The sequence below is a fragment of the Pistacia vera genome, unplaced genomic scaffold (assembly GCF_008641045.1).
Source record: "Pistacia vera cultivar Batoury unplaced genomic scaffold, PisVer_v2 Contig663, whole genome shotgun sequence".
In the NCBI taxonomy this organism is placed as follows: Eukaryota; Viridiplantae; Streptophyta; class Magnoliopsida; order Sapindales; family Anacardiaceae; genus Pistacia; species Pistacia vera.
Window position 1 is genome coordinate 248898 of NW_022196516.1, and position 144179 is coordinate 393076.

Genomic DNA, 144179 nt, shown 5'->3' on the forward strand with positions numbered 1-144179 from the left:
TCCACATAACTATACTGTAACGGCTAGACTAATAACATTACGAAATTTGAATACATAAGAATTAAGTTACAGGACAAATCAAGCAATACATAAAAATGCCAACGCAGCAAGTCCAATTAACCATTCTCTTTTTCCTTATATAGTTGATAACTAGAGGTCATTCTACCATGTGAAGAATCATTCAAGTACAGGATTTATCATCAATTGTTGCCGAGAGTCACCTCAAACCCATCCAAGCATCCACCTTCTGTCAACACATGGAACACCTATAAAACCCTCCTCCTAACACATGCCTGAAACTAACAAGTAACAAATTGAAGTGTTCATATACCTCCACAAATTAGGCAAAAACTATATTTTCTTAGCTTCATTAAATTGTCATCCTTTCATGCCTCTCCACCCATTACTCAATCCTATTATTCACTTCCTAAAACAACAGAAATTTCTCGATTTCTAAAGAACCCCAATTTTTTTCTTTTTCAATATTTATTCAAATCCGCAACAAAATTCCTACATTTCATGTCACATATATAACCTCTCCAGCAGCTTAAAAATAAAGAAGCATTATTATAACAAAATTTTAAACCACTTCACCTGAATCAATTCATCAGAACCCGCACCCGAACCCGGTATTTGATCTTTGGCTAAAACCCTAACTTGGGCACCACCTCCACTCTCACTCTCAATCTTCTCCACAACTTTACCAAGCCCTCTTCCAATTATCATCCTACACGTCAAATCTTCCACTTGTTCATCCTTCTCTCCGGCTTCGCCCTTGACTATTCTCTCATACACCCTCACCAATGATCTTTGCTCCGGCGTCCACGACTCGTCTTCTCCTTCTCTGTTAACATTATAATGATCTTTATTGGTTGCGGGGTCTAAAGTTACTACGATTATACAATCTTCACAAGAAGGGTCGTCCAGTACGCGGATTTTGGCTCCCGTTTGAGACTCAAGGTGGCTGATGGTGGACTCCGATTTCCCAACTGCGGCGGAGCAGACGAGCCGGAACTCGGTTGGGCCACTCTCCATTTGGGCTCGGACTTTGCGTTCACGCTTTGCTCATCGTGTACATTTTTTTGGTTGGAGCATAGTAGTGTACTGAAATGTTACAGGCTACTTTTCACGGTTCGATGGATTGTTAAAGAAATGTGTTTTCACATTGACAAGTCGATCAGCGGTTAAAATTGGCCGTTTATTATTAATTTAAATTTAATACAATTCTTTTATTTTTTAAAATAATAAATACAATAAAAGAAAACTAAAGTTTGATCTAAATATTTTTAAAATCAGTTTTTTCATAAGAATAAAATGTAAGGACTTGTTTGTTTTCACGTCCTTTTTTAAAGGGATTTTATATTCAAATATTTATTACTTGTTTGTATTCTTATTAATGGAAAAAAAAACCACTTTAAGATTTTTAAATTTTAATCATACCTCTTAAAACCTTAATCTCTATTAACCTATTTTATTCATGTTCTTAATTTACTTTCATTATAATTGACAAAGTTGATATACTGAATTAAAGAACCAAATTATTTACAAAATTAAAATATTTTCGTTATATTTTAAAAAATCAATTATTTATAATATAAACTATAAATGTATATATCAAAATTGAAGGATTTTTGTGTTAGATAAATTTTATGGATCATGAGATTGGGTTAATATTTTGTAGAGTTGGTTTGGTAAGGTAAAAAGCAGTTATGATCTTTTCGGGAGAAATTTGATCGATATTTGGATGATATTTTTTATTAGTTGACTGTAAAAGTTTTTGTATGGATTAAAATAAAATCAAAAGAAATTGATGAAATGAAAACATTGGGTGGAATTTTGTTGGAGTGAATGTGATAAGTTTATGAAGTTTTGTAGGTTATAAGAAAATTTTATAAATTTTGTTTTATGCATGTAAAATTAATGAGTTTTGGGTGATTTATAATATTTTAGTTAAAGGGTCAAAACGCCATTTTAGTTTTTAACAATTATTTTTATCAGTAGGAGTTAGGGTGGCATTTTTCAAAATATTGGGTACTTTCCAAATCGTCAAATATGTGGGGTTTTTAATTATATATATATATGGGGAGAACGACCCAAGGTTTGGCGAAACAATACTTTCTCACCTGTCAAGTTTCAAATCAACACTTTCCCACCCACTATTATATTCCGTTAGGAAAATCCATTATTATTTGACTATGAAGACAAAAATACCCGTTACTATTTGATTTAATAATTTTTTTATTATTTTATAGAGGTCAACAATTCAATTACCAAAACAGTAAAACCTCTTTATAGTGATACTTTATATAAAAATAAACTCTACATAGTCATAAAAAATTATATTCTCAATTTGAGATAGTTATAAATAAGAATAAACTCTACATAGTAATAAGTTATAATTTTTTTAATTCCTGTCTTAAGGAAAGTTACCTCCACATAGTAATAGTTATCTGTATATTGTAAAAAAAATATATAGTATGTTACATTAAAGGTTTAAGATGAAATAAAATATTTATCTGAAATTGTTTGAGACAATAATTTATGCTTTAGAGTTGTTATTACATCTTTTAACTTGTGGGTATATTACCTGGCATGAACATTTTCTTGTTAAAGCCAAAATATCTCTAGCTTCTTAACATGAAATTTTTCGTATTTCCGTACTATTATCCTCATAATTATTTCATTTCTCTTCTTGTTTAATTATAGAAATGATTTTGTTCTTTTGTTAAAACATAAATGACTTGTTACTCATTTGGATGATTAAGGAAGACATTAATATTCATTCGATTAGTGTAGTAAAGTTATTGAATCTGATCACTCAATTTTACAATGACTCTTTGATTCTTCTCATCCACTTCATTTATAACTTGCAATTCATCGACATTGGGGGCTCCTGATTTTGTAATGCTTAAAACAATTGACAATTGTCTATGACTTCACATCAATTGTCATGCAGTAATTACATTTACAATTTTATCAAGGACAATTATCTTTGTTGGTTTCAAAACACGATCTTCTATCCGTTTCAAAAGTAGGAAATTGAATCGCTTAATTGAAACCCTAATATTATTAAAACATGAATTGAAATCCTAATATTGTACTACTAAAACATGAATTTTGAAATAAGAAATTTTTTTAACTACACCTCTATTAAGTTATAACCTCCTCATAGTAATAAAATTAGTTAGTCCAACCATTATGACTATAGAGAGGTTTTACTGTATATTCACTATTTTAATATAAAATTATTGATATACCCCAACTATATATTTAAATTTAAACTACCAATTTGTCCTCCAATTTTTTTATTAAAAAATGAAGTTAGTATTAGATTTTTAAAATTTGAAACCTTTAAAATTACCGATTTGTCCTCGCATTTATATTTTGTCAAATAAATCTAAGTAATAGCATTAATGATTTACTTAAAATAAGAATCCAGATTGTAAAATTACAGTGCATATAAATAGGGATGGGCATAAGACCTGGCCCCATCGGGACCCACCCCACCCTGGCTCAAACGGGGTGGAGTTTCACCAAATCATTCGGGAATTGGGCCAAGATCGGGCCCAAAATTAGTCCTAAAATTCGGGGAGGGGACAGGGCCAGGATAGGTCTTGCCCCGGTCCAGCCCCATTTTGTTCCCGCCCCGAAATCCCCGGCCCAGCTCGTATATATGTATAATATGTTAATGCTATAAAACAAAAGTTATACATTCGACATTATACATTATACTTTATATATGGTATATAAGTATAATTTATATAACATATATATGCTATACATTATACATAATATGCTATTATCTATAATCATATGTTAATACATAATATATATGTTATATATATGTAATATATCATTTGGTGTTTTGATTGATTATAATAAATCAAGAAATCATTATAGATTTAATTTCTTTTTGGATGGTATATTATAATTTGGAGAAAATGGTAATAAGGACACAAAAGCCCCAAACGGGGAATCCCCGAATTCCTTGTTTGGGGAACGAGCTTTATTCGGGGATTCCCCGAATAGGCTACAGGCCGAGATCGAGGAATCCCCTTGGGCTTTCGGGCTGGGGCTGGAGATAGGGGTCCCCGACCCTGCCTCGGCCTGTGCCCATCCCTATATATATATATATATAAGAAATTTTATCAAGTCAAACTCAATAAATATATGGAATTCAATACATCAAAAGCAACTTTTCCAGTTTCTCATTCATTTCTTAAAATCCAAAAAGTTTTGCTTTCACCCTCCCACTTTTTAGCTCTTTGAAGCTTGCTTTTATTTTGCTTTCTGGATCTTCAAAACCTTCTTTACAATCTTTTGCTCTTCCAACAAGAAAGCTCGAATTTGATGTATTATTTTCAGTCAAAGTTACCATCTTCCAACTACCTTAGGAAGGTATTCTCCATTTAACTCAGCGTCAACGCATTTCTTCACCTTATCTTCACTGAGTTTTGGAGTTGCCTAAAACAGTCCAGAATTACATAAAAATTAGCTTGAATGAAACTTACACAAATATGAATTTGCAATCTATCAATATAGAGAACAACAAAATAGAAAAAATATGTATGTTCCAAAACGAGTTAGTGGTAGAAAAGAACAATGATGAAGTTCATACCCATGTCACAAGGCTCTGCTGTCCAGCAGTAGAGTATGATCAAACAGGCTTCCGCCAATTGAGAGTTCTAGCAAGACAACACCAAAGCTATAAACATCACTCTTTGCACTCTTCTATCATGTCATAGCATATTTGCAATCCAAAATTAGATATTAAGGCCGGGAGTATTTATAGGTTCTCTAGAAAAAAAAAATAAATAAAATAAGAAGACATAATTTTCCAAACCAAGGTTTCCAGTGTGCAAAGTAATTCTCTAGATAATCTTCTTGTTAATTGATGAGTGGTATATACAACAATGACCATACATAAATTGCATCTTGTTATTTGTGAATGTTAAATAGTGTCAATTGGATTCAATGTCCTCTTTGTGAGGATTTCTTCTCATTATATAGGCACAAATTTGCAATATACAAGGCTAGAATCAAGCCTAAATTACAGCAGAAATATCTGACTAAATTACAGCTATTAAATCTGTCTATACTAAAACTATGTCTATATACAGAATCTGACTAAATAAGGAAGTATATATGTATAACTGGTGAGAACTAATTAAGGAAACATTGAGCATATCATGGTGACACCCCCCCTCAAATTGATGTTGGTAGGTTAAGAAGCATCAATTTGCCTACAAGAAACTGATGACGTTGTCGTGTCATGGCCTTCGTAAACACATCTGCAATCTGGAGGTCAATAGAAATATGAGGAAGAGAAATGATATGAGTGTCTAATACTTCCTGAATGGAATGACATCCACCTCAATGTGTTTGGTACGCTCATGAAAGACGGGATTGGCAGCAATCTAAATGGCACTAGTGTTGTCAACATGTAGAGGAGTATGATCAGATTGAACACAACCAATCTTAGCAAGGAGGCCACGAAGCCAAAAAATCTCAGAACAAGAAGTAGACATTGCAAGGTATTCAGATTCGGTGGAAGATTTGGACACGCGATCTTGTTTCTTACTCTTCCAAGATATCAAAGAGTCACCAAGAAACATGCACCCACCTGTAACAGATCATCGCATATCAGAACATCCTGCCCAATCTGCATCATTGTAAGCCAGAAGCTGAAGCCAAAGAATATCTTCCAAGATATCAAAGAGTCACCAAGAAACATGCACCCACCTGTAACAGATCATCGCATATCAGAACATCCTGCCCAATCTGCATCATTGTAAGCCAGAAGCTGAAGAGGAGTCTTGGTAAGGAAGAATAGGCCACGACTAGGAGAACCTCGAAGATATTGAATGATACGACGAACGGTAGCTAAGTGTAGATGACGTGGAGCCTGCATGAACTGATTAACTTGCTGTACTGCAAAGGAAATATTAGGACGAGTAATGGTTAAGTAGTTCAGGCTCCCTACTAACTGTCGATACATAGTAGGGTCGGAAAGGAGATCACTCTCTTCCCGACGATACTTTGTGTTTACTTCCATAGGAGTATCCACAGAAGAAGTATCTTAAAGACTAGCCAATGCAATCAGATCCTGAGTATATTTATGCTGATTCAAAAAAATGCCAGAAGAATCAGTATGAACTTCCAAGCCTAAGAAATATGTAAGGGAACCAAGGTCCTTCATATGAAATGAGGCTTGAAGATGTTACTGCAGTCCGGTGATCAAGCTAGAGTTTGTGCCAGTAATAACATTATCATCAATATAAACCAGAAGGAGGACAATACCAAGAGATGTCTTGCAGAAAAATAAAGAAGAATCATATGCACTCTGCTGAAATGAAAATTGGAGCAAAGTGGAGCAGAATTTATCAAACCAAGCCCAGGGAGCTTGTTTCAGCCCATACAATGATCGTTTCAACTTACAAATATCTGAGGAAGAAGAGGATGACAAACCAAGTGGAATGGTCATGTATATCTCTTCTTTGAGATCACCATGAAGAAATGCACATCCATCTGATGAAGAGACCAAACTTGGGATGCAGCAACAGATAGGACAGTCCGTATCGTAGTCATTTTGGCAACTAGAGCAAAAGTCTCCGCATAGTCCACCCTATATTCTTGTCTATTGTCAAATGCAACCAACCTGGCCTTATACCGATCCAGAGTTCCATCAGAACGCGGCTTGATAGAATAGACCCATTTGCAACCAATAGCTTTTACCTAAGAAGGACAAGAGACAACATCCCATGTATGATTATCCTAAAGAGCCTAAAGTTCCTCGGCCATCGCTGCACACCAACAGTCATGTTTAGCTGCCTCAGAATAACCTGATGGAATGGGAATAGTAGACAGAGTAACATGGAGAGAGCTATGAGAGAAACCATATCGGTCTGGTGGACGAGACACTCTGGTCGGGCGGCGAGGAACTAGGATAGTATCCGGATCACCCGTAGAGGATTCAGTTTGAACAGGTTCAAATGGCGGGCCAAGCTCAGGAAGGGGCAAAGTACATTGTCGTCTTTCATATACAAGCCCAGATTTGAATTGGTCAATAGAAGGAGTCAAGTCATCAAAATGAGGCAAAACATTTATCTCAGGCAAAGACTTATCATGAGAAGGAAAGAATAACTGATTTTCAAAGAACACAACATGACGGGAAATACGAAATCGGTTAGAGCATGGATCATAGCAAACATAGCCTTTGTGTGAAGTACTATAATCCATAAATGCACATCTAACAGATTGAGCAGATAATTTATGTCGTTCATGAGAAGGCAAATGAACAAAACAAACATNTTAAGAGAGAATTTTTTTCCAAGCTGATCAATGATTCTTTCCACAAATGGCGAATTATTTCCAGTAATTACCAAATCATCAACATACACTAAACAAGAACAGAATCATGATGATACACAAATAGAGATGAATCAGATTTTGCATTCATAAAACCGAACTCAAGCAAGGCATGTTTGATAGCTGAGTACCAAGCACGAGGTGCTTGTTTGAGTCCATAAATTGCCTTTTTAAGGCAACACACATACTCTGGTTTTTCTGAATCCCGAAAGCTTGAGGGCTGTTTCATGAAGACTTTCTCGGTAAGATGACCATTCAAGAACGCATTGTTTATATCTAATTGTCTAAGTGACCATCCCTACATCACAACAATAGATAAAATTGTTCTAATTGTAACGGGTTTTACCACAGGGCTAAAAGTCTATTTGTAGTCCAAATTAGGCCTCTGATTGAAGCCTTTTGCCACAAGTTTGGCTTTGAACCGATCAATTGAACCATCCGCATGTCGCTTAATTCGAAAACCCATTTACATCCAATTATATTGCACCCTCTCGGTGGTGGAACAAGTTGCCATGTATCATGACTCACGAGGGCAGTTAATTCTAAGGACATGGCTTCACGCTATCTGGGGTCAGAGATGGCCTCAAAGACTGTGTTGGGTTCCAATGATGGAGGGATGGGATGCTTGGTGACCAAAAAATTTTTTTTTGGTCGGTAAATGTTGTTCATTGATCGAGTTACCATATTATGTGTGCGCAAATCAATAGGAGATGGCATCACAAACTCGGTTTGGATATGAGCAGATTCATGAATTTTAGAAATAGAAAATGAAGATATTTCTTGTGCAATCAACGAAGATGAAGGAGAGACATTTACCTGGGAGGGAGTTAGTGCCAGAAAGGACGCTACTAGAGGTGAGTGATCCGTGAAGGTACCCATTGCCAGAATCATGGGTATTGCCGAAGGAGAAGATACTTTTGGCAAGGAAATCTGCACATGAGAGTGATTTTCAAGTGAGCACATGGNCTTCACACTTATTGTTCACATCGTTACAAGCAAATGAAATAACATTAGGAATGGAAAAATGCATAAGAAATAAACGTCCAACTTTAGACCCCTTCGCAAGTATCTTGCCCGACGCCTGATCTTGCACAAGACAACCATCACGAGAAAAACGAACATCATAGTTATTATCAACCAATTGCCCGACTGAAATAAGACTGGTAGAAAGCTGAGGAGATACAAAAACATCTCTAATAGTGGAATCAATATCCCCAATAGCATGAATAGGTAATTGACAACCGTTAGCAATCTGAATATGGGTCGATCCAGTATAAGTTTGAACATTGTTAAGAGTATCAGAAGAACTAGTCATGTGATTAGATGCACCCGAATCAATAATCCATGAGGGAGAAAGTGAACCGTTACCTTGCAGTCCTAAGGTTGAAAATGCGAAAATAATCATCTGTCGTACCTTCTCAGTAGTAAGAGCAGAGAAATCACTAGTAGTAGCAGAAGAAGCGGAATCCACAATAGCCTGATAAGCATTGGCCTGACGATTCTGGGAACGAGTAGGACACTCCTTGATAATATGCCTCGGTTTCTTACAGTAGTGCAAAATTTCTGTGTATAGTTGGTAGAAATATGCCTGTATTCCTTGCAGCTGAAGCATTGAACTTTCCGCATGTCTCGTCCCTTGCCTTTTCCTTGAGCAACATAAGTCACTACATTGGATATCATTTTGTCATGCTTATAAGCAGAGTGGGTGGTAAGTCGTTGCTGCTCATGAAGTAACTCCCCAAAACAGATATCCAAAGATGGCACGGGATTGCGATTCATCAAATTAGAGTGAGTGGCTTCAAATTCAGGTCGTAACTTCATTAAAAATTGATCTCGCTTGCTTTGCGCATGAATTTCCTGCACAACTGAGAGAGATTCTTTTGGTTCCTTGGCATAAATAATGTCAGTAAGTTCTCCCCAGATATTATTAAATCCAGAAAAATAACCCTGAATGGAGAGATCACCTTGAGTATAACTAGCAATCTTGTACTCTAATTGAGAACGTCGAGCAATATTGTCGTGATTATATACTTTTTTTAAGTATTCCCACATAGATTTAGTAGTCTATATGGCCTTAGATTAAGAACAATAATAGGATCCACTGATCCTAAAATCCATGTCATCACCCGAGCATCTTTGGTCTGCCACTGAGTCAGTTTAGAAACATCAATAGAAACCTGATCAGTCCCATCAATCATGTACCTGCTAGGGAAAGTAAGAGATAAATAAGCTATTAAAAGATACAAAATGAAAAACTCACTCAAAGAGAAGTCAACAAGATTAGTTGCCACAGCCATAGCAGCCCTAGTACATGATCCACCATGTACTACAAACCTATAAGCCAGTTCATCCACCACCGTTTTACCAACGCAAGTGCCACGTCCTTCCACGAGAGTCGAAACCACCGTCACCGTTCTAGAAGCTGCATCACTTGGATTCGCCCACTTCGAATGGTTGAGACCAGTAACATAACCTCGATATCAAATCTATTAAACAAACACAAATTAACAAATACACAAAAAAAAAAACATAAATATATCATTATTTTATGACCTAGGCAGCGAACGAGAGAGCGTACACGTCGGAGACGGCGAAGGTGAGAGAAGTGAGAGAATGAGGAGCCTTGGGAGGAGCAAGTTAAGGCGAAGGGAGAAGCTGAAGCTTCTCAACGAAGGCTCCAAAGTCTTCTTTAATGTTCTTTTCGAGCTTTTCTATGACAAGGAGAATTCCGGCGTGAGAAGCCATGGCTGAAGTGAAAGGAAGATGAATCGCTGGTTTCAACCCTTTTTCTTTGCTCAGTCATCGTCTTCAACAGTCGCCAATCACCAACCCTAGCTTCGATTACAGAGAACATGGAGAAAAGGCAAATGGTTTTTCCACTTTTCCTTTTTTTTTTTTTTTTTTCTAAGCAAACTTTAGTGGGATACGTGGCAACCATTTCAATTTTTAAACTTTGATATTTTGCGGTTTGATGTAAATTGACCATCGTGCCCTTCTTGAGAACGAACTTTGCTAACAGAACATAACGGTGGGTGGGAAAGTGTCATTTCGCCAAACCTTGGGTGGGAAAATGTCGTTCTCCTATATATATATATATAATTTTGCCAATATTTTGGGTTCTATAGACTATAGTTTGGCAATTTAATTCATTATTTTTTAAGTTAATTTTAACATGTGTTCCAAAGATATAAGTTAAGACTTTACTAAATATATATTAATCTCAACGTAATTTTATATTTTTGTTATTTTAAGATGTGTTTTAAAGCTTATTATAAGATCACAACAATTTTGACAATTACGGTTGATCAAATTCTTAAAAATTTTGATCCAAATAAGATAATTAAATTCATTATTTGTGTTGATGCAATTTTTCACACCAACGAGAAGTACGTATGATTCGGGATGAATCTGTATAAGACCCATAGATTTGATGCTGGATTGATTGAAAAGTAATGATAAAGCACAATCACACAGAACATAAGAATTTTTAAAGGGTTTCAGATGCTTACAAATCAATTCTACATCCACTTTTATGTTATTGAGAGTTCATGAGAATAGGAAAAGTTATAAAAAGTTATCTCAATTAATTTTCCGAGTTGTCTTTTTGCTCAATCTCTAGTGAATGAGTGCAAAGCGTATTACATGTTGAGTAATGTGCGTTGTGTGTTATGTGCCCCCTGAATAGACTGGGGCTTGGGTTTATGTATTGCACCCATTTTAAGTTTGAATAGAAAACAAATACGAAAGTTTGAATAGAAAACAAATACGAAATCAATAAAACAGGAGATTGACTTGATTTTCTCTTTTAAATTATGGAGTCCTTATCACGTAATATCTCCTTGCCAAATTGGGACAACAGCTGCCCCTGGTTTTTGAAGGTTAAATTTGGGTTAAAAAACTATGAGCTTTGCATATGAGCTGTCAATGTGCAAGCTTCTGTACTCTTCGTGACAAGCTCTACCCATTCTTGCGGGCTGCAGGCGGCCTTTATTGTTGTGTTGATGATGATCTGTAATTCAATTACGTTTGCCTTTTTTGGGAGCAAGAAACAAACATGCGCTGGCATAGCGAGGATTGAAGTGTCTTTTGAATGATTTTGCTGCGGCAAAATTGGCATTCTGCTTTGGTAGAAAGATATGTCACATCCATACATTAAATGTTACGTCTATTACGCTGACATTCTTAAGCGCAATATCTGCCAGCTGCATCCAATTGAACTCTCCACCCATGCGTGCCATGTGGCACGGTAAGATGGTTGGGATTACGCATTCAACGACGACTTATTTCCTTGCTTCGATCTACGTCACGTGCAAAGATTAGACGGCCAAGATTTCATCCCACCCAAACTAAAAATTGGCGGTTCTTCTCCGAAAGTAGGGTTTCTTGCACAACACTCTTTCTTTTCTTCGTTTCTCCGTACATTTCGACGATTTCATCTGGCGTGTCAACATCTTTCCAGCATTCTTTGGACAATTGTATGTGTACCATTTCTCTTACTACCCTTTTTACTGCCTTTATCCATGCTATGCTTGATTGTGTTGATAGACTTAGGGCTTGAGAAGCTATATGGTTGGCCGAAAGTCGTTGCTGGTTAGTTTGGGCTGAAACTTCTTGGGCATCAGAGGCCTAAAGGCGAGTGCGGTATAGACTTAGGCTTTGTGTCTATAGAGTTTATTCTGACATTTGTCCTCCATATCTTATATGTGCGGTAAATTAGGAAAGGACCATTCCCAATTTGGGAAATGAGATATCACGTGATAAGGACTCCGCAAATCAAGAGAAGAAAATCAAGTCAATTTCATATTTTATTGATTTCGTATTTGTTTTCAATTCAAACTTGTAATGGGTATAAACCCAAGCGCTAGTATGATTAGGGGGCACGTAACACACAACATACATTACTCAACATAAAATACACTTTACACTCATTCACTAGAGATTGAGGAAAGAGACAACTCGAGGAATTCCTTCCGATAACTCTTTATAATTTAGGTTGTTGTTCTCATTAACTCTCAATAGCATAAAAGTAGATGTAAGATTGCATTATAAATATCCAAACCCCTTTAAAAATTCTTTTGTTCTGTGTGATTGTGCTTGATCATTACTTTTCAATTGATCTAGCATCGAATCTGTGGGTCTTATACAGATTCTTGTGTAGATTCATCCCGAATCCTACGTACTTCTCATTGATGCGAAAAACTGCATCAACAATTTGGGAATTGCATATATGTATTCCTTCAATTTAAAAAATTAATTGTATATTTGTACCTAGAGATGGGCATTTGGGATCAGGCCCAAAAGTCCAGCTCCAAAAACCTGTCCTAGGACCGGTCCTTGAGAGGACCGGACCTAGGAGGCCTGGTCCCAAAACGGGACCAGGCCTAAGGAGGAGGGCCCGGGCCTGGGCCCAAAAAATTTTGTATTTTTTCAATATAGTCCCCTGCCAAATTACATAAAACCCCCTATTAATTTTAAAATAAATATAAATTACAAGAGCTAAAATAAAATTTTGCAAAATTTATAAAAAAAAAAAATCTTCCAAGTCTAAAAAATTTATAAATTTTACCCCTAAAAAATACTAAAAACCCCCTATAAAATTTCGTTTTACCCCCAAAATATAAAAAAAATTGAGGGGGAAAAATGAAATTATCTAAGTCCCATGGGACCAGTCCCGACCAGGCCTAGGGCCTGGTCCGGGTCCTAGTTTTTCTCATGGGCTTGGGACCCGTCCCAGGCCCATGAGTGACTGGTCCCATTTGGGACCAGTCCCAAACGGGCCCAGGCCTAGGCCCGCAAGTGACCGGTCCCTGCCCACCTCTATTTGTACCTATACACCACATAACAAGAGAGAAGATTGAATTTATTTAAACTTGATTGGAAATCTATCTATTGATAATGCATTGGATTGGTTTGATTTAGATTGTATTTATAATTAGTTTGGTGTACATTAGATCTTGATTTAATCAATTAAGGATTAGATTAAAATTCTTCAAGAGTGATGTTAAGTAAACTTCACTTATTTGTTAAACAAGCCCCATTTTTATCTGAGGGAAAAAACATTTTTATCTGAGGGAAAAAACTGGTATTATGTAAATATATATATTATAATAAAAATAAATAAATTTGAAAAATATATAAATGAATTACAACATACAAAATGAATTCTTTGTTTCTAAATGTAATAAATTGACAAGCTAGACCACACTAAACTATATACTTTATCATTATATTAAAGTGTAGCATGATGATGATTCGCTAATTTTCTTGTTATTATGCGACTCAACTTGACAATATTAAAGGTTGTAGATAGTCAAAATCTACCGTGGATGCTTGTGAGTATGATCCCGTGAGAAAGAGGCCATTGATAATCTTGTAGACCTACAAATAGAGACACAAAGAAAGGTGAACGCGAAGTCCTTGACACCGGTGTGGTGTCAGAGTGCTTAAATGCTCAAATTAGCATGGTTTGATAGGCATTTAGCAGGGTAAAAAATGAGATAGGGTAGATAGGGTTCACCGTGACCGTGGAGCTAGCTAAGCACAATTATCGGTGTAGAGTGGTCAGAACTCGACTCTACGATTTGGAATGGTGATTTATGAGAGAGCAAGAATAAGAGTGAGAGAGAGGAATTCAGAGTAAGTTTTGATGCCTCTTTTGAAAGGGTCGACCTCGATATCTATAGGAAGTTGGGGTGGTTAGAGCTTCCATGGGATTCGTGGTCTCATTGAGGAGTGAGGCCAACTCTAAGTATCATGCTACATGGCTGAAGACCCGGAGTCTAATTGTGACTAGGTCATGGGGTCTTATCCATAGAGTCGATAACAGGTCGTGTGACTGATGGGCTAGAGCGTGAGATGGTCCAACNTATAATATTTTGAATGCATGGAAGCTGGTCAGGAATGGGTTGCAAATTGCGACTTGAAGTCTTTAAACTATTATTGCAAATCTATACACGTCCAAGTCTACATCAACACTATGGTGCAAAATCTGGCGTTTTCGAAAAATTTGGTCTCCAACGTTCCCCATTTAACTTTTCCATTCATCTCTTTCCGTTTAAATCGGGATTGTTCTGCCAAGCTTTGACGGCTAGACTACTGACAATTACACATCCAAATGACATTGATCACACTTAGTATAATGAATAATAAATAGTGATTATTATAAGAAGAGACATGTTTAAGGTTTACTAAAATTGAAATATTACTTTCAATCTCTTTCCTGTTAAGCTGGTGTCTACATGAATTTGTAAACCTTAATTTAAGGTTTTATTAAAATCTACAAACCCTAGCATAATTCCTAAAGTCATGAGAGATTCTTCTTTACCTTTTTAAAGAATTCCCCCACCAAATCTTTTGCGTTTATCTTCTTTTACATTTTAATCCTACATATATAATATTATACTTCAACATCTACCTCAAATCTTCAAATCACATCAAAACTAGAGTTTTTAATCCTTACCTTAAACCTTTCAATTTGAAGATCCAAGGTTCCTATCTTGTTTTCCTTGAAAAATTATGAAATACTCCTTTAAAACTTAGAGAGAGAAAGTTTGTTTCATGGAAGATTTGAGAGAAAATGGAAGAAAGGTTGAAGAAATGATATCTCTATCGGCTTGAACGAATTTCCTCTCATTTGTAGGAAAATATTTCATTAATTTTTCAAAATTATGCTATTGGCCCAATTATTTTAATTGTATAACTCATAAGTCCTTAATTCTTTATATAAGAGCATTTTGGTCATTTAACACTAAACATAATTATTACTTAATTAATGCCATTAAATGCAATTACGCCTACTCATCATTGACTTTTGAAATGCTTATCCATAGGGAAAATGGCTATTTTGCCCCTAATACCCTTTTATGGATAATTGATTCACACCATTCCAAATGAATTGACTATTTTGCCCTTTGTTAGATTTTATGCTTTTTAACATAAAATTAACATCTAAAGGACTATTTTGAGTTAGGAACATACCTTTGACATCTTGGGTATTACAGGGTCTGATCTTGTGAGGTTGATGCCACCAGCAATCCGTTATACTTGCACACGCAAGAAAACAAGCGTGAAGCGAATAGAAAACACCGGGGTGGTGTTTGCTGTAGGCACTGCGACGCTCAATTCAGTAAGGCTGAATGAGACTAATTTAGTGAGGGTTAGGGAAAAAGAAGGTTACCAAAAGTCTAGTCGGAGACTACAACTACAGCTGTGATGCGAAGTTCTCAAAAGTGAGAACTACAGGGTTAAAAGGTGTAATGTCCTCTCTTGTGAGAGGGTTGACCTTTGTTTAAATAGTAACTGTAGGATCTTCGAGTCCTACTAGGACTGTGAGTCCTTTGGAGGTTGAGTTTTAGTGAATAGGAAGACTTTTGATTCCCTTACCTTAGTAGGAAAGGGAGTCCTAGTTGGTCTAAGATACAGATCTTAGACGAGTTAGAATAGTAATGGATATCTTCGGTAGAATCCAAATGGTACCGAAATAAGAAGTAGGCAACCTTGGGTGAAAGATAACCATGAAGAGATGGCGGAAAATGTTGATTGAAAGCATGTAAAGAGTTAGATTAATAGGATTCAAAAATTTTCAAATAAAGCTTGAAAACATTATACCTTCTCCTTTGCTTAAGTTTGAAGAAGCTAAGATTCAAAAGGATGAATCCTTCACACTTTAACACCACCTTGAGAGAGTGAGAGAGTGGCCGAACCCTAAGAGAGAGAGATTTTTTTTCTTTTTTTGAGTGAACAAAATGAATCTTTGACCTAAAATGCAACTATTTGCATTTATATATACATGGGCCATTTTGTAATTAGTTGTTTTTTTACTTGCATCTCCAAATAAAATCTTATTCTAAAAGGAGCCCAAGCATTTATTAATTTGCCCTTTGAATAATCAATATTATTCAAGGACCCATGTAAACTAAACTAGTTTACATTAACAACCCATAAGTTTACCATTTTGCCCTTTAACTATTAAAAGGTTATTTTAGTTCATCTCATTTATCTTAACGCTTTAAGATATAATAATTAAATACAATTAATTATTACTTGACAATTTTAACCCTTAAAATGTCACAAATAATTTTCTAAGTAACTGTTACCATAGAAATCCTATCATTACCCTCGGAAGGTGCTAGCCCTTTTCGGATAATCATTTCTCTCTCTTATCATTCTCTAACTTCTCAAGGCTATTGGTGTGACCATGTAGGTCCATCGTGGATTAACCGTGAGCCGGTTCTAGATGAATCTGGAAACCTGTCCAGAGGCCCAACGACTATGGTAAACATCTAGCAATGTGCCATAGTCCTTAAACCACAATGAAGAAATACTTCATCGAACCCATTTCAGATCATATGTACCATGCAGGTAAAGTCCCTCCATTGATATATCCTGATCGAGTATGGATTCATGGAACGTCAAAATCCTAAACTCGATCTTCTACCGAATCGTCGATCAATATGTTCGGAACTTATCATCATGAACTTGCTTTTGTATGACTAATAATAGACTTTGGCCAGAGATTCTGATTTCTGACATTTATCGACGTTTGTCTAGGAACTTGAATCCGGATAGAGTCAGCGGTACTCCTGATCCTATATTTCCGAGTCAATGGATACCCTCTTGACCATCGTTCATTTCTGCATATGAATAACGTATGACCAAATAGGCTTTATCATATGAAAAATGACTAGTCTCGTACTTATACACCGTATGAACCATACGCATTCGTATCGGATTTGACCACAATGTCTTAGGTCAAAAGACTACATCGTGCACTGATATAACCAAACGATAAATCATTGACTACATGCTTTTCCAAGTGATTTTTCGTTATTCGATCATGTTTGAAAAACAGTTCACCAATCGCTAATCCATACTAATGCCCCAGTGACATGACTATTGATAAGAGTGTAATTTATATATTTTTTTAATTCTTTCTATATTATGTTTTATACCTAGTTGAGTTGATTAGAGTTTATTTTGTAAGTTTGACATATTTGGATAGACTTTATGAAATAATTGAGAAAATATTAGGAAATTCCAGATTTTTTGTTATTCTAACCAGTGCTACATTTTTCAGGTTTTTCATGGAGTCAGATCTCTCGATTGCAAAAACGTTCTTCAGGAAAAGTAAAGTAGACGAATCAAGCCTTCCAAAAAGGTATTATGGGCGAGAATCCGAGTTCGTTTGGGCCCTCATTAGTTGTTGCAAAACCAGACCTAGAATCTTATTCGCGGAAGGATTTCCTGGCTGAGTATTGAGTCTTCGAATAGGCCTAATTGGAGCGTCAGATATCAAAAGCAGGTGATTCAAAACTACACATCCAGGACTACAATTTTATGAAGTGACCAAGCCCAGAAAAGTTCTTTTACATTGTGAGAATCCTGGTGCAAGCTGGATTATGAATTCTATTTTCCATATCTGATAAAGAATTGACAGTTTTGGAATTCTATCTTTTAGGAAAGGTCTAGGAAAGTAATTTCTGTTTTTCCTGGGGAAGAATTGAGGAAAAACACGTTATTTATTTATGAGTTGTTAGGTTAAAAAGAGGAGAGAGGCAGAACGGCATGAGAGGTTTTTAGTTTTTTACTTTCTACGTCAATATGTGCGGCTGATCTTTCTTCTTCAGTTCAAGGGGATTTTTGATGCGTTGTTACTACAACAGACAATATAGCAAGTGCACTAGTCGCATAAAGTAATAAAGTGATGAGTGAGTATCATTCCCACAAGGATAGTGTTACTAAGTACCGATTTCCCTAGTTTAAGTCCTAATTAAAGCAGCAATAAATTGGATTGAAGGAAAATTAACAACTAAATACAAATTAACAAAATATAAATGAATGATAATGAATTTAAAGCAAAACCCAACAACTTAACTAATCATAGGGTAAAATAGGATTATCAAATACCCCCAAACTTAAGATTTGCTCATCCTCGAGCAAAAAGGAAAAAAAGATCAAAACAAAAAGAAATATAAATACCTAGATTGAATCACAATGCAAATCTAAAAAATTGTTGGTACATTATTACAAAAAAAAAAAAATGCTCAACACTCCAAGAAGTCATAAATTGAATTGACCATCTTTCTCTATCGGTCCCCTGAGTAGGTAATCCCCACTTCAGTCCACCTTCCAACTTCCCGGATTATTTTATGCAGAAATATAAAGTTTATCAAATGGTGGTAGACTCCATAAGCCTAAGTATCGAACTACTCTCCACTAATGTGGACTAGACATCACTAAGGATCAAAAGGTCTTTGCAAGCTTGTAACGTTAGGCTCCGGTAATGGGCTNGCGTGTAATCATCATTAAATCCATGGGTTGGTGTGATTGTCAGGATATAATCCGGCTTTACGTCCCATTTTCCTTTTTCCAAGCTGACTTCGCACGACTTGCTGCAGAGGAATGGACGCGTGTGAGCTCCATATTATTTTGCAGGTCTGACGTGTGCATGTTGCCCTGACGGGAGCAGGTCACCCTTGACGTGACTTTCCCACGTCAGCCCTTTATTTTCCCGGGCATAACAAATATTGACCACATCATTACAACACAATAAGGATGTGCCAGAATGTAAATTATCTAGTAATCAAGAAACACATGGATAATCAAACAACAACTTCATTCTATACAAGCATTTAAAACAGAGCGAGTACTTGAATCATAACAAAGGATAAACAGATTGCAGATAACAAATGATGAATTCAATCAACAAGCTTAGGTTGATTGGGATCACATTAAAGAGTAAGGACAGGATTTTCTTGTTCTCGCTAATTTGTTACTCATTGTCTACCAAATATATTGACTCTTTAATTTGAAAAAATAATTATACATTGTCATAATTAAGCTGAAAAGTCATCAATTCCTTTTTTTCATGAATCTTTTTGATAAATTTATATTATTTTGTGTATAAAATTGTATTTATTGGGATGCTTTCTTTGACTGTACATAATATTAAAAAAATAACTTTACATGATTCTAACCAACTTATTCAAAGGGAATAATATATATTGTGGATACAGGCATAAGATGAATATTGAAAACCAGCATATATTTATAAGTTTTATTGTATTTTTATATAATTTTGTTTATGGGCACTTTTATAGTAAAATTTTTGGCAATTTTGGTGGAATGTATAATCCCCATTTTATTTTAGTTTTAATGGTGATAAATACAAATCTAATTAAGTATAATCAATGAGTATTTCTAGGATTGAATTTGGCTTAAATTTGGTCAAAAAACTTGTGATTGGACTATTGTGAGGGGTGTGAGAGTATATTGTAACATTTGTTTTTCGTCATATACGTAGGCTATTTGATCGAACCACGTATATTGTTGTATTGATTGTGTGCTTGTTTTTGTTATTAACTTTTCTACATTGCTAATTGTTTGTAATGTTATGGTAGGACATAAATTATTCAAACTTGGGATTCTTGATTAACTTCCGCACGCATGTTCTTACACCAAAAGTCCTTTCCCAGAAGGCCATAACAGAGCTCAAGAGAATGCTCTGTCTGCACCAACTCTATTTCTTAATTCCTACAAAAATCTATGTTGTCCACCACATATGCAAATATTGACCACATCATAACACCACAATCTCTCCATTCTTGGCACATTGCATTCTCCTTGTAGCACATATATTTGTAACTCGACACATGACCTACCGAAAACGCAGCACTATGAAAATCCCAAATTAGTACACAAGCCATTAACCTTGAAGTTTAACTAAGCCTCACTCATGAACAAATTGCAGATGACAAAGTATGAACTCAATCAACGAGCCTAGGTTGATTGAGATCACATTAAAGAGGAAGGACATGCATGATTGGTTCTTTAAATTTTGCTTTGTGGTTCTTCGTCTATTAGGGCTCCAAGGAAGTGTGGATACAAGCATAAGATAAAGTTTAAAAAATTAAAAAAAATAAGAATTCTGATAATAAGAATAAGAATTCTGATGATGCTTTACATGATTATAACCAACTTCTTCAAAGGGAATAATATATATATTGTGGATACAAGCATAAGATAAAGTTTTGGAGCATAAGAATTATTAAAGTTTTGGTCTTCCTTTCCTTCCTTGGAAGCAACCATATCCCTTTACAGATAATTCTTGGAGTTTGTTTACAGAAAGCATATATACCTCCTCCCTTTCTCTTTTCCTTTTATAAAGCAGAAAGCATATATACCTCCCCCCTTTCTTTTTTCCATTTATTTTGGCGCTTAATGTCTTTTACTGCTCCTCCTCTCCTGAGACTCACATAATTCATCTCTAACAACCAAGTCATCCATTTCTCACACCAAAACAATCCAAAAACTCTTAATTCTTCAAAAGATATTGAGTCCATTCCTCGTTAACTGGTACACTACTATTTCTTCACTCCGAATTTTATTTATTATTTTCTTTTATAAGTTGACGAGGCTCTTCTCTTATGCTTGCAAATTTTGTTTTTCAGTTTATAGTATTAATTAAAGATTACCATATTGTTTATTAATATTAATTTCTCATCTGCACATAATAATCATAAATCATTGCCATCGGAGATATCAAATTTCTAGTAGTGCATATAATTTCCAATACAACAAAACCAAAAACATTAGCAAACCTCCCAGAGATTTGCATATAGCCCATGGAATGATTATAAATTATTTTCAGCTTGAAATTGATAGAAAGAAAAATAGTAGTAGAGGAGGTCACAAAAGAGCTCAAGAGAACACTCCATGTGCACCAACTCTACAAAAACCTATGATGTCCACCACATATACAAAGAAAGCCTCACTCATGAACGATTGCAAATAACAAAGGATGAACTCAATGAACTCAATCAACAAGCTTAGGTTGACTGAGATCACAGTAATGTAAGGACATGATTATAACCAACTTATTCAAAGGGAATAATATATATTGTGGTTATAAGCATAAGATAAATATTGAAAACCAGTATTTCAGAATCAAATTAACTATGAAATCTGTCAATATTCTGATCATATTGTTTCTGCTATGTTCACTGATATTGTCTTCGTATTTAGTTTGGTTCCTCAGTCACCTAAAAAGTGAACTGTGAAATCAAGAAACAAAAACTTCATCTTATAAGAATCTAAAAACAGAGCAAACAATTTTCTTATTGTTTTTTAAACTTGAGACTTGATTGATCAGGTCTTGGTCTTCCTTGTTGTTGAATGATGGGCCTCTGTTTCTACTTCCCACGTTTGTCACGGACAACTTCTTTGATTAAAGTTTTTACTTCAGTTGATTCATTGAATCTACTTTACTTTTTATTTCATCGATTGGTAGTTGTTTTCATACACAATTATTGCTCTCTCTCTCTCTCTCTCTCAAAACTATTTTGTCCATTTCTATTACTAAAGTTTTGGTCTTCCTTGCTGTTGTTGAATCATACACATTGCTTCTTCTTGATTGTTTCTTCATGTGTTGTTGATTACTCTTTAAGACTCAACTTGATCTTCCTGCGTTTTCATGGAGCAGAAAAGCAAAAAGCTCTTTTCCGTTTATAAAGCAGAAAGCATATATACCTTCTCCCTTTCTCTTTTCCGTTTATTTTGTTTTTCAGTTTATAGTATTAATTTTTGTACACAAGCAAGGTAACTAAAAGGAGCCAAAATTAATTAATTTATTCAACCAAAAGATTATTTTATATCCCAAATAATTTCTTATCTGCACATTATTATTATTTACTTTTATTAAGAAGAGTATTGGAATCTCTAATTATGTAATTAATTAAAGATTAATATTAATTTCTTATCTGCACATAATATGGTTTTTGTTAATTATGGTGGTGATGATCTGCTCTATGAGCATTGAGTTTTTTGTGTGCTTTCACATTTTCAAAGTGTTCATCTTATTATAACAAAGAATGAGTTGTAAGAATGAGCATAAATTCATCTTTTTTGTTTAATACTCTGATTTTTGTTATCTTTGTTGGAGTTATTAACCACTTCAATAATAACAGGCACGGCTTAGGGAAAAAAATCCTAATAATATTAAGTTTTTCTCATTAAACCTAGTGTATAAATTTATTATTCTCTTGTATGAATGATATAACAAATCATAGGTAAATATATTTATTGTAACGAGAGAGGTGAGGAGATATTTCAATAATATTGACTCTACTAAACGTAACATTTTTAGGGTAAATCAGGATAAATCGCGCATGTGTTTTCTCTTTATTGTTTATGTTATTTGGGTGTGATTGTTTACTCTTTGGTTTCTATTACTCTCTAAGATTGTTTCAAATTCAATACTATATATTGTTTCTCGTAATTTTATAAGTGATTTTGTTTGCTTAAAGTAAAGTTTCATTTGACTGGTCCATTGTTTTACAGGTATTATTATAGTGGTCATTCTTTATTCATATAAATTATACATGCTTACCTCCTTACCTGTATTATAATTTTATATAGTTCAAATTGTGTTAAATTATACAAATATTTGTTAGTTGACCGTTGAATCCTCGGTAAACATCATTTCTCCAAAATCCATTCCTACGAGACCTTTTTGTATGAATATAGAGTTGTTTCTTAAATTAAACAAAGACTTTATTAATCTTTGTTGCTTATTCTTGCTCACAAAGAAGAGAAAAAAACACTCAATCTGCTCCTTGAATACTTTGCTCTTACTCTCAGATTAAGCCATTAAGCTGCACTTGTTTTACTCTTATCCTTCTCCTGCGTTTTTTCTTTACTCCTGTTTTCACTTTCAATTCTCTGTACTTTATTTACATTTACTTATATTCAGCATTGTTCTCAACTTTTCTGATAGTGACAGCAGAGATCTGTTTGGTTAAAGCTAAGATCCTGTTTACGGAGCTTTCCTTGTAAGTATTTTGCTTATTTAATTCTGTTTATTTTACTCACTTTTATGTTTATATCCAGTATTCATAAATATGTCGCTTCCTTTAAGATGATTAGCAGTAGTTAGTGGGTGTACCAAAATTAGTGTTTATTGCCTCATTCATTGGCTAAATAAGGTTTTAAGATAGATAGAAACAAGATATAGAATTACTTAATTCAACTGTTGCATACTTATCTATCCCACTTAAGTACAACCCGTTGGACGAACGTGCTAGCTCTTGGATTAGAGAAATTTGTCTAAATATAAAACAAAACTGATTAAAAAAAAAAAAAAAAAAAAAAAAAAAGATATTAAGTCACTAGGTAGTGAGATAAATTCCCCCTCTGTTCGGCTTAATTAATAATGAATCAACAATGTGTCGATGATTGTAAGACGCTTCGGTTTTCAGTTGTCTACTTAAAAGCTACAATACTAGTACACCAGATTTATATAAGTTAACATTTGATTTCACTTTTATTAAGAAGAGTATTGGAATCTCTAAATATGTAATTAATTAAAGATTACCCTATTTTTATTAATATTAATTTCTTATCTGCACATAATATTCATAAATCATGGCCATCTGAGATATCATGTTTCTAATACTGCATATAATTTCCAATACAACAATACCAAAAACATTATCATAGAGGCCATGGAGTGGTTTAAATTATTTTCAGCTTGAAATGAATAGAAAAAAAATATATATTAACAGATGTATGGGATTAATAACTACATGTCTGTTTGATTCTTGCTCGCAGAAAAGATAATCAAACACACAACTACTGGTCCTTGAACAGCTCCGAAAGAGATATAGCTCCAAGTGCACTTGTCTAGCAGAGATCTGTTTGCTTAAAGCTAGATTATGTTTACCTAACTTTCCTTGTAAGTGTTTTGTTTAGTAACTCTGTTTCTTTTTCTTTGTTTCCTATCAACCGTTTCTCACTTTTTTCTTTATATCCAGTGTTCATAAACATCTCACAAGAAATAGGCAATGGCTCAAGAATTAGCTCTGGCTGGTGCCTCTAAAGTTGTGGAAGAGGCTACATCAGATATATATGGTTTGCTTAAACAGCAGATCGCTTATGTGTTCAAGTACCAGAACTACATCAACGGCCTCAAGAATCAAGTTCAGGAGATCAGAGATAAAAAAGAAATGGTGCAGAGACCTGTAGAGTCTGCTGAAAGACGGGGGGAAGAGATTTATGAAGTTGTTACAAAATGGTTGAGTGACGTGGATGAGTTCACTGAAGGGGTAGCAAAATCCATCATTGAGGATGAAGATAAAGCTTACAAGGGCGGCTGTTTCAAATTGGGGTCATGTCCTAATTTGATTCAACGTTACAGGCTTGGCAAAAAAGCAATGAAGGCCAAAATGGATGGCACCGATCTCTGCGGAAAGGGGGACTTCAATAGTGTTTCTTACCGTCCTGCTCTACAGAGGACAGAATCCATGTATGTTAGAGGCTTCGAGGCCTTTGATTCTAGAATGCAAGTTTTGCAGGAAATTATGGACATATTGAAGGATGCTAATGTTAACATGATTGGGGTGTATGGGATGGGAGGTGTGGGCAAAACCACATTGGTGAAAAATGTAGCTTGGCTGGCCAAGGAAAACAAGTTGTTTGATGAGGTGGCCGTGGCTGAGGTAACACAAACCCCAGACTACAAAAAAATTCAAGAAAAAATTGCTTTTGATTTAGGCCTGGAATTTGGGCAGGAGAGTGAATATCAGAGAGCTGGTTTGCTACGAAATAGGATAAAGAAGGAGAAGAATGTACTTGTAATATTCGATGATATTTGGACAAAAGTCGACTTGGATGCAATTGGAATTCCTTTCGGGGGAGTTGAGAAACAAGGAAAAGATGACAAGGTGAGGCGATTCACGATATTGCTAACTTCTAGAAATCTGGATGTATTATACAAAGATATGAAGACTCAGAAGAACATCTCTATTCGTCCTTTATCTTTTGGAGACTCATGGAATTTGTTTCGAAAGATAGTGGGTGATTCTGCAGAAAGCCCTGATTTTCATCCTGTAGCAGTTCAGATAGTTACAAAATGTGCAGGTCTACCGGTTGCAATTTCAACAATTGCAAATGCATTGAAAAGTGAGAGCCTTCACGCTTGGAAAGATGCCTCGGTTCAACTAAACAGGTCCAATCCAAGATGCATTCTAGATATGGATGAAACTTTGTACTCTACTATAGAACTGAGTTACAATTTTTTGAAAAATGAGGAAGCAAAAACACTGTTTCTTCTTTGTGCTCTAGTAACTGCAAGCAGCAGTATATCCATAGGTGACTTATTGAAATATAGTATGGGTTGGAGTTTTTTTGGAGATGGTTATACATTAGAAGAAGGAAGGAATAGATTGCAGAGGTTGATTGGTCATCTAAAAGCTTCTTGTTTATTGTTGGATAACGATGACGATGACGACAGAGTTAAAATGCATGACATTATTCATGCTGTTGCTATATTGATTGCCTCAACAGATAAGTTCATGTTTAATATTCAAAATGTCACTGGCTTGAAGGAAGTATTGGAGGAGAAAAAAGATTCAACTGCTATATCTTTGCCGTCTGGAGATATTTATGGTGAGCTTCCCGAAAAGTTGGAATGTCCAAAACTCAAGTTCTTTTTGCTAGATATAACTAACAAAAATCTACAAATTCCGGATACTTTTTTTGAAGGAATGAGAGAACTGAAAGTTTTAGATTTGACTGGAATGCAATTCTTATCATTACCTTCATCACTTTATTGCCTAAAGAACATTCGAACATTGTGTTTGGATGGGTGCCAGCTAGGAGATGTTACAATAGTTGGAGAGTTAAAGACATTAGAGATCCTTAGCTTTCTGCGATCTGATATCGAACAGTTGCCTGGAGAAATCAGACAGTTGACTCGGTTGAAGTTGTTAGATTTGAGCCATTGTTTAAACCTTAGACAGATTGCACCAAATGTCATCTCCTGCTTGTCTCAATTAGAAGAGTTATATATGGGCAATAGCTTTGTTCAATGGGAGGTTGAAGGAGTCGATAATCAAGGACGAAGAAATGCTAGTCTTGGAGAGTTAAAGCGGTTGTCTAACCTAACAGCTTTACATCTTCATATTCAGGATGTTGGAGTTATGCCACGAGACTTGTTCTTTAAGAAGTTGAAAAGTTATAAGGTATTTATAGGAGAAAAATGGAAGTGGTCCGGTAAATATGACCTTTCAACTTCAAGAACATTCAAACTCAAGATCAACAATAGCATTTATTTGGGGCCTGGGATTAAAAATTTGTTGAAGATGACTGAAGATCTTTCTCTAGAGGAAATGAATGGTGTTAGAAATGTTCTTTATGAACTCGATATGGATGGTTTTCCACATTTGAAGCATCTGCTTGTAAAAAATTGTCTAGAGCTTTTATATATCATTAAGTCAGTTGCTTGGAATGTAGCCTTTCCCAAATTGGAGTCCTTGATCCTTCGTAATTTGATTAATTTGGAGAAGATATGTCATGGCCAACTCAATGCAGGGTCGTTTAGCAAATTAAGGATAATGAAAATAGAAAAATGTGATAGATTGGAGTATCTCTTTGCATCCTCGGTGGCAAGAAACATTACTCAGCTACAACAAATTGAAGTGACTGATTGTAAGAACCTAAAAGAGATTTTTGGTGAAGAAAGTAAAGACCGTGGTGATGAAATTGAAACAAATGATAAGATTGACTTCAATCAATTGTGTTCTCTAACACTACAACGTCTACCACAATTCATAAAGATTGGTTCTGACATGAGGGTATGTTTTGTATTTTTCATCTTTTATTTTATTTTGATGTAAAAAAGAGTTTTCTTATTAGTTTATAAGTTATGTTTACGGACAAGGTTTATTTCCACAGGTCATCATTCCAAGATTGGGGAACTTGAAACTGCGCTCAATTAATATTGAGAATACATGGCTTGATCAACCTTTGGCAATGTCTACTTATAGTCAATGCTTAAAAAGCTTAACTGTGGAGGAGTGTAATGGCTTGAAATTTTTGTTTTCATCCTCTATGGTCAAAAGTCTTAACCAACTCCATAAACTTGTGATAGGCAATTGTACGTCAATGGAAGTAATAATCGACTCAAAAGGGAAAGAAGGAGAAGAAAGGATAATTGATATGAGCTTTCCTAAACTATTCTACCTAAAGCTTGAAGTTCTGCCAAAACTTGTGACTTTTGGCACCGGGAATTCAATCGAATTCCCTTCTTTAAATGAACTTCATATTGATGGTTGCTCTAATTTGAAGACATTCTTCTGCAAATCTTTTTATCCAGGCACGGTGAGAGAAGAACCCGAAGAAGAACTAAACTTGGACAACTACTTTATTGATATAAACCCTCTTTTTGATGAAAAGGTGATTTATCTTTATACTAAAAAATTATGTTGCCTATTGCTTTCAAAACGTTTTTTTTTCTTTTTTTCCTGTTTTGAGAGCAGATCAACCTTACACAATATTTGGACATCTTTCTTATTGTAAGATTGTGGGTCTTTTATACAAAAATATTGACATCATGGATTTTTTGCTATAGGTTGCTTTTCCAAGCTTGGAGGTGATGGTACTGTTACACTTGAATAAGTTGCAATTGATATGGCACAACCAACAACTCCATGTGGAATCATTTTGCAAACTAAAAGAAGTAAGAGTCGAATTCTGTGAAAAGTTAAAGACTATTGTTCCATCTAATTCTCACGGACTTCTCACTTTTCACAATCTGAAAGAGTTAATTGTTGAAAATTGTTGGAGTATGAAAAGTCTCTTTCCAGTTACTATAGCTACCGCTCTCGTGCAACTTAATGACCTTCGCTTAGTCTCTTGTGGGTTGGAGGAAATTGTTTCCAAGGAGGAAGTTAATGGGGCCCCTAATTTTTTGTTTCCACAATTAACAGCCTGCCATCTTGATGATTTACCGGAACTCAAATGTTTCTACTCGGGGTTGCATACAACGGAGTGGCCAATGCTAGATAGTTTGGCTGTGTATGATTGCAAGAAGATAAAAATATATGCTTCAGAATTCCCTAGCTTCCAAAGGAAAGATGATGGGGAAAGCCAACCTGCCATTTTTCTGTTAGAAAAGGTATTATGATTTAAGTTTCATCCATACTCACTAAAAAATGCAACATGTTTATGATTATTCAAATTAATCTGATCATCGCTTATTCTGATTATATATGTACACAAATGCTATGAGACGGCCAATTTTCCATTTTACGTAGTATAACATAGATACTTTTATTTGGTTTCGCACTTTTTAGTATGATATAGTACCCCAAATGAAAATTAAGATTTAAACTAAGCGTCAGTCAATTTCAGTTTCCAATTCATAAGGACATTAATGTTTTTGTTGCAAATGAAAATAAACCAAGAAGCACTTTCCTTTTGCTTAGTTACAATAAAATCTTTTTTCTCTTTAAATCCATCGAGTTGATGTATAATAATCAATTGAATGTTTCAGCTGTGAGATATTATTCATTTTGTTGATTAAAAATTGTTGTTCATTTATGTAATTCTTGTTTAAAGTGTATATTAACGTTGTAACATATTTATTTATTTAAAATATATAAATAACATAATCATTTGGAGAAATTTTGTTGGTAATATGAACCGCACACATCATAAACCAAATTCTTATTTCCTGCATTAAAATTTGGCTCATAAAAGTAGATAAGACCCTTTGCCTTGTACATTTCCATTTACATTATTTCCAAATTAAAGATCTGGTTATATATTTTTCTACTTGCTTATAATTAGTTGTACTACTAATTAATGATTGTAAAGGCAGTTTAGATTGAAGGTTTGGTGATCTAAGAATTTAAAAAAAGAGGAAAACAAGCCAGAAATGGCAACTATTTTTCATTGATTGTTTTCAAGTACAGGGGATGTTCTTTTTTATTGTAAATGGCTGAACAAAAAATGGAAGAAGATCTCAACCATTGAGTTGTAACAGAAAAACAAAAAAATTCTTGACTGCCATTGATTTTGCTGGGAAGTAAATCAACTTGTTCAACAACTTGATCAACTTGCCTAACTACCTTATGCCACTTGACTTGCAACTTGATTTTGGGCGCGAAACATGACAAACTTTTGCAGTTTCCAGCATTTGTTTGTTGTTTGAGTGCAGTTTGCATTCTCAATAATGATAACTTGTGACACCTGTACCATATATATGAAAAAATCATAGTATTTTTGTGTATATCGGTGAACTTGTTGATGAGTGAATGCTAACACCTACTTATTTGCTTGTTCATCAATTCTCAGGTCATACCAAATTTGAAACTGTTGGGTTTAGATGCACATGACTTCAAATTGGCATTCCTTCACTGTGATCTAGCTGAGAGCTTTGGCAAACTTAAAGAACTTTTGCTAGGTAACTTTGATGATGAATCTGTTGCTTCTCTGTCTGGTTTCCTTGAAAGGTTAAATTGTTTGGAATCACTTTCGTTTTGTGGTAATAGTTTGAAAGAGCTATTCCCCTATGAACAAGGACATATATGGAAACAAGATTTACGAGGGGACACATTTCTTCAAAATCTTCAAACTCTACAAGTAGATGGATGCCATTGTTTGACAATTTTGATGCCAACCGCAATTTCTTTCAAAAATCTTACAACTCTGGACACTTGCAGCTGCGATGGACTAGTCAACATACTTGCATGCTCAGCAGCCAAAGCTCTTGTCAATCTCACAACAATGAGAATAAGAGATTGCAAGTTAGTGACAGAGGTAATAGCAAACGAGGGAGACAGAGAAGAAGAGATTGTTTTTGGCCAATTGAAAGTTTTGGAGCTTTACCGTTTATCAAGCCTCACATTCTTCTGCCCAACCAATTATTCCTTTAAATTCCTTTGTTTGGAGCAAGTTATTGTGAGTCAATGTCCAAAATTAAAGATCTTCTCTCAGGGAGTCTTAAGCACACCTTTGCTAAAGAGAGTACAATTGATGAGAAAAGATGACCCAGAATATTTTTGGAAGGAGGATCTGAATTCCACTATCCAGCAAATGTTTATAGACATGGTATTTATTCTTTAACAAAATCATTTTCTTTCCTTTTACAACATTGCTATTGATATCTATATAAATATTTTTTTTTACAGATATTGCTACTAATATATATGATGATTTGTAATACTACTTATGATATTGTTTATATTATAATTTTGAATTAATGATAGAGATTGATGCAACAACGCCAAAATCATGACTACAAGAGCTATTAACTTTTATAGACTAGGATGAAAATTTGTCAAACTCCTATTTCAATTAAAAATGTATAATTCTAGGATTCCACAAATCTCAATCTACCGATGGCATATACAAATCAATTACATGCTAACCAAGTTTGAAAAGCGTACATTGATACTTGTTCAAAATTTTCGCTAAGTTGTTTTTGAGCAATTATTTTGTGTTTTGATTCAGGATCTAGTTTTTCTCAATCTGCTGCATAAGGGTCATTATGCCTTGGTTAAATTTTTATGAGAACTACTTGCAACTAGGACTATGTACATTTTTTTTCTTACACAATTTCAAAGTAGATTACAAAGACAAAACTAAATGATATTTGTTGTGCAAAATTGCATGAAAAAAGAATAGTATAGTATGATTTATAATTCTGTACTATTTTTTTTTTTTTTTTTTCATTTCTTGTTATTATATATTCACAACTATGTAGTGGCTATTTTCTTTGGTTCATGTCTAATAAGTAGAAGCATAAGATTTTCAATCGTTCCATAGCTTTTTATGTCCAACTTTCAGGTGGTCTTATCATAGAGGGGCACTTATTAAAGCTATAAAAAAGTACAAAATGTTGTTACATTTATGTATTATAATAATTTTTTTTTTAATCTTTTTAGTGAAAGACGACTTTGGATTCCAAGATGTGACTACATATGTTTTATAATAATAGAATAGGGATGTAGTTTTTTGCTACATCAACATGAAATTTGTTATTATGAGTTAGCACATCCAATATTAAAATTTCATTGACATTCATATATAAATATTTATTTTGTTAAGCTTCAAATACTTTTCTATGTTTTAGTCTTTCAAAATTCAATATTTTAATCCAATATTTTGGGTTTCACAGGTTGGTTTCCGTAACTCTGAACATTTGACACTCTCTCAATTCCCCAACTTGAAAGAAAAATTATGGAATGGTCAAGCACCAATCGACTTATTCTGGAATTTAAAGTCATTAGAAGTGGATAACTTTTCAGATATGTCAAGTGCTATTCCATCCAATGTGTTATGCGGCTTCAAAAATCTGGAATTGTTGGATGTAAGAAGTTGTGAGTCACTAGAACAAGTGTTTGATTTGGCGGAAAATCGTCAAGAAATTCTGGGCTTCAACAAATTGAAATCATTGAAAATTGGCAATTGCAACAGGTTGAGATATATATTTACACCAGCGATACTGTTGGGTCTTGTTCAACTCCAAGAGATAGAAGTGAAAAACTGTGCTTTGATAGAAGTGATCATCAAAAAGGAACCGCAAAAGGATGCAGTGAGTGATAAAGTCGTAATCCCTCAATTAAACTCTGTTGTGCTTGAGTCATTGCCTAACTTGACAAGCTTCTATTCGGGAAGTGAAATTTTGGAATGTCCTCCCTTGGAAACTATTATCGTTAAGGACTGTCAAAAGATACATATGAAGGAGTTTAGTATCCATCTTGCATCTCTTTTCACCGTAAAGGTAAGTCTGCTTCAATTCTTTTTCCACGATAATAAGTTTTAATAAAGAAATTCACATATTTTAGAAACAAAATAAAGTTTTTGTTTCTGAAAAAAAACATTTTATATGCATGCAGGTTGTGTTACCCAGCTTGGAAGCACCTTCTTGCTTCCAGAATTTAACAAACTTGGTCATCGATGGCTTTGATCATTTAAAATATTTATTCCCATTTTCAATGGTCAAAAGTCTTTTCAAACTGAAGAAGCTTGAGATATCTAACTGTAAGTTCATGGAAAGAGTAATAGATGAAGATGAAGAGAGATCAAGTAGGATGTTGTTTCCTAAATTATACGATTTGAGGCTTATAGATCTTCCAAAGCTCACAACATTTTGCAGCTCCGCTGCAAATATTATTGAAATGTCATCCTTATTCAGACTGTGGATTAAAAATTGCCCTGGTGTTCAAACATTCATCTCCAAGCCTATATGTGGTGGAATGACATCATCAAGCAAAGAAAATGAAGAAATGAGTGCAAAGAACTATACTTGCATGCAATCACTTTTTGATAAAAAGGTAATATGTTTTTAATCCATTTTCTCGATTCAAGTTAATCTATTTTCTCATTTTTAATCACTACTAATTTTTATGTTTATGATTCACTAATAAAGGATGGTTATGTCTAATTGTAAATGAATTCTTCAGGTAAGATTCCCTAGTTTGGAGAGATTGTCAATCAGTCATGCTAATGAATTGGTAAAGATTTGGGACGATCAGGTCTCTTTGGATTCCTTCTGCAAATTAAATCGTGTGTTTTTAGTCTATTGTAAAAGACTTGTAAGTGTTTTTCCATCAAACATGCTTGGGAGTCACCAGAAACTAGAGACGTTGGAAGTACAAAATTGTGATTCAGTTGAAGAGATATTTGAAGTGCTTGAGAAAAGGTCTAGTGAGGTGGAGGAAATTGCTGACAAGGAGGAAGCAGTCCCTAGGTTTGTGTTCTCCGAGTTTGCCTGGCTGTCTCTACAGATGCTACCAAGTCTCAAAAGTTTATACCCAAAAGTACATATTTCTGAATGGCCAATTTTGGAAGGGATGAAGGTATGTGGATGTGATAATGTGGAGATATTTGCTTCAGAATATTTGAGCGTCCGAGGGATTCATGGAGAAAGTCAACAACCACTGTTCTTGGTTTACAAGGTATGAGGCCCAATACTCAAATAAATCATGTCTACAACTCAAGTAAAGGCATTCTAACAAATTTTCTTAATTTTGCTTCTTTTTTCATTTATTTTATTTAATCTCTTCAAAGATTATATTAAATATATTTATTATTAGCAGTGCATAAATTTTACTTGAAATGTGTTGTATAATTCGTAATTGAAATAATTTTTCTTACTGGAAAACTCTATCATCATTTTAATTAACAATAAAAGTAAGTCCCATATATCTCTAATCTCACCATAGTTAATGCTATCCACATAAATCATCTCTTCTTTTTGGTTTCAACACTTTTTTTTTTTGGTGATCGGCTATTTTCCCAGGATGCATTCCCTAGCTTGGAAGAACTAGAGTTAGGTGAAATGCCCAGGTTGTTGCATCTATGGAGAGGATATTCTCAACTTAGCAATGCTTTTCGAAATCTCAAGACTCTGAAAGTATCAGAATGTGGCAGTTTAGAAAATTCATGGTCATCATCAGTGTCTTTCCAGAATGTGGAGACTTTGCAAGTTTCAAAGTGTGATGGATTGAGATATATACTGACCCCTTTAAAAGCTAAAACTCTGGATCGACTTACAAGAATGAATGTATCTGATTGCAAAATGATGGAGGAAATTATAACACATTTGGGAGATGAAGTACTACAGGATCCAATTGTTTTCAACAGATTGGATCGTTTGGAACTTCACTGTTTGTCCAACCTTAAAAGCTTTTGTTGTGGGGATTATACTCTTGAATTTCCATCCTTGAAAAAAGTAATTGTCAGACAATGCTTGAAAATGGAGACTTTTTGTCATGGAGTTTTAAGCACACCAAAGCTACAAAAACTACAATTGACAGAAGGAGAGGATGAAGTAGAAGAATGTTGGGAAGGCAACCTTAATTCCACTATACAACATGTGTTCAAAAACAATATGGTATGCATTGACCACTAGAATACCCCGATGCATTTCAATTGTTTAATGAATTGAATTGGTTGATTCATGTTTTCTTTTATTTTCTTAATTCAATGAAATGAATTGAGTTGTGATTACAGAATGTGCGGAGCTCCAAAGAAGATTGGGGTCATTCCTTTCAATAGTTTGTGATGCATCAGGGCTCCATTTCCTCCCGGTGAAGAGTGATTTTGTTTCCGCCATCTTAACTGATATTATTTTCATATTTGGCAGAAGGTGGAGCACCTTCTGTTCACAAATTTGTCATGTTGTTGTTCTTGTTGGATTTGCTTTATGTATTCCAATTTCTCCAAGTTGCCAAACACTTTGGGCAAACAAGACGATAGAATGAGCATTGAGTTTTTCTGCTCTGATTTCACATGTGAATTGTTGAATCTTCTTTTCTGCAGGAACATTTAGTAGTGTAACTGAACATAAGTGATTGTTTATTTCTTCAAATTTGTTGAGACTATAATATCAGGAAGCATTTGTATTAAGACAGTAATAGTAACTCAAAAAAACCACTTGCTTTCTCCACCTTAAATTACATTTTGAGTACATAACAAAAGGATAAAGAAAAGGGAATTCGAAGCCTTAGATTAAAAGCCTTATGTGTCTAATAAAAGCTTGAAATAGAGATGAAATGTGACAAAATGGATATGATCTGGTACAAAAGGCCTTATGATTGGGATACCAAATATTTCCCATCTTCATTCTTAAATAAAGGTTTCTATCCTCTTAGAGACACCTCTCTAAGTATCCTCCATTCCATATTCACCTAAACACTCAACTGCGAATCAAGAAACACAAGCATAAATGTAACAAAAAAGCTTCCATCATATAAAAGCATTCAAAAGAGAGCAAGAACCGGTATTAACTTTTCAAGATGGCAATTACACACATCAAATTGACGTTAAATCTCATATTCAACCCAAAATTCAAGGCTTTTCTTGCTCCATTGAAAATACAAATCAATATGCGAATGAAAGCAGCTTTGGGTGTGGATCCAAAATTATAATAAAAAAAATGAGAAATCCAAAGTAAACTCATTCATACAGCATTATAACAACAATCTCAAGTAACACAGGCAAAGTCCTTTTCCCCTCGAGTATTCTAAAACCCTGGAGGCCATAACAGAGCTCAAGTAAACACTCCATGTACACCAACTCTGTTTCTAAGTTCCTACAAAAACCTATGCTGTCCACCACACGAACAAATATGCTCCCTCTACTACATTTGTGACACTATTCACTTTTTTCTCAGGAGTAGAACTTGAGGTCCATGTTTCCAAAGAGATAAGTTGGCATCAAGTATAAGGGGGATAGGAAATTTGAAGCTTTAAATGAAATATGAGAATGAAATTGTCTAAGAAATTTGGCTGACAACTTGTTTTTTATTAACATCTTTACAGCTAACTGTTGTTATTATTAACATGAAAACTGCTCTATAACCACCATCATTTAGCATTGTGTTTTTTGTATGCTTTCAAATTTCTATTGTTCAATCTTCTTAATGATGATGTTAGATATCAGTATATGAAGTAAAGTGTTTCATCTTATAAGTGGAAACAAAAACAGTAATAAACAAATAATATATCATAATCAGAGATTAAACAAAGCAAAACAGAGCTCCTCTATTTCCATTGCCCTCTTCTGTCAAACTTTCATTAAACAAATAATAATAATCTCAACGTGTAATAATGACGTGTCTATTTAATATAGGCTGTATAAACAGTTTTGTCGATATATCGGTAAACAATTTGCTATTTATCACCTCAATCATCAAGATTTTTGGTATTAGGTTATCATCTAAATTATACATGCTTACCTGTAGATCATTTTTATTGTAAAATGAATCTATTAAACATGCTTACCTGGGGTTGGGGATTCGCCGGAAGGTGGAGGCGCTGGGAAGGAGGGGGTGAGGGGCCATGGGGTGGTTGGGCTTGGCAGAAGGGGGAAGGGCTGATGACGGTTTGCCGGTTGCGGCAGTTGTGTGGCGTGAGAGTCGGTGGGTGGGGGTGAAGAATAAGCGGTGGGGTTTTAATCCTTTACGAAGTTATTTTATTTGTCGACTAATCTTATATTTTAGGTTGCATTGACTATTATATCCCTGTTCTGTCAAAATTAACGAAAAAGAAGAACGATTGCTAAACGGTTGGGGGTCGAGAGCAATGTACAAAACCAGATGGGGTTTAAAATTCCTTTGTTTTTTGCATTCCAATTTCTAAGTTTTCAAACAATTTTGCAATACGGTGATTATTATGAAGATATTAAATCTACTAAGACTGGTTGGTATAATTATAAATTAAGCAGGTTTTATTCTGACTTTATAATATGTTAGACTATACTCAGTTATATCTTCTCTTCTAAATGTAAAAGTGATTTTAAAATTAAACAAAAGAAACACCCTAATAAAATTGATCAAAAGCTAAAATTGATGTATTAGTGATTATGTGACAAGTTATAATAATTTCAAACTAACTATGCCTTAGTTTGATACTTTTGTTTATCACTTTATGTAAAGAGAGTCTAAGAACATGAAGATTTCATCAATTGAGTTGGCCTTTACTCTTTATCTCAATTTTCTCATAAGAATGTTTACATAAATTTATTTTGATTTTGTCAGATTTCTTTCATCAATCTAAAACTCCTTTGCCAATCTCTTTCCATATCTTTTTTTTTTTTTTTTTTGGTGATCAGAAGTGTTCAGGTCAGCTTGTGCATATCTCAACTAATTTAGAACTCTGAAATTGACGACCAAGTAAACCTCTCAGTGACCACTCCTATTAGCGTATGTGGAGACTCGAACTCAGGAGTTCATGAAACTTTCTTTTGCTCTTTTACCATCATGACATTCAATTGTGGTTAATATCATTTGAGTTAACTTTTGATGAAAATGGTTTACTTTAATATCTCTAAAATAGCACACAAATATACTGTCTAATAGAAATAATGATCCCACTAACTTGATGTTGGGAAACCCTAGGTTATATCGTGGGCTTCAGCTCAAATATAATAATATAATTAACATTTTCGTCACTGCATAAAACTTAGTGTATAAAACACTCTCTAAATTTTAATTAACATTTTCGTCACTGCATAAGCTTGGTATATAAAACACTCTCTAAATTCTAATATGTGAATGATCTTGTTTTTTAAATTTTAGACTTAAATTATTTCAAGTAAAATTTGCGCTAATTTTTTTTTTTTAAAAAAAAAAAAAAACCTTTACACATAAAAGAATGAGTCTAAAATTACTAGAGTTATATAATGAATATAAATATATATATGTTTGCAAAAAGTTTTTCAGTGATATAAAAGGAGGAGTTACACCACCACCGGCACCAAAGCCACCTCGTCAATAGTTCTGCTTCTCATCGTCTCTTCCCTTTCTCAGCCGCAACAACAGAATCCAAATATTTAATATATGAATTGCAAATATCTGAGTTGCAAGGATTCTCAATGATTTCCAAGTAAATGCAATTCAATAGATTATCTCCTCTTCACAGCAAAATGTCATCCCTGCAGTAATCGTCACCACCTAGAGGAATGATACCCTACCAAATTATGGTGAAAATTCTATCCACCAAGCTCATTTATACAATATGGATGCCGAGAAATTCATTTACAAGATCGATGAAGAAATCATTATGAATTATGATTAAGAGGAAAAAGAAAAACATGATGCAATCATTGTTTCTTCAAAGAAATTTCCATTAAGTTTATTAAAATCTGGCAAAGTTCAGATAATTCAAAAAACAATATATTGACCCCCATTACAAAACCGTGTTTGGTGCTTCCTTGCAGAGCACCAGCTAGCATAATCATTTATTCCATCACTCTTCCTTATGCTTCTCTCCACCGCCGTTTTGGTGGGCTGACGATGATGAGGGTGTGGCGTGCCTCGTCTTAGATTTGGAAGGAGTTGACATTTGTTGTGTAAACGGCTGGATATGGGAGGTGGGGGTTAAAGAGAGAAATAATGGGCAGAGAGAAAAGAAAGAAAAAGAAAGCGGCTTGGTGCGACTGAGAGAGGAAAGAGACGAAGAGAAAGAAAGAAAAAGAGAGGAAGAAAGCTGTCTTCTGCAATGATTTCAGAATTCAGATGCAAAATGTTAGCTCACTTATAACGAATTTTTTATTATCTTACCCTTTCTCACAACAAAAATTACTAACTTTATGTACTAACGGGATATTTTTGTTGTATTACACTGTTAGTGGGTGTCTCCCCATGCATGAAACTGGAAAACTCGCTCTTATAATGCAAAACCTCTCTGTCTCTTCTACTGCTACTCTTTTTTTAACTTGTTTTAGCAGTAGTAAGTAGTTGGATGTCTAATTCTTAATTAAGAATGAAAACGGAAAGTATGCAAGAGCAGAGCACGCCTGTGAAGAGTGTTTTTGTATAAAAAGACTCACCTCACTCCACTACATCTTCATCTTCATCTTCATCTTCTCTCCTCATTAAAAAATTTAAACAACAACAATACTCATCTCCCTCTCCTCTACATCTTCCTTTTTCTCTTCTAAGTTCTAACAGATACCAACAAACACAAGTCTTTGTATTTTATTATATATAAATCGTTTTAATTAGTTTTGTAATACAGTGCTTGAGCAGAGAGAGATATATATAAAAAGGTGGCATCCAAAACTTCCTTTTTCGTTTTTTTGGGTATTCCATGGGTTTATGTTGAGAAGTGAAAGTTTTGTGAAGCCAAAAACGGAGCCGTTTCACTTGAGTCAAAACGGGGTCGTTTTGTTTAAAGCCATTACCAAGTTTCAGCCATCAGATCAAGACAGATCCAAGGGCTGAGAACCGCTGATGACTTAGTATATAAAGAAGCCCAACAGTGACACTTACAAGAACGCGTATTTTGTTATTCAGAGAATTAGGGTTAACAAAAGGGGATACACTCGGGCTAGGGTTTTATCTTTCTGTTGAATCTGTCTGGGTTAGTCTGCTTTGAGTGAGAAAGGGTTGAGTTTCCTTCTAGAGGCTGAGTTGTCCTCTGTTTCTTGCAGATTGTAGAGAGGTTCTGGAGTGATTAGGCCATAGTGGGTGGTAGTCTGTTTGAGGCAGACTTGTAACGGTGTTCTTCTTGTATTCTTTGACTGTCTCATTAGTGCAGTGGGCTTCCAGAGTTTCGGAGCTCAACGTGGATGTAGTCAATCCAAGATTGGATAGACGAACCACGGTAAAAATTGTGCCTTGTGTATTTGTGTGTGATTTTCTTGATCTTTACTTGTTTGTGTTGCGGATTTGTTTATTAGGCTTAGGTTATAACAAGAAGTTACCTGATTTAATTGATACGGGAATTAGAAAGGGAATTTGACTTGGTTTTAACTTGATCTATGAATTATTTGATGCTTTACTTATTTTAACTTGATCTATGAATTACTTTTTCGTCTAAGAAGATGGTAATGTTATTTTTTTGTGTTCCTTTCATGTTAAGTGAACAAAATGTAACCTTTATTATGCATGGTTTGTTAAATATGGCTCTCACCAAGGTGTATTGCACTGTTATTTTGTTGTATTTCTTCTGTGGAGCGGCTTCTCTCTCCAACAGAAATCAGAAAGCAGAATTGGTTGTTCATGCTTCTGGAGGCAGACTGATTCCTCAAACATTCTTTGGAATATTCTTCGAGGTTGTTTATTGTTAGCTTGCGCTTGCAATAATTTTTTTTTAATGTTAACCTTTTTTTTTTTTTTTAATCCAGGGTGAAAAAAAAAACGAAAATCGAAATGAATCGGAAAACTGAACCAAAAAAATGGTTTTTTAAAAAAACCGATTCGCTTTCGGTTAAAAAAAAGTGACTGAACTGGTTATTTAATTCATTTATCGGTTCTGCTACTTGTATGAACCGGTTTTTTAAAAAAAAAAAAAAAGTTATATATTTATCTAAGACTAATTTTACCCTCAGTTCAGTCCTCTGCCGCACTCATTTCAAAACTCATGCTTTCAATGGAAAGAATCCGTCTTCCTCTTTCTGGCATCTGGTGGAAATGTTATCTCGATCGATCAGTTTCTTCTACTCTATGCCTACTAAAAGCTTAATAATGCCATACCACCAAGAACAGATTCTCGCCATCTATTTCCTCTTCAACAAAAGAAATCGCAGCTCCTAGTCCAACGCGCATGTCTCTTCAATGGCTCTAAATCTAGCTCTGCCTCTTCTCCTCCCAAACCCACCGCCCATAAAGCCTCTCTTTCTTAACCAAAACCAACACAATCCTCAATCCACAATGCCCTTATCACCAAAACGGTAAGTTTGTTTAACCAGAGAGGTTGCTGTTAATTGATGTTGGGAATGAGATAATTCTGAAGCATTCATATTGTTTCTTCTCCGCTTTTGTGAGAGTTAAAGTTGAATTTGTTCCACATCATCCCAATAGTGGGTTGTTATAGTGTATATAAGTGATTGGACTTCTCCTTCATTGAGCTAGTTTTTTGAAATGAGTTCTACCGAAGCCTACTTTATCATGATATCAGAGCCACGTTTGTTTCTCTCTCCTCTTTGGTTGTGGCGATGATAGGTTTGAACCTTGGCCTTACACTTCGAGTGTGAGGGAGGGTGTTAAAAGTTGAATTTGTTTCATATTGTCCAAATAGTGGGCTGTTATGGTGTATATAAATGATTGAGCTCCGTCCTCTCTTGAGTTAACTTTTGGGAGTGAGTTCTGCCTAAGTCCACTTTATCATGATATCAGAGCCACGTTTATTTGTCTCTCCTCTTTGGTTGGGGCGATGATGGGTTTGAATCTCAGCCTTGCACGCCGAGCGTAAGCGAGGGTGTTAGAAGTTGAATTTGTCCCACATCGCCCCAATAGTGGGCTGTTATGGTGTATATAAGTGATTGTGCTCCCTCATTCCTTGAGCTAGCTTTTAGGAGTGAGTTCTATCTAAACCCACTTTATTATAGTATCAGAGTCACGTTTGTTTCTCTCTCCTCTTTGGTTGGAGCGATGATGGGTTTGGATCTCGGCCTTGCACACCGAGCATGAGGGAGGGTGTTAGAAGTTGAATTTATCTCACATCGTTCCAATAGTTGGCTGATATGATATATATATCAGTGAATGAGTTCTCTCTTTCCTTGAGCTAACTAAATTCTACCCAAACCTATTTTATTAGTGAGGTGCAAATATATTTATTTGAAGGAAAATCTTTCAGTATCCTTATATAGCTTTTACTATTTAATTTAGATAAATCTGTTCCTCTCCTTGACATTTTGGCCTAGTAAGAAACCAAATAGTAAATAACTAAATATTGCTTCCTTGTAGAGGAGAGGGAAGAACTGAATTTTGTTTTAGAGTAATGATGGTGAACCAAATAATCCCTTTTCTTTTGCCTGCAGAAAATTTTTTCTTAGCATTCCAGTGACCTTCTTAGTTCTTATATGTTATGATCTTTTATTGATGTTATTCTAACATCGCATTAATAAATAAAATTTAATTTATATATTTGTCTCATGTACCTTTATTTTTTTTTCTATCACCTAAAATATATATATATATATTTTTTAATTTTGTGTGAATGGTGGCATCTTTGAGTTTGGAATCAAAATTATAATTAAAAAAATGGGAATTCCATTTTTATTTTCCTATCTTAAAATTTTCAAGTTATCACTTTTGATCCATTAATCATCATTTAACTTCATATATATATATATGCATGATGAATTTATATTGTTTGAATCATTGAACACTAAGATTCATTGGTTTTGGAAAGTTCACTGTATGACAATGAGATTCATGTTCATTCATTCGCATGCAACTCTAAAAGGAGACTCCTAAAGGAGAAGAAGTATCCAGGAAGAACTCTAAAAGTTTCATCAAAACTTATTTAAAGAAATTAAGATAATATTACTAATTCAGTATGAATAATATAATCAGTTAATGGAATACAAATGTTTGAATCCAAGAATTGTGGCTAAAGAGAATAAAATATTGGACTGTGGGCTCTCTCATCCTTGCCAATTTGGGTATGAAGATCCGGTTCAAAACAAACACATTTCGGAGTTTAATATTTGCCAGAAATTCGGCCTAACATTATAGAAATGGGCTTCATAGAAATCAAGAAAATGAGTTGGGTTTTTGAGCCCACTTACTGACCCATTTCATGTAGATCATTAAGACTTTGAAATTATGTTATCATCTACCGTTCATTTTTTTAATGTGGATCAAACTATTAAACGTGCTTACCTGTATTTGTATTATAATTTTACATATAGCACAGATTGTTAATTATACAAATGTTTACTGTATGTATGTACTAATATATATATATATTTTTTAATAAATGCATCAAATTGTAATGTTGCAGTTGGGTGATTGTGAATTTCTGTTTTAATGCATTATTTGTAGCATCATAATAGAGTTTGTGGTCTTTTTTCACGTATGAGTTGTGAAATTATTTTGTTGATGAAGATATTAAACTATTAACACTACATATGTTGCATTCAAAATAGGAGAAAAGAAAATTATTAAAAAATACATATACTTAGTTAAGTGATTTTAATAAAACAACTGGGAAATCCTAGATTATACTGTGTGTTTAAACCCAAATATAATGATACGGTTAACATGAATTAAACCCAAATATAACAATACAATTAACATTTTCAAAGAATTTATCATGATTTGGGGTTGGAATTTGACAAGGAGATTGAATTTCAAAGAATTGATCGGAAACGTAACAAGTTGAAGAAAGGAAATGGTACTTATAATATTTGGACAAAAATTACTTGAAAGTCATTGGAATATCTTTCAGGGATGTTGAGAGAAGAAGCATAGGAATGAGTGGAATTGAGCAAAGGCAATGCAAAGTATTGCTGATATCTAGAAAACAAGGTTTGTTGAGGAAGGTTTTGAATACCTAGAAAAAAATTCTGGTTAGTCCTCTATCTTATGAAGATGCTTGGAATTTATTCGAAACAATTGTAGGAAACTGTGGGAAAGAATATGAATTCCATGTTTGAAATAATTATTTTTAAAAAACCTTTTCTTAAGAGTTAAATTGAAATCTAACATTTTTTTAGTTGGCTTAGTAGATAAATTTATTCGTCGAATTTCTTTTCACGTTTACTCTCTTCACTCTAACAGCTAGGGAAAGCCACTCCAGGGCTTGAGCCCCTAGCTTCCAGTCAACTCTAGTCGAGTCTACACTACATTTTTATATATGGATAAATTGTTTGTGAAAACATTGTATCTTAAATGATATATATCCTTTAGTTAAACACATTATTTGAAGCTAGCTGACTCAATTTAATAGATTCCTAGTATAGATATATGTAATGGGCTTCCTGAGAGTTTGGAATGTCCTAAACTCAAATTCTTTCTTGTATATATCGATAACAAATCTCTACAAATCCCATACCTCTTTTTTGAAGAGATGAAAGAGTTCAAAGTATTACATTTGACTGGAATTCATCTATTGTTACTACCTTTATCTCTTCCTTATCTAAAAACCTTCACACATTGTGTCCACTCCTGTAGAAGAGAAGAGTTGCCCAGAGAAAATAAGACAATTGACTCGTCTGAAAGTTGCTAGATTTGAGATTATGTTTACAACTTAAAGCAGTGTCACCAGATGTCATGAGATATGCCATGGCCAACTCCACGCAGAGTCTTTTGGCAGATTAAGAAATTTGAATCTTAAAGAATGTGATACGTAGGAGCATCTCTTCTCTATCTCCATGGCTGAAAAACTTTCTCAGATTGAAGGAATTAAAGTGACTGATTACAAGAAGCTAAAAGAAATTTTTGCTGAAGCGCTTGAGGATTATGTCCACCAGACAGAAAGCAACAGAAAGGTTGAGTTTACCCAATTGCATTACCTGAAGTTGAAATACCTACCACAACTCAAAAGTTTTGGCTTCAACGTGGAAACTAATGTATCCGGAAAAAAAATTGCAGAGAATCTTCTTAACTTAGAGGCAGGAGTAGGCAAATCTAGTGCTAAATCACAATGTGGACATAAAGCTGATAAGTACATGAAAGTACTCAGCTCTGACCATGTCCAGGGAAACGGTTGTAGAGCTTCAAGTATCCACAAGGTCCTCTCAATAAAACAAAATAAACAATCCAAACCTTAAAAGTAACATGAAAAAATGAATTCTAAAATGCTTCTAATTATCCACCAAGTGAAGAACTAATGAATTGCAAAACCAAACAACTATTGTCTAGAAGCCAACCTGCACACTACCCTTTTCAAATAATATGATAAGACCAGAGCTCCAATGCAGAAGACATCACAAGTAAAATCATTTCACTCGTTCTTGTTAATGTCCTATGTATGAATTCAAGTGTAATAGTTTTCCAAATGACCATATAAAATCAGGTAGTATTGGTTTGAACAGCTTAAAATATGTAGCTCAAGCATACAGTGATATGACAAAAACATCTATTACAAATAGTGAATATTGCAATAAAATTTTATCAGTTAAACAAGTATTTGAAGACAATGGATCTAGACCTTGTCCTTCCACAAGTTGCTCCACAGCATCAAGAGTGTTTCCCACCTTCAAAATCATATTTAATTCAACATTAGAATGCCCAACCAATTAAATTCATAAAATCAAGAGGAATGAATTTAATTAGTAATTGAATTGACCACATCTAGCAGCGGACCAATGTAATGAAATATACCTGAGTTTGAAGGCATAAAGACTAAAACTCATCCTGTAATATGCAAAAGAGGCAACATTTGAAATAAACAATCATAGACTAGAGTAACAAAGCATTTAAATCCTCTAAAAAACATAAGGAAAAATCATACCTCAATGTTTTCATGCAAAGAAGTAATCACCTGAAATGTTCCATAGCAAACTGTACACCCATTACTTCAAATTTCAAACATTAACCAAAAGGAGCTGCGAGAGAGAGCAGGGGATAATGAAAAGGGCCGAAATGAAATGGGCCTGTTCAAACAAAACATCCTCAAAGCCCAAACACATGTTCTAGATTCCCATTTTAAAAGATAGCAGTTGAATGCTGACTTGGTGTGAAGAACATTGGTATTATAATAATCAAAGTTCAGTTCAATTTGTTTATGATTTAAGGTACAGGTCCTCTCAGTATTATTGATGCGTTAGGGAATTGCACGTTCTCCAAGTTCATTTCTTGCTTTCTTATTACATGCATCAGCGCATTTGTTGGTTGCCTTCACGTGACAAAGTTATGGTCTTCTCATGGACAATTTATAGTGCTATTATTAAACAAAGTCTATCTCCTACAACCATTTTTATCTATCAAAACAGAGCTCCTCTATTTCCATTCCCCCTGTTTTCTGTCAATTGTTCTACTGGTATTATTAAGGAATAGTTTATCGTGGTCATTCTTTATTCATATAAATTATACATGTTTACCTGTACTACATATTTAAACATGCTTACCTGTATTATAATTTTTTATTCTTCAAATTGTACTAGATTAATCTTCTACCTAATATATATATGTATATAGTCCAAATTGAGTTAAATTAATCCTGCATTAGCTGAAAAGTCTTTATCAATTCCTACGAGGCATTTTTGTCTTTATATTTTTGTATGAAAATAGTGTTGTTTCTATGAAAATTAAAGAAAGACTTTATCAATCTACTATTACCATTCAACGCTTCATCAATCTTTGCTGCTTATTATTGCTCACAGAGAGGAGAAACAAACACTCACTCTGCTTCTTGAATACTTTGCTCTTACTCTCAGATTAAGCCATTAAGCTGCACTTGTTTTACTCTTATCCTTCTTCTGCGTTTTTTCTTTACTCCTGTTTTCACTTTCAATTCCGTGTCATTTAATTAGATTTACTTTATATTCAGTATCCATAAATTTACTTATTAGAGAGAGAGAAAAAAAAAAAAAAAAAAACGGGTAGTATCCAGTATCATTCTCAACTTTTCTGATTCTGATAGCAGAGATTTGTTTGGTTGAAGCTAAGGTTCTGTTTACGAAGCTTTCCTTGTAAGTATTTTGCTTATTAACTCTGTTTCTTTTTCTCACTTTTATCTTTATATCCTGTAGTATTCATAAATATGTAGTATATTTTAAGAGTAACTCTACACTCACTAACACTTTTCACTAACTTTCTCTCACTAACGCTATGTGTTAGCTTACAATTCATCAGTTCACATGAGTCTCGCCTGTCCAATAATGGATCCTACCTAATCAAGCCAATCACAAACTCCCATATAAAGTTAGTGAGAGGGGTTAGTGAGGTTAGTATTACTGATATTTTAAGATGATTAACAGTAGTTAGTGGGTGTCGTGTTTGCTGCCTCATTCACTGGCTAAATAAGGCTTTAAGATAGATAGAAACAAGATATATGATTACTCAATTCAGCTATTGCATACTTATATATCCCACTTAAGTTTAAGTACAACCCATTAGATGAACGTGCTACCTCTTGGATTATAGAAATTTGTCTTAAATATAAAACAAAACGCAATCTTAAACCCGGAAAATCTATCACATGGATCAATAATGGAATTCAATTCCAGCGTTGGTTTTGTTATAGAACACCAGATTTATAAAAATTAACCTTTGATTTCACTTTTTTTTTAAGAAGAGTACTGGAATCTCTAAATATGTAATTAATTAAAGATTACCCTTATTTTATTAATATTAATTTCTTATTTGCACATAATAATCATAAATCATTGCATCCGAGATATCAAATTCCTAATACTGCATATAATTTCCAGTACAACAATACCAAAAACATTAGATTTAGCGCTTGGAATGGTTATAAATTTTTTTTCAGCTTGAAATTGATAGAAAAAAAATATATTAATAGATGTATGGGATTAATAACCACATGTGTGTTTGATTCTTACTCGCAGGTGCACTTGTCTAGCAGAGATTTGTTTGCTTAAAGCTAGATTCTGTTTACCCAACTTTCCTGTAAGTATTTTGTTTAGTAACTCTATTTCTTTTTCTTTGTTTCCTATCAACCGTTTCTCACTTTTTAGTTTTTTCTTTATATCCAGTATTCATAAACATCTCACAAGAAATAGGCAATGGCTGAAGAAATAGCTATGGCTGCTGGCGCTGAAGTTGTAAAAGAGGCTACATCAGATATATATGGTTTGCTTAAACAGCAGATCTCTTTTGTTTTCAGGTACCAGAACTACATCAACGGCCTCAAGAATCAAGTTCAGGAGATCAGATATAAAAGAGAAATGGTGCAGAGACCTGTAGAGTCTGCTGAAAGACGGGGGGAAGAGATTTATGAAGTTGTTACAAAATGGCTGAGTGATGTGGATGAGTTCACTGAAGGGGTAGCAAAATCCATCATTGAGGATGAAGATAAAGCAAACAAGGGCAGCTGTTTCAAATTGGGGTCATGTCCTAATTTGATTCAACGTTACAGGCTGGGCAAAAAAGCAATGAAGGCAAAAATGGATGGCATCGATCTCTGCGGAAAAGGGGACTTCAATAGTGTTTCTTACCATCCCGCACTACAGAGGACAGAATCCATGTATGTTAGAGGCTTCGAGGCCTTTGATTCTAGAATGCAAGTTTTGCAAGAAATTGTGGACACATTGAAGGATGTTAATGTTAACATGATTGGGTGTATGGGATGGGAGGTGTGGGCAAAACCACACTGGTCAGAAAAGTAGCTATGCTGGCTAAGGAAAACAAGTTATTTGATGAGGTGGCCATGGCTGAGGTAACACAAATCCCAGACTACAAAAAGGTTCAAGAGAAAATTGCTTTTGATTTAGGCTTGGAATTTGGACAGGAGAATGAATATCAGAGACGTGGTTTACTACGGAACAAGATAAAGAAGGAGAAGAATGTACTTGTAATATTGGATGATATTTGGACAAAAGTCGACTTGGATGCAATTGGAATTCCTTTCGGGGGAGCTGAGAAACAAGGAAAAGATGACAAGGTGAGGCGATGCATGGTATTGCTGACTTCTAGAAATCTGGATGTATTAAAAAATGTTATGAAGATTCAGAAGAACATCCCTATTCTTCCTTTATCTGATGGAGACTCATGGAATTTGTTTGGGAAGATTGTGGGTTATTTGGTAGAAAACCCTGATTTTCATTATGTAGCAGTTCAGATAGTTAACAAATGTGCAGGTTTACCAGTTGCTATTTCAACAATTGCACATGCATTGAAAAATGAGAGTCTTAACGCTTGGGAAGATACCTTGGCTCAACTAAAAAGGTCTAATCCAAGATGCCTTCTGGATATGGATGATACTTTGTACTCTACCATAGAACTGAGTTATAATTTTTTGAAAAATTCGGAAGCAAAAACACTGTTTCTTCTTTCTGCTCTACAAACGGCAGGCGGTGGAATGAGCATTGATGACTTATTGAAATATAGTATGGGTTGGAGTTTGTTTGGAGATGGTTATACATTAGAAGAAGGAAGGAATAGATTGCATAGGTTGATAGATCATCTGAAAGCTCGTTGTTTATTTTTGGATCACGATAAAGATGACATCAGAGTTAAAATGCATGACATTATTTATGTTGTTGCTGTATCGATTGCAGCAACAGATAAATTAATGTTTAATATTCAAAATGTCACTGGCTTGAAGGAAGTACTGGAGGAGAAAAAAGATTCAAATGCTATATCTTTGCCATATAGAGATATTTATGATGAGCTTCCCGAAAAGTTGGAATGTCCTAAACTCAAGTTGTTTTTGCTATTCATGACAAACAAAAATCTACATATCCCAGATACTTTTTTTGAAGGAATGGAAGAACTGAAAGTTTTAGATATGAGCGGAATACAACTCTTGCCATTGCCTTCATCACTTTATTGCCTAAAGAACATTCGAACATTGTGTTTGGATAGAAACCTGATAGGAGATGTAGCAATAGTCGGAAAGCTAAAGACATTAGAGATCCTTAGCTTTCTGGAATCTGATATTGAACAGTTGCCTGGAGAAATCGGACAGTTGACTCGGTTGAAGTTGTTAGATTTGAGCCATTGTTTAGACCTTAGATACATTGCACCAAATGTCATCTCCTGCTTGTCTCAATTAGAAGAACTATATATGGGCAATACCTCTGTTCAATGGGAGGTTGAAGGAGTCGATAATCAAGGACGAAGAAATGCTGGTCTTGGAGAGTTAAAGCAGTTGTCTAAACTAACAGCTTTACATCTTCATATTCAAGATGCTCGAGTTATGCCACGAGACTTGTTCTTTAAGAAGTTGAAAAGTTATAAGATATTTATAGGAGACAAATGGAAGTGGTCCCGTAAATGTGACCTTTCAACTTCAAGAATGTTCAAACTCAAGATCAACAACAGTATTTATTCGGGGCCTGGGATTAAAACTTTGCTGAAGATGACTGAAGATCTTTCTCTAGAGGAAATGAATGGTGTTAGAAATGTTCTTTATGAACTCGATATGGATGGTTTTCCACATTTGAAGCATCTGCTTGTAAAAGATTGTCTGGAGCTTTTATGTATCATTAAGTCAGTTGCTTGGAATCTAGCCTTTCCTAAATTGGAGTCCTTGATCTTTCGTAATTTGATTAATTTGGAGAAGATATGTCATGGCCAACTCAATGTAGGGTCTTTCAGCAAATTAAGGATAATGAAAATAGAAAAATGTGATAGATTGGAGTATCTCTTTGCATCCTCCGTGGCAAAAAACCTTACTCAGCTACAAGAAATTGAAGTGATTGATTGTAAGAACCTAAAAGAGATTTTTGGTGAAGAAAGTAAAGACCACGGTTATGAAATTGAAACAAATGATAAGATTGACTTCAATCAATTGTGTACTCTAACACTACAACGTCTACCACAATTCATGAAGATTTGTTTTGACATGAGGGTATGTTTTGTATTTTTCATCTTTTATTTTATTTTGATGTAAAAAGGAGTTTTCTTATTAGTCTATAAGTCATGTTTACGAACAAGGTTTATTGCCACAGGTCGTCTTTCCAAGATTGGAGAACTTGAAATTGTGCTCAATTAATATTGAGAATACATGGCTTGATCAACCTTTGGCAATGTCTTCTTATAGTCAATGCTTAAAAAGCTTAACCGTGGAGGAGTGTAATGGCTTGAAATTTTTGTTTTCATACTCTATGGTCAAAAGTCTTAACCAACTCCATGAACTTGTGATAGGCAATTGTAAGTCAATGGAAGTAATAATCGACTCAAAAGGGGAAGAAGGAGAAGAAAGGATAATTGATATGAGCTTTCCTAAACTATTCTACCTGAAGCTTGAAGTTCTGCCAAAGCTTGTGACTTTTGGCATCGGGAATTCAATCGAATTCCCGTCTTTAAATGAACTTCATATTGATGGTTGCTCTAATTTGAAGACATTTTTCTGCAAATCTTTTTATCCAGGCATGGTGAGAGAAGAACCTGAAGAAAAACTGAACTTGGAGAACTACTTTATTGATATAAAGCCTCTTTTTGATGAAAAGGTGATTTATCTTTATACTAAAAACTTATGTTGCCTATTGCTTTCAAAACGTTTTTTTCGATTTTGAGAGCACATCAACCTTACACAATATATGGACATCTTTCTCATCGTAAGATTGTGGGTCTTTTATACAAAAATATTGACATCATGGATTGTTTGCTACAGGTTTTTTTTTCCAAGCTTGGAGGTGATGGTACTATTACACTTGGACAACTTGCAATTGATATGGCACAACCAACAACTCCATGTGGAATCCTTTTGCAAACTAAAAAAAGTGAGAGTCAAATTCTGTGAAAAGTTAAAGACTATTGTTCCATCTAATTCTCACAGACTTCTCACCTTCCACAATCTGAAAGAGTTAACAGTTGAAAATTGTTGGAGTATGAAAAGTCTCTTTCCAGTTACTATAGCTACTGGTCTCATGCAACTTAATGACCTTCGCTTAGTCTCCTGTGGGTTGGAGGAAATTGTTTCCAAGGAGGGAGTTAAGAGGGCCCCTAGATTTTTGTTTCCACAATTAACGTACATCCAGCTTGATAATTTACTGAAACTCAAATGTTTCTACTCGGGGTTGCATACAATAGATTGGCCAATGCTAAATGGTTTGGCTGTGTATGGTTGCAAGAAAATAAAAATATATGCTTCAGAAATTCCTAGCTTCCAAAGGAAAGATGATGGGGAAAGCCAACCTGCCATTTTTCTATTAGAAAAGGTACTATGATTTAAGTTTCATCCATACTCACTAAAAAATGCAACATGTTTATGATTATACAAATTAATCTGATCATTGATTATTATGATTATATATGTGCACAAATACTGTGGAATGGCCAATTTTCCATTTTAGGTAGTATAACATAAATACTTTTAATTGGTTTTGCACTTTTTAGTATGATATAGTACCCCAAATGAAAATTAAGATTTAAACTAAGTGTCATTCAACTTCAATTTCCAATTCATAAGGACATTAATGTTTTTGTTGCAAATGAAAATAAACTAAGAAGCCTTTTCCTTTTGCTTAGTTATGATAAATTCGTTTTTCAGCAACGTCTGACCTCTGTGTCTATTTTCCGGTGACGTGCTTCTGTTTTCCGGCGACGTCTGACTCTACTCTTCATTGTTCTCTTGTTTTTCCGGCGAGTGCTGATTCTGAGTCTTCTTTGATTTTTTGGTTTGGTGCAGGAAAAAAAAAAAAAAATTTGCAGGTCTTCTGTCCGAAATATGGTTCTGTGTTTGTGTGAAAATGGGAATGCTTTGTGTTGGCTTGGAGTTGAAAATGTGAAACCAGCGTTGTTCTGAATCCTGGTGGTTTGAGTTGTTGTGCTTACTTGGGTGGTTTGAGTTGTTGTGCTTGATTGGGTGGTTTGAGTTGTTGTGAATCTGTTGAGTTACGGGTTCTTTGCTGGACAGTATGGCTGCGGACGGTAAGAAGGTGGTGACTGAAATTGTCACTTCCTCCACCAAAATTACTGATCGAAAATTAATGGGAAAGAAGAATTATATTCAATGGAAGCGAATAATCCGACGATATGTGTCCAGCATTGATATGGGAGACCATTTAATCGAGGATCCACCTGAGGCAACAGAGGATGACAGTAAAACTCGAAAGAGATGGCTCATGGAAGATGATAAGCTCTTCAATCAGATTCAGAATACTCTTGATTCGTCCGTGGATGATGTGATTGGTCACTGTGATACAGTCAAAGAGTTATGGGAGTATCTAGAGTTCTTGTATGCTGGTAAACAAGACTTGTCTCATGCCCACGAATTGTTATTAAAGATATATCGAGCAACTATGCAAGAGAAGACACTGCTCGAATATTATACAGAGATAAAACAAGCCTTTGAAGAAAAAAGGGCTATGTTTCCTGTTCCTACTGACGTGAAAATGATGCAAGCACAAGAAGAACAGGTGGTTGTGCAATGTTTTCTAGCTGGGTTGAGACCGGAATATGAGATAGCTCGTACACAACTTCTCACCGGTGAGACACTTCCCTCTCTTACGGATGTCTTTGCTCGCCTTCTTAGAGTTAGTAAGGGGGAAGATCGAGGATTGTCTAAGGACAAGGAAACCTTCAAGGATCCTAATGTTGATCATGCGGCCCTAGCTAGTATGAAGTCTAGTGATAACAAAGGTAACAAAGGGACAAGCCGTGATCCTAGGAACAATCGTGGTACTGGCCCTCGTACTTGCTTTCACTGTGGTGCTGAGGGTCATGTCAAGAAAAATTGTTGGAAGCTTCATGGCAAGCCCCTGACTATGCAAGACACTCAGAAGTTTGCTCATGTTGTAACTCAGGATGGTCTTTTACCCACCCCATCACAGATTACTATCTCCGCAGCAGAATATGCTCGTCTCACTCAGAATGCTTGCTCCCAGTCATCCATCCCGTCGACCACCACTACTTTAACCCAGTTAGGTAATCCTACAGTCTGCTTGTCCACTTCTAGTAGTAACTGGGTTATTGATTCTGGTGCTACCCACCATATGACAGGCGATACAGGTATTCTCTCCTCATTTTCACCTTCTCCTAATTTGTCTTCGGTCACTTTAGCTAATGGGTCTACTGCACCTACCATTGGATGTGGTACCGCCCATCTCAACCAATCTCTGTCTCTTTCCTCTGTCTTGTGTCTTCCCCATTTTCCCTTTAATCTTTTATCAGTTAGTCAAATTACTAACGCATTCAATTGTGGTGTTTACTTTTTTCCTACTCATTGTATATTTCAGGATCTTGGGACGAGGCAGATTATTGGTAGGGGTCGTGTATCAGGTGGCCTGTATATGCTCGATGATGTCTCCACTCCTGTCTCTCAACCTATTGCGTGTACCAGTGATTCATCTCTATCCGTACTGCATGGTCGCCTTGGTCATCCTCCCCTTCCCATTTTGAAAAGGCTGTATCCTAATGTCGGGTCAGTGTCACACCTTGAGTGTGAGGCGTGTCAGTTTGGAAAACACCATAGAGTGTCCTATAGCCCTAGGATAAACAAAAGAGCCACAGCCCCTTTTGATGTTATACACTCTGATGTTTGGGGTCCTTGCCCTGTGTTGTCAAAGTCTGGATATCGATATTTTGTTATTTTTGTGGACGATTTTTCACGTGTAACTTGGTTGTATTTTATGAAAAATCGTTCTGAAATATTCTCCATTTTTTGTACCTTTTATGCAGAAATACAAAATCAATTTACTTCATCTATTAAAATTCTCCGAAGTGATAATGCCAAAGAATACTTTTCTGCTCCTTTCTCTTCCTTTTTGTCTGCTAGAGGTATTATTCATCAGTCATCATGTGTTTATACACCTCAGCAAAATGGAGTTGCTGAACGCAAAAATCGTCATTTATTAGAAGTTGCTCGTACTCTCCTTTTTCACATGAAAGTCTCTACAGCATTTTGGGCAGATGCTATCTCTACAGCATGTCACTTGATCAATCGCATGCCTTCTTCTGTTTTGGGCGGTCAAATCCCGTTCTCCATCCTTTTTCCATCACAGCCTTTATTCTCTCTTCCTCCTAAAGTGTTTGGGTGCACGTGCTTTGTTCAGGATGTTAGACCTCATGCATCCAAATTTGAACCTAGGTCCCTCAAGTGCATATTCGTGGGTTATTCCCGATATCAGAAGGGTTATCGTTGTTTTTCTCCTGTCCTAGGTAAGTATCTCATCTCAGCTGATGTTTCCTTTTTTGAAACCACTCCATATGTTGAGTCCTCCACTTCATCTACTTCTCTTGAAGCACCCCCTGATGATCTTCTTGTTTACCACATTACCCATCATAGTCCTCTACCATCTCGTCCTCCTATCACCCAGGTATACTCTCGCAGAGTTCACCAGCACCATGAGACTCCTGCAGCAACATCTGATCCACTGCCCCTATCGACTGCCTCGTCCTCTGATCCGGTTCCGCCATCCTCTGACCATGATCCTGATCTTCCCATTGCTCTTCGTAAAGGTAAGCGTTCTTGTACCTATCCTATCTCCTCATTTGTTTCCTATCACTCTCTGTCTTCATCTTCCAAGTCTTTTATTGCCTCTTTAGACTCTATGTCTGTTCCCAACTCTGTGTCTGAAGCAATTGCTCATGATGGGTGGCGACGGGCTATGGAAGAAGAGATGTTGGCTCTAGAACATAATGATACATGGGTTCTAATGGGGTTGCCTGAAAATAAAAAGGCTATTGGGTGCAAATGGGTTTTCACAGTGAAGGCTAATCCCGATGGGACTGTAGCTCGGTTGAAAGCTCGTTTGGTTGCTAAAGGTTATGCCCAGACGTATGGTATTGATTATTCTGAGACATTCTCCCCAGTGGCTAAAATGACCTCTGTCCGACTATTCATTTCTCTTGCAGCTTCATATCGTTGGCCTCTTCACCAACTTGATGTAAAAAATGCCTTTCTACATGGTGATCTTCTTGAAGAGGTTTACATGGAGCAACCTCCGGGGTTTGTTGCTCAGGGGGAGTCAGGAAAGGTATGCAAACTGAGGAAATCTTTATATGGCTTAAAGCAATCTCCACGGGCGTGGTTTGGGAGGTTTAGCGAAGTGGTGACTCAGTCTGGTTTACATAGGAGTGCTTATGATCACTCTGTCTTTTATAAGCAATCGAGTTCTGGCATCATTCTTTTGGTTGTTTATGTTGATGACATTGTAATCACTGGCAGTGATGATGTTGGCATTCAGAGTTTGAAAAACTGTTTGGCTTCCAAATTTCACACAAAAGACTTGGGTACTTTAAGGTATTTTCTCGGAGTTGAGGTTTCTCGGAGTAAGAAAGGGATTTTTCTCTCTCAACGCAAGTATGTGTTAGATGTGTTGACTGAAATGGGTCTAAGTGAGGCTAAGCCTTGTGACACTCCTAAGGTTCCTAATGTGAGATTGAATGCTGAGGATAGAGAGATGTTTGGTGATCCAGAGAGGTACAAACGGATTGTTGGAAAGTTAAACTACCTTACAGTAACCCGTCCAGATATTGCGTTTTCAGTGAGTGTGGTTAGTCAGTTTATGTCTTCTCCTAGGACATCACATTGGGATGAGGTCCTCCATATCTTGAAATATCTAAAAGGAGCTACTGGACGTGGGATTCTTTACAGTGACCATGGTCATAATAAGGTAGAAGGGTTTTCAGATGCTGATTGGGCAGGATCCTATGTGGATAGACGGTCTATGACTGGGTTTTGTGTTTTTGTTGGAGGAAATCTTATTTCTTGGAAAAGTAAGAAGCAACCAGTTGTAGCTAGGTCAAGCGCAGAGTCTGAGTATAGGGCTATGGCACAAGTTACGTGTGAGCTCATATGGACAAGACATCTGCTTAGAGAAATTGGGTTTGGTGACCCAGGGACTATGGACTTGTGGTATGACAACAAAGCAGCGATACATATAGCAAACAATCCAGTCTTTCACGAGAGGACTAAGCATATAGAAGTGGATTGTCACTTTGTACGAGAGAAACTTGAACAAAAGTTAATTGCTACTAATCATGTTAGAACAGGGGAACAACTAGCTGACATCTTCACGAAGTCTCTAGTTAGTAAAAGGGTAACCTATATTTGTAACAAGCTGGGCATGATAGATATATATGCTCCAGCTTGAGGGGGAGTGTTAGAAACCATGTTTATATATACAGTGTAAAGGGTAAAGGGTATACTTGTAATTATATTAGTGTGTGTATATATTTGAGTTAGGGTGTACTGTTGACATTAAGAAGAAATAGAGAAAGTAACAAAAAGATTGTGGTCTAATTGAAATTGGATTTCTTCCTTACCTTCGTATAGTGAATTAGTGAATTATAAAAACTTGGAGAAAAATGGAAAAACTATGGTATAATTTCCTTTAGTTCAATGCCATACTTGAGTGGATCATAATATGTGCGTGGTGATGACTTTTGCAGAATCGCAAGTGGGGCAATGATCATCATAATTGGGGCAGCTGCGAGATGGCTAGATTTTCATGCTGAAGGGAAGAAGTATTGGCTAAGTATCTGTAATCATGAAACAAAAAAAAAATCCAGATTTCCCATACTCTTTTACTTGCAGGTGCCTAGCATGTCCTGTCTTAGCCATTAGAAGTTCTACTATTCTAAATACATGAACAATTGCTCTACTTTCTACATGAATTCCAGGCTCTACTGGTTGGGTTAGCATCAGTGATGGTGTCACTGTTAACTTCTCATAGAACAGAGAACCAAGAACTGCTGCCAGTACACGGGTTGATAAATTGGTTAATTGCTGCTATACATTAGGACTTGTACTATACATAGCTTTTCTACAAATCTTCTGAAGCTTTTGTATATAGATTTTTCTTCGTACAACTTTTTCTTATTTGACGTTCTGTTGTAATGTCTCTGGTACTTATTTATATAAGTTCTCTACCACCAATTGACACTTGCTATTTTATGCAATCAATTATTACTTGGTTATTTGATTTTGCACTGTGGTACACCAAAATGCAAACAAAATAAAACCACACGAGTTTACCCTATAAGCGAATATCAAAACTTGATATGCATCTGTGAAATTGTAACTTTCTCAAAGCATTTATTTTATCAGTCAATATTTACCCTATCTGATTGTTTTGTCACAGGTTTTTCGATGGTTCTGCCACTCTTTTCAGAAAATGGCCTCCTTTCCCGACTTACTTCTATATTTCTTGGCTTTGCACCTTCCTTCCTTCTTCTATCTATAGGGTAAATCACATGTTCAAACTACTCATGTCATAGTGCTTTATTTTATTTTGTTGTAAGATACTGTGCTAATTCAAATGTTCCTGGAAATGATTTTGTGGCATTTTCCCCCTTTTCTTGGAATTTTTGCAGATACGAAGCTGTCTTCTATAGTGCACTTGCTCTTGTACTTATGTCATGGATACTATTTGAGAACGCGCTTCTCCGCTCAAGTGCAGTGAAAAATTTGTCACCTTACACTAGAAATATGGAGGAACATATGATTCTTCAAAATGATAATAGATACTTGCAGTTGTCTGATATTAGAATTCCACTAACTTTTGTAAGTTTTTCCCCCATTTTTGTCCTCTCTCTCTTTTTCTATTTTATTATCTATCATGAATGATTTTTCAATGAATCTATTTTCATAGGCTACCATGGCATATGCATGAAGTAGCAATTTCCTATATACGCAATATGTAATTTGCCTTGGGAATTTTCTTACTTCATTTCATTCTAGAAAAAAGAAAAATTTAGTGTTCCCCTTGGTGGAATGCTTGTTGTTTGGGGCCATCATCGGGAACAATCATTCTGATTGTGGTTTTCATTTAGTCAATGAACATGCACATGACACTCCAACACCTAAAGAATGGGGTCTTGATGGCATTGAAAGGGTGGATTTCAATTAAGCTGATATTGCACCAATCATGGTTGTGCTTAATTTTTGTCTTTGATAGTTTTGTTCTGAACATAATCACGTCTCCATTATTTTTATTGGTCTGCTGATTGACTTTTCTGATAGTCAACTCTTCTTGGATTGCCATGTTCTGTTAACTCAATTGGGAATCTACCGCTTGAATACATTAAGATGAATGAGGAGAGTGCAGTAGATTTCATTGGAAAGTGAACTTTTCCTCTGTTGTAATTAGTGATTCAATTGCTGTAGTAAATTTTGAGCTGAAAATTTGCAGATGTTCCTAAATTATAATTTTGTTATGTGGAATGGTCTGAATCGAATACTAACTTGCAGAGAAGTAACAGAGATTTCATTTCTATTACAATGGTCAGGCAGAAAAATTTGAAGCCGGGCTAGCCAATGAAGCAAATTCTCAAACAGTTTCTTCGGAAATCATGTATCCTCTTTATACACTGTTTACTCGATAGTAATTTGGACTGTTATGGGTAGAAAACTTTTGAGAAGGTTTAAACATTGCATTTTATATTCCATTGACAGGGATCTAAACTTTGTGCTATTTAATAACTGAATCTATCATATTATATTTTAATTTTAAAGTCATTTAAGAATTTTATGTTGTCCACTATCTTGACCGTTTAATGTGCTTAGCTATTTCAGAATTTTCAGTGATTCTTCTTAGTTCCTACATTAGCTATTCTTGATACTTGTGGAAATATGTGGAAAGGGTTGAATGAATTAATTTAGTTTGCTATTTTGAATGGTTTTCTTGACAGACTTAGATATAAAACAGTCAAACTCATTTTATTTCAAGCCTTATGAACCGCTGGCTCATTATTCTTCTACTTTGAATCCGATTGAGGGATTAATTTTTTGTCAGAGACTATGAAGCCGCAATGAAGCTTTCAGAAAATCTAAGAAGCTTGGCGCTGTAAGGACTTCACTATCTTCAAACTTATGACTGGTTGATGCTGATGTCTGTAATTATCTTGGTTATGTTGGTTGGATGGTCTGTCTTCTTCTCCATGTGCTGCAATCTTATTCTTCCATGCCAGAAAATATATTAATAAAGGAACCTGCATCCCACCAGAGAAATAATACTAGAAAAGTAATGTCTTAACTGTCTAAGTAAGCTTGGACTCTTTTAACCTGTAGTTTTTATCATTCTTGGAGATTTTCTAGCTTCAAATAGTTTATGATTTTTTTATTAACTTTCATAAATTTTAAGGAGCTTTGATATTCACCTTTAATCAAATCAGAGAATAAAAGAAAGCAAAACAGAGATCCTCTATTTCCAAAGCTCCCCTGTTTTCCGTCAATTATAATTTTATATATAGCACAGATTGTTAATTATACGCATGACTTGGTTACTGTACTACTTTTTTATAAATGCATCAAATTGTAATCCATCCTGTTGCCGTACAGCTTGGATGTTTTTTATGAGAAAATTATGGTAAACCCCTGGAGTTATAAAATAATCTTTGGGAGTTGGTGGGTCGGGGTGAAGAATAAACGGTAAGGTTTATTTAGAAAAAAGATTAATGAATCTTTTACGAAATCATTCATTCATTTGATTTATTAATTAATCTTATAGTTTAGGTTACATTGACTATTTTATCCATTTTCTGTCAAAATTAACGAAGAAGTACACAAATATACTATTTCTACACTGAGTACATGTAATTTTTTAAAGGCTAAATGTGTAGTTTTGTGCTTGTTTCGTAGGTTTCATCTAGTAATGAAGATGAATTTCTGATTGGATAGGTTAATTTATAGACAATGTTTACTTAGCATTGTTCAAAAATGTGTAGAAATATTGTCATTTTTTTTCTAGCTACAATGTAAGAGTAAACAAAGTTGTTTGCTACATGAGTTTTATATTGACAAATTTGGTTACAGGCACCAGCTCCACCACTAGTGAAGACACCTACTGCTACTCCACACACCACTGGTGAAGGCCCCCAAGACTACTCCAACACCAGTGAGCCCACACAAGTCCACTCCACCTCCGCCAGTGAACCCACCTAAGTCCACTCCACCTCCACTAGTGAGCCCACCCGAGGCCACACCACCATCACCAGTGAGCCCACCCAAGGCCACACCACCAACAGTGAGCCCACCATTGCCTCCAGTAAGGACAAAGAAAGATAACAACATATGTATTCAATAAAAATACTCAGGAATAGACTTTAAATCCAAATTTTTTTTAGTCTTTTGTTGACAATATATACCTTTTTTTGTTGCATTTTTGGGCAGATTGCCTCCTATTATGTGGAAAGAGGTGTAAATTACATTCCAGGAAGAATCTGTGTGTTAGAGCTTGTGTTATATGCTGTGACAGATGCAAATGTGTTCCACCAGGAATTTATGGCAACAGAGAGCTTTGTGGCAAGTGCTACACTGATATGACCACTAGAAACAACAAACCCAAGTGCCCTTGAAGAATTTTAGTTAAGGTTAAAAATCTGAGTCCAGGCTTCATGTTAGCTAAAGTGTGCAATAATTTTGTCTCTACAAGAAAAAAGAGAAAATTACCAGTTCATGTAATAGTGTTAATTAATTTTTCTATTGTGTCTACTGAAATTTCCGGTGTAATGTACTACCCCAGATAAATAAATGTATATTTATTATTTCATTAAAATATTGTTTTAATGTCTCATCAGAGAAATGTAGCTTTCATCAGTAAACGTGATTATTATACTAGCAGATCCGTGCCAACTAGCAAGTGACAATTTTAAAAGCTTTCAGTGGCAGCACCAATCAGCAGGAATAAGTAATAAATGAAAATGGGAACATGGAGCCTACAAGTTTCATTGTAACCTACTGTGGCTCCACAATTTCCAGGATATAATAGTAAAAGAAACTCCAACGGTGAAAATCATTGATGATCCGCATTCAGGATCTCTGTTTTAAATTATGTTAAAAAATTTACTCAAAAGCTTTAAATTACCCTAAGTGATGTTTGAATCTTACTAACCAAACAAGATGGAAGCTAAATTAACCATCCAAAGAGTCTATGTTGATGGGTCAGTTTAATTTGTTCAAGAATTAATTGCCACTCAATCTGGTTGTTGAAACAAATAACCACAAACACTACACTGGGGGCTAAAACTCAGTCAAATGAAATTAAAAAATTGAGTGTCACAAAAAGGTTAGTTTTACAGGTAGTTGGATAGAGAGTTAATAGAATAAGATATTTGATTCTAGCATTGGCCCATGGAGAATGGGCAGTGAGTATCTGTTTGTCTGATTGTGATTTAAGAAGTGGGCCAAAGCTTGAACTCGACAATCAATTTGCATGCCTCTACTGTTGAGAAGCTAGACTGTATATATATCAGAGTAACACAAGAAAAATCTTATTATTAACACAACAAATCATGCCTCTAACTAAATCTTATCACATATATATATTCGTCTCCCTTATATTAATTAGATCTCTTCAAAGTTTATCACTATAGTACAATCTGCAACTTTTTTCTATTGCAGGTGTGAAATTGAATTGCCAGCTGCGACCAGCCACATGCCTTCATAAATTAATATTCACGTGGTGGTTGTTGAAAATACCGACAAAACAAACACAATAATTAACGTTGAAAAGTAAAAAAGGCACACGATTTATCCTAATTCGTTCCAATATAAGAATTACATCAAACATTCTAGACAATGAAGATTTTACTGAGTTTCAGAAAGCTGCTGTAATACTCAATAATCACGGCAGTTCATTCTTCCTCACCTCTCTTATGATAGTTTTTCTCACTTAAGTTTATCACTATTGCAATATGCATACAATAGTAAACTTAACCCTATTTGAGCTAACCCGATCTAACCCAACCCAAACCCAAATATTTGCAAATCAATTATCAATTCATCAACGTAAGCCAAATAATTGAATAGGACCTTCGAATTGTTGGAGTTGTCGACCACTTCAACATTAATGGGCTACACAGACACATTTGGAAGTCCCGTTGCCCAGAAAGTAGATTGGGCGGCCTTTCGATGAGCAGACGAGGGTACAGGGGGCAGCGCCCTTGGCCCATAGGCGGTTTGAGCTTTTTTCAAGTATAACCGCTAAAAGATTTCTTTAAATTATTAATTCTTTATTGGGTTTGAACTTAAGAATAGAGATCTTTGTAATTCTAAATTTTATCTTTTAAACCTAGTATATAAACATAGTTTTATCTTGTAAAGATAAATTATTTTTATTATAACTAGAGAGGTGAGATAGTATTATAATAATATTGACTCTGCTGAACGTAGTTTGTTAATTGTGTGAATCAAGATAAATTATACGTATTAATTTGTGTGTTTATTGTTATCTTGGTGTCGCATTAACAATGTAAGCCGATAACTCGTCATACCTTGCAAAGAACCAACCATATCCAACAGGATGTCCGATGACAATATTAATTACCAGCAATTGAGAAGAGCATGACAGTGACAGGACACATACTTGATAGCTCTGTAAAAAAAGCAAGGCCTCACACTGTACACTGTTGTTATTGTACGTTTGTCATGCTAGCTTTATTCATGTAAATCAACAGCAATCATCATACACATTGCGTCTTCTTGGTTGTTTCTTAATGTGTTGTTAATTACTCTCAAGTCTCAACTTGATCTTCCTGTGTTTTCTTGGAGAAGAAAAGCAAAAAGCTCTTTTCCGTTTATAAAGCAGAAAGCAGAAAGATTCCTTACTGTTTTCCGTTTATTTTGGCGCCTAATATCTTTTACTGCTCCTCCTCTCCTGAGGGTCACATAATTCTTCTCTAGCAACCAAGTGATTCATTTCTCAGGCCAAAACAATCCAAAAACTCTTATTCTTCAAAAGATATAGAATCCGTTCGTCCTTACTGGTACACTACTATTTCTTCACTCTTGATTTTATTTATTATTTTGTTTTATAAGTAAGATTCGAGTTCAACAGGTAGTTGGGATAGAGGGTTATTAGAATAAGATATTTGATTCTAGCATTGACCTATGGAGAATGGGCAGTAGGTATCTGTGTGTCTCATTGTAATTTAAGAACTGGGCCAAAGCTTGTACACAACAATCAATGTGCATGCATGCAGCTGTTGAGATACTGTTCATTAACACAACAAATCATGCCCCTAATTAAATCTTATTACATATATATTCGTCTTGCTTATGTTAATTAGATCTCTTCAAAGGTTTATTACTATAGTACAATCTACAACTTTTTTTTTTTTTTTTTTTAATTGAAGGTGAGAGATTGAATTACCAGCTGCGACCAGTCATCATAAATGAATATTCCTGTGGGGTGTCATGGATGTTCAATGACAATATTAATTACCAAGCAATTTAGAGGAGTTTCTCCTCATATGATTCAGTGAAGCTACCAATAAAATGTCTTAGATCCCAAGTATTGAAAGACAGAATGTTGTGTGTGGAGTAAGCAACTTTTAATTAAGAGATTAGGGACTGCTATCTATAACTCAAGCTGCTCCTGCATTGGCTGCAGAGTCACTTATCAATTGCTAGCTCTTGAGATCAGCTTTCTTGACTCAAATCTCTTTCAGAATTTTGCTGCTTTCGTTGGCTGCATTTCTTTCAGTCAATGCTACAAGACTAATAACCTCTCAGTTCTGCTCTGCATTTGCTAATAAATATATGGATATGATTAATTTGAGCGTAATAGGTTTCATCAAAATAAGATGTTGAGAAAGTTCGATGGGACCTCAGGTAATTTATATCACCTAAGGTCCCATCGAAGCCAGGTACATCACCGAAATAACCAACAGATAGTTACATCACCAGGAGGATAACCACCGTCCAAAACTCCTTCGGCATCAGGAGACTTGGAACCCAGTCCTGACTCCGATCTGGCGCAAGACTCACCCAAGCCAGCTGGAGAAGGAGGAGAAGCACCCCTACGGAAGACATGTTAAAATCCTTAAGTATAAGTGATGTGGCAGCTCAATAGCAATAATTAATCTGATCTGGTGAAATACCAAATTAGAATCAATGTCTTAAAATTAATATTGTGGGGTTAATAAATTAATTATCAGTAGTGTTCTAATTAGAAGAGCTTAAGGTATATGGACGTGATAACGTGGAGATCTTTGCTTCAGATTGTTAGAATTATGTGTTTGCAAAATGTTTTTCCAGTGATGTAAACATATATATCATATTTTGATTTCAAGATTTCAACGAAGTGTAAACGATAACAGTGAGTTTTTATATTTCCTACAACCATTTTTGCCTATCAAAATAGAGAATAAAAACAGTAAAACAGAGCTCCTCTGTTTCCATTCCCCTGTTTTCTGTCAAAACTTTCATTTAACTTTCATCAGGCAAGAGGAATTTTGGTTTCCAATTAGATTTTTCTACTTTCTGTGCTGTTAGAATATAATGGCTTTTAAGTATATAATTATAATATCAGTAAGTAAATTTTTTTTCTAAAACTATATATATATAAGAAATTATTATATATTTTTCTTACCGTTTGATTCTTCTTCTTTTAATGAGAAGATATATAAGAAATTATTATATATTTTTCTTACCGTTTGATTCTTCTTCTTTTAATGAGAAGCGGGCGGTAGGTGGGCGGCCACACAACATGACAGTGACAAGGCACATTCTTGATTGCTCCGTAGAGAAAACGAGGCCTAACACTGCACGCTTTTGTTATTGTAGGGTTGCCATGTACTTGTGCTTGATTAATTGAATTAACTTGACTTTTTATTTCTTCAATTGGTAGTTGTTTTCATACACAATTATTGCTCGCTCGCTCTCTCTCTCTCAAAACTATTTTGTCCATTTCTACAACTAAAGTCTTGGTCTTCCTTTCCTTTCAAAAGAAAAAAAAATCTGCAGCAAAAATCTACCCAATACTTTATTTATCAATCTTTGTTGCTTATTATTGCTCACAACGAAGAGAAACAAACACTCAATCTGCTCCTTGAATACTTTGCTCTTACTCTCAGAAATTAAGCCATTAAGCTGCACTTGTTTTACTCTTTTCCTTCTGCGTTCTTTCTTTGCTCTTGTTTTCACTTTCAATTCTCTGTCATTTAATCACATTTACTTTATATTCAGTATCCACAAAAAAAAAAAAAAAAAAAAAAAAAAAAAAAAAAAAAAAACGAAGGATAGTATCCAGCATCATTCTCAACTTTTCTGGTTCTGATATCAGAGATCTGTTTGGTTGAAGCTAAGATTCTGTTTACGGAGCTTTCCTTGTAAGTATTTTGCTTATTAACTCTCTTTCTTTTTCTCACTTTTTTCTTTATATCCAGTATTCATAATTAAGTGGCTTCCTTTAAGATGATTAGCAGTAGTTAGTGGGTGTAGTGTTTGCTGCCTCATTCACTGGCTAATAAGGCTTCAAGATACATAGAAACAAGATATAAAATTACTCAATTCCACTGTTGCATACTTATCCATCCCAATTAATTTTCAGTACAACCCATTGGAAGAAACTTGCTACCTCTTGGATTATATAAATTTGTGTAAATATAAAACAAAAAGATTCATGTGTCGTGGATTGTTGCTTTGCATTGGTTAAAAAGATTCATGGATCAAACTGCTTCAAAACTAAGATTAAAATGACAATTACTAAAGTCTTGGTCTTCCTTCTTGTTGAATGATGGGCCTCTGTTTCCACTTCCCACGTTTGTCACGACCACCTACTTTGATTAAAGTTTTTACTTTACTTGATTCATTAAATCTACTTTACTCAATTGGTAGTTGTTTTCATACTCAATTATTGCTCTCTCTCTCAAAACTATTTTGTCCTTTCCTGGAGGCAACCATATCCCTATACAGATAACTCTAAATCAAGATCCATGTCATTAATCATAGAAGGGGCAATGGTTAAGTAAACATATCCTTTTGTGAAACGTCAAAAGCAAAATCAAATAAAGATATTGTGTATAATGTCAGCTTTCCACTTTTACTTTTTGTCTTATCAAACAATACAATAAAATACTTTACTGCTCAATACTTTTATTTCGTATTATTTCCAAAGCAGGCATTCAAACATTATTTAGAAAAGCATTATGATCAGGACTCACTTCATTCTTAGATAATATTTCCAGGAGGAACAATTTCATCTATAAAGCCATAAAAACCCTTTTTCAGTAAGACAACAAGAAATCATCTTTGGGAAGTTTTAAAATTAAATTTGCATGGAGTAAAGGATAAAAGAATAGAGAATTGGAAGCTTCAAATAAAATACTTGATAGAACTATCACTTAGGTTTACAAAATAGAGAATTTATCGGTTTTAGGGAAAATCCGAGGGGTTTACAGTAATAATCACTTTAGATTTTTTATACTTAGGAATTTTTTTTTTTTTTTTTTTTAATACGTATAATTGTTATTTGTTAGGTAACTTAGGTTGAAGGGAAAATGGAAAGAAAGTGAAAGGATTTATTTGATTCATAGGAGAATAGAAAGAAAGTGATGGGATTTGTTGAGAAACTGGAAAGAAATTGAAGGGTTTGTTTCGGTAAAGAGAAAATGGAATTTAAGGTGTTTACTATATATAAGTTGATGGCCTAAACGACGATATCTTATATCAAGGGGATTGAAGAAATTATGTCAAAACTTGTGGGAGGTGAGGGATGATAACATCAAAACATTTCTCCACACAACATGACACTAACAAGACACATACTTTCATTAAACTCTTTATCAATCAAAACCGAGAATAAACAAAGCAAAACAGAGCTCCTCTATTTCCATTCCCCTGTTTTCTGTTAATTGTTCTACTGGTATTATTAAAGAATAGTTTATAGTGGTCATTCTTTATTCATACAAATTATTGATGCTGACCTGTAATACATATTATAATTTTATATACTTAAAATTGTAATAGATTAATCATGCATTACCTATAAGTTGAGCCCCTTATTAAACAAATATTTGTTACTTGACCCTTGAAGCCTCCAAAATCCATTCCTCCGAGGCATTTTTGTCTTTATATTTTTTTATAAATATAGTGTTGTTTCTTAAATAATTAATTAAAGAAAGACTTTATCAATCTACTAATACTATTACTCTCTGTAGTTTCTTGGATCAAAAATAATAAAATTATGCTCTCAGATGAACAATCTCAACAAGATTAAGAAACAATCAACCAGAAAACAATCAATAGGCATCAAGATAAAGAGAAAAACAAGAAAAATAAAAGAGACAATCAATTATGGTGATTCAACACTCAAGGCCTACATCCACTCTCCAAGGCAAGGTAGTATTCCATTGAATCAGTAATATCCTTAGATTTATAGATCATATTTACCTTTAAACCTAATAAAAATGAAGAATCACACCCGATTAACTAATAACCCTAGCCCCCTTTGAATCCAATCAACTCTCTCTCTCACTCTCTGTTAGCCAAGGCCCAAACACTTGTTGTAGATTCCCATTTTAAAATAAAAATTTTCCGCATTTCAGAATTCTCAATTTGAAAGATGATAGCTGTTGAGAGCTTATTGGTGGAGAGAGTAGAGTTTGTGCTTTTATAATAATAACACTTTTGGAGATAACTCTTTACGACTAAATTAAGCTTGAATTTCTCTCGGATTGAATTTGGCTTCAAATTGAATAAAAAAACTCGTAACTAGACTATTGTGGGGGATGTGGGAGTATGTTTGTAAAATTGTTCTTTTTCATACAATGAAAACATCATCATCTCCTGTGGACACATACCATTTGGTTGAACCACGTATATCGTTGTGTTGATTATGTGTTTGTTCTGTTATTTACTTTTCTACATTGTTAATTGTTAGTAATCTTAGGGTAGTGTATAAATTATTCAAACTTAGGATTCTTGATTAACTTATGCACACATGTTCGATAAATTGATTTACGAAGAATGACTCTGAAGCAATTTTTAAATTTTTTTATCAGCGTAGTACATAGAGACATACCATATCTGATTTAAAGAATTTAAAAGAATATTTAGAAGTGTAACTCAACAAAAGGAACATATTAGGAAGCATTTGTATTAGGATGTGTATTTGTAACTCATAAAACTCCACCTTAAAAGGATGAAGAAGAGGAATTTGAAGCTTTAGATTAAAAGACTTGACTGTCTTTGAAATCACTAAAATGAGAAAATAACTAAAGGTTGGTGGTGTTTGATCTTTATGTGTTAGATCCTTAATCTACGCTTGCTTGGTATCTTATATTATGATAATTCAATTTGTTAATGCATTATACAGATAATTGCACTTTCTCCAAGTTCATTTCTTGCACCAAGGCATTTGTCGGTTGCCGTCACGTGACAAAGTTATGGCCTTCTCATGGACAATGTTTTATTAGGTTTAGAATGTCAGATTGTCACATTGATCTCTTCTTACAATTTCAAATTTCTACTAGTGCATATAATTTCCAATGCTTCAACAATAAGGGGCACAGCTTAGGAAATGAAATCCCAGTAATATTAAGTTTTTTTCATTAAACATAGTATATAAATTTATTATTTTCTTGTATGAGTGATATAACAAATCATAGGTAAATATATTTATTATAACGAGAGAGGTGAAGAGATATTTCAATAATATTTATTCTACTAGATATAACATTTTTAGGGTAAATCAAGATAAATCGCGCATGTGTTTTCTCTTTATTGTTTATGTTATTTGGGTGTGATTGTTTACTCTTTGGTTTCTATTAGTCTCTAAGATTGTTTCAAATTCAATACTATATATTGTTTCTCGTAAGTTTATAAGTGATTTTGTTTGCTTAAAGTAAAGTTTCATTTGACTGGTCCATTGTTTTACAGGTATTATTATAGTGCTCATTCTTTATTCATATAAATTATACATGCTTACCTCCTTAACTGTATTATAATTTTATATAGTTCAAATTGTGTTAAATTATACAAATATTTGTTAGTTGACCGTTGAATCCTCGGTAAACATCATTTCTCCAAAATCCATTCCTACGAGACCTTTTTGTATGAATATAGAGTTGTTTCTTAAATTAAACAAAGACTTTATTAATCTTTGTTGCTTATTCTTGCTCACAAAGAAGAGAAACAAACACTCAATCTGCTCCTTGAATACTTTGCTTTTACTCTCAGATTAAGCCATTAAGCTGCACTTGTTTTACTCTTATCCTTCTTCTGCGTTTTTTCTTAACTCTTGTTTTCACTTTCAATTCTCTGTACTTTATATTCAGTATCCATAAATTTAACTCGTTTTCACTTTCAATTCTCTGTACTTTATATTCAGTATCCATAAATTTACCTTTAAAAAAAAAAAAAAAATTTCTCTAACTTTTCTGATTCTGATAGCAGAGATCTGTTTGGTTGAAGCTAAGGTTCTGTTTACGGAGCTTTCCTTGCAAGTATTTTGCTTATTAACTCTGTTTATTTTACTCACTTTTATCTTTATATCCAGTATTCATAAATATGTCGCTTCCTTTAAGATGATTAGCAGTAGTTAGTGGGTGTACCAAAATTAGTGTTTGCTGCCTCATTCATTGGCTAAATAAGGTTTTAAGATAGATAGAAACAAGATATATAATTACTCAATTCAACTGTTGCATTATTGCATACTTATCTCTCCCACTTAATATTAATTTCTTATCTGCACATAATATTCATAAATCATGGCCATCCGAGATATCATGTTTCTAATACTGCATATAATCTCCAATACAACAATACCAAAAACATTATCATAGAGGCCATGGAATGGTTATAAATTATTTTCAGCTTGAAATTAATAGCAAAAAATATATATTAATAGATGTATGGGATTAATAACTACATGTCTGTTTGATTCTTGCTTGCAGAAAAGATAATCAAACACACAACTACTGGTCCTTGAGCAGCTTTGAGAGAGAGATAGCTCCGAGTGCACTTGTCTAGCAGACATCTGTTTGCTTAAAGCTAGATTCTGTTCACCCAGCTTTCCTTGTAAGTGTTTTGTTTAGTAACTCTGTTTCTATTTCTTTGTTTCCTATCAACCGTTTCTCACTTTTTTCTTTATATCCAGTGTTATAAACATCTCACAAGAATTAGGCAATGGCTCAAGAAATAGCTGTGGCTGCTAGCACAGAAGTTGTAAAAGAGGCTACATCAGATATATATGGTTTGCTTAAACAGCAGATCTCTTATGTGTTCAAGTACCAGAACTACATCAACAACCTCAAGAAACAAGTTCTGGAGCTCAGAAATAAAAGACAAATGGTGCAGAAACCTGCAGAGTCTGCTGAAAGACAAGGGGAAGAGATTTATGAACTTGTTACAACATGGCTGAGTGACGTGCATGAGTTCACTGAAGAGGTAGCAAAATCTATCATTGAGGATGAAGATAAAGCAAACAAGGGCGGCTGTTTCAAATTGGCGTCATGTCCTAATTTGATTCAACGTTACAGGCTTGGCAAAAAAGCAATGAACGCCACAATTGATGGTGCGGATCTCTTGAGGAAAGGAAACTTCAGTCATGTTTCCTACCGTCCTGCTCTACAGAGGACAGAATCCATGTATGTTAGAGGCTACGAGGGCTTTGATTCTAGAATGCAAGTTTTGCAAGAAATTATGGACACATTGAAGGATGTTAATGTTAACATGATTGGGGTGTATGGGATGGGAGGGGTGGGCAAAACCACACTGGTCAGAAAAGTAGCTTGGCTGGCCAGGGAAAACAAGTTATTTGATGAGGTGGCCGTGGCTGAGGTAACACAAACCCCAGACTACAAAAACGTTCAAGAAAAAATAGCTTTTGATTTAGGCCTGGAATTTGGGCAGGAGGGTGAATATCAGAGAGGTGGTTTACTACGGAATAGGATAAAGAAGGAGAAGAATGTACTTGTAATATTCGATGATATATGGACAAGAGTCGACTTGGATGCAATTGGAATTCCTTCCAGGGGAGCTGACAAACAAGGAAAAGATGACAAGGTGAGGCGATGCGTGGTATTGCTAACTTCTAGAAATCTGGATGTATTAAAAAAAGATATGAAGATTCTGAAGAACATCCCTGTTCATCCTTTATCTGATGGAGACTCATGGAATTTGTTTGGGAAGATAGTGGGTGATTCTGCAGAAAGCCTTGATTTTCATCCTGTAGCAGTTCAGATAGTTACAAAATGTGCAGGTCTACCGGTTGCAATTTCAACAATTGCAAATGCATTGAAAAGTGAGAGTCTTCATGCTTGGAAAGACGCCTCGGTTCAACTAAACAGGTCCAATCCAAGATGCATTCTAGATATGGATGAAACTTTGTACTCTACTATAGAACTGAGTTACAATTTTTTGAAAAATGAGGAAGCAAAAGCACTCTTTCTTCTTTGTGCTCTAGTAACTGCAAGCAGCAGTATATCCATAGGTGACTTATTGAAATATAGTATGGGTTGGAGTTTTTTTGGAGATGGTTATACATTAGAAGAAGGAAGGAATAGATTGCAGAGGTTGATTGATCATCTGAAAGCTTCTTGTTTATTGTTGGATGACGATGACGATGACGACAGAGTTAAAATGCATGACATTATTCATGCTGTTGCTGTATCGATTGCCTCAACAGATAAGTTCATGTTTAATATTCAAAATGTCACTGGCTTGAAGGAAGTATTGGAGGAGAAAAAAGATTCAACCGCTATATCTTTGCCGTCTGAAGATATTTATGGTGAGCTTCCCGAAAAGTTGGAATGTCCAAAACTCAAGTTCTTTTTGCTAGATATAACTAACAAAAATCTACAAATCCCAGATACTTTTTTTGAAGGAATGGAAGAATTGAAAGTTTTAGATTTGAGCGGAATACAATTCTTGTCATTGCCTTCATCACTTTATTGCCTGAAGAACATTCGAACATTGTGTTTGGATAGAAACCGGCTAGGAGATGTAGCAATAGTCGGAAAGCTAAAGACATTAGAGATCCTTAGCTTTCTACAATCTGATATTGAACAGTTGCCTGGAGAAATCGGACAGTTGACTCGGTTGAAGTTGTTAGATTTGAGCCATTGTTTAAACCTTAGATACATTGCACCAAATGTCATCTCCTGCTTGTCTCAATTAGAAGAACTATATATGGGCAATACCTCTATTCAATGGGAGGTTGAAGGAGTCGATAATCAAGGACGAAGAAATGCTAGTCTTGGAGAGTTAAAGCAGTTGTCTAACCTAACAGCTTTACATCTTCATATTCAGGATGTTGGAGTTATGCCACGAGACTTGTTCTTTAAGAAGTTGAAAAGTTATAAGGTATTTATAGGAGAAAAATGGAAGTGGTCCGGTAAATATGACCTTTCAACTTCAAGAACATTCAAACTCAAGATCAACAATAGCATTTATTTGGGGCCTGGGATTAAAAATTTGTTGAAGATGACTGAAGATCTTTCTCTAGAGGAAATGAATGGTGTTAGAAATGTTCTTTATGAACTCGATATGGATGGTTTTCCACATTTGAAGCATCTGCTTGTAAAAAATTGTCTGGAGCTTTTATATATCATTAAGTCAGTTGCTTGGAATCTAGCATTTCCCAAATTGGAGTCCTTGATCCTTCGTAATTTGATTAATTTGGAGAAGATATGTCATAGCCAACTCAATGCAGGGTCGTTCCGCGAATTAAGGATAATGAAAATAGAAAAATGTGATAGATTGGAGTATCTCTTTGCATCCTCGGTGGCAAGAAACATTACTCAGCTACAACAAATTGAAGTAACTGATTGTAAGAACCTAAAAGAGATTTTTGGTGAAGAAAGTAAAGACCATGGTGATGAAATTGAAACAAATGATAAGATTGAGTTCAATCAATTGTGTTCTCTAACACTACAACGTCTATCACAATTCATAAAGATTGACTCTGACATGAGGGTATGTTTTGTATTTTTCATCTTTTATTTTATTTTGATGTAAAAAGGAGTTTTCTTATTAGTTTATAAGTTATGTTTACGAACAAGGTTTATTTCCACAGGTTGTCTTTCCAAGATTGGAGAACTTGAAACTGTGCTCAATTACTATTGAGAATACATGGCTTGATCAACCTTTGACAATGTCTTCTTATAGTCAATGCTTAAAAAGCTTAACCGTGGAGGAGTGTAATGGCTTGAAATTTTTGTTTTCATCCTCCATGGTCAGAAGTCTTAACCAACTCCATAAACTTGTGATAGGCAACTGTAAGTCAATGGAAGTAATAATTGACTCAAAAGGGGAGGAAGGAGAAGAAAGGATAATTGATATGAGTTTTCCGAAACTATTCTACCTGAAGCTTGAAGTTCTGCCAAAACTTGTGACTTTTGGCATCGGAAATTCAATCGAATTCCCGTCTTTAAATGAACTTCATATTGATGGTTGCTCTAATTTGAAGACATTCTTCTGCAAATCTTTTTCTCCAGGCACGGTGAGAGAAGAACCTAAAGAAGAATTGAACTGGGAGAACTACTTTATTGATATAAACCCTCTTTTTGATGAAAAGATGATTTATCTTTATACTAAAAAATTATGTTGCCTATTGCTTTCAAAACGTTTTTCGATTTTGAGAGCAAATCAACCTTACATAATATTTGGACATCTTTCTCATCGTAAGATTGTGGGTCTTTTATACAAAAATATTGACATCATGGATTGTTTGCTACAGGTTGCTTTTCCAAGCTTGGAGGTGATGGTACTATTACATTTGGATAACTTGCAATTGATATGGAACAACCAACAACTCCATGTGGAATCCTTTTGCAAACTAAAAGAAGTGAGAGTCGAATTCTGTGAAAAGTTAAAGACTATTGTTCCATCTAATTCTCACGGACTTCTCACCTTTCACAATCTGAAAGAGCTAACCGTGGAAAATTGTTGGAGTATGAGAAGTGCCTTTCCGGTTACTATAGCTACTGGTCTCGTGCAACTTAATCACCTTCACTTAGCCTCCTGTGGGTTGGAGAAAATTGTTTCTGAGGAGGAAGTTAACGGGGCCCCTAGATTTTTTTTTCCACAATTAACAAAATTCTCTCTCCATAATTTACCAGAACTCAAATGTTTCTACCCAGGGTTCCATACAATAGAGTGGCCAATGCTAAAACTTGTGGCTGTGTATGGCTGCAAGAAGATAAAAATATATGCTTCAGAATTTCCTAGCCTCCAAAGGAAAGATGATGGGGAAAGCCAACCTGCCATTTTTCTGTTAGAAAAGGTATGATTTCAATTTCATCCATACTCACTAAAAAATGCAACATGTTTATGATCATTCAGATTAATCTGATCATCGCTTAATCTGATAATATTTTTTCTCTTTAAATCCATCGAGTTGATGTATAATAATCAATTGAATGTTTCAGCTGTGAGATATTATTCATTTTGCTGATTAAAAATTGTTGTTCATTTATGTAATTCCTGTTTAAAGTGTATATTAACATTATAACATATTTATTTATTTAGTTATTTGAAATATCTAAATAACATAATCATTTGGAGAAATTTTGTTGGTAATATCAAACCCACACATCATAAACCAAATTCTTATTTCCTGCATTAAAATTTGGCTCATAAAAGTAAATAAGACCTTTTGCCTTGTACATTTCCATTTACATTATTTCCAAATTAAAGATCTGGTTATATATGTTTCTACTTGCTTATAATTAGTTGTACTACTAATTAATGATTGTAAAGGCAGTTTAGAGTGAAGGTTTGGTGATCTAAGAATTTAAAAAATAGGGAAACAAGGTAGAAATGGCAACTATTTTTCATTAATTGTTTTCAAGTACAGGGGATGTTCTTTTATATTGTAAATGACTGAACAAAAAATGGAAGAAGATATCAACCATTAAGTTGTAACAGAAAAACAAAAAAATTCTTGACTGCCGTTGATTTTGCTGGGAAGTAAATCAACTTGTTCAGCAACTTGACCAACTTGCATAACAACCTTCAACAACTTGATCAACTTGCCTAACTACCTTATGCCACTTGACTTGCAACTTGATTTTGGGTGCGAAACATGACAAACTTTTGCAGTTTCAGTTAGAAACTAAGAATCCAGCATTTGTTTGTTGTTTGAGTACAGTTTGCATTCTCAATAATGATAACTTGTGACACCTGTACCATATATATGAAAAAATCGTAGTATTTTTGTGTATATCGGTGAACTTGTTGATGAGTGAATGCTAACACCTACTTATTTGCTTGTTCATCAATTCTCAGGTCATACCGAATTTGGAAGTGTTGGGTTTAGATGCACATGACTTCAAATTGACATTCCTCCACTGTGATTTAGCTAAGAGCTTTGACAAACTTAAAGAACTTTTTCTGGGTAACTTTGATGATGAATCTGTTGCTTCTCTGTCTGGTTTCCTTCAAAGGTTAAATTGTTTGGAATCACTTTTGTTTTATGATAGTAGTTTCAAAGACCTATTCCCCTATGAACAAGGACATATATGGAAACAAGATTTACAAGGGGACACATTTCTTCAAAATCTTCAAACTCTATAAGTAGTTAGATGCCGTCATTTGACAATTTTGATGCCAACCGCAATGTCTTTCAAAAATCTTACAACTCTGGAGACTTGGAGCTGTGATGGACTAGTCAACATACTTGCATGCTCAGCAGCCAAAGCTCTTGTTAATCTCACAACAATGACAATAAGAGACTGCAAGTTAGTGACAGAGATAATAGCCAAGGAGGGGGACAAAGAAGAGGATATTGTTTTTGGCCAATTGAAAGTTTTGGAGCTTTACTGTTTATCAAGCCTCACATTCTTTTGCTCAACCAATTATTCCTTCAAATTCCCTTGTTTGGAGCAAGTTATTGTGAGTCAATGTCCAAAATTAAAGATCTTCTCTCAGGGAGTCTTAAGCACACCTTTGCTAAAGAGAGTACAATTGACGAGAGAGGATGACCCAGAATATTTTTGGAAGGAGGACCTCAACTCCACTATCAAGCAAATGTTTACAAATATGGTATTTATTCTTTAACAAAATCATTTTCTTTCCTTTTACAACATTGCTATATATATATATTACAGATATTACTACTAATATATATGATGATTTGTAATACTATTTATGATATTGTTTATATTATAATTTTGAATTAATGATAGAGATTAATGCAATAGTGCCAGAATCATGACTACAAGAGCTATTATCTTTTATAGACTAGGATGAAAAGTTGCCGAACTCCTATTTCAATTAAAAATTTATAATTCTAGGATTCCACGAATCTCAATCTACTATGGCATGTACAAATCAATTACATGGTAAGCAAGTTTGAAAAGCGTACATTGATACTTAGTTCAAAATTTTCGCTAAACTGTTTTTGAACATTTATAAGGGTCATTATGCCTTGGTTAAATTTATTTGAGAACTACTTACAACTCGGACCATGTACATTTTTTTTCTTACACAGTTTCAAAGTAGATTACAAAGACGAAACTAAATGATATTTGTTGTGCAAAATTGCATGAAAAAAGATTAGTATAATATGATTTATAATTTTGTACTATTTTTTTTTTTTTCATTTTGTTGTTATTATATATTTACAGCTATTTAGTGGCTATTTTCTTTGGTTCATGTCTAATAAGTAAAAGCATTAGATTTCCAATCGTTCCATGGCTTTTTATGTCCAACTTTCAGGTGGTCTTATCATAGAGGGGCACTTATTAAAGCTGTAAAGAAGTACAAAATGATTATTTTTTTAATCTTTTAGTGAAATACTACTTTGGATTCCAATCAGTGTGACTACTTGTGTTTTAGAATAATAGAATAGGGATGTAGTTTTTTGCTACATCAACATGAAATTTGTTATTATGAGTTAGCACATCCAATATTAAAATTTCATTGACATTCATATATAAATATTCATTTTGTTAAGCTTCAAATACTTTTCTATGTTTTAGTCTTTCAAAATTCAATATTTTAATCCAATATTTTGGGTTTCACAGGTTGGTTTCCGTAGCTTTGAACATTTGACACTCTCTCAATTCCCCAACTTGAAAGAAAAATTATGGAATGGTCAGGTACCAATCGACTTACTCTGGAATTTAAAGTCATTAGAAGTGGATAACTTTTCAGATATGTCAAGTGCTATTCCATCCAATGTGTTATGCGGCTTCAAAAATCTGGAAATGTTGGATGTAAGAAGTTGTGAGTCACTAGAACAAGTGTTTGATTTGGAGGAAAATCGTCAAGAAATTCTGGGCTTAAAGAAATTGAAATCTTTGAAAATTGACAATTGCAACAACTTGAGATATATATTTACACCGTCTATGTTGTTGGGTCTTGTTCAACTTCAGAAGATAGAAGTGAAAAACTGTGTTTTGATAGAAGTGATCATCAAAAAGGAACCGCAAAAGGATGCAGTGAGTGATAAAATCGTAATCCCTCAATTAAACTCTGTTGTGCTTGAGTCATTGCCTAACTTGACAAGCTTCTATTCGGGAAGTGAAATTTTGGAATGTCCTCCCTTGGAAACTATTATCGTTAAGGACTGTCAAAAGATACATATGAAGGAGTTTAGCATCCATCTTGCATCTCTTTTCACCGTAAAGGTAAGTCTGCTTCAATTCTTTTTCCACGATGATAAGTTTTAATAAAGAAATTCACATATTTTAGAAACAAAATAAAGTTTTTGTTTCTGAAAAAAAACATTTTATATGCATGCAGGTTGTGTTACCCAGCTTGGAAGCACCTTCTTGCTTCCAGAATTTAACAAACTTGGTCATCGATGGCTTTGATCATTTAAAATATTTATTCCCATTTTCAATGGTCAAAAGTCTTTTCAAACTGAAGAAGCTTGAGATATCTAACTGTAAGTTCATGGAAAGAGTAATAGATGAAGATGAAGAGGATCAGTAGATGTTGTTCCTAAATTATACGAGCTGAAGCTCACGAGCTTCCAAAACTCACAACATTCTACAACTCCACTGCAATATTTTTGAAATTTCCTCCTTATTCAGACTTTGGATTAAAAATGCCCTGCTATTCAAACATCATCTCCAATTCTATATGTGGTGGGATGACATCATCAAGCAAAGAAAATGAAGATGAGTGCAAAGGAGAACTATACTCGCATGAAATCCTTTTTGATAAGGTTATCCGTCCCTTATTTTGTTTTCAATTTTCTCTTTCCTATCTATTTTCTCATTTTAATCATAGCTAATTTATATTTTAGATCACTAATAAGGGATGGTTATGTCGTAATTGTAATTGGTAAATGAATTCTTCAGGTAAGATTCCCTAGTTTGGAGAGATTGTAATCACTCATGCTGATGATTGGTAAAATTTGGGACGATCAAGTCTCTTTGGATTCCTTTGCAAAATAAAAAGTGTGTTGTATACTTTGTAAGACTTGCAAGTGTTTTTCCATCTAAATGCTTGGGAGACACCAGAAACTTGTCATTGGATGTACAAAATGTGATTCGTTGAAGAGATATTCAAGTCTTGAGAAAAGCCTAAGGTGGAGGAAATTGTTGAAAGGAGGAAGCAGTCCCTAAGTTTGTGTTCTCGAACTTAGCCTTCTGTCTCTACAATGCTACCGAGTCTCAAAAGTTTATACCCAAAATGCATATTCTGAATGGCCAATTTAATTAAGTTGAACGTACATGGATGTGATAATGTTGAGATATTTGCTTCAGAATTTTTGGAATCCGAGGGACTCATGGAGAAAGTCAACAACCACTATTCTTGTTTACAATTATGAGGCACAATACTCGAAAATCATGTCTACAACTCAAGTAAGGCATTCTCAAAATTTTCTTGATTTTGCCTCTCTTTCTTATTTAATCTCTTAAAGATTATGTTAAACATATTTATTATTAACAATGCGTGAATTTTATGTGAAATGTGTAGTATTTCATAATTGAAAATATTTTTCTTACTAGAAAACTCTGATCATTATCATTATCAATGAAGTAATTCTCATATATCTCTATCTCACCATATTAGTGCTATCCATAAACTAACCATTCTTCTTTTTGGTTTCAACACTTCTTTTTTTTTTTTTTTTTTTTTTTTTTTTGGTGATTGACTATTTCCCAGGATGCATTCCCAAGCTTGGAAGAACTAGAGTTATGTGAAATGCCCATGTTGTTGCATCTATGGAGAGGAAATTCTCAGCCTAGCAATGCTTTTAAAAATTTGAAGACTCTAAAAGTATCACAATGTGGCAGTTTAGAAAATTCATGGTCATCATCAGTGTCTTTACAGAATTTGAAGACTTTGCAAGTTTCAAAATGTGATGGATTGAGATATTTACTGACCCCCTTAAAAGCTAAAACTCTGGATCGACTTGCAAGGATGAATTTATCTGATTGCAAAATGATGGAGGAAATTATAACACATTTGGGAGATGAAGCACTGCAGGATCCAATTGTTTTCAACAGATTGGATTGTTTGGAACTTCACTGTTTGTCCAGCCTTAAAAGCTTTTGTTGTGGGGATTATACTCTTGAATTCCCATCCTTGAAAAAAGTAATTGTCAGACAATGCTTGAAGATGGAGACTTTTTGTCATGGAGTTTTAAGCACAACAAAGCTGCAAAAACTACAATTGACAGAAGGAGAGAATGAAGTTGAAGAATGTTGGGAAGGTAACCTTAATTCCACCATACAACATCTGTTCAAAAACAATATGGTATGTATTGACTCACCAGAATACCTCATACATTTTTATTATTTAATGAATTGAATTGGTTGAATTCATATTTTCTTTTATTTCCTTAATTCAATGAGCTATGCTTTATCATTACAGTATTTCCTTAATTCAATGAGCTATGCTTTATCATTACAGAATGTGCGGAGCTCCAAAGAAGATTGAGGTCATCCCCTTAAATAGTTTGTGATACACCATGGCTCCGTTTCCCCCAGGTAAACAGAGACTTTGTTTCTGCCATCCCTTTGTTTATTCATTTGTTCTGTTGTTTCACTTTTTGGACTTGTATTATGTATTCCAAGTTGCCAAACACTTTAGGCAAACAAGACAATACAATATGCAGTTTGTTAATTTCTATGTTGATGCATTGTTTGCAATAATATTAAAACAGTAATATTAATTGAACAAAAGCCCTTGCTTACTCCACCTTAAATTTACCATTTTGAGTACATAATAAAAGGATAAAAAAGAGGGAATTCGAAGCTTTAGATTCAAAGCCTGTGTGTCCAATGAAGCTTAAAACAGAGATGAGATGTGACAATATGGATATGTCCATAATCTGATACAAAAGGCCTTATGATTGGGATACCAAATATTTCACATCTTCATTCTTAAATAAAGGCTTCTATCCTCAAGACACCTACACCTCTCTTACTATCCTCCATTCCATATTTCACCTAAACACTCAACTGCGGAATCAAGAAACACAAGCAAAAAGTAACAAAAAAGCTTCCTATCATATAAAAGCACTCAAAAGACAGAATATTAAGATGGCAATTACGCAAATCAAATTGATATTCAATCTCATATTCAACCCAAAATTCGAGGCTTCTCTTGCTCCATAGAAAATACAAATTAATATGTGAATGACGGCATCTTTGAGTTTGGAACCAAAGTTATAATGAAAAAAATGAGAATTCCCAAGTAAACTCATTGGTACACCATTATAAAAACAATCTCAAGTAACTTATACAGTGCAAAAAAAACAAACCCATATAGCCAAAGTCCATTTCCCCTCAAGAGTGTTCCAAAACCCTGGAGACCATAACAGAGCTCAAGTAAACACTCCATGCACAACAACTCTGTTTCTAAGTTCCTGCAAAAACCTATTATGTCTACCACAAATACAAATATGCTCCCTCTACTACATTTGTGACACCATTCACTTTTTTCTCAGAAATAAAACTTGAGGTCCATGTCTCCAAAGAGATAAGTTGGCATCAAGTATAAAAGGGATAGAAAAACAGAGAATTTAAAGCTTTAAAAGAAATATGAGAATGAAATTGTCTCAGAAATTTGCCTGAATTTTACTAAATAGACAACTGAAAAACATCTATACCAGGAAGTACTACTGTTACTACATAAAAACTAACAACTTTTTTCTATTAACAGCTTTACAGCTAACTGTTGTTATTATTAGCATGAAAACCGCTCTATAACCACCCTCAATGGGTTCTTTTCATCCATTACATCCCTGTTTGTACAAGAAACAAGAGGTTGGTCAAAGGAATTCTACAAATAAACAAACAAATAAAGGAAGCGCATACCTGTTTAAATCACTTCCATATGTTGTTAAAGATGTATATATCTACACATGTAAGGACAGGTCATTAAATAAAGAAGTATGTATAGAAATGATTTTCCACTTTCTACAATTGGTACTAAGATCAGAAGCAGTTACAAGATATAAAGATCAAATACAGATGGCAGAATTAAATGTAATCAAAACAAACAATTAAAAGTAACATGAGAATGAAATTGCATGTAAGAAAAACTAATGTATCATTTTCTTATGACCTTGGTTATAGCCCTAACAGATGTATTTGACATATATATCTAAGCGTGCAAGGACAACGCATTTGAATACGAAAGCTTTCATTAAAAAAATCCAATTTCTACAATTCAACTAAACTTACACACAGAGTAGAGAAACATTTCAAATGAGAAAAATAGCCAAGGGCAACTGTGAAAGCCGCATAATATTATTGCCATCATACATGAAGCTCAAAAGCAATTACAAGATTTAAAGATTAAACACAGATCGCAGAATTACAATGAACCAGGCAGCAGATATACAATGTGACCATCACAAAACTTTCCAAGAAAAGAGTGATACCTTGACAGTTTCATCATTTGAATATGCCTCTGCAAAATCATGTAATTTTTCAGTACTGTAGGAAGCAGAAAACTTTCCATCTGCAGCGCCATACTCCCCTAAGACCAGCAAAGGACCTGCAACCAAAACCAGCAATGAAGACACCTAACAGGGATGACCTATCTGGAATATACATCAAAGAAAAGGAAAGCTATATGGGACAGCTCGTAGTTGAATAAATACTGAAGGAATCTTTGGCTCTCCAATAATCCACAAATAGATTCCACCTACTCACAAAAAAATAAATAGATAAATTTCAAGTAGCAGAAGATGATAACCAGAAAAATTGCAAAACTAGAGAATAGATGCTATTGATCTATCCATCTATGAAAATCCAGCGTTTATCAAGATATCTTGCAATCTAATTAAAAGATGCAATAAAATTGTTTAAATTACAATAAAAACTCCTCTAGTGACAGCCTTTTACAGCAAAACATTTGAACGGAAATGGTAAGTGCATCAACTATGCCAAAAAAAAAAAAAGAAACTGGACTATTCTCTTGCATATTTATAAGTTATTTAAATCAATTGGATAATCAGTTCTTCTGGTTTTGAGATAATTTGTCACCATTAGGATAGTAACCTATTTCAATGGCATCTCTAAAATCCAAACGGATCAAAATACATGTAGAAAAATTTGCTGTTTCAATATTCTGGAGTTCAAAGCATTAGATGCTCATTAATTTCAGATTAAAAATATTGATATTCCATAATGATTTTCCTTTTTGGAAGGTTAGCTGAATTAAATTTTCAATAATGACAATTGTCCTAGAAGAAATCATAATTGTGTGCAGGGTTCATTGTACATCATTCTAAATCCTAAATTATCGCTGCAACATGCTTATTTTGTGAATGAAATTTTGAATTTTATGAGCCTTTTTTAAACATGCTTAGAACAAACCTGGAGGCCATAGGAGAGCTCAAGTAAACACTCCATGTACACCAACTCTGTTTCTAAGTTCCTACAAAAACCTATTCCGTCCACCACAAATACAAATGTGCTCCCTCTACTACATTTGTGACACCATTCACTTTCTTCTCAAAAGTTGAACTTGATGTCCATGTTTCCAAAGAGATAAGTTGGCATCAAGTATAAAGGGGATAGAAAAACAGAGAATTTGAAGCTTCAAATGAAATATGAGAATGAAATTGTCTAAGAAATTTGCCTGAGTGTTACTACATAGACAACTGAAAACCATCTATACCAGGAAAGCACAACTGTTACTAGATAAAAACTAACAATTTTTTATTATTATTTTATTAACATATTTACAGCTAACTGTTGTTATTATTAACATTAAAACTGCTCTATAACAACCCCCAATGGTTTTTCATCCCTTACATCCGACTTTGTACAAGAAACAAGAGGTGGGTCAAAAGAATTCTACAACTAAACAAATAAATAAAGGAAGCGCATTGCTATTTAAATCACTTCCATGTGTTGTTAAAGATGTATATATCTACACATGTAAAGATAGTTCATTCAAATAAAGAAGTATGTATGGAAATGATAATTGAAGATCAGAAACAGTTACAAGATATAAAGATCAAATACAGATGGCAGAATTAAAATGTAATCAAAACAAACAATTAAAATACCAACAGGAAAGGTTTTTTTTCTACCTACAAAAATATATATGCCATCGGAGAAAAAATGGTAATATATTGACTCACCAATATATTTCATGCACTATGTTGAAACAGCCAACCTTCCAAAAAAGAAAATCATTGGAAATTGCACTATGTTGGAAGGTTTCCAAAAACTGCACTATGTTGTTTGTTAATTTGTTTGTTGATGCATTATTTGCACTGTGAGTATTCAAAGTTTTTTCAGTGATGTAAACATATATCATGTTGATGCTTTCAAGAATTCAAAGGAAGATTTAGAAGTGTATACGAAAACAGTGAGTTTTTCATATGTTCCACAACCATTTTTATGAATCAAATCAGAGCTCCTCTATTTCCATTCCCCTGTTTTCTGTCAAATTTTCATTAAACAAACATAGTAATTTCAACATGGTGTAATGACGATCTATCTATTTAATGTAGGCTGTATAGACCGTTTTGTTGATATATTGGTAAACAATTTGCCACTTATCACCTCAATTATCAGGACTTTGGCAATATGTTATCATCTAAATCTGCCTACTAGTCCACTAGGCATACAGAGTATAAAAATACCTCTTTTAACCCTTTGATTATATATATGCACATTTTCCTACCTTCTTCTTTGTCCTCCCTTCCCTCAACCTCTTCTTATCCCTCCCCTCGCACCCCTACTCTCACCACCGCACGCACCCACCCACCCGACTCATGCATCCACTTACCACCATCTCACGTGACCCCACTTCCAGCGTAGCCCCTCACTGAATACAGCCCCCGATGATTTTCATCCCTGCTACCGAGTTTGTGGATTTCTTTCATACTTTTTTTCATTTCCTATATTTTTTGTTTGTTGTTGTTGTTGTTGATTTGAGTGAAGTGGATTCTGATTTGGGTGGTTCATGATTTTGGTTGAGGGACCATACCGATATAGGGTGGTTGGGCTTGGCGGAAAGGTGAATGGCTGATGAGGGTTTGCTGGTTTAGGTTGCATTGACTAATATATCCCTGTTCTGTCAAAATTAACGAAAAAGAAGTAACGACTGTTAAACAGTAGGGGTTCGAGAGTAATTTATACAACTAGAGGGGGTACAAAGTATCTACAAAATAATAGACTATACTGAATTAGAGCATCTTCAAATAACTCTTTATATGACTTAAACTCTTTATTATAAAAAGTTTATCCTTAAAAATAAGAGTCTAACAGACTCTTTATCTTTAAAATATAAATTAAAGAGTGCGTCTAGAGAGTCAAATTTCACTCTCGACATTTAGAGAGTCAAATTTCACTCTCTATCCTAATTTTAATTAATAAACTACAAATTCTTATACATTTTATTTATTAATTCTCTCTCCCGTTAAATCTCTTTCTTAAAAATAAAGAGTATCTTCATTAAATTTAAAGAGTCTATTAGATTTGAATAAAAATTGTGTTCTTTATATTTAAAAATTAATAAAGATGTTTTTTATTTATATGAAAGATGCTCTTCAAAATAAAAAGTACCATTGGAGATGCTCTTTAAAATAAAAAGCACCATTGGAAATATCTTGACTCTTCTAAATGTAAAAGTGATTTTATAATTAAACAAAACAAACACTCTAATAAATTCAATCAAAATTTAAAATTAATCTATAAGTGATTATGTGATAAGTTTTAATAATCTCAAACTAAGCCTTTCTTTGACCCTTTTGTTTATAAGAACATGAAACCCTCATCAATTAGGTTGGCCTTTACTCTTGAGCTCAATTTTTTCATAAGAATGTGTACATAAATTTATTCTTATTTCTTCCATCAATCTAAAACTTCTTTGCTCAATCTCTTTCCATATCATTGAGTTAAGTTCCACGTTAATTAGCCAATTAAATAAAGCATGTAACCATAACAATATTGTTAACTAAACCATGTGTTATGTTCTAGTGTATAATTTATGGGAATTAATATTTCCCAAACTATAATAATAAACATGCACTACTTTGTTATTGATCATAAATATTCTCTCTTTATTTAAGTTCAAGAGATAGTTATAATGAATTAACCATGGACTTAATTATGGAATATGAACATATGCATGTAATTAAGTCTAAATTTACTGTAATTAACAACATAAATAAATCAAACAGACGATCATTAAAAAAAACAACTAACTAAACATAGGTGTAGTGAAACTTGAAAATAGGGATAGACCCAAAAATTAATTTTAGAAGGGACAAATACAAATCTAGAAATACTAGTACAAATACATAATAGTCAAAACAAAAATACCAAACCAAATTTTTTACGCATATCAACGTTACAATTGATCTTATTAGAATCAATATGTGTCGATCTATCATAATATGATAGAATTACCAGATTCTAATAAACTATTAAACCAAGAAGGTAGTCAAAGGTTTCTCCCTCTCCATTGACAAAACAAAACTTCATAATAAGATGAATACATCGGATTTCAACCTTGCCTTTAGAACATAGCATAAAATTTTTTATAGGGCTAATAGAAATAAAAACTAACAAGTTGAATTGAGATGATATTTATTTATTTAAAAAGAAAAAGCATAAAAATTTATCAACGGATGTGACTAACTAAATTGAAGTCAACAGGTATGGACTCTACACTAGGGGTGTTCTAAAAAATGCAAAAACCAAAAAATCGGTTAACCTAAAAAACGGTTCAGTTACGGTTCGAAAAATTCAAAAAACCGAATTTTCAGTGCGGTTACCGGTTCGGGAGAAATTAGAAACGGTTAACCGAAAATCGGTTTTCTAAACCAGTTTATATATATATATATATATTAAATAAATAAAATAAATAATAACCTAAACTAAAATAAATCCCTAATTCACTCAATCTAAAATCCCAACCCAAATTTTTTTTCTTAATTCCCAATGTATTGTCTATATTTACAGTTTAATTTAGGGCAAAATTAAAAAAAAAAAAAAGTTTTATAAAAAAAAAAAAGGGAAAACCGGTTAACCGCTTTTTTAAAAACGGTTAACCGGTTTTTCAGTTAACAGAAAAACCGGTTTTTTCTAAAACTGATTCAGTTTCGGTTTGAGATTTTTTCCGAACCAAAAATCTAGTTCGGTTTAGAAAAGCAATTAACCGGTTCGGTTAACCGTTTTTGAACACCCCTAGAGTCTACACACTCACTCAACAACAACTCCAAGAAAATGGAAAACATAAACCGCAGATTGAAAACAGAAGCACCAAGAAAACAAAGTTATGGACTTTGATGGGATCTTGGGCAGGAAACAATCATCTAAAAGCAGCAATCCCAGGAAAAAATGGCTCAGGACACGAGAGATGTGGCTAGTGGTTCTTGGTGTGATCCTTCACGCTGTCTACATGCTAAGCGATATCTATTTCAAGACTCCTATTGTTCATGGCATGGATTCCGTCACCCCTCGCTTCAAGGCGCCGCCAAACGCCTCGTCCTCTTAGTGGGTACATTCTCAAAACTTTTGTACACAAGGTGTTTGCTCGTTTGTCTCAGTAAAAAATGATTTAGAACGTCCTCGTTTTGATCGTGTTAGTGTTTCCTTATTGGAAGCGCATGTGATGGAATTCAGCTATTTGGTAAAATTTTTTGAGTATTGTGTTTCTTAATTTGTCTCAATGAAGTAGTTAAAAGTGTGCGTTTTGAGCATATCTGTGTTTGCTACTTTTGGTGTTTATTTGGGAAATTTTAATGAGAACATATTGCAAAATACATTAAAGGGGTCTTGGAAAAACTTTGGTACAGCGGATGGTTTACGGGCTGATAATTTTTTTGAGCCGGATTCAGAAGGGAATTTCAGAGCACCATTTTTTAAGCAGTGTGATTCAAAATCAAGGTGGCTGGGGAGTCTCATGCTCGGCCCCCTACTGAGTCAAGGCCTGGACATGTTGCTCTAATTGCTGGTTTTTATGAGGATCCTAGCGCTGTAACAAAAGGTCAATATATATTTTTTTAATTCCTGTAAAGTTTGTGTGTGGCGAGCAACTTATTGTGTAAGCTAAAGACGTTTTTGTTCGCATTTGCAGGACGGAAAGCTAATCCAGTTGAGTTTGATTCAGTTTTTAATCAAAGCCAGCGTACAATTTCTAATGGTAGCCCAGATATTGTTCCGATATTTTGTGGAGCCTTGCCACACAGCACCTAAAATACTTATTCCCATGACTATGAAGACTTTGCAACTGGTTCGTTCAGTCAATTTCTGTAAGCACAGAAAACATACATATGTTTCATTGGTTTTCTTAAAGTTCTTTAGTAAATGCTAGAAGCAAAAAGAAGCTTTCTTAAAACTTTATGAATATAACCACATCTTAGCTGGCACGTACTGATATTTTTTCTTCTGCATTATAGTTGACTATATCTTGGTGTAAACTGGCTTGTGTGTGGAAAACCTAATCTTTACTCATTTACAAGGCCCAAATTATTTATATCTTGGAGTGTTAGCTTTTATAGTTGTAACTTTTATTCAATGCTTTATCAATACGGTAGTGTTAATGCAGATGCGTCTTTTTTGGAAAGTGGTCTTCTGATCAATTTCAGAGCCTTCTTAATAGGTCCAATGAAGACCCGAAGTTGAAGGAGCTACTACTACAAGATAATCTTGTTATATCTCTACATCTACTTAGTTGTGATTCAAATGGACATGCACATCACCCTTTTCATCTATCTATCTCAATAATGTGAAGGTTGTTGACCATATTGCCAAGCATATGTATTCTCTTCTTGAAGGCTATTTCAAGCACAATCGTACAGCATATGTTTTCACCCGTATCATGGGATGCATGACAAAGGTCAGAATTATTCTATATCATATTAATTTTCCTTGGGAATTTTCTTACTTCATTTCATTCTAGAAAAAGAAAGATTTAGTGTTCCCCTAGTGGAATGCTTGTTCACCTTCATTGTTAAATTTGTTACTTTAATAGAATATATTTGTTAAGAAAATGTACTTAGAATAACTGAAACAAATGAAAGGAAAAGTAATGCTCTATCCTTTATTAACCTTCAACGTTTACATCAATGTACATATATATACAACTTGTAAATAACTGTTCAACTAACTCTAACTGAAAGCTAACAAACTCTAACTATAACTTTCCAGCTCAGCACTCAGCATAACTAACTTCCACAGCTTAGCATAACGAACTTCCACAGCTCAGCTTCTCCTCTGTCAACTTGCTTCTTAACAAACTCAACAATATTTATTCCCTATCTAAAAAAATGCTGACATAATTACTGTTTTACTGGCGGGTAGTCATGGAGATGGTCAACCGGCAAACACTGATACCCCTCTCGTTGTTTGGGGAGCAGGTGTTAATTATCCCAAGCCATTATCTGGAACAAATCATTCTGATTGTGGTTTTCGTTTTATTGATGAACTTGCACATGATACTCTCAACACCTAAAGAATGGGTTCTTGATGGCATTGAAAGGGTGGACGTGAATCAAGCTGATATTGCATCAATCATGGGTGCTTAATTTTTGTCTTTGATGGTTTTGTTCTGAACCTGACCACTTCTTTATTATTTTTATTGGTCTGCTGATTGACTTGTCTGTCAGTCAACTCGTCTTGGATTGCCATGTCCTGTTAACTCTGTCGGGAATCTACCGCTGCAATACATTAACATGAATGAGGTGAGTGCAGTAGATTTCCTTGGAAAGTGAACTTTTCCTCTGTTGTAATTAGTGATTCAAGTGTTGTAGTAAATTTTGAGCTGAAAATTTACATTTGTTCCTAAATTATAGTTTTGTTATTTGGAATCGAATATTAACTTGCAGAGAAGCAACATGGTTTTCATTTGTATTACAATGGTCAGGCAGAAAAAGTTGAAGCCAGGCTAGCCAATACGAAGAAATTCTCAACCAATTTCTTCGGAAATCACGTATCCTCTTTGTGCTATTTAATAATTGAATCTATCATATTACATTTTAATTTTAAAGTCATTTAGGAATTTCATGTTGTTCACTATCTTGACCGTTTAACCTGTAGTTTTGATCATTTTTGGAGCTTTTCTAACTTTAAATATTTTATGATTTTTTTATTAACTTTCATAAATTTTAAGGAGCTTTCATAAATCAGAGAATGAAAGAAAGCAAAACAAAGATCCTCTATTTCCAAACCTCCCCTGTTTTCTGTCAAACTTTCATTAAACCAACAATAATAATTTCAATATGGTGTAATACATCAAATTGTAATTCATCCTGTTGCCGTACATAGAATAATCAACGGTGGGGTTTATTCAGAAAAAAGATTAACAAATCGTTTATGAAATCATTTTATTTATTGATTAATCTTATAGTTTAGGTTGCATTGACCATTTTATGCCTTTTCTGTAAAATTAATGAAAAAGTACACAAATATACTATTTTTAATTTCTCGGGTCCCTTTCTTACCAAACAATGGCTTTCAGACCTCTGTTCCTTCTATTGGCCACTTTCCTTTTAGTTTCTACAAGGGTATGCCTCTTTGTCTCCCCTTGAGTACTGTTCACACCGAGTATATGTAATTTTTTTAATGGCTAAATGTGTAATTTTGTGCTTGTTTTGTAGGTTTCATCTAGTAATGAAGAGGAATTTCTGTTTGGAAAGGTAAATTTATAGACAATGTTTACTTAGCATTGTTAAAAAATGTGTAGAAATATTGTCAATTTTTTCTAGCTACAATGTGAGAGTAAACAAATTTGTTTGCTGCATTAGTTTTATATTGACAAATTTGGTTACAGGCACCAGCTCCACCACTAGTGAAGAAACCTACTGCTACTCCACCAACACCAGGAGCCCACCCAATGCTAAACCACCACCACTGATGAAGCCGCCCAAGACTACTCCAACACCAGTGAGCCCACCTCAGTATACACCAGCTCCACCAATAAGCCCAGCCAAGGCTACACCACCACCACCAGTGAGCCCACCCACGTCCACACCACCTCCACTAGTAAGCCCACCTAAGTCCACTCCACCTCAACCAGTGAGCCCACCCAAGTCCACACCATCTCCACCAGTGAGCCCACCCAAGGCCAAACCACCTCCACCAGTGAACCCACCTAAGTCCACTCCACCTCCACCTGTGAGCCCACCCAAGGCCACACCACCTCCACCAGTGAACCCACCTAAGTCCACTCCACCTCCACCACTGAGCCCACCCAAGGCCACACCACCATCACCAGTGAACCCACCGAAGACCACTCCGCCTCCCCCAGGGAGCCCACCCAAAACCACTCCACCACCACCAGTCAGCCCACCTAAAACTACTCCACCAACAGTGAGCCCACCACTGCCTCCAGTAAGGACAAAGAAAGGTAACATTTAACAACATATGTATACAATAAAAACACTCAGGAACAGACTTCAAATACCTTTTTTAAGTCTTTTGTTGACAATATACACTTTTTTTGTTGCATTTTTGGGCAGACTGCCTCTTATTATGTGGAGAGAGGTGCAAATTACATTCCAGTAAGAATCTGTGTGTTAGAGCTTGTGTTACATGCTGTGACAGGTGCAAATGTGTTCCACCAGGAACTTATGGCAACAGAGAGCTTTGTGGCAAGTGCTGCACTGATATGACCACTAGAAAATTAATTATCTTCATTTCGTACAAAATTGGTTTGGTAAAAAAGTGAGGAATGAAAATGAAAGCCCAATGATACCGTGTTTGTGTTTCACAAATTATTGTGGTCCCCCTGGTGTTTGTTGAGATATAAATATATAATGACTGAAGCCGCGTCGATATGCTGTGGTCCTTGATTAAAACATTAATTGTCTCCTACTCAAATCTCATCTTAATTTATTGCTAATCACCAATCAGTCAATAGAAAACCGCGGGTTACTTTTTATTATTATTTAAAGTTATTATTGATATTAAAAGGGTGTTTTATCATGTATTCTAATAAGACATGTTAAGTACAGAACATTTATTTATTTTAATATATACAAAAAGAAAAAGAAAATTTAATTTTCAATACATTAAAATACTAAATCCAGATATCAAAACCATAAGTCCATAAATGTAGAGTAATAATTTTGTTGAACGGCCCAAAGTGGTTAAAACTAATTAGTTTTTGATGTTTGTGTGGGCCGAATGATATTACGCGTATTTAGTATATAATAAATAATGTTTGGGATAAGGTGTACGAGGCATGATATTATCCAGATTTGACCTGTCTTGGATGACCGCTGGTTTATGTGTTCAAATTGTTATCCAAAACCCAATCTCAACGGCAGGATTTTGATGCCGAAATCACAAAAAGATTTAAGAGGTAGTTGGGATAGAGGGTTATTAGAATAAGATATTTGACTCTAGCATTGGCCCATGGAGAATGGGCAGTGGGTATCTGTTTGTCTCATTGTAATTTAAGAAGTGGGCCAAAGCTTGTACACAACAATCAATATGCATGCATGCAGTCTTGATCAGCATACTGCCGTTGAGATACTGTTCATTGGCTGGACTGTCTTCATATATGTATCAGAGTAACACAAGAGAAGTCTTATTATTAACACAACAAATCATGCCTCTAATTAAATCTTATCACATATATATTCGTTTCTCGCTTATATTAATTAGATCTCTTTAAAGGTTTATTACTATAGTACAATCTGTAACTTTTTTTTTTTAATTGAAGGTGAGAAATTGAATTACTAGCTGCGACCAGCCACATGCCTTCATTAATGAATATTCCTGTGGGGTGCTATGGATGTTCAATGACAATATTAATTACCAAGCAATTGAGAGGAGCTTCTCCTCACATCATTCAATGAATCTACCAATAAAATGTCTTAGATCCCAAGTATTGAAAGACGGAATGTTGTGTGCGGAGTAATGAACATTTAATTAAGAGATTATGGACTGCTAAAACTCAAGCTGCTTCTGCATCGGCTGCAGAGTCACTTATTAATTGCTAGCTCTTGAGATCAACATTTTTGGCTCAATGTCTTTCAAAATTTTTCTGCTTTCGTTGGCTGCATTTCTTTCAGTCAAATGCTACAAGGCTAATAACTCTCAGTTCTGCTCTGCATTTGCTAATAAATATACGGACATGATTAATTTGAACGTAATCAGTTGCATTTTTATCTATCAAAACAGAGAATAAATAAAGCAAAACAGAGCTCCTCTGTTTCCATTCCCCTGTTTTCTGTCAAACTTTCATTTAACTTTCATCAGGCAAGAGGAATTTTGTTTTCCAATTGGATTTTTCTACATACTGTGTTGTTAGAATATAATGGCTTTTAAGTATATACTTAATATCAGTCAGTAATTTTTTTTCTAAAAACTAGAAATATATATATAAGAAATTATTATTATTATATAATTTCATATCGTTTGATTCTTCTTCTTTGAATGAGAAGCGGGTGGTTGGCGGGCGGCCACACAACTTGACAGCGTAGGAAAAACGATGCCTAACACTACACGCTGTTGTTATTGTGTGGTTGTCATGCTAGTTTTGCTTGATTAATTGAATCTACTTGACTTTTTATTTCTTCAATTGGTAGTTGTTTTCATACTCAATTATTGCTCGCTCTCTCTCAAAACTATTTTGTCCATATCCACTACTAAAGTCTTGGTCTTCCTTTCCTTTCAAAAGAAAAAAAAACTACAGCAAAAATCTTCCCAATGCTCTGTTCATCAATCTTTGTTGCTTATTATTGCTTTCAAAGAAGAGAAACGAACACTCAATCTGCTCCTTGAATACTTTGTTCTTACTCTCAGATTAAGCCATTAAGCTGCACTTGTTTTACTCTTATCCTTCTTCTGCGTTTTTTCTTTACTCTTGTTTTCACTTTCAATTTTCTGTACTTTATATTCAGTATCCATAAATTTACTTTAAAAAAAGAAAAAAAAAAATTCTCAACTTTTCTGATACTGATAGCAGAGATCTGTTTGGTTAAAGCTAAGATTCGGTTTACGGAGCTTTCCTTGTAAGTATTTTACTTATTAAGTCTGTTTCTTTTTCTCACTTTTATCTTTATATCCAGTAGTATTCATAAATATGTAGCTTCCTTTAAGATGATTAGCAGTAGTTAGTGGGCGTCGTGTTTGCTGCCTCATTCGCTGGCTAAATAAGGCTTCAAGATACATAGAAACAAGATATATAATTCAACTGCCTCTTGGATTATAGAAATTTGTCTTAAATATAAAACAAAACGCAATCTTAAACCCGGAAAATCTATCACATGGATCAATTATGGGATTCAATTCCAGCGTTGATTTTGTTATAGAACACCAAATTTATGTAAATTAACCTTTGATTTCACTTTTTTTAAGAAGAGTATTGGAATCTCTAAATATGTAATTAATTAAAGATTACCCTATTGTTTATTAATATTAATTTCTTATTTGCACATAATAATCATAAATCATTGTCATCCGAGATATCAAATTTCTAATACTGCATATAATTTCCAATACAACAATACCAAAAACATTAGATTTAGCCCATGGAAAGGTTATAAATTATTTTCAGCTTGAAATTGATGGGAAAAAAAATATATTAATAGATGTATGGGATTAATAACCACATGTCTGTTTGATTCTTACTCGCAGGTGCACTTGTCTAGCAGAGATCTGTTTGCTTAAAGCTAGATTCTGTTTACCCAACTTTCCTTGTAAGTATTTTGTTTAGTAACTCTGTTTCTTTTTCTTTGTTTCCTATCAACCGTTTCTCACTTTTTAGTTTTTTCTTTATATCTAGTATTCATAAACATCTCACAAGAAATAGGCAATGGCTCAAGAAATAGCTGTGGCTGCTGGCGCTGAAGTTGTAAAAGAGGCTACATCAGATATATATGGTTTGCTTAAACAGCAGATCTCTTTTGTTTTCAAGCACCAGAACTACATCAACGGCCTCAAGAATCAAGTTCAGGAGATCAGATATAAAAGAGAAATGGTGCAGAGACCTGTAGAGTCTGCTGAAAGACGGGGGGAGGAGATTTATGAAGTTGTTACAAAATGGCTGAGTGATGTGGATGAGTTCACTGAAGGGCTAGCAAAATCCATCATTGAGGATGAAGATAAAGCAAACAAGGGTGGCTGTTTCAAATTGGGGTCATGTCCTAATTTGATTCAACGTTACAGGCTGGGCAAAAAAGCAATGAAGGCCAAAATGGATGGCATCGATCTCTGCGGAAAGGGGGACTTCAGTAGTGTTTCTTACCGTCCCGCACTACAGAGGACAGAATCCATGTATGTTAGAGGCTTCGAGGCCTTTGATTCTAGAATGCAAGTTTTGCAGGAAATTGTGGACGCATTGAAGGATGCTAATGTTAACATGATTGGGGTGTATGGGATGGGAGGTGTGGGCAAAACCACACTGGTCAGAAAAGTAGCTATGCTGGCTAAGGAAAACAAGTTATTTGATGAGGTGGCCATGGCTGAGGTAACACAAACCCCAGACTACGAAAAAGTTCAAAAGAAAATTGCTTTTGATTTAGGCTTGGAATTTGGACTGGAGAACGAATATCAGAGAAGTGGTTTACTACGGAACAAGATAAAGAAGGAGAAGAATGTACTTATAATATTTGATGATATTTGGACAAAGGTCGACTTGGATGCAATTGGAATTCCTTTCGGGGGAGCTGAGAAACAAGGAAAAGATGACAAGGTGAGGCGATGCATGGTATTGCTAACTTCTAGAAATCTGGATGTATTAAAAAAAGATATGAAGATTCAGAAGAACATCCCTGTTCTTCCTTTATCTGATGGAGACTCATGGAATTTGTTTGGGAAGATTGTGGGTGATTTGGCAGAAAACCCTGATTTTCATGATGTAGTAGTTCAGATAGTTACCAAATGTGCAGGTTTACCAGTTGCTATTTCAACAATTGCACATGCATTGAAAAATGAGAGTCTTAATGCTTGGGAAGATACCTTGGCTCAACTAAAAAGGTCTAATCCAAGATGCCTTCTAGATATGGATGAAACTTTGTACTCTACTATAGAACTGAGTTACAATTTTTTGAAAAATGAGGAAGCAAAAACACTGTTTCTTCTCTGCGCTCTAGAAAATGTAGGCACTAGAATGTACTTTGCTGACTTATTGAGATATAGTATGGGTTGGGGTTTGTTTGGAGATGGTTATACATTAGAAGAAGGAAGGAATAGATTGCATAGGTTGATCGATCATCTGAAAGCTCGTTGTTTATTGTTGGATGACGATGAAGATGACAACAGAGTTAAAATGCATGACATTATTTATGCTGTTGCTGTATCAATTGCAGCAACAGATAAGTTAATGTTTAATATTCAAAATGTCTCTGGCTTGAAGGAAGTACTGCGGGAGAAAAAAGATTCAAATGCTATATCTTTGCCGTATAGAGATATTTATGATGAGCTTCCCGAAAAGTTGGAATGTCCTAAACTCAAGTTGTTCTGAGAAACAAAAATCTACATATCCCAGATACTTTTTTTGAAGGAATGGAAGAACTGAAAGTTTTAGATTTGAGCGGAATACAATTCTTGTCATTGCCTTCATCACTTTATTGCCTAAAGAACATTCGAACATTGTGTTTGGATAGAAACCTGCTAGAAGATGTAGCAATAGTCGGAAAGCTAAAGACATTAGAGATCCTTAGCTTTCTGGATTCTGATATTGACCAGTTGCCTGGAGAAATCGGACAGTTGACTCGGTTGAAGTTGTTAGATTTGAGCCATTGTTTAAACCTTAGATACATTGCACCAAATGTCATCTCCTGCTTGTCTCAATTAGAAGAACTATATATGGGCAATACCTCTATTCAATGGGAGGTTGAAGGAGTCGATAATCAAGGACAAAGAAATGCTAGTCTTGGAGAGTTAAAGTGTTTGTCTAACCTAACAGCTTTACATCTTCATATTCGGGATGCTGGAGTTATGCCACAAGACTTGTTCTTTAAGAAGTTGAAAAGTTATAAGATATTTATAGGAGACAAATGGAAGTGGTCCAGTAAATATGACCTTTCAACATCAAGAACGCTCAAACTCAAGATCAACAATAGTATTTGTTTGGGGCCTGGGATTAAAACATTGTTAAAGGTGTCTGAAGATCTTTCTCTAGAGGAAATGAATGGTGTTAGAAATGTTCTTTATGAACTCGATATGAATGGTTTTCCACATTTGAGGCATCTGCTTGTAAAAGATTGTCTCGAGCTTTTATATATCATTAAGTCAGTTGCTTGGAATCTAGCCTTTCCCAAATTGGAGTCCTTGATCCTTCGTAATTTGATTAATTTGGAGAAGATATGTCATGGCCAACTCAATGCAGGGTCGTTCAGCAAATTAAGGATAATGAAAATAGAAAAATGTGATAGATTGGAGTATCTCTTTGCATCCTCCGTGGCAAAAAACCTTACTCAGCTACAAGAAATTGAAGTGACTGATTGTAAGAACCTAAAAGAGATTTTTGGTGAAGAAAGTAAAGACCATGGTGATGAAATTGAAACAAATGATAAGATTGACTTCAATCAATTGTGTTCTCTAACACTACAACGTCTACCACAATTCATAAAGATTGGTTCTGACATGAGGGTATGTTTTGTATTTTTCATCTTTTATTTTATTTTGATGTAAAAAGGAGTTTTCTTATTAGTGTATAAGTTATGTTTACGAACAAGGTTTATTTCCACAGGTTGTCTTTCCAAGATTGGAGAACTTGAAATTGTGCTCAATTAATATTGAGAATACATGGCTTGATCAACCTTTGGCAATGTCTTCTTATAGTCAATGCTTAAAAAGCTTAACCGTGGAGGAGTGTAATGGCTTGAAATTTTTGTTTTCATACTCTATGGTCAAAAGTCTTAACCAACTCCATAAACTTGTGATAGGCAATTGTAAGTCAATGGAAGTAATAATCGACTCAAAAGGGGAAGAAGGAGAAGAAAGAATAATTGATATGAGCTTTCCTAAACTATTTTACCTGAAGCTTGAAGTTCTGCCAAAACTTGTGACTTTTGGCACCGGGGATTCAATCGAATTCCAGTCTTTAAATGAACTTCATATTGATGGTTGCTCTAATTTGAAGACATTTTTCTGCAAATCTTTTTATCCAGGCACGGTGAGAGAAGAACCTGAAGAAGAACTGAACTTGGAGAACTACTTTATTGATATAAACCCTCTTTTTGATGAAAAGGTGATTTATCTTTATACTAAAAAATTATGTTTCCTATTGCTTTCAAAACATTTTTTTTGATTTTGAGAGCAAATCAACCTTACACAATATATGGACATCTTTCTCATTGTAAGATTGTGGGTCCTTTATACAAAAATATTGACATTATGGATTCTTTGCTACAGGTTTTTTTTCCAAGCTTGGAGGTGATGGTACTATTACACTTGGACAACTTGCAATTGATATGGCACAACCAACAACTCCATGTGGAATCCTTCTGCAAACTAAAAAAAGTGAGAGTCAAATTCTGTGAAAAGTTAAAGACTATTGTACCAGCTAATTCTCACAGACTTCTCACCTTTCACAATCTGAAAGAGTTAACCATTGAAAATTGTTGGAGTATGAAAAATCTCTTTCCAGTTACTATAGCTACTAGTCTTGTGCAACTTAATGACCTTCGTTTAGTCTCCTGTGGGTTAAAGGAAATTGTTTCCAAGGAGGAAGTTAAGAGGGCCCCTAGATTTTTGTTTCCACAATTAACGTACATCCAGCTTGATAATTTACCGAAACTCAAATGTTTCTACTCGGGGTTGTATACAATAGATTGGCCGATGCTAAATGGTTTGGCTGTTTATGGTTGCAAGAAAATAAAAATATATGCTTCAGAATTTCCTAGCTTCCAAAGGAAAGATGATGGGGAAAGCCAACCTGCCATTTTTCTATTAGAAAAGGTACTATGATTTAAGTTTCTTCCATACTCACTAAAAAATGCAAAATGTTTATGATTATACAAATTAATTTGATCATCGCTTATTCTGATTATATATGTGCACAAATACTGTGGAATGGCCAATTTTCCATTTTAGGTACTATAACATAAATACTTTTAATTGATTTTGCAGTTTTTAGTATGATATAGTACCCCAAATGAAAATTAAGATTTAAACTTAGCGTCAGTCAACTTTAATTTCCAATTCATAAGGACATTAATGTTTCTATTGAAAATGAAAATGAACTAAGAAGCACTTTTCCTTTTGATTAGTTATGATAAATTCGTTTTTCTCTTTAAATCCATCGAGTTGATGTATAATAATCAACTGAATGTTTCAGATATGAGATATTATTCATTTTACTGATTAAAAATTGTTGTTCATTTATGTAATTCCTATTTAAAGTGTATATTAATGTTGTAAAATATTTATTTATTTATTTGAAATATATAAATAACATAATCATTTGGAGAAATTTTGTTGTTAATATCAACCACACACATCATAAACCAAATTCTTATTTCCTACATTAAAATTTGGCTCATAAAAGTAGATAAGACCTTTTGTCTTGTACATTTCCATTTACATTATTTCCAAATTAAAGATCTGGTTATATATGTTTCTACTTGCTTATAATTAGTTGTACTACTAATTAATGAGTGTAAAGGCAGTTTAGAGTGAAGGTTTGGTGATCTAAGAATTTAAAAAAGAGGAAAACAAGGCAGAAATGGCAACTATTTTTCATTGATTAATTATTTTCAAGTACAGGGGATGTTCTTTTTATTGTAAATGAGTGAAGAAAAAATGGAAGAAGATCTCAACCATTTAGCTATAACAGAGAAACAAAAAATTTCTTGACTGCCGTTGATTTTGCTGGGAAGTAAATCAACTTGTTCAGCAAGTTGATCAACTTGCATAACTACCTTATGCCACTTGACTTGCAACTTGATTTTGGACGGGAAACATAACAAACTTCTGCAGTTTTAGTAGTCCAGAATCCAGCATTTGTTTGTTGTTTGAGTGCAGCTTGCATTCTCAATAATGATACTGATTGCTTCTTAAGTATATAACTTGTGACACCTGCACCATATATATATGAAAAAATCATAGCATTTTTCTGTGTATATCGGTGAACTTGTTGATGAGTGAATGCTAACACCTACTTATTTGCTTGTTCATCAATTCTCAGGTCATATCGAATTTGGAAGTGTTGGGTTTAGATGCACATGACTTCAAATTGACATTCCTCCACTGTGATCTAGCTAAGAGCTTTGGCAAACTTAAAGAACTTCGGCTGGGTAACTTTGATGATGAATCTGTTGCTTCTTTGTCCCGTTTCCTTCAAAGGTTAAATGTTTTGGAATCACTTTCGTTTGTTGGTAATAGTTTCAAAGAGCTATTCCCCTATGAACAAAGAGATATGTGGAAACAAGATTTACAAGGGGACACATTTCTTCGAAATCTTCAAAATCTACAAGTAGTTAGATGCCATTGTTTGACAATTTTGATGCCAACCGCAATGTCTTTCAAAAATCTTACAACTCTAGACACTTGGGGCTGCGATGGACTAGTCAACGTACTTGCATGCTCAGCAGCCAAAGCTCTTGTCAATCTCACAACAATGACAATAAGAGATTGCAAGTTAGTGATAGAGGTAATAGCCAAAGAGGGAGACAGAGAAGAGGAGATTGTTTTTGGCCAATTGAAAGTTTTGGAGCTTTACTGTTTATCAAGCCTCACATTCTTCTGCTCAACAAATTATTCTTTTAAATTCCCTTGTTTGAAGCAAGTTATTGTGAGTCAATGCCCAAAATTAAAGATCTTCTCGCAGGGAGTCTTAAGTACACCTATGCTAAAGAGAGTACAATTGACGAGAACAGATGACCCAGAATATTTTTGGAAGGAGGACCTCAACTCCACTATCCAGCAAATGTTTACACACATGGTACTCACTTATTCACAAAATTTTTCTATTTCCCTTTTCTGTCATTACTATCAATAGATCTTATATATTCATGGATATATGGTGATGATTTTAACTCAGTACTTTTTTTTTTCTTATTATATATTCAAGTATTGCCTATTTTCTTTGCTTCTTGTCTAGTAAGGAGCAGCCCTAGAATACAAATTGTTCCATAGTATTCATTCATGTCTAAGTTTTGGGTGGTTTATTAATGAAGGTACTAATTAAAACTATAAAAATTCAAAAGTTTTGTCACATTTATGTACTAATAGAAATATATATATATTTTTTTAAACTTTTTGTTCAAAGATATGTTGATGTTCTAATTATTAAAATACACGTTGAAGACCATCCACATAAAAAGTTTTATATTAGTAATTTGGGGAAGAAATATTTCTTACAGGAATGTGAAAATTGTTGATTAGGAGTTAAAACATGATAGTCAATCTTCAATGAATTATTATTCTTAAGCTTTACTGCTTTAGGTACTTGTTTATGTTTTGGCCCCTCAAAAATAAAAATCCCAATAGTGCCATGTTTTAATTAATCCAAAATTTTGGGTTTCACAGGTTGGTTTCCGTGACTTTGAACATTTGACACTCTCTCAATTCCCGAACATGAAAGAAAAAATATGGAATGGTCAGATACCAATCGACTTATTTTGGAAAGTAAAGTCATTAGTAGTGGATAAGTTTTCAGATATGTCAAGTGCTATTCCATCCAATGTGTTATGCCACTTCAAAAATCTGGAAATGTTGGATGTAAGAAGTTGTGAGTCACTAGAACAAGTATTTGATTTGGAAAGGCTAAATGCTAATGGACTTGCATTGGAGGAAAATCGTCAAGAAATTTTGGGCTTAAAGAAATTGAAATCATTGAAAATTGACAATTGCAACAACTTGAGATATGTATTTACACCATCTATACTGTTGGGTCTTGATCAACTCCAAGAGATAGAAGTGAAAAACTGTGCTTTGATAGAAGAAATCATCAAAAAGGAAGCGCAAAAGGATGCAGTGAGTGATAAAATTGTAATCCCTCAATTAAACTCTGTTGTGCTTGAGTCATTGCCTAACTTGGCACACTTCTATTCGGGAAGTGATATTTTGGAATGTCCTCCCTTGGAAACTATTATCATTAAGGACTGTCAAAATATACATATGAAGGAGTTTCGTGTCCATCTTGCATCTCTTTTCACCATAAAGGTAAGTTTGTTTCAATTCGTTTTACACGATGATAAGTTTTATCAAAGAAATTCATATATTTTAGAAACAAAATGAAGCTTTTTGTTTCTAAAACAAACATTTTATATGCATGCAGGTTGTATTACCCAGCTTGGGAGCTTCTTCTTGCTTCCAGAATTTAACAAACTTGGTCATCGATGGCTTTGATCATTTAAAATATTTACTCCCATCTTCGATGGTCAAAAGTGTTTTCAGACTGAAAGGGCTTGAGATATCTAACTGCAAGTTCATGGAAAAAGTAATAGATGAAGATGAAGAGAGATCAAGTACAATGATGTTTCCTAAATTATACCAGCTAAAGCTTAGGGATCTTCCAAAACTCACAACATTCTGCAACTCCACTGCAAAATTTGTTGAAATGTCCTCCTTATTCAGACTGTGGATTGACGGTTGCCCTGGTATGCAAACATTCATCTCCAGTTTTGTATGTGGTGCCATGACATCATCAAGCAAAGATCATGAAGAAATGAATACAAAGGAGAATTTTACTCAGATGCAATCTCTTTTTGATAAAAAGGTGATCTGTCCCCTTATTTTGTTTTTAGTTTTTTCTTTTCCTATCTATTTTATCATCAAATCTAATATATATGTTTATAAGTTACTAATAATGGATGGTTATGTCATAACTTTAATGGTAAATGAATTCTCCAGGTAAGACTCCCTAGTTTGGAGAGATTGCAAATCAGCTATGCTGATCAATTGGTAAAAATATGGGACGATCAGGTCTCTTTGGATTCATTTGGAAAATTAAATCGTGTGTTTGTAAGCTTTTGTAAAAAACTTGTAAGTGTTTTTCCATGTAAGATGCTTGGGAGACACCAGAAACTTGAATCATTGTATGTACAAAACTGTGATTCAGTTGAAGAGATATATGAAGTACTTGAGAAAAGCTCTAGTATGGTGGAGGAACCTGTTGAGAAGGATGAAGCAGTCCCTAGGTTTGTGTTCTCGAACTTAATTTGGCTTCATCTACAGATGCTACCGAGTCTCAAAAGTTTCTACCCAGAAGTATATATTTCAGAATGGCCAGTTTTAAAAAAGCTTAAAGTATATAGATGTGATAACGTGGAGATCTTTGCTTCAGAATTGTTGAACATCCACGGGACTCATAGAGAGAGTCAACAACCGCTGTTCTTTGTTTATAAGGTATGAGCCTCAAGTACTCAATTAAATCATGTCTACAATTTAATAAGTAAAATGCAACGTACATTTTTCAGAATTTCGACTCTCTTTTTCTTGTTTTATCATTAGCAATGCGTAAATTTTACTTTAAATGTGCAGTATTGTTCGTAATTGAACTAATTTTTGTTATTGAACAACATTGTCATCATTATCATTAGGAATAAAAGTAAATCTCTAAATATCTCTAATTATCTCCTTTTTTGGTTTCTACACTTTTTTTTGTGATTGACTATTTTCCTAGGATGCATTCCCAAGCTTGGAAGAACTAGAGTTATGTGAAATGCCCATGTTGTTGCATCTATGGAGAGGAAATTCTCAGCCTAGCAATGCTTTTAAAAATCTGGAGACTCTAAAAGTATCAGAATGTGGCAGTTTAAAAAATTCATGGTCATCATCAGTGTCTTTCCAGAATTTGGAGACTTTGCAAGTTTCAAAGTGTGATGGATTGAGATATTTACTGACCCCCGTAAAAGCTAAAACTCTGGATCGACTTACAAAGATGAATGTATCTGATTGCAAAATGATGGAGGAAATTATAACACATTTGGAAGATGAAGCACTACAGGATCCAATCGTTTTCAACAGATTGGATTGTTTGGAACTTCACTGTTTGTCCAGCCTTAAAAGCTTTTGTTGTGGGGATTATACTCTTGAATTCCCATTCTTGAAAAAAGTAATTGTCAGACAATGCTTGAAGATGGAGACTTTTTGTCATGGAGTTTTAAGCACAACAAAGCTGCAAAAACTACAATTGACAGAAGGAGAGAATGAAGTTGAAGAATGTTGGGAAGGCAACCTTAATTCCACCATACAACGTCTGTTCAATTGTTATGGTATGTATTGACTCACCAGAATACCTCATGCATTTCAATTGTTTAATGAATTGAATTGGTTGAATTCATATTTTCTTTTATTTCCTCAATTCAATGAGCTATACTTTATCGTTACAGAATGTGAGGAGCTCTAAAGAAGATTGAGGTAATTCCTTTAAATAGTTTGTGATACACCATGGCTCCGTTTCCCCCAGGTAAACAGACTTTGTTTCTGCCATCTTACTGATATTATCTTCACATTTGGTTGAAGGTGGAGCGCCCTTTGTTTATTAATTTGTTCTGTTGTTTCACTTGTTGGACTTGTATTATGTATTCCAATTTCTCCAAGTTGCCAAACACTTTAGGCAAACAAGACGATACAATATGTAGTTTGTTAATTTCTATGTTGATGCATTATTTGCAATTATATTAAAATAGTAATATTAACTGAACAAAAGCCCTTGCTTACTCCACCTTAAATTTACCATTTTGAGAACATAATAAAAGGATAAAGAAGAGGGAATTCGAAGCTGTAAATTGAAAGCCTATGTGTCCAATAAAGCTTAAAACAGAGATGAGATGTGACAATATGGATATGATCTACTACAAAAGGCCTTATGATTGGGATACCAAATATTTCACATCTTCCTTCTTAAATAAAGGCTTCTATCCTCTTAAAGACACCTACACCTCTCTTACTATACTCCATTCCATATTTCACCTAAACACTCAACTGCAGAATCAAGAAACACAAGCAAAAATGTAAAAAAAAAGCTTCCATCGTATAAAAGCACTCAAAAGACAGAACATTAAGATGGCAATTATGCAAATCAAATTGATATTCAATCTCATATTCAACCCAAAATTCGAGGCTTCTCTTGCTCCATAGAAAATACAAATTAATATGTAAATGACGGCATCTTTGAATTTGGAACCAAAATTATAACGAAAAAAATGAGAATTCCCAAGTAAACTCATTGGTACACCATTATAAAAACAATCTCAAGTAACTTATGCAGTGCAGAAAAAACAAACCCATACAGCCAAAGTCCATTTCCCCTCAAGAGTGTTCCAAAACCCTGGAGACCATAACAGAGCTCAAGTAAACACTCCATGCACAGCAACTCTGTTTCTAAGTTCCTGCAAAAACCTATTATGTCCACCACAAATACAAATATGCTCCCTCTACTACATTTGTGACACCATTCACTTTTTTCTCAGAAATAAAACTTGAGGTCCATGTCTCCAAAGAGATAAGTTGGCATCAAGTATAAAAGGGATAGAAAAACAGAGAATTTGAAGCTTTGAATGAAATATGAGAATGAAATTGTCTAAGAAATTTGCCTGAATTTTACTACATAGACAACTGAAAAACATCTATACCAGGAAGTACTACTGTTACTACATATAAACTAACAACTTTTTTTTATTAACACCTTTACAGCTAACTGTTATTATTATTAGCATGAAAACCCGCTCTATAACCACCCTCAATGGGTTCTTTTCATCCATTACACCCGAGTTTGTACAAGAAACAAGAGGTTGGTCAAAGGAATTCTACAAATAAACAAATAAATAAAGGAAGCGCATACCTGTTTAAATCACTTCCATATGTTGTTAAAGATGTATATATCTACACATGTAAGGACAGTTCATTAAATAAAGAAGTATATATAGAAATGATTTTCCACTTTCTACAATTGGTACTAAGATCAGAAGCAATTATAAGATATAAAGATCAAATACAGATGGCAGAATTAAATGTAATCAAAACAAACAATTAAAAGTAACATGAGAATGAAATTGCATGTAAGAAAAACTAATGTATCATATTCCTATGACCTTGGTTATAGCCCTAACAGATGTATTTGACATATATATCTAAACGTGCAAGGACAATGCATTTGAATACAAAAGCTTTTATTAAAAAGATCCAATTTCTACAATTCAACTAAACTTACACACAGAGTAGAGAAACATTTCAAATGAGAAAAATAGCCAAGGGCAACTGTGAAAGTAATATTATTGCCATCATACATGAAGCTCAAAAGCAACTACAAGATTTAAAGATTAAACACAGATCGCAGAATTACAATGAACCACGTAGCAGATATACAATGTGACCATCACAAAACTTTCCAAGAAAATAGTGATACCTTAACAGTTTCACCATTTGAATATGCCTCTGCAACATCACGTAATTTTCCAGTACTGTAGGAAGCAGAAAACTTTCCATCTGCAGCGCTATACTCCCCTAAGACCAGCAAAGGACCTGCAACCAAAACCAGCAATGAAGACACCTAACAGGGATAACCTATCTGGAATATACATCAAAGAAAAGGAAAGCTATATGGGACAGCACGTACTTGAAGAAATACTGAAGGAATCTTTGGCTCTCCAATAATCCGCAAATACGATTCCACCTACTCACAAAAAAATAAATAGATAAATTTCAAGTAGCAGAAGATGATAACCAGAAGAACTGCAAAACTAGAGAATGGATGTTATTGATCTATCCATCCATGAAAATCCAGCTTTTAGCAAGATATCTTGCAATCTAATTAAAAGATGCAATAAAATTGTTTAAATTACAATAAAAACTCCTCTAGTGACAGTCTTTTATAGCAAAACATTTGTACTGAAATGGTAAGTGCATTAAAAAAAAAAAAAAAAAGAAACTGGACTATTCTCTTGCATATTCAATAAGTTATTTAAATCAATTGGATAATCAGTTCTTCTGGTTTTGAGATAATTTGTCACCATTAGGATAGTTACCTATTTCAATGGCATCTCTAAAATCCCAACGGATCAAAATACATGTAGAAAAATTTGCTGTTTCAATATTCTGGAGTTCATAGCATTTGATGCTCATTAATTTCAGATTAAAAATATTGATATTCCGAAATGATTTTCCTTTTTGGAATGTTGGCTGAATTAAATTTTCAATAATGACAATTGTCCTAGAATAAATCATAATTGTGTGCAGGGTTCATTGTACATCATTCTAGATCCAAATTATCGCTGCAGCATGCTTATTTTGTGAATGAAATTTTGAATTTTATGAGCCTTCTTTAAACAAACCTGGGGGCCATAAGAGAGCTCAAGTAAACACTCCATGTACACCAACTCTGTTTCTAAGTTCCTACAAGAATTCAAAGGAACATTTAAAAATGTAAAGGAAAATAGTTTCATATGTCCTACAACCATTTTTATGAATCAAATCAGAGAATAAACAAAGCAAAACAGAGCTCCTCTATTTCCATTCCCCTGTTTTCTGTCAAATTTTCAGTAAACAAACATAGTAATTTCAACACGGTGTAATAACGATCTATCTATTTAATGTAGGCTGTATAGACCGTTTTGTTGATATATTGGTAAACAATTTTCTATTTATCACCTCAATTATTAGGACTTTGGCAATATGTTATCATCTAAATCTGCCCACTACTCATACAGAGTATTAAAATACCTTTGATTATACATATGCACATTTTCCTACCTTCCTCTTTGTCCTCCCCTCCCCCAACCTCTTCTTATCCCTCCCCTCGCACCCCTACTCTCAAGTCTCACCACCGCACGCACCCACCCACCCGACTCGTGCATCCACTCACCACCATCTCACGTGTCCCCACTTCCAGCGTAGCCCCTCACTGAATACAGCCCCCGATGATTTTCATCCCTGCTACTGAGTTTGTGGATTTCTTTCATACTTTTTTTCATTTCCTATGATTTTTCTTTTTTCTTTTTTTGTTGTTGATTTGAGCGAAGTGGATTCTGATTTGGATGGTTCATGATTTTGGTTTAAAGTGTTATTTTGGAAAGGAAGGTAGGTGGGTGGCCACTGGGGATTCGCTGGAAGATGGAGACGCTGGGAGAAGGCAGGGTTGAGGAGCCATACCGCCATAGAGTGGTTGCATTGACTAATTTATCCCTGTTCTGTCAAATTAACCAAAAAGAAGTAACGACTGTTAAACAGTAGGGGTTCGAGAGTAATTTACACAACTAAATTTATCTTCTCTTCTAAATGTAAAAGTGATTTTATAATTAAACAAAAAAAACACTCCAATAAATTTAATCAAAATTTAAAATTAATCCATTAGTGATTATGTGACAAGTTTTAATAATCTCAAACTAAGTCTTACTTTGATCCTTTTGTTTATAAGAACATGAAACCCTCATCAATTGAGTTGGCCTTTACTCTTAAGAATGTGTACATACATTTATTCTGATTTTGCTAGATTTCTTCCATCAATCTAAAACTTCTTTGCTCAATCTCTTTCCATATCATTTGAGTTAACTTTTTACGTTAATTAGCGGATTAAATAAAGCAAAACAATATTGTTAACTAAACCATGGGCTATGTTCTAGTGGGAATTAATATTTCCCAAACTATAATAATAAACATGCACTACTTTGTTATATATTGATCATAAATATTCTCTCTTTACTCAAGTTCAAGAGATAGTTATAATGAATTAACCATGGACTTAATTATGGAATATGAACATATGCATGTAATTAAACCTAAATTTACTGTAATTAACAACATAAATAAATCAAACAGACAATCATTAAAAAAAAAAAACAACTAATTAAACATAGGTGTAGTGAAACTTGAAAATAGGGATAAACCCAAAAATTAATTTTAGAAATGGACAAATACAAATCTAGAAATATTAGTACAATGGCTCCGTTTGGTTGGTTTTTTGGAATACTACTATTAGCATTCCCAAAAAAGTTAAACAGTAAAATACCTAAAAACTCACAATATTATTCAACTCTTTTTAAACCCCCTAAATTTGTTAATTTAATTAAATACCCCTAAATATTTTTTAGAAAATTGCAAAAACACCCCAGCAATCCACATTTACCAGATTTCGGCCACCACTGTCGAAAAATAGTCGGAATCTGGTAGGATGGTGTACTACCGGCTGAATCTGGTCGGTAGTGCGCCGATCTAGTCTTTTCTTGCCAGATCTACGGTGGATCTGGCCGGAAAAGGCCAGATCTTTGGCCGTAACCAATCGGTAACGACGGCCAACAAACGGTCGTCATTGGCCATCAACGACGACTGTTTGTTAGCCGTCGTTGACGAGCAAATACGGCCAGATCTAGTCGTCAATGGCCAGATCTAGCCATAGATCTGACCTTTGTCGGTCAGATCCACCGTGGATCTGGCTGGAAAAGGTCATATCGGCGCACGACAGGCAAGATCCAGCCGGTCATGCGCCGATACGGCGAATCCAGCCACCCTATGACGGTGGTGGCCGGCTGTCCGTATTTGAGGGTGGGTTAGGGGTGTTTTTGTTAACTTTTAATGTTTTATTATAGGGGTGTTTTGTAAATAAACAAACATAGGAAGTATTTTATTAATTTGTAAATCCTACATCGTAATACCAGCCCAATTCAATTTTTTTTTAACTTTTTTCAAAAAAAATTTCTCTAAAACGCAAAAATGTAAACCAAATGGAGCCATAATAGTCAAAACAAAAAAATCAAACCAAATTGTTAACTCATATCTACGTTACAATTGATCTTATTAGAATCGATATGTGTCAATCTATCATAATATGATAGAATCACCAGATTCTAATGAATTATTTAACCATGAAGGTAGTCAAAGGTTTTACCCTTTCTGTTGACAAGACAAAACTTTATAATCAGAAAAATATATCGGATTTCGACCATCCCTTTAAAACATAGCATAAAATTTTGTATAGGACTGATAGAAATTAAAACTAACAAGTTAAATTGATTTATTTATTTAAAAAAAAAAAAAAAAAAAAAGCATCAAAATTCATCAACGGATGTGACCAACTAATGTTGTCTTAAAGACAATGGGCTTGTACCTAGGAACTTTGAGGGTGTCACTGTCCTCTACCAAGTTACTCAACCACAACTCCAAGAAAACGGAAAACATAAACCGCAGATTGAAAATAGAAACACCAAGAAAACAAAGGTATGGACTTTGATGGGATCTTGGGCAGGAAACAATTATCTAAAAGCAGCAATCCCAGGAAAAAATGGCTCAAGACACGAGAGATGTGGCTAGTGGTTCTCGGTGTGATCCTTCACGCTGTCTAAATGCTAAGCATTTTCGATATCTATTTCAAGACTCCTATTGTTCATGGCATGGATTCCGTCACCCCTCACTTCAAGGCGCCCGCCAAACGCCTCGTCCTCTTAGTGGGTACATTCTCGAAACTTTTGTATACAAGGTGTTTGCTCGTTTGTCTCAGTAAAAAATGATTTAGAACGTCCTCGTTTTGATCGTGTTAGTGTTTCCTTATTGGAAGCGCATGTGATGGAATTTAGCTATTTGGTAAATTTTTTAAGTATTGTGTTTCTTAATTTGTCTCAATGAAGTAGTTAAAAGTGTGCGTTTTGAGCATATCTGTGTTTGCTACTTTTGGTGTTTGTTTGGGAAATTTTAATGAGAACATATTGCAAAATACATTAAAGGGGTCTTGGAAAAATTTTGGTACAGCGGATGGTTTACGGGTCGCTGGGGAGTCTCATGCTCGGCCCCCTACTGAGTCAAGGCCTGGACATGTTGCTCTAATTGCTGGTTTTTATGAGGATCCTAGCGCTGTAACAAAAGGTCAATATATATTTTTTTAATTCCTGTAAAGTTTGTATGTGGCGAGCAACTTATTGTGTAAGCTAAAGACGTTTTTGTTCGCATTTGCAGGACGGAAAGCTAATCCAGTTGAGTTTGATTCAGTTTTTAATCAAAGCCAGCGTACAATTTCTAATGGTAGCCCAGATATTGTTCCGATATTTTGTGGAGCCTTGCCACACAGCACCTAAAATACTTATTCCCATGACTATGAAGACTTTGCAACTGGTTCGTTCAGTCAATTTCTGTAAGCACAGAAAACATACATATGTTTCATTGGTTTTCTTAAAGTTCTTTAGTAAATGCTAGAAGCAAAAAGAAGCTTTCTTAAAACTTTATGAATATAACCACATCTTAGCTGGCATGTACTGATATTTTTTCTTCTGCATTATAGTTAACTATATCTTGGTGTAAACTGGCTTGTGTGTGGAAAACCTAATCTTTACTCATTTACAAGGCCCAAATTATTTATATCTTGGTGTGTTAGCTTTTATAGTTGTAACTTTTATTTAATGCTTTATCAATACGGTCGTGTTAATGCAGATACGTCTTTTTTGGATGAGTGGTCTTCTGATCAATTTTAGAGCCTTCTTAATAGGTCCAATGAAGACCCGAAGTTGAAGGAGCTACTACTACAAGATAATCGTGTTATATCTCCACATCTACTTGGTTGTGATTCAAATGGACATGCACATTGGCCCTTTTCATCTATCTATCTCAATAAAGTGAAGGTTGTTGACCATATTGCCAAGCGTATGTATTCTCTTCTTGAAGGCTATTTCAAGCACAATCATACAGCATATGTTTTCATCTGTATCATGGGATGCATGACAAAGGTCAGAATTATTCTATATCATATTAATTTGCCTTGGGAATTTTCTTACTTCATTTCATTGTAGAAAAAGAAAGATTTAGTGTTCCCCTGGTGGAATGCTTGTTCACCTTCTTTGTTAAATTTGTTACTTTAATAGAATATATCTATTCCCTATCTAAAAAAAAAAAACTGCTGACATAATTACCGTTTTACTGGCAGGTAGTCATGGAGACGGTCATCCCACAAACACTGATACCCCGCTCATTGTTTGGGGAGTAGCTGTTAATTATCCCAAGCCTTTATCTGGATCAAATCATTCTGATTGTGGTTTTCGTTTTGCCGATGAACATGCACATGACACTCCAACACCTAAAGAATGGGGTTTTGATGGCGTTGAAAGGGTGGATGTCAATCAAGCTGATATTGCACCAATCATGGTTGTGCTTAATTTTTGTCTTTGATAGTTTTGTTCTGAACCTAATCACGTCTCCATTATTTTTAGAGTAATGCTACAGTTACCGAAAGATGTGCACCGAATGACGTGACGCAATCTTGACCGTTGATTCATTATAAGTTAATATTAACCGACGGTAAGGATTTTGTCACGTCATTCGGTGCATGAATTCGGTGTGTAATTTTCGGTAACTCTATCATCTTCCTCATTTTTATTGGTCTGCTGATTGACTGGTCTAACAGTCAACTCGTCTTGGATTGCCATGTCCTATCATCTCAGTTGGGAATCTACCGCTTGATTATATTAACATGAATGAGGTGAGTGCAGTAGATTTCATTGTAAAGTGAACTTTTCCTCTGTTGTAATTAGTGATTCAAGTGTTGTAGAAAATTTTGAGCTGAAATTTTACATTTGTTCCTAAATTATAATTTTGTTATTTGGAATGGTCTGAATCGAGTATTAACTTGCGGAGAAGAAACAAAGATTTCATTTGTATTACAATGGTCAGGCAGAAAACATTGAAGGCGGGCTAACCAATATGAAGCAAATTCTCAACTAGTTTTCTTCGGAAATCATGTATTATCTTTGTATACGGTTTATAAAAAGTAGTACGGTATAAAAAGTATGTTCAATAGTTTGATCTACATTAAAAATGAAGAATAGGTAAGCATGTATAATTTAGATGATAACATAAAGCCAAAGTGTTAATAATTGAGGTGATAAATAGGAAATTGTTTACCAATATATCAACAAAACTGTCTAGACAGTCCACATTAAATAGATAGATCATTATTACACAATGTTGAAATTATTATTGTTTGTCTAGGGAAAGTTTGACAGAAAACAGGGGAATGGAAATAGAGGAGCTCTGTTTTGCTTTGTTTGTTCTATGGTTTTATTAAAGGTGAATATAAAAGCTCCTTAAAATTTATCAAAGTTAATAAGAAAATCATAAAATATTTGAAGTAAGAAAAACTCCAAGAATGATAAAAACCACAGATTAAAAGAGTCCAAGCTTACTTAGACATTACTTTTTCTAGTAATATTTCTCTGGTGGAATATAAGATTGCAGCACATGGAGAAGAAGACAGACCATCCAGCCAATATAACCGAGAGTAATTACAGACATCAGCATCAACAAGTCATAAGTTTGAAAGTATTGGAGTCCTTGCAGCGCCGAGCTTCTTAGATTTTCTGAAAGGTTCATAGTCTCTGACAGAAATTAACTCCTCAATCCAATGACTTTAAAATTCTGAAATAGCTAAGTACATCAAATGGTCAAGATAGTGAACAACATGAAATTCTTAAATGACTTGAAAATTAAAAGGTAATATGATAGATTCAGTTATTAAATAGCACAAAGTTTAGATCCTTGTCAAAGGAATAAAAAAAAATGTAATGTTTAAACCTTCCCAAAAGTTTTCTACCCATGACAGTCCAAATTACTATCGAGATTTAACAGGTAGTTGGGATAGAGAGTTATTAGAGTAACAAATTTGACTCTAGCATTAACCCATGGAGAATGGGCAGTGAGTATCTGTTTGTCTCATTGTAATGTAAGAACTCGGCCAAAGCTTTAATTGGATCAGTAGATGAAAGATTCAAATTTCGTTCATAAAGCATAAGATTACAGAAAATATTACAAGTAACTTTATGAATCTCTCAAAAGAATCATAATACTGCTTTGAACATATAAGCAAGTATGATACTTAACTATGAATTTTTCTTTTTTTCCCTCTAACAAGTGAGACATACTGCTACATTGGCCACTGTCAAATAGATGTTCATTTACAATAGTGAGCTATCTATTTAATGTAGGGTTTATAAAGAGTTTAGTTGATATATTGGTAATTTATTCAATAGTCATGTTTGAATCTCAATTCAAACATGACTAAAATTTAGGTAGAAGGCATCCTCACTAATTTAGTAAATTATTCAATTCAAAAATTAAAAACATGTCTCTGATTTGCTTGGAAGACATCTATCTTAACTTAATTTGATTTTTATTAAAATAAGAGTTAGATTAGTCAAGGATTCTTAACCATTAACAAGAATTTTATCCTGGTTATTGATGAATTTCTAAATAGCTCAAAGCCGTCTAATTTAGGATATAGAAACTTGTCCTGAAAATACTGAAAGCATAGGAGAAGTAAAGAGAAGGGTCAATTTAAGTTGTGTGTAATTGTCTATTTAAACATGCATTGGATAAACTTTAATAGGTACAATATTGAATATTCAATACTAGGGCTGGCAAAATAATAATACTAACCTAACAAACCCTTCTCACTAACCCCATGTGAGAGTTTGTAATTGGCTTGGTTAGGCAGGGCCTTTTACTGGACAGGCAAGACCCAAGTGAATTGACGAATTATGAATTGACATATGACGTTTATAAGAAAAAAGTTAATGAGAAGTGTTTGTGAGTGTAGTGTTATTCCTGACAAAAATATATAGATTAGATGGTTTTGGTATTGGGTCATGAATCATGATTAACTTTAATTGAAGTTGAGTTTAACTTGTGATCTGTCCTTAAGAGTTTGCGAATGGGTCAGGTGGGTTTGGCCTAGCCCATTTTATTGGTTAATTTTAAGTTCATAACTGATTCAATGTAGTGTTGGAAAAATGCTGGAACTAGATTTAGGTTCATGAAGCTTAAGTGAAAAGGTTTTGTAAAAGAAATTTAAATATATTTAACTTTAACTTATTATTAAATTAAACTGAAATTTATTACTAAAATGGGCTTACTTAACAAATTACCGGGCTTGAATAGCAACACTCTTATTTGAATCAAGTCCCTAGCTTTGATGTTACTTTGAAAATTAATGGTGATATTGTTAGTTTTTGAAATTGTCCTATTATGAAAATATTCATCTCCAATTCTGAATGTGGTGAACTGACATCAAGCCAGGAACCTGAAGAAATGAACTCTTAAGGAGTAAGGAGAACCTTCAACCTCTCTCAGATTCTTGATGAACTGGGGATTATTCAAACCTGGGATTCTTGATTAAGTTCCGCACACGTGTTTGATAAATTGCCTCACTCAGATATTTTGCAACAGAACCGTGAAGTGCCCGATGTTTACCCATTTATTATGTTTTTGTACTTGTTGGAAATGTTATATGACTTCAATTTCTTCAATGTCATATGCATTCCATTTTCTTCAAGTTGCCAAACACTTTGGGCATACTTGGGTACTACATAACCATCTGCATATGTTGTTCATAAATCCAGTATTGAGTTCTTTTATGTGTTTTCATATTTGCATTATTAAATTATCTCAATGAAGATGTTAAAAGCTATACATTGAATATGTATGCACAAAGTTTTATCAGTGTAGTAGAGACATACCATATCTGATTTAAAGAATTTAAAAGAAGATTTCAAAGTGTAACTTGTTGATGGGTGATTCTGACACCAACGACTTGCACATGCAAAATGTTAAGCTGCTCTTAAAAATTACACGTGACTGATTATGATAGAGTTAATCAATATAATCAAATACAAAGACTGAATAATAAATGAGGAAAATGATTTTTAAAGTAATTCGGATGTTTAAAGCTAATCGTATGTCCACTGTTTCTTTTATATATGAGAGATTATAATAGGTTGCGTATAGTGAACAGCGACTAGAGGTATAATAACTGAGTATTCAGAGGGAATATCAAGTTAGTCTTTTTCTCGTAAGTTATCTCTGCTCTAAAAATAAAGACAATCAGAATAATAGTTCAGTATCAGAATCCCGAAAATGAGAGAGAGTCCTCTATTCATAATAGAAGAATTCAAGGTAATGATTACAAATCTGCAAGTGGGTGGGTGTCGTGCAAGCCCTTCCTTGTCTCCAATTGGCTGATAACTTAGAATATATCCTCAAATTATTTGGGGTTTGGACAAGTGTACGGTCCTTAGTCACTTATAGACAAAACATGAATCTGCAAAGTTGAGGACAACCGTATTCTTTTTGTCTTTGGTCGACATGGCAACTCCTGAATGGTGCAAAGCCTTCCTGAACTCTGATTGGTACTCACTGATGTAAGCTTACGTTAGCCCTGATTTTTTAGACATAACATAACTCAACAAAAGGAACATACTAGGAAGCATTTGTGTTAGGATATATTTGTAACTCATAAAACTACACCTTAAAAGGATGAAGAAGAGGAATTTGAAGCTTTAGACTTGAAAGTCTTTGAAAGATGTGCCATAAGGAAAATAGTATGATAATCAAGAAACACAGGGAAACAGCTTCAAGCAGTTGATACGGAGCAAGCACTTGTATCATATTATTAAGAACATGAATCAAAAAGATGTTCAATCTCACATAAACCCAAATTCAAGGCTTCTCTTGATTAAAAAAATAAAAAAAATACAAATTCCCATGTAACACTTTTTGATACAGCATTATAACAACAATATGACCCAAACTTATACGGTGCAAAAAAAAACTTGTATACCAAAAGTCTTTTTTGTCCTCAAAAGTGCTCCAAAACACAGGAGGCCACTAACAGAGCTTAAAAGAACACTCCATGTGCACTAACTCTGTTTCTAAACTCCTACAAAAACCTATGTTGTCCACCACATATACAAATATTGACCACATCATAACACCACAATCTCTCCATTCTTGGCACATGTCATTCTCCTTGTAGCACGTATATATGTAACTCAACACATGGCCTACAGAAAAGACAGCACTGACATACAAAGTCTGGCGGATGAATTCATGGAGCGGGCTGAACGTCAGAAATCTATGCGTAAAGCCCAAAGAGCTTAACTGAGCATGTCTCATTCAAACGGCTATAACTTTTGATCCATGAAAAGTTACGAGGCCTGTAAGATACCGTTGGAAAGCTTATTTCGAGCCCGTCGAATGGCAATTGCTTTAGCTTGTTGAAGGTCATTTCTGAGGTCAAAATCCACCATTTTGGCGTGTTTCAAGGTTGTTTTATTTATTTACGTGTTTTTTCCTATTTTATTTCTGATTTTCTTGTTTTAGATTTAGTTTTTGTTTCCTTTTGTTATCAGGAATCTTATTAGGGTTGGTTGTCACCCTATATAAACTTATTTTTCATTTTGGAGACGAGGGAATGCATTATTCAGGTTTTTCTTCTGCATGAATGTTACTACATAGACAACTGAAAAACATATATACCAGGAAAGCACTACTGTTACTACAAATGATACTTGAAGATCAGAAGCAATTAATCATCTACCCACAAAAATATATATGCCATCAGAGAAAAAATGGTATTATATTGACTCACCAAAAAATTTCATACATTTCTTTTGTGATTGATGTATTGAATTGCTTGAATGATATTTCTTTCATTATCTGGATTCAATATGTTATGCTTTATAATTACAGAATGTGCAGAGTTCTAAGAAAGATTGAGGTAATTCTTCATGCACAAACAAGAATAATATATGCAAGAATGAATTTATATTGTTTGAATCACTGAACATTAACAAATCCACTATCTAGTATTAAATTATAAGATTTAAGGAAGAAGAGAGGGAGAAGAAGTATCCAAGAAGAACTCTAAAAGTTTCATCCAAACTTATATTAAAGAAATTAAGATAATATTACTAATTCAAGATGAATAATATAATCGGTTAATGGAATACAAATGTTTGAATTCAAGAAATTAAGATAATGTTTGAATTCAAGAACTCCATTTAATAAATATATGTACTCCTTTTATTGTATGAAGATCCAGTCCAAAACAAAACACATAACTACAAATAAACCCATCTCGGACTCGGAGTTCAATATTGCCAAAATTTGGCCTAACATTAAAGAAATGGGCTAAATCCAGAAAATGAGTTGGGTTTTTGAGCGGCCCACTGACTGACCCATTTCATGACGATCATTAAGACTTTGGCATTATGTTATCATCTAAAGTTCATTTTTTTTAATGTAAATCAAACCAGTAAACATGCTTACCTGTTTTTGTATTATAATTTCATATAGTACAGATGGTTAATGATACAACTAGTTACTATACTATTTTTTTTTTTCCTCTTATAAATGCATCCAATTGTAATTTTGCAATAGGGGATTGTGAATTTACGCTTTAATGCATTATTTGTAGTATCAGTATAGAGTTTATGCTCTTTCTTGACTTATGAGTTGTGAAAGCATTTTGTTGATGAAAATATTAAACTATTAACACTACCTACTTGCATTCAAAATTGTGCAGGTTTTATTTTGACTTAGAATATACTTGCATTCAAAATAAGAGAAAAGAAAATTATTTAAAAATACATTTACTCAATAAAGTAATTTTAAAACAATTAAGAAACTCTAGACTATAGTACTAGACCATGGGTTTAAATCTAAATAGAATAAAATGTTTAATATGGTTTAAACCCAAATATAATAACATTTTCGTCACTGCAGGAAGCTTGGTATATAAAGCACTCTCTAAATTCTCATATGCGAATGATCGAGTTTTTTAAAATTCGGACCTAAATCATTTCAGGTAATGAGTTTGCTAATTTTTTTAAAACTTTTTACATAAAAATAGAGTTTTATCTTTTAATAAATTCGTCAAACTTTTATCTAAAGTTTATGTAAAGAACAGGAGATCATCAGGAAAGAAATTTATCTTGCTATTTGAGTTTAGAATCTGATAATAAAACTTTCACATTTTTCAATTTCCAAAGTCAAGGGGTGGATACAATTATATCCAATAGCAAAATGGGCAAGACACCAATTAAGGGGAAGAAGCCACCGCTGCCGCCATCACCACAACCGCCATTACCACCACTAGTGACTCCTGCAACACCTACAACACCTGTAACAATACCTGCCCAAGGAGGAGCACCTGCAGATCAGGAACCAAATTAAGCCATGGCTAATGGCTTATGTTCTATTGTATAATTTATGGGAATTAATATTTCCCAAACTATAATAATAAACATGCACTACTTTAATAATAAACATGCACTACTTTGTTATATATTGATGGTAAATATTCTCTCTTCATTCAAGTTCAAGGGATAGTTCTAATGAATTAAACATGAAATTAATTATGGAATATGGACATATGCATGTAATTAAACCTGAATTTACTATAATTAATAACAAAATTCAATCAAAGAGCCGATCATTAAAAAAAAAAAAAGAAAAAAAAAAGTAAATAACTAAACATAGGTGTACTGGAACTTAAAAGTAGAGATGGACCCAATAATTAATTTTAGAGTGAACAAGTACAAATCTAGAAATTTCAGTACAAATACAGGTGGTCAAAACAAAAACCAAACCAAATTAATGAAAAAAAAATTGAATGGGGTCACCAGCCCCCACTCATAGTCGAAAGAATTACGTGATTAATATAGATAAAACCAAATTAGAATTAGTGTTTTAGATCTCTCCCAAACCTAAAAAAGAATATTATGGAGGTTATCAGGGCGTCTTAAGAACATTTGTGACCCTAGGCAAAAATTACTTTGGGAGCCTTCTAATAATATAAACATATATTAAAAAAATTATTTTAAATTTAATTTTCTTGTCTTTTGAGATGCAAAATCATTAGGATAGGTGGAGAGCAGATGCTGGAGAAGTGATGGGTGGTGAAATTGGTGATTTTCAATGCCAGGATTGACCGAAAAAGACTTGAGAAGTCACGGCCCAAAAGGTATCGGTGGTTGGCGATTAGCAGAATAAACAGAATAGGTATGATAGGGGTTTTGGGGTTTTGGTGAGAAGGCAGAGGGGAGGAAGATGGTGGTGTTGGGGAAGGCCAACGATGCCAAGTACACACTGAAAAGGCTGGAAATGGCTGTGGCACGCAATGGAGCTAGGTTGTGAGATTCATAAAAAATGGCCAAATTGAGGGCTATCAAGGTTGGAAAAACACTTGGAAAACGATAAAGTGATGGTTCCAATCTATTTTGGTGAAAAATTCGACCAAAATTAGGTCCAAACGATCGACGACGAAAGAGGGGTGGAGATGATTTATGTGAATGTTAAATTTTGGGATTGAGTTGGGGATGAGTAATTTGAGACAAATAAATGACCATTTTAGCCTTTCATTGTTAAAAGAAATTTAATGTGTTAATTTAAGGGTGTAAATTAAAATATATGAAACTAGAGATACAAACTTGCCATTTCGTCAAACTTTGGGTGGGAATATAATATATATAAAAAGTTAATAATAAATTTAGGCATTTTTTGTTTTTTTTTTTTAGGCCCCTTGGCTTAGATAAGAAATTATATACTTTTTTTATTTTTATAATATATTAAAAGAATTTATAAAAAATTTGGCCCTTTTCGGCCTTATTTTTTTGGGGGCCCTAGGCAGGTGCCTCACCTGCCTACCCCTTGAGCCGGCCCTAGGGGTTATTAATTATCAGTAACAGTGAAGGGTTATTATTCATCAACTTACGAATAATAAAAAAATGTGATGTAATTTAGAATATACAACCATGAGGAATGTGTGTTAACTGTTGATTTTCTGAATTGCATTTACAGTTTTAAATTAATACTCTTAAGTGATCTAATGAACCTGAAAATGTACATTTATGGAATCAAAATCAGCGAGAAGATAATGGTCTGTTTTACCTACTCAACATTCACCTCTATATATAGAGAACACAATTAATACTAAGTGAATATTTTTGTAGGTTTTGTGCTTGTTTTGTAGGTTTCATCTAGTAATGAAGAGGAATTTCTGTTTGGAAAGGTGAATTTATAGATAGTGTTTACTTAGCATTGTTAAAAAATGTGTAGAAATATTGTCGTTTTTCTCTAGCTACAATGTAAGAGTAAACAAAGTTTTTTGCTACATGAGTTTTATATTGACAAATTTGGGTACAGGCACCAGCTCCACCACTAGGTGAAGACCCCCACTGCTACTCCACCACCACTGGTGAGCCCACCCAAGGCAACTCCACCATCACCAGTGAGCCCACCCAAGTCCAATCCACCTCCACCAAAGTCCAATCCATCTCCACCACTGAGCCCACCCAATGCCACACCACCACCACCAGTGAGCCCACCCAAAACCACTCCACCGTCAGTCGACCTAAGACTATTCCACCAACAGTGGCCCACCACTGCCTCCAGTAAGGACAAAGAAAGGTAACAACATATGTACACAATAATAATACTCAGGAATAGACTTAAAATCGTAACTTTTTTCAGTCTTTTATTGATACTAGATACTTTGATTAATTTCTATTACTTTAAAAGACCCATAATCCTCTTGTTTGTTAATTTTAAGTTCATAAATGAATCAATAAAGTGTTAGAAAAATGCAGGAACTAGATTTAGGTTTATGAAGCTTGAGTGAAAACGTTTTGTAAAAGAAATTTAAATATATTTAATTTTAATTCATTATTAATTTATAACTGATATTTATTACTAATATGGGCTTACTTAACAAATTAGTCGGACTTGAATAACAACACTCTTACTGGAATCAAGTCCCTAGTTAGTTCAAGTAGTTTTGATGTTACTTTNAGTTGTGAAAGTACTCAAATTTCAACACGTACAAAAAATATTATCATATTGACTTTGTTCATATATATAGCGCTTCGTCTTGGGTTAATTGCCTAAAAAAATATTAAGTTTTTTCCTTTCTAGATCTTGTTCACAGAAATTGCCCCTATAATTCTTTTCTATTTACAGTAATAGCTAGGTAGAGTATGTTTAGTCTGGTCTCCTGAAAGAGATATTGATACTTAATCTCAATGTGTAGTGTGACCCTTTAATTCTTTTTATTCAGTTGAAGAAACAAACAACAGTACAAGCTACAGGCGCGGCTGCTAGTTTGATTGAGATCATACAGGGTTCAGGCTTCAAGTTACAGACACTGAATTTGAGTTTTGAGGATGAAGAGGAAGTTCTTGTCTAGATATTACGCGTCGATTTTTTAAAATTCAATCATGGAAAGGAGGAAAGTTATCTTTGATGTCCTTTTTTCCTCAAAACCTTGGTATTGGACTATTAGTTAGGCATATTCTTGAGAGAAACTGTATTTTCACTTACTGTTTCCATCAATGTTAAAAGTCATTGGTTGTTGACCTTATGCTTGAGATACTTCTCAAATTACAATATGGCGATCGCTGTGTGGTATAGTATGTGCGGTGATTATACCATTGCTATCGTAGTTTTATAGCGCACAGTTAAGTTCCAGTTCAAGTCCTTCTCTAGACTAGTATTTCAGCCATCGAATATGTCGAGAAAATACAATATTTCAACCTTCTTCCTGAATTCCCGTCTTGCTTCTTTTCATTCTGTGAACTAATGGTGTTGAAAACTATGTTAAGGCGTCAAAGAAGTAGTATATAAAAGTAAAGATTCCAAGTAAATGAGCTTGGGAAAAAAAAAAAAAAAAAAATTCTTGTAAACCATGAAATCCAGGCGTTATTTTAGTGTGTGCTGGGAAATGAGAAGTAAAGGGAGATAATTCAGGAGCCATGTTGTGGCATGCAATTAATTGAATACTGAATTTTTTAAGCGTACTGCAGCATAATCATTCTGAAGTTTTAGCTCAATCAAAGCTCCTGCCCATACTTGGGATGGGACATGGCCTCATCATGTCCCAAGAAGGTCCCTTTCCTGCCCATGCCTCGAACTCAAAGGAGCTTCATTTTGAATGAAAATGAAATAAAGTGACAGCAACATATAACCACTCATTCTTATGCAAAAATAGCTCTGCAAGAAGAAACATAGAAAGAAGATACAACCCTTAATTGAATGTAATTCAAATGTGTTCCACCTGCAATTTTTTTTTTTTTTTTTTTTTTTTTTTTAATGTGAAGTATGGTGTTGTAGACTTCTGGTTAAGTTTCTGATATTATATTATTACTATCTTCTTATCCCTTCCTGCAAAAAGGGTAGTAAATCAAGTCCTTGTTCTTCAGCATTGTATGCTTGTACATCAATCAATAATAACAAGAGGCAAGCCTGTAGCTTAGAGGATTAGAGCACGCGGCTACAAAATTGATTTGTAACACAAAGAAGCGAGATCGATACGTTATCTTAATCTACTTTTGGGAGTCTATGTTAGGATCTACTTGTTGAAATTATTGAAAACGGTTTTTTCTTGTTCCAATCGCTTGTCTTTACTATAAATTATTAGTTTTATATATTATTTCGTGATCTTTAATCGTTTGAAAAAAGGCAACAACACATTCCGTTTTCGTGATTTCCATTTACGTAATGAAGGATAAAGGTAAATTTTTGATAATATGTTCATCAGCTTACCACCATTCTATGCTGTAATGGTAAGAACAGAGTTCCCAGAAGCTTCAAAACAAGAAGGTTATGCCAAATCTATCACTAAAATTTGATTCTAATTTTTGTCCATGGGCATATGCCACTAGCTTTCTAGTACTTTTTTGTATCATAGTGAAAAAGTCAAGCTGTGGGGCAAAGCCTGGCCTCTCAGTCTCCCTCTGCTAATGCTACTGTTGAGATATTATTTCTAATTGGATACAGCCTTTGGATACTTAGAAAAATACTCCAAAATAAAGTTATTGAAGATGAAGTTGGATCTATGTTCAATATGGTGTTCCTTGTAAGTGTATAAATGCATACATTACAACGAAATTTTATTCATTAAAAAGAAAAGAAAACACACCAATCATTCAAAGTTGGTAATAATTTTCTTGACCTGTCATGAGAAAAGGATTCACATGCAACTTACCTGTAGAGGGCCCTCGGCCAACTGAGATTTAACATATTCTTCGTTGGACATAAATCCAGAAACATTTTCTTGCTAATTACTAATATGTCTCAAATCTTGAGATAATGCTGCAATTAGTACTAATAAAAGTTAAAAAAAAAAAAAAAGAAAAATAATAGGGTTTGTGATGACAGGCACTTTATCAAAAGAAAACCAGTGGGATTCCTTTTCCATCAAACTGGAGGACACAGTCCCAATTTTCATGTAGCCATTGTCTTGTCTGTTTCTCAGACAGACAGGAAAAAGATAGAGAACGAGATAGACTTCAACTGTTTGAATGATGTTCTCGAGGGTTGTCATTGGGATCTACATTAGTTGTGATGTAATGAGCTAGGCAAAGCTCTAGATTAGTGAATCTTGCTCATTGATTATTATTATTATTTTGACTACTGTTTATAACATGTGATGCCACATGTACAGAACTCAATGTATAGAAAAAAAAAATCCCACTTGCCCTGCTTAAATTGTTTTTATAACTTCAGTTCAGGAAACTTTCTGCAAGGATTATGATCATTTAGCAAGTTGAGCTGACCAAACAGTCAGTAATTGTCATTTTTCTGAAGGTATAAGTAATCTTATCATTGTCAATGGACATGGATTTCTATTCCCATTACCAGCAAAATCAAAGGGATAAGAGGGCAGATGCCCCCACTGGAGGCATTGTGGAGAGTTATTGTTGGCGAATGGCAAAGGCAGTAAGGCACAGGCAGGTGAGTCCAAATCCAAATAGTTTAACCCAACAAAAAATTTATCTAAAAAGAAGTGAAATGACCAAACCAGGAATTAACTTGTTCCAAGTTTTGGCAGACATGGCCTCGTGTGCTGGTTAATAAAAAGTATATTTGACATGTGAATAGATATACTAATTTATCAGACATGGTCAGGTTTTTGAACTGCTAGCCATAAGTTATGTGCTCAGTGATCTGGTGAAGCTGGCATTGTACATTTATTGAACCAAAGCCAGCTGGTAAATAAAAATCTCTTGAACTTTTACCTTTCCACCTCTCCACCTCTGTCTCTCTCTATATACCTCTGTCTCTCCCTTTATATAGTATAAGTTTGTGCTTGCTTCAAAGCGTCAACCACTGTCTAGCTCTTCTGTATTCTTGGGTTCCTTTCTTACCAAACAATGGCTTTCAGACCTCTGCTCCTTCTATTGGCCACTTTTCTTGTAGTTTCTGCAAGGGTATGCATCTTTGTCTCCCCTTTGAGTACTATTCACACATCACACTGAATGCATGTAATATTTTTTTTTTTTTAGAGTAATGCTAGTTTTATAAAGTTATATACAAAGAGGGCATATAAAGAAAATCTTTATCTTTAATTTTCATGATTTTTTTCTCTTTTTTCGTTTTTTCTTTGTTTTTTTATATCACTTTGCAACTCTTTTGTATGGATCTTTATAAGGATAACATTTTTTAATTTTTTAATGGCTAAATGTGTAATTTTGTGGTTTTTTTTTTGGGTAGGTTTCATCTAGCAATGAGGAGGAACTTCTGTTTGGAAAGGTAAATTCATGGACAATGTTTACTTAGCATTGCTAAAAACATGTGTAGAAATATTGTCATTTTTCTCTAGCTTCAATGTAACTATGTAAGAGTAAACAAAGTTGTTTGCTACTTCGCTACATGAGTTTTATATTGACAAGTTTGATTACAGGCACCAGCTCCACCACTAGTGAAGACACCTACTGCTACTCCACCACCACCGGTGAGCCCACCCAAGGCAACTCCACCACCGCTGGTGAAGCCGCCCAAGACTACTCCAACACCAGTGAGCCCACCAAAGTCCACACCGCCTCCACCAGTGAGCCCACCGCAGTCCACACCGCCACCACCAGTGAGCCCACCTAAGGCCACACCACCTCCACCAGTGAACCCACCTAAGGCCACACCACCTCCACCAGTGAACCCACCTAAGTCCACTCCACCTCCACCAGTGAGCCCACCCAAGACCACACCACCACCACCAGTGAGCCCACCCAAGACCACTCCACCACCACCAGTGAGCCCACCTAAAACTACTCCACCAAAAGTGAGCCCACCACTGCCTCCGGTGAGGACAAAGAAAGGTAACAACATATGTATACAATAAAAATACTCGGACTTAAAATACTCTTTTTAGTCTTTTGTTGACAATATATACTTTTTTGTTGTATTTTTGGGCAGATTGCCTTCCATTATGTGGAGAGAGGTGCAAATTACATTCCAGGAAGAATCTGTGTGTTAGAGCTTGTGTTACATGCTGTGACAGGTGCAAATGTGTTCCACCAGGAACTTATGGCAACAGAGAGCTTTGTGGCAAGTGCTACACTGATATGACCACTAGAAACAACAAACCCAAATGCCCTTGAAGATTTTTAATTAAAGTTAAAAATCTGAGTCCTGGCTTCATGTTAGCTAGAGTGTGCAATAATTTTATGTCTCTACAAGAAAAAAAAAAAAAAAATTACCAGTTCATGTTTTCTATTGTGTCTACTGAAATTTCCTGTGTAATGTACTACCCCAGATAAATAATATATATTAATGTAGCTAAGTTGCATTAAAATATTGTTGTAATGTCTCGTGAGAGAAATGTAGCTTTCAGTCAGTAAACTTGATTATTGTACTAGCAGATCCATGCCAACAAGCAAGTGACAATTTTAAAAGCTTTCAGCGGCGGCCCCAATCAGCACGAATAAGTAATAAATGAAAATGAGAACATGGAGCCTAGAGGTTTCATTATAACCAACTGTGGCTCCACAATTTCCTGATATAATGGTAATGGTGATAATCATTATGATCCGCATTCAGGATCTCTGTTTTAAATTAAGTTAAAAAATTTACTCAAAAGCTATAAATTACCCTAAGTGATGTGTGAATCTTCGTAACCAAACAATAGTCTATGTTGATGGGTCAGTTTAATTTGTTCAAGAATTTATTGCCACTCATTCTGGTTGTTGAAACAAATAACTACAACCACAGAAACACTACACTGGTGCCAACTAGCTGGGGTCCAAAGCTACGGTCAAATGAAATGAAGAGTACGAAAATATCTTTCAATTCGCCTGAGCCTCCTAGGTAAGTAAGACTTCTTTATTTACCTAACCACTCCAAATATTGCAGAGTTTTTTCGTATATATAGTTTCATAAACTTTTTTTATTTTGTAAATCAGGATTTTGATGCCGAAATTAAAATTGAGTGTCACAAAAAGATTTAAGTTTAACAGGTAGTTGGGATAGAGAGTTATTAGAATAAGACATTTGATTCTAGCATTGGCCCATGGAGAATGGGCAGTGGGTATCTGTTTGTCTCATTGTAATTTAAGAACTGGGCCAAAGCTTGTACTCAACAATCAATATGCATGCATGCAGTCTTGATCACCATACTGCTGTTGAGATACTGTTCATTACCACAACAAATCATGCCCCTAATTGAATCTTATCACCTATATATTCGTGCTCGCTTCTATTAATTAGATCTCTTCAAAGGTTTATTACTTTAGTACAGTCTGCAACTTGATCTCCTCATATCATTCAGTGAAGCTACCAATAAAATGTCTTAGATCCGAAGTATTGAAAGAGAGAATGTTGTGTGTGGAGTAATTAACTTTTAATTAAGAGATTATGGACTGCTATCTATAACTCAAGCTGCTTCTGCATTGGCTGCAGAGTCACTTATCAATTGCTAGCTCTTGAGATCAACATTTTTGGCTCAATGTCTTTCAAAATTTTGCTGCTTTCGTTGGCTGCATTTCTTTCAGTCAATGCTACAAGACTAATAACCTCTCATTTCTGCTCTGCATTTGCTAATAAATATATGGATATGATTAATTTGAACCTAATAGGTTTCATCAAAATAAGATGTTGAGAAAGTTGGCGCACCTCTGAAGCCAATCCCAGAGGTCCTCATACATGCAATATATATGTGTTTATACTAAGCTGTTGTTTATCTTGTTTGCCTGGAGCATTGGTCTCCTATTATATGCGTAGATATCATATTTTCTGTTTACTTAGGTTTCATCCAAATCCGTGAAGAAACCCATCGAAACCAGGTACATCACCGAAATAACCAAAAGACAGTACATCACCAGGAGGATATTCACCGTTCAAAACTCCTTCAGCATCAGGAGACTTGGAACCCAGTCTCCGATCAGGTGCAAGACTCACCAGCTCCAGCTGGTGAAGGAGGAGAAGCACCCCCAGAGAAGGCATGTTAAAATCCTTGAGCATAATTTATAAGTGCTCTGGTTGCTCAATAGCAGTTAATCTGATCTGGTGTAATACCAAATTAAATTCAATGTCTTAAAATTAATATTGTAGGGTTAATAAATTAATTATCAGTAGTGTTCTAATTAGAAGAGCTTAAGGTATATGGATGTGATAACGTGGAGATCTTTGCTTCAGAATTATTGAGCATCCAAGGGATTGAAATCTCTTAAAACATTATGTTATACGTTGAAATGTATAGTATTATTCCTAATTGAAATAATTTTTCTTACTGGATAACACTTTCATCCTTGTCATTATGGATAAAAGTAAGTCTCCAAATATCTCTAATCTCACCATATAAAGAGCTACACAACTAAACTAATCATCTCTTCTTTTTGGTTTGGTTGATTATTTTCACAGGATGCATTCCCCAGCTTGGAAGAACTAGAGTTATGTGAATTGCCCAGGTTGTTGCATCTATGGAGAGGAAATTCTCAGCCTTGCAATACTTTTCAAAATCTCAAGACTCTGAAAGTATCAGAATGTGGCAATTTAGAAAATTCATGGTCATCGTTATCTTTTCCAGAATTTGGAGACTTTGCGAGTTTCAAAGTGTGATGGATTGAGATATTTACTGACCCCCTTTAAAGATAAAACTCTGGATCGAACTTGCAAGAATGAATGTTTCTGATTGCAAAATGATGGAGGAGATTATAACACATTTTCAACAGATTGGATTGTTTGGAACTTCACTGTTTGTCCAGCCTTAAAAGCTTTTGTTGTGGGGATTATACTCTTGCATTCCCATCCTTGAAAAACGTAATTGTCAGACAATGCTTGAAGATGGAGACTTTTTGTCATGGAGTTTTAAGCACACCAAAGCTACAAAAACTACAATTAACAGAAGGAGAGAATGACGTAGACGAATATTGGGAAGCAACCTTAATTTCACCATACAACATCTGTATAAAAACAATATGGTATCTATTGACTCACCAACATATGTGATGCTTTTCCACTGTGATTTTTGTATTGAATTGCTTGAATCATGTTTTCTCTTTATCTCTGAATCCAATATGGTATGCTTTATAATTACTGATTATAGACAGTTCCAAGAAGATTGAGGACATCCTTCGTGCGCAAATTGGAATAAGACTAGTTCTTCAAATGGATTCTGATACAACATGGCTCCATTTCCTCCCCGTGAAGAGGGACTTTGTTTCTTCTATCTTAACTGAAATTATCTTCATCTTTGGTTGGAGGTGGAGTGCCCTCTGTTTACACGTTTGCCCTTTTGTTGTTAATTTGTTGGATTTGTTTTATGTAATCAAATTTCTCCCAAGTTGCCAAACCCTTTGGGCAAACAAGACGATACAACTTAACCACCTGAAAAATGCTGTTTGTTAATTACTGTGATGATGATCTGCTCTTTTGAGCATTGAGTTTTTTGTGTGCTTTCACATTTTCAAAGTGTTCATCTCAGTATAATTTTAAGAATGAGTTCTAAGATTGTCAGAATTATGTGTTTGCAAAATGTTTTTTCAGTGATGTAAACATATATATCATATTTTGATTTCAAGAATTTAAAGAAACATTCAGAAGTGTAATCAATAACAGTGAGTTTTTATATATCCTACACCCAGTTTTATCTATAAAAAATAAAGCAAAACAGAGCTCCTCTGTTTCCATTCCCCTAATTTCTGTCAAACTTTCATTGAACTTTCATCAGGCAAGAGGAATTTTGGTTTCCAATTGGATTTTTCTACTTTCTGTGTTGTTAGAATATAATGGCTTTTAAGTGTATACTTATAATATCAGTCAGTAATTTTTTTTTCTAAAAACTAGAAATATATATATATATATCGTTTGATTCTTCTTCTTTGAATGAGAAGCGGGTGGTGGGCAGGCGGCCACACAACATGACAGCGACAAGACACATTCTTTATTGCTCCGTAGAAAAAACGATGCCCAACACTGCAAGCTGTTGTTATTGTGTGGTTGGACATGAAGTTTTGCTTGATTAATTGAATCTACTTGACTTTATTTTTAGTTGTTTTATACTCAATATTGCTCGCTCTCTCTCAAAACTATTTTTTCCATTTCCATACTAAAGTCTTGGTCTTCCTTTCCTTTCAAAAAAAAAAAATCTACGGAAAAATCTACCCAAACTCTGTTTTATCAATTTTTGTTGCTTATTATTGCTCACAAAGCAGAGAAACAAACACTGAATCTGCTCTTGAATACTTCTCTTACTCTCAGATTAAGCCATTAAACTGCACTTGTTTTACTCTCATCTTCTTCTGCGTTCTTCAATTCTCTGTGCTTTATATTCAACCATAATTTACTTTAAAAAAAAAGGATAATATCCAGCATCATTCTCATTTTCTGATTCTGATAGCAGAGATCTGTTTGGTTGAAGCTAAGGTTCTGTTTACGGAGCTTTCCTTGTAAGTATTTTGCTTATTAACTCTGTTTTTTTTTCTCACTTTTATCTTATATCCAGTGTATTCCTTTAAGATGATTAGCAGTAGTTAGAGTGTCGTGTTTGCGCCTCATTCACTGGCTAAATAAGGTTTAAGATAGTAGAAACAAGATATATAATTACTCAATTCAATGTTGCATTGCAAGTTATCTATCCCACTTAGTTTAAGTACAACCCATTGGACTAATATAAACCGGAAAATCTATCACATGGATCAATAATGGGTTTTAATTCCAGCGTTGTTTTGTTATAGAAACACCAGATTTATATAAATTAACCTTTGATTTCACTTTTTTTTTTAAGAAGAGTACTGGAATATCTAAATATGTAATTAATTAAAGATTACCCTATTTTTATTAATATTAATTTCTTATTTGCACATAATAATCATAAATCATTGTATCCGAAATATCAAATTCCTAATACTGCATATAATTTTCCAATACAACAATACCAAAAACATTAGATTTAGCGCTTGGAATGGTTATAAATTTTTTTTCAGCTTGAAATTGATAGAAAAAAAATATATTAATAGATGTATGGGATTAATAACCACATGTCTGTTTGATTCTTACTCGCAGGTGCACTTGTCTAGCAAAGATCTGTTTGCTTAAAGCTAGATTCTGTTTACCCAACTTTCCTGTAAGTATTTTGTTTAGTACGTAACTCTGTTTCTTTTTCTTCCTTTCCTATCAACCGTTTCTCACTTTTTAGTTTTTTCTTTATATCCAGTATTCATAAACATCTCACAAGAAATAGGCAATGGATCAAGAAATAGCTGTGGCTGCTAGCGCTGAAGTTGTAAAAAACGCTACATCAGATGTATATGTTTTGCTTAAACAACAGATCTCTTATGTTTTCAAGTACCAGAACTACATCAACGACCTCAAGAATCAAGTTCAGGAGATCAGATATAAAAGAGAAATGGTGCAGAGACCTGTAGAGTCTGCTGAGAGACGGGGGGAAGAGATTTATGGAGTTGTTACAAAATGGTTGAGTGACGTGGATGAGTTCACTGAAGGGGTAGCAAAATCCATCATTGAGGATGAAGATAAAGCAAACAAGGGCGGCTGTTTCAAATTGGGGTCATGTCCTAATTTGATTCAACGTTACAAGCTGGGCAAAAAAGCAATGAAGGCCAAAATGGATGGCATCGATCTCTGCGAAAAGGGGGACTTCAATAGTGTTTCTTACCGTCCTGCGCTACAGAGGATAGAATCCATGTATGTTAGAGGCTTCGAGGCCTTTGATTCTAGAATGCAAGTTTTGCAGGAAATTATGGACACATTGAAGGATGCTAATGTTAACATGATTGGGGTGCATGGGATGGGAGGTGTGGGCAAAACCACACTGGTCAGAAAAATAGCTATGCTGGCCAAGGAAAACAAGTTATTTGATGAGGTGGCCATGGCTGAGGTAGGACAAACCCCAGACTGCAAAAAAGTTCAAGAAAAAATTGCTATTGATTTAGGCCTGGAATTTGGACAGGAGAGTGAATATCAGAGACGTGGTTTACTACGGAATAGGATAAAGAAGGAGAAGAATGTACTTGTAATATTTGATAATATTTGGACGAAAGTCGACTTGGATGCAATTGGAATTCCTTTCGGGGGAGGTGGGAAACAAGGAAAAGATGACAAGGTGAGGGGATGCACGGTATTGCTAACTTCTAGAAATCTGGATGTATTAAACAAAGATATGAACACTCAGAAGAACATCCTTGTTCTTCCTTTATCTGATGGAGACTCATGGAATTTGTTTGGGAAGATTGTGGGTGATTTGGCAGAAAACCCTGATTTTCATTATGTAGCAGTTCAGATAGTTACCAAATGTGCAGGTTTACCGGTTGCTATTTCCACAATTGCGCATGCATTGAAAAATGAGAGTCTTAACGCTTGGGAAGATACCTTGGCTCAACTAAAAAGGTCTAATCCAAGATGCCTTCTGGATATGGAAGAAACTTTGTACTCTACCATAGAACTGAGTTACAATTTTTTGAAAAATGAGGAAGCAAAAACATTGTTTCTTCTTTGCGCTCTACAAAATGGAGGCACTAGAATATCCATTGGTGACTTATTCAAATATAGTATGGGTTGGAGTCTGTTTGGAGATGGCTTTACATTAGAAGAAGGAAGGAATAGATTGCGTAGGTTGATAGATCATCTGAAAGCTCGTTGTTTATTGTTGGATGACGATGGCGATGACGACATAGTTAAAATGCATGACATTATTCATGCTATTGCTATATCGATTGCAGCAACAGATAAGTTAATGTTTAGTATTCAAAATGTCACCGGCTTGAAGGAAGTACTGGAGGAGAAAAAAGATTCAAATGCTCTATCTTTGCAGTATATAGATATTTATGATGAGCTTCCTGAAAAGTTGGAATGTCCTCAACTCAAGTTGTTTTTCCTATATATGAGAAACAAAAATCTACATATCCCAGATACTTTTTTCGAAGGAATGAGAGAATTGAAAGTTTTGGATTTGACCACAATACAATTCTTGTCATTACCTTCATCACTTGATTGCCTCAAGAAAATTCGAACATTGTGTTTGGATGGGTGCCAGCTAGGAGATGTAGCAATAGTTGGAGAGTTAAAGACATTAGAGATCCTTAGCTTTCAACAATCTGATATTGAACAGTTGCCTGGAGAAATCAGACAGTTGACTCGGTTGAAGTTGTTAGATTTGAGCCATTGTTTAAACCTTAGACAGATTGCACCAAATGTCATCTCCTGCTTGTCTCAATTAGAAGAGCTATATATGGGCAATAGCTTTGTTCAATGGGAGGTTGAAGGAGTCGATAATCAAGGACGAAGAAATGCTAGTCTTGGAGAGTTAAAGCAGTTGTCTAACCTAACAGCTTTACATCTTCATATTCAGAATGCTGGAGTTATGCCACGAGACTTGTTCTTTAAGAAGTTGAAAAGTTATAAGATATTTATAGGAGAAAAATGGAAGTGGTCCAATAAATATGACCTTTCAACTTCAAGAATGCTCAAACTCAAGATCAACAATAGTACTTGTTTGGGGCTCGGGATTAAAGCTTTGTTGAAGATGACTGAAGATCTTTCTCTAGAGGAAATGAATGGTGTTAGAAATGTTCTTTATGAACTCGATATGGATGGTTTTCCACATTTGAAGCATCTGCTTGTAAAAGATTGTCTCGAGCTTTTATATATCATTAAGTCAGTTGCCTGGAATCTAGCCTTTCCCAAATTGGAGTCCTTGATCCTTTGTAATCTGATTAATTTGGAGAAGATATGTCATGACCAACTCAATGCAGGGTCGTTCAGCAAATTAAGGATAATGAAAATAGAAAAATGTGATAGATTGGAGTATCTCTTTGCATCCTCAGTGGCAAAAAACCTTACTCAGCTACAAAAAATTGAAGTGAATGATTGTAAGAACCTAAAAGAGATTTTTGGTGAAGAAAGTAAAGACCATGGTGGTGAAATTGAAACAAATGATAAGATTGACTTCAATCAATTGTGTTCTCTAACACTACAACGTCTACCACAATTCATAAAGTTTGGTTGTGACATGAAGGTATGTTTTGTATTTTTCATCTTTTATATTATTTTGATGTAAAAAGGAGTTTTCTTATTAGTTTATAAGTTATTTTTACGAACAAGGTTAATTTCCACAGGTCGTCTTTCCAAGATTGGAGAACTTGAAACTGTGCTCAATTAATATTGAGAATACATGGCTTGATCAACCTCTGGGAATGTCTTCTTATAGTCAATGCTTAAAAAGCTTAACCGTGGAGGAGTGTCATGGCTTGAAATTTTTGTTTTCATCCTCTATGGTCAAAAGTCTTAACCAACTCCATAAACTTGTGATAGGCAATTGTAAGTCAATGGAAGTAATAATCGACTCAAAAGGGGAAGAGGGAGAAGAAAGGATAATTGATATGAGCTTTCCTAAACTATTCTACATGAAGCTTGAAGTTCTGCCAAAACTTGTGACTTTTGGCATTGGGAATTCAATCGAATTCCCGTCTTTAAATGAACTTCATATTGATGGTTGCACTAATTTGAAGACATTCTTTTGCAAATCTTTTCATCCAGGCACGGTGAGAGAAGAACCTGAAGAAGAACTGAACTTGGAGAACTACTTTATTGATATAAACCCTCTTTTTGATGAAAAGGTGATTTATCTTTATATTAAAAAATTATGTTGCCTATTGCTTTCAAAACGTTTTTCTCGATTTTGAGAGCAGATCAACCTTACACAATATTTGGAAATCTTTCTCATCGTAAGATTGTGGGTCTTTTATACAAAAATATTGACATCATGGATTGTTTGCTACAGGTTGTTTTTCCAAGCTTGGAGGTGATGATACTATTACACTTGGATAACTTGCAATTGATATGGCATAACCAACAACTCCATGTGGAATCCTTTTGCAAACTAAAAGAAGTGAGAGTCGAATTCTGTGAAAAGTTACAGAATATTATTCCATCTAATTCTCACGGACTTCTCACCTTTCACAATCTAGAGAGATTGACGATTGAGAATTGTTGGAGTATGAAAAGTCTCTTTCCAGTTACTATAGCTACTAGTCTCGTGCAACTTAATGACCTTTGGTTATTCTCCTGTGGGTTGGAGAAAATCGTTTCTGTGGAGGAAGTTAACGAGGCCCCTAGATTTTTGTTTCCACAATTAACAAACTTTAAGCTCGATAATTTACCGGAACTCAAATGTTTCTACCCAGGGTTCCATATGATAGAGTGCCCGATGCTAAAAGTTGTGGCTGTGTATGGTTGCAAGAAGATAAAAATATATGCTTCAGAATTTCCTAGCTTCCAAAAGAAAGACGATGGGGAAAGCCAACCTGCCATTTTTCTGTTAGAAAAGGTATGATTTCAATTTCATCCATACTCACTAAAAAATGCAACATGTTTGTGATCATTCAGATTAATCTGATCATCGCTTAATCCAATTATATTTTTGCACAAATACTATGGGATGGCCAATTTTCCATTTTACATAATATAACATAAATCTTTTTATTTGGTGTTGCACTTTTTAGTATGATATAGTACCCCAAATGAAAATTAAGATTTAAACTAAGCATCAGTCAACTTCTGTTTATTCTTAAGGACATTAATGTTTCTGTTGCAAATGAAAATAAACTAAGAAGCACTTTTCCTTTTGTTTGGTTATAATAAATTTGTTTTTCTCTTTAAATCCATCAAGTTGATGTATAATAATCAACTAAGTTCTGAGATATTATTCATTTTGCTGATTAAAACTTGTTGTTTATTTATTTAATTATTTGAAATATATAGATTACATAATCAACAGGAGAAATTTTAATGATAATATCAGTCGCACACATCATAAACCAAATTCTTACTTCCTACATTAAAGCTTGGCTCGTAAAAGTAGATAAGACCTTTTGCCTTGTACATTTCCATTTATATTATTTCCAAATTAAAGATCTGTTTATATATTATTGTTATGTTTAAATTGAACTCAATCCTAACTAATTCCACTAACAAACACCCTAGCACATGAATTAAATAGAAAAGAAACCAAGAACACCAAGCTTTTACCGTGGTTCACTTATTCCAATGGAATAAGCTACATCCATGTTGAGCTCCAAGTAATGTGGGGCTCTTTGCACTATAAGGATCAAGATCGTACAACTTACAAACCAATCAACACAAAATACCTTAATCCCTCACTTGCAAGAATAAACCCTCAAATCAACCCGTAATCGTAAACCCTAAAGCATACCTATACACAGTATCTCTACTCGAAGAAAATCCCTATTCTTCTACCCAAAATTTACACCAATTGTGACGCAATTACAAGATTTGAGAAAGAACCCTAAAAAACTGAAGAACCTTAGCAGAGCTTGATATTGCGAGAGAGGAAGCGTGTTATTCTACTGTGCAAATCTCCAAATATGCAACCTTATATAGTTTGACTTGTTGCACTGCTAAAAGCTGTCGAATCATGCTGGAATCAATGGCTAAGATTACTCACTTAAGTGAACTCCAAAATGGCAATGTATAGACAATATCAAAACGTCATCATTTTAAAGCTTCACTTAACAATTGTTCTACTTACTTATAATTAGTTGTACTACTAATTAATGATACTAACAGCTTCTTAAAAGTATATAACATGTGACACCTCTACCATATATAAAAATCTTAGTATTTATCTTTGTGTACCGGTGAACTTGTTGATGAGTGAACCCTAACATCAACTTATTTGCTTGTTCATTGAGTTTCAGGTCATACCAAATTTGGAGGTGTTGGGTTTAGACGCACATGATTTCAGATTGACATTCCTCCATAGTGATTTGGCTGAGAGCTTTGGCAAACTTAAACGACTTTCGCTGGGTTACTTTGATGATGAATCTGTTGCTTCTTTGTTTAGTTTCCTTCAAAGGTTAGATTGTTTGGAATCACTTTGTTTTTGTGTTAATAGTTTCAAAGAGCTATTCCCCTATGAGCAAGGACATATATGGAAACAAGATTTACGAGGGGACACATTTCTTCAAAATCTTCAAACTCTACAAGTAATTAGATGCCATTGTTTGACAATTATAATGCCATCTGCAATGTCTTTCAAAAATCTTACAACTTTGGACACTTGGAGCTGCGATGGACTAGTCAACGTACTTGCTTGCTCAGCAGCCAGAACTCTTGTCAATCTCACAACTATGAGAATAAGAGACTGCAAGTTAGTGATAGAGGTTATAGCAAACGAAGGAGACAGAGAAGAAGAGATTGTTTTTGGCAAATTGAAAGTTTTGGAGCTTTACCGTTTATCAAGCCTCACTTTGTTCTGCTTAGCCAATTATTCCTTCAAGTTCCCTTGTTTGGAGCAAGTTATTGTGAGTGAATGCCCAAAATTAAGGATCTTCTCTCAAGGAGTCTTAAGCACACCTTTGCTAAAGAGAGTACAATTGACAGGAAAAGATGACAGCGAATATTTTTGGAAGGAGGATCTCAATTCCACTATCCAGCAAATGTTTACAGATATGGTATTTATTCTTTAAAAAAATCATTTTCTTTCCTTTTACAACATTGCTATATATATATATATATATATATTGTACAAATATTACTACTAATATATATGATGATTTGTAATACTATTTATGATATTGTTTATATTATAATTTTGAATTAATGATAGAGATTATTGCAACAGCGCTAAAATCTTGACTACAAGAGCTATTATCTTTTATAGACTAGGCTGAAAAGTTGTCAAACTCCTATTTCAATTAAAATTTTATAATTCTAGGATTCCCCGAATCTCAATCTATTGATGGCATATACAAATCAATTACATGCTAAGCAAGTTTGAAAAGCGTACATTGATACTTGTTCAAAATTTTCGCTAAGTTGTTTTTGAACAAGTATTTTGTGTTTTGATTTAGGATCTAGTTTTTCTCAATCTGCTCTATAAGGGTCATTATGCCTTGGTTAAATTTTTATGAGAACTACTTGCAACTTGGACCATGCACATTTTTTTTCTTACACAGTTTCAAAGTAGAATACAAAGGCGAAACTAAATGATATCTGTTGTGCAAAATTGCATGAAAAAAGATTAGTATAATATGATTTATAATTCTGTACTATTTTTTATTTTTATTTTTTCATTTTGTTGTTATTATATATTCACAGCTATGAAGTGACTATTTTATTTGGTTCCAGTTTAATAAGTAGCAGCATAAGATTTCAAATCGTTCCATAGTTTTTTTATGTCCAACTATTAGGTGCTCTTATCATAGAGGGCACATATTAAAACTATAAAGAAGTACAAAATGTTGTTACATTTATGTATTAGAATTTTGTTTTTGTTTTTTAGTTTTTAATCTTTTTACTGAAGGACAACTTTGGATTCCGATGGATGTAACTACTTATGTTTTATAATAATAGAACAGGGATATCTTTTTTTTAAAAAAAAAAAAAATTGACAGTAAATTTGTTAATTATGAGTTAATACATTCAATATTAATATTTCATTGGCATTCATATATAAAAATTTATTTTGTTAAATTTAAAATACTTTTCTACGTTGTAGTCTTTCAAAATTCAAAATATTGATTGTACCATGTTTTAACCTAATATTTTGGATTTTACAGATTGGTTTCCGCAACCTAGAATATTTGAAACTCTCTGAATTCCCCACATTAAAGGAAAAAATATGGAACGGCCGATTGCCAGTGGGTTTATTCTGCAATGTAAAGTGGCTAGTATTGGATGAGGTTTCTGATATGTCAAGTTCTTTTCCCTCCAATGTATTGTACGATTTAAAAAATCTGGAGACGTTGGAGGTAAGGAATTGCCATTCTTTAAAAGATTTATTTGATATTGAAGGACAGACATTGAAGAACAATGAGGAAGAAAATTTGGGCTTCAATAACCTGAAATCGTTGAAAGTTCACAATTGTGGCAGCTTGAGATATTTATTTACTCCTTCTATAATCTTGGGCCTTGATAAGCTCCAAGAGATTGAAGTAAAAAATTGTGGTTTGATAGAAGAAATCATTAAGAAGGACGAAGAACAGAAGGCAGACATTGATAAAATTATCATCCCTCATCTAAAGTCCATTGTTCTTGAGTTATTGCCTGATTTGGCAAACTTCTATTCAGTCTCTAATGATCTAGAATGTCCTTCCTTGAAAAGTATTACTATAGCCAACTGTCCGAAGATGGAGTCGTTTGTTTTCATCGATTTGAAGGAGAAGAACCGTTCTGATTATACGTCACATCTTTTCAGCGAAAAGGTTGGGTTTTCTTAAATAATTTTCTCATATTTTGCAAGATGCATTTTTATTTCAAGAATTTTATCCTTGCAATTATAACATCCTTTAAAAGTAACCAATGTTACGTTATTATCATAAATTACTCCAACCAGAAGAAATTTTCGTTTTATGCATAGATGACAAAAGTTGGGTATTAGCTAGTTTTATCATCTAGCTTCGTGCTTTCTAAGATGGGAAAATACCTTTTTATCTTTTTAATTTTGATATCATGTCCAACAATCTTAGTTTGAAACTATGATCTTTGCATTTAATTATTTTAATGTAAAACTCTATGTTCTCTAAGACGTCAAAATATTGGTGTTCTGTTCTTTTTCCGTACAAACCTCAAGATTTGATTTGGTTTGACAGCTGTTCAACCTGACTAAACACTTTTTATTCTGAGTCATATATAAATGCCCCAATATTTACATGATCGATCAAATGTTTGCTACAGGTTGCTTTCCCAAACTTGGAGGTGATGGTACTCTTACACTTGGATAACTTGCAATTGATATGGCACAACCAACAATTCCATGCGGAATCCTTTCGTGAACTAAAAGAAGTGAGAGTTGAATTCTGTGAAAAGTTAAAGACTATTGTACCATCTAATTCTCACGGACTTCTCACCTTTCACAATATAGAGAGATTTACTATTACGAATTGTTGGAGTATGAAAAGTCTCTTTCCAGTTTCTATAGCTACTGGTCTCATGCAACTTAAAATGCTATACATAATTTCTTGTGGACTAGAGGAAATTGTTTCCAAGGAGGAAGTTAAAAGGGCCCCTAGATTTTTGTTTCCACAATTAACGTACATCCAGCTTGATAATTTACCGGAACTGAAATGGTTCTACTCGGGGTTGCATACAATAGATTGGCCGATGCTAAATGGTTTGGCTGTGAAGGGTTGCAAGAAGATAAATATATATGCTTCAGAATTTCCTATCTTCCAAAGGAAAGATGATGGGGAAAGCCAACCTGCCATTTTTATGTTAGAAAAGGTATTATGATTTCAGTTTCATCCATACTCACTTAAAAATGCAACATGTTTATGATTGTTCAAATTAATCTGATCATCGCTTATTCTGATTATATATGTGCACAAATACTATGGGATTGTCAATTTTCCATTTATGGTGTATAACATAAATACTTTTATTTGGTTTTGCACTTTTTAGTATGATATAGTACCCCAAATGAAAATTAAGATTTAAACTAAGGGTCAATCAATTTCAGTTTCCAATTCATAAGGACATTAATGTTTCTGTTGCAAATGAAAATGAACTAAAAAGCACTTTCCTTTTGCTTAGTTACAATAAATTCTTTTTTCTCTTTAAATCCATCGAGTTGATGTGTATAATAATCAACTAAATGTTTCAACTTTGAGATATTATTCATTTTGTTGAATAAAAATTGTTGTTCATTTATGTAATTCCTGTTTAAAGTGTATATTAACGTTGTAACATATTTATTTATTTATTTATTTGAAATATATTAATAACATAATCATTTGGAGAAATTTTGTTGGTAATATCAACCGCACACATCATAAACCAAATTCTTATTTCCTGCATTAAAATTTGGCTCATAAAAGTAGAAAAGACCTCTTGCCTTGTACATTTCCATTTACATTATTTCCAAATTAAAGATCTGGTTATATATGGTTCTACTTGCTTATAATTAGTTGTACTACTATTTAATGATTGTAAAGGCAGTTTAGAGTGAAGGTTTGGTGATCTAAGAATTTAATAAAGAGGAAAACAAGGAAGAAATAGCAACTATTTTTCATTGATTGTTTTCAAGTACAGGGGACGTTCTTTTATATTGTAAATGACTGAACAAAAATGGAAGAAGATCTCAACCATTGAGCTGTAATAGAAAAACAAAAAATTCTCGACTGCCATTGATTTTGCTTGGAAGTAAATCAACTTGTTCAGCAAGTTGACCAACTTGCATAACAACCTTCAACAACTTGATCAACTTGCCTAACTACCTTATGCCACTTGACTTGCAACTTGATTTTGGGCGGGAAACATAACAAACTTTTGCAGTTTTAGTTCGTTAGAAAGTACCAGTCATTAGCAGTCCAGAATCCAGCATTTGTTTGTTGTTTGAGTGCAGCTTGCATTCTCAATAATGATACTGATTGCTTCTTAAGTATATAACTTGTGACACCTGTACCATATATATGAAAAAATCGTAGCCTTTTTCTGTGTATATCAGTGAACTTGTTGATGAGTGAATGCTAACACCTACTTATTTGCTTGTTCATCAATTCTTAGGTCATACCGAATTTGGAAGAGTTGGGTTTAGATGCACATGACTTCAAATTGACATTCCTCCACTGTGATCTAGCTGAGAGCTTTGGCAAACTTAAACTACTTGTGTTGTCTAACTTTGATGATGAATATGTTGCTTCTCTGTTCGGTTTCCTTCAAAGGTTAAATTGTTTGGAAACACTTTGTTTTTGTGTTAATAGTTTCAAAGAGCTATTCCCCTATGAGCAAGGACATATATGGAAACAAGATTTACGAGGGGACACATTTCTTCAAAATCTTCAAACTCTACAAGTAATTAGATGCCATTGTTTGACAATTATAATGCCATCTGCAATGTCTTTCAAAAATCTTACTACTCTGGACACTTGGAGCTGCAATGGACTAGTCAGCATACTTGCATACTCAGCAGCCAAAGCTCTTGTCAATCTCACAAAAATGACAATAAGAGACTGCAAGTTAGTGACAGAGGTAATAGCAAACGAGGGAGACAGAGAAGAGGAGATTGTTTTTGGCCAACTGAAAGTTTTGGAGCTTCACCGTTTATCAAGCCTCACATTCTTCTGCTCAACCAATTATTCCTTTAAATTCCCTTGTTTGGAGCAAGTTATTGTTTCGCAATGCCCAAAATTAAAGATCTTCTCTCAGGGAGTCTTAAGCACACCTTTGCTAAAGAGAGTACAATTGATGAAAAAAGATGACAGCGAATATTTTTGGAAGGAGGATCTCAATTCCACTATCCAGCAAATGTTTACAAATATGGTATTTATTCTTTAACAAAATCATTTTCTTTCCTTTTACAACATTGTTATATATATACTGATATATAGATATATATATATATATAATATATATATATATATATATATAATATATATATTATATATATATATATATATATATATATATATTTTTACAGATATTACTACTAATATATATGATGATTTGTAATACTATTTAGATATTATTATATTATAATTTTGAATTAATGAGAGTTAATGATATATGCTTTGTGATTACAGAAGTGTTGCAGAGCCCCATGAAGATCGAGGTCATTCCTTTTAATAGTCTGCGATGCATCACAACTCCATTTCCTCCAGGTGAAGAGGAACTTTCTGTCGTATTTGTTTGAAGGCAGAGCGCCCTCTGTTTATTTATTTGTGCTGTTGTTTCACTTGTTGATTGTTTTATGTATTCCAATTTCTCCAAGTTGCCAAACACTTTGGGCAAACAAGACGATACATTGATTTTGTGTTAATGCATTATTTGAACTATCAGCATTGAGTTTTCCTGCTCTTTTTTTCAATTATCATTTAGGGGTGAGGCGTTCCGGGTACCCTGCACTTTTCCGGAGAACCGGAACCGGAACCGCATAGTACAGGTTCCCAAAAAAGGAACCGAACCGGAACCGCACAGTACAGGTTCTTCAATTCAAGGAACCGGAACCTAAAATGCAGGTTCCGGTTCTTCTAGTACCCTGTAAAAAATCAATTACCCCCCTATTAGTTTAAAAAATAACAAAAATACCTTATAAGTTTACAAATACACCCCTAACAATTTTTGTTATTCATTCATTTGTGTCCAATGTAACCATAACCTGTAATCGCTAAGCAACGCTTGAATTCAATCAATTCATCACAATTCCATAAAATTCGTCAATCAAAACCAAAACACAAACAATTATCATCACAATTCACATAAAATAACTTCACCAAAATCATTAAACAAACAACAATTCTTAATACTATTACTAACATTGCCATTTGCCGGTCTATTTGATAAGTTAATAAATATTAATGTTTATAAATTTATTAATTTAATGTTATAATTGGTTAATTGGGTATTTATAATTACCAATATAATTTAGTAAATTTAATATTAGAAACAAGTAATGTTATAATTAAATAAGTGTATCTACAATGTAAATTGTAAGTATAATTAATAATGTCATACTACAATGAAATGTAATGTTATAATTAATTAAGTAATATATATTTAATTATATGTAATATTTTTATTAAATGTTAATCATTTAATTAAGTTTATAATTTGTTTATAATAGAATGTTATAATTAATTAAATAATCATCATAAATTTTTAATATAATATTATAATAATAAATTATAATAATTCGATTAAATATGTGCAAATTAGTAAATTACTAATGTTATAATATAATGTCATAATCAATTAAGTAATCATTTAATTATGTAATGTTATATTAATTATATGTATACTATAATAGTATAATGTATGTTATAATGATTAAGTAATCATACTACCAAATCTATAATTTAATTTATATTATTAAATTTCAAATCATTAATTAATATACTAATGTTTATAATGGAATGTTTAATTGATTAAGTATCATATTAAACAATATATAAAGTAATGTTTAATTAATTAAATTTTAATCGTTTAATTAAGAATGTAATGTATAGTAGATACTAATGTTTATAATGTAATGTTATAATTTATAACTAATTAAGTAATTATGTAATCATTTAACTATATAATGCTATAATTAAGTAAGTGATCATAATATAATGTATAATATAATATTATAATTTAATGAGTAATTATTTAACTATATGTATGCTTAATTAATGTTTATAAGGTAATGTTATAATTAATTAAATTTCTTATCTTTAATTAAGTATTGTGCTAATGTTTATGTATAAATTTAATTACTAATGTTTAAAATATATATCATAACTCTACTCAATTAAGTAATTATTTAATTATGTAATGTTATATTAATTATTGATCATACTAAATAGTATAATGTAATATTTATGAATTAGTAATCATACTACAAATCTATAATTTAATATTATAATTAATTAAATTTCAATCATTTGTTAATATACTATGTTTATAATGGAATGTTATAATTGATTATAATCATATTACAAATATATAAAGTAATGTTATAATTAATTAAATTTTAATCGTTTAATTAAGTAATGTAATAGTATAGTAAATTACTAATGTTTATTGTAATGTTATAAATTTATAACTAATTAAGTATTATGTAATCATTTAACTATATAATCTATAATTAAGTAGTAATCATAATATAATGTATATTATAATATTATAATTTAATTGAGTAATTATTTAACTATAATGTAATGCTTATTAATGTTTATAATGAATGTTTATAAGATAATGTTATAATTAATTAAATTTCTTATCATTCAATTATATTGTGCTAATGTTTATATAGTAAATAGTAATTACTAATGTTTAAAATTAATTCTAACTCATAATCATTAAGTAATTTTAATTATGAATGTTTATTAATTATATGATCATACTAATAGTATAATGTAATGTTATAATGAATTAAATAATCATACTATAAATCTATTTTAATATTATAATTAATTAAATTTCAAATCATTTGATTAATACTAATGTTTATAATGGAATGTTATAATTGATTAAGTAATCATATTACAAATATATAAAGTAATTTTATAATTAATTAAATTTTTAATCGTTTAATTATAATGTAATAGTATAGTAAATTACTATGTTTATAATGTAATTTTATAATTTATAACTAATTAAGTAATTATGTAATCATTTAACTATGTAATGCTATAATTAAGTAAATGATCATAATATAATGTAATATAATAATATTATATTTAATTGAGTAATTATTTAACTATAATGTAATGTTTAATTAATGTTTTAATGAATGTTT

General features: G+C 34.1%; 8 protein-coding genes and 2 pseudogenes across 10 annotated transcripts in view; 9 read left to right on the forward strand and 1 right to left on the reverse strand.

The window, feature by feature from the left end:
* The window catches only part of LOC116112513 (KH domain-containing protein HEN4-like), a 4493-nt gene extending 3357 nt beyond the window's left edge, over positions 1 to 1136 (reverse strand). Inside the window, exon 1 of one of the 3 annotated variants that reach the window (XM_031398647.1) lies at positions 595 to 1136. In XM_031398647.1, coding sequence (XP_031254507.1) covers positions 595 to 1035 — 441 coding nt within the window. In that variant the 5' untranslated portion in view covers positions 1036 to 1136. The remainder of the gene's footprint in view (positions 1 to 594) is intronic. The other 2 variants (XM_031398646.1, XM_031398648.1) reach the window with 2 other exon arrangements.
* Positions 1137 to 24206: 23070 nt separating this feature from the next.
* On the forward strand, positions 24207 to 26679 carry LOC116112519 (disease resistance protein At4g27190-like). The gene is made up of 2 exons (XM_031398652.1): positions 24207 to 26600; positions 26656 to 26679. Exons 1-2 carry the CDS (start codon positions 24207 to 24209, stop codon positions 26677 to 26679), a joined length of 2418 nt encoding a protein of 805 aa, XP_031254512.1.
* A 70-nt stretch (positions 26680 to 26749) lies between these two features.
* On the forward strand, positions 26750 to 75598 carry LOC116112566. Its single transcript, XM_031398694.1, has 4 exons — positions 26750 to 26996; positions 72703 to 73203; positions 73366 to 73473; positions 74916 to 75598. The coding sequence occupies exons 1-4, from the start codon at positions 26757 to 26759 to the stop codon at positions 75201 to 75203; spliced, it is 1137 nt and encodes a 378-aa protein (XP_031254554.1). The 5' UTR covers positions 26750 to 26756; the 3' UTR covers positions 75204 to 75598.
* A 10741-nt stretch (positions 75599 to 86339) lies between these two features.
* LOC116112520 lies at positions 86340 to 90675 on the forward strand (annotated as a pseudogene).
* A 3533-nt stretch (positions 90676 to 94208) lies between these two features.
* Positions 94209 to 95477, forward strand: LOC116112522 (probable disease resistance protein At4g27220). The gene has a single exon (XM_031398653.1). The coding sequence runs from the start codon at positions 94209 to 94211 to the stop codon at positions 95475 to 95477; it is 1269 nt and encodes a 422-aa protein (XP_031254513.1).
* Positions 95478 to 95518: 41 nt separating this feature from the next.
* Positions 95519 to 97006, forward strand: LOC116112523. The gene is made up of 3 exons (XM_031398654.1): positions 95519 to 96607; positions 96708 to 96909; positions 97002 to 97006. Exons 1-3 carry the CDS (start codon positions 95519 to 95521, stop codon positions 97004 to 97006), a joined length of 1296 nt encoding a protein of 431 aa, XP_031254514.1.
* Positions 97007 to 101244: 4238 nt separating this feature from the next.
* LOC116112567 lies at positions 101245 to 102343 on the forward strand. The gene is made up of 2 exons (XM_031398695.1): positions 101245 to 101681; positions 101816 to 102343. The coding sequence occupies exons 1-2, from the start codon at positions 101340 to 101342 to the stop codon at positions 102314 to 102316; spliced, it is 843 nt and encodes a 280-aa protein (XP_031254555.1). The 5' UTR covers positions 101245 to 101339; the 3' UTR covers positions 102317 to 102343.
* Positions 102344 to 109181: 6838 nt separating this feature from the next.
* Positions 109182 to 111604, forward strand: LOC116112524 (annotated as a pseudogene).
* Positions 111605 to 123822: 12218 nt separating this feature from the next.
* On the forward strand, positions 123823 to 125342 carry LOC116112568 (gibberellin-regulated protein 14). The gene is made up of 4 exons (XM_031398696.1): positions 123823 to 123921; positions 124205 to 124243; positions 124395 to 124806; positions 124904 to 125342. Exons 1-4 carry the CDS (start codon positions 123865 to 123867, stop codon positions 125086 to 125088), a joined length of 693 nt encoding a protein of 230 aa, XP_031254556.1. The 5' UTR covers positions 123823 to 123864; the 3' UTR covers positions 125089 to 125342.
* Positions 125343 to 130169: 4827 nt separating this feature from the next.
* LOC116112525 (probable disease resistance protein At4g27220) lies at positions 130170 to 136270 on the forward strand. Its single transcript, XM_031398655.1, has 5 exons — positions 130170 to 132959; positions 133060 to 133560; positions 133725 to 134270; positions 135661 to 136125; positions 136226 to 136270. Exons 1-5 carry the CDS (start codon positions 130170 to 130172, stop codon positions 136268 to 136270), a joined length of 4347 nt encoding a protein of 1448 aa, XP_031254515.1.
* Positions 136271 to 144179: the final 7909 nt, after the last annotated feature.

Excerpts from the sequence above, each read along its gene's own strand:
- LOC116112519 (XM_031398652.1), top strand. The coding sequence starts at position 24,207 with ATGGCTCAAGAATTAGCTCTGGCTGGTGCCTCTAAAGTTGTGGAAGAG. Across the intron at positions 26,601-26,655 it reads CACATTTGAAGCATCTGCTT|CCTTTCCCAAATTGGAGTCC; the intron begins GTAAAAAATTGT and ends CTTGGAATGTAG.
- LOC116112566 (XM_031398694.1), top strand. The coding sequence starts at position 26,757 with ATGAAAATAGAAAAATGTGATAGATTGGAGTATCTCTTTGCATCCTCG. Across the intron at positions 26,997-72,702 it reads AGATTGGTTCTGACATGAGG|GTTGTCTTTCCAAGATTGGA; the intron begins GTATGTTTTGTA and ends TTATTTCCACAG. Across the intron at positions 73,474-74,915 it reads CCTTTTGCAAACTAAAAGAA|GTCATACCGAATTTGGAAGT; the intron begins GTGAGAGTCGAA and ends ATCAATTCTCAG.
- LOC116112522 (XM_031398653.1), top strand. The coding sequence starts at position 94,209 with ATGGATGGCATCGATCTCTGCGGAAAGGGGGACTTCAGTAGTGTTTCT.
- LOC116112523 (XM_031398654.1), top strand. The coding sequence starts at position 95,519 with ATGGAAGAACTGAAAGTTTTAGATTTGAGCGGAATACAATTCTTGTCA. Across the intron at positions 96,608-96,707 it reads AGATTGGTTCTGACATGAGG|GTTGTCTTTCCAAGATTGGA; the intron begins GTATGTTTTGTA and ends TTATTTCCACAG.
- LOC116112567 (XM_031398695.1), top strand. The coding sequence starts at position 101,340 with ATGGTCAAAAGTGTTTTCAGACTGAAAGGGCTTGAGATATCTAACTGC. Across the intron at positions 101,682-101,815 it reads AATCTCTTTTTGATAAAAAG|GTAAGACTCCCTAGTTTGGA; the intron begins GTGATCTGTCCC and ends TGAATTCTCCAG.
- LOC116112568 (XM_031398696.1), top strand. The coding sequence starts at position 123,865 with ATGGCTTTCAGACCTCTGCTCCTTCTATTGGCCACTTTTCTTGTAGTT. Across the intron at positions 123,922-124,204 it reads TTCTTGTAGTTTCTGCAAGG|GTTTCATCTAGCAATGAGGA; the intron begins GTATGCATCTTT and ends TTTTTTGGGTAG. Across the intron at positions 124,244-124,394 it reads AGGAACTTCTGTTTGGAAAG|GCACCAGCTCCACCACTAGT; the intron begins GTAAATTCATGG and ends GTTTGATTACAG.
- LOC116112525 (XM_031398655.1), top strand. The coding sequence starts at position 130,170 with ATGGATCAAGAAATAGCTGTGGCTGCTAGCGCTGAAGTTGTAAAAAAC. Across the intron at positions 133,561-133,724 it reads ACCCTCTTTTTGATGAAAAG|GTTGTTTTTCCAAGCTTGGA; the intron begins GTGATTTATCTT and ends TGTTTGCTACAG. Across the intron at positions 134,271-135,660 it reads CCATTTTTCTGTTAGAAAAG|GTCATACCAAATTTGGAGGT; the intron begins GTATGATTTCAA and ends ATTGAGTTTCAG.